Below are 103,217 nucleotides of genomic sequence, written 5' to 3'. Positions count from 1 at the left end.
TTAATGAGGGAAATAAGTATTTGACCCCCTCTCAATCAGAAAGATTTCTGGCTCCCAGGTATCTTTTATACAGGTAACGAGCTGAGATTAGGAGCACACTCTTAAAGGAGTGCTCCTAATCTCAGCTTGTTACCTGTATAAAAGACACCTGTCCACAGAAGCAATCAATCAATCAGATTCCAAACTCTCCACCATGGCCAAGACCAAAGAGCTCTCCAAGGATGTCAGGGACAAGATTGTAGACCTACACAAGGCTGGAATGGGCTACAAGACCATCGCCAAGCAGCTTGGTGAGAAGGTGACAACAGTTGGTGCGATTATTCGCAAATGGAAAAAACATTTAAGTCATTTAGCAGACGCTCTTATCCAGAGCGACTTACAAATTGGTGCATTCAACTTAGGATAGCCAGTGGGACAACCACATCTTGATCACAGTAAGTACACTTCTTCTAACAAGCAGCTGTGAGCAAAGTCAGTGTAATCAGGGACAACTACATCACAATCACAAAATAAATACAAAATAACTCCTTCGGCCTGGGTCTCCATGCAAGATCTCACCTCGTGGAGTTGCAATGATCATGAGAACGGTGAGGAGAACAGAACTACACGGGAGGATCTTGTCAATGATCTCAAGGCAGCTGGGACCATAGTCACCAAGAAAACAATTGGTAACACACTACGCCGTGAAGGACTGAAATCCTGCAGCGCCCGCCTAGCCAGTCTCCAGACCTTAATCCCATAGAAAATCTGTGGAGGGAGCTGAAGGTTTGAGTTGCAACACGTCAGCCTCGAAACCTTAATGACTTGGAGAAGATCTGCAAAGAGGAGTGGGACAAAATCCCTCCTGAGATGTGTGCAAACCTGGTGGCCAACTACAAGAAACACCTCTGATTGCCAACAAGGGTTTTGCCACCAAGTACTAAGTCATGTTTTGCAGAGGGGTCAAATACCTATTTCCCTCATTAAAATGCAAATCAATTTATAACATTTTTGACATGCGTTTTTCTGGATTTTGTTGTTGTTATTCTGTCTCTCACTGTTCAAATAAACCTACCATTTAAAATTATAGACTGATCATGTCTTTCTCAGTGGGCAAACGTACAAAATCAGCAGGGGATCAAATACTTTTTTCCCCTCACTGTAGTGCACTACTTGGGCTCTGGTCAAAAGTAGTGCTCTACATAGGGAATAGGGTACCATTTGGAGCAAAACCAATGCATCTCACCAATGATGAGTCTGTTTTGTTGAAGCATCCCATGTAAATGTTTCCTCTAACCGGACTCACTATGAACAGTCACTACTGCTCTGTCATTACACAAAAGGTATTGATTTGAAGACAAAGGAGAATACTATGAACACAACACAACATTGCCGGGGTTCAAGCTGCGGGCCGACTGTGCCACCATCAGGACAAATAGGACACATCGCCCTAGGATGAGCTACTTCTGTACTCCTTACCACGCTTGCCAAATATCAGAACTCAAAATCAACCAGATCATGCAATATGCTTTTGGTGTATTTTTTTAATGAAATTGACTACTTTAAACATCATCTTCTCCTGAATGGCTATACCGATCGACACCAATTTTGGTATATAGCATTTATGGATGCACATCTTTAAACACAAATGTCCAAGAGTCTAGCTAAAACAACATGGCCGCCACCATGCGGCCAAGAGATATAAACATGTGCTGTTATAGTGCCACCGTGTGGTTGATCAGAATCTGCTTTCATATGTTGAGTCTTGACAGTGTTTGGAACGTGTGCACCAAGTTTTGTAACAATACGAATATCCGTGTCTGATCTATATGAATTGATGTGTCAAACCACACCCACGTGAATGTTTATTGGTCAGTAGTAGCCTAGAAAATGTTGCATTGGGAGACATTGGTCCATAAATTACATGTACCAAGTTTTGTGCAGATTGATCATTCAGTGCCAGAGGAGTAGCGTTTTGAATGTTTTTCAAAAAATTCAAAATGGCGGAAAATCCATCATGGCGGACTGTATGGGTTCTTGAGGCAAATGTATTACTTGTGAGGAGAGGGACCTATGTACCAATTTCTAGGACTGGAGCTCACAGCGGGTGAGGGGCGTGAGCTTTCAAAATGTGCATTTTCAATCGCTTGTTATAGCGCCACCATGTGGCCCTTGACCATCATGCAAGGTTGCAACCTCCTAGGCCTTACCATATAATTGGAATTTGCATTATTATTTTTGCCTTATGGAAGAAAATAAATAATAATAATAAAAGCTGCAAGCAGCAATGCCGGGGTTTAAGCTGTGGGTTCTCAAAATGAACACGCTACCCGAGGATGAGCTACTTCTGTACTGTGCAGCATCCCCTCCCCCCACAAACAGCTGAAACATCCCTAAACTGTCCTATCTGGATGACTTGTGAACTGGGTTTGACCAGGCCATAGATAGGACACCTTAGAGCTAGATAAATACATATGTTACTATCTGGATGACTTATGAACTGGGTTTGACCAGGCCACAGATAGTAACAGAGATGTATTCATCTAGCCCTAAGCTGTCCTATCTGGATGACCTATGCACTGGGTTTGACCAGGCCACAGATAGTAACAAAGATGTATTTATCTTGGGTGATTTTAATATAAATTGGAAGGATCATAATTCAAATATAACTAAATTACTGAGATATGCAGAGAACTGTGGTTTGAAACAAATGGTTAATGTTACTACAAGATCATCAACTAAGTTAGGTCACCGTTCGGACACGTGCATTGATCTGATCTTCTGTAATATACCATTGAAATGCTTAAAAGCCAGATCAATGCCAGTGGGCTGGACAGACCATAATATTGTGATCATAACCACGAACACCAAGGTTCCAAAGAAACCCCCCAAGGATTGTGGTCAAGAGACATTTTAAAACATTTAATCATGAGCAATTTCAAAATGATTCGGCTGCTGTACCCTGGGAGCTGATTTATCTAGAGGATGATTTAAATCACGCTACGGAATTTTGTATTGATTTCCTCACTGGGGTAATGGACCATCATGCCCCTGTGAGAAAGAGTACTGTCGGGGCTTGTCCATCTCCATGGACTGATGATGATCTGGGTGAGGCATTTTCTCAAAGAAATAAGTCTTAGCAGCCAAACCTGAACTAGAAATTGATTAACAGAATTCTAGAACACTACGTGATTATGCAGTTAAATTGAATTGTAAGAGAAAAAAAAAACTATTTTACAAAAATGCTTTTATTGATTGTAAAAAATGATTCAAAAAAGGTATGGAATTCAGTTAAGGGCTTACCTGGTACATTATCTCATCATGTCCATCTAGTGTGGAGGTTTATGGAGGACAATAACAAAACCAGCTGATATTGCCAATCATTTTGCAGATTTCTTTTACAAATAAAACACATTTACTGAGCGATAATGTATAACACCCATTCTTCCAAACAAGCTATTGTCCAATGGATTGATGATCATATTATGAGCAAAAAAACCTGCTCTATCAGTCTACCATTGGTGTCAGTAGAGGAGGTGTTAAACCTATTGAAGTCATTACCCAATGGTACATCTACAGGTTATGATATGAGGTGTTAAACCTATTGAAGAGTCATCACCCAATGGTAAATCTACAGGTTATGATAGGTGTTAAACCTATTGAAGTCATTACCCAAATGGTAAATCTACAGGTTATGATATGAGGTGTTAAACCTATTGAAGTCATCACCCAAATGGTAAATCTACAGGTTATGATATGAGGTGTTAAACCTATTGAAGTCATTACCCAATGGTAAATCTACAGGTTATGATAGGTGTTAAACCTATTGAAGTCATTACCCAAATGGTAAATCTACAGGTTATGATATGAGGTGTTAAACCTATTGAAGTCATTACCCAATGGTAAATCTACAGGTTATGATAGGTGTTAAACCTATTGAAGTCATTACCCAAATGGTAAATCTACAGGTTATGATATGAGGTGTTAAACCTATTGAAGTCATCACCCAAATGGTAAATCTACAGGTTATGATAGGAGGTGTTAAACCTATTGAAGTCATTACCCAAATGGTAAATCTACAGGTTATGATAGGAGGTGTTAAACCTATTGAAGTCATTACCCAAATGGTAAATCTACAGGTTATGATCTCATGGACAATGCTTTGCTTCACTACGCTGCTCCCCAGAAATACATATTTAATTGGTCACTGGAAAAGGGGACATTTCCAAAGGTATGGAAGCATGCTAAACTGTGTCCAATCCCGAAAGACAGCAAAGAACCCATTACTCCTGCCAATAGTCAACCAATTAGCCTCCTCCCTTCTCTCAGTAAGACTACTAGCAAGCAAGCTCTACAAGTAGATCTGGGAGATATCAGGGAGTGGGGTTTGCCAGAAAAAAAAACTTTTTTGACCAAGAAATCCAAGGTTATGTTGGTCTGTTACACCAGGAAAAGGCTATTTTTTTATTTAACCTTTATTTAACTAGGCAAGTCAGTTAAGAACAAATTCTTATTTACAATGACGGCCTACCCCGGCCAAACCCGGACGAGGCTGGTCCGATTGTGCGCAGCCCTATGGGACTCCCAATCATGGCCGGCTTGTGATACAGCCTGGAATCGGGGGGGGGGGGGGGGGGGGGGGAGTACAAATTGAGGAAGTGGCAGAAACCAAACTACTAGGGGTGCAGCTAGATAACGACCATGATAAGCAGTTTCAAATAACTCATTTACGGAAGCAAAAAAAAGCACAAAAAAATGCATACATGATCAGAAGGATAGCTAAATATTTACCGGGAAAGATTCTTAAGCAAACAACACAATCATTAATTGGGAGTCAGGTGAACTATTGTTCTGTGGTCTGGGGAAACGCATCAGCAAGTGAAATTAGGAGGCTGCAGATTGCGCAGAACAAAGCAGCAATGATTATTTTGAGGTGGAGATATGATTCTTCTGTTGTAGTCATGCACAATGCTCTTGGTTGGTCATCAAATCAACAAGATAATTGAAAAATAACATGCTTATTTTATTTCACAATGTACACCATTTAAAACGGCCAAACTCCATTCACAACAGAATTCAGTTGGTAAGAGACAGTCTCTCAGTAAATACTAGGAATAGATTGTCCACAATCTACGTTTTATCCAGACAGAACCATTTAAATATAATTAATTGCAAGGTTGTGCAGATTCTATGGTAGATGAAAGAATCAATCTATCATTTCAGACTGTTAAGATAATTTATCTGGTCAATATATGTCAGTGTATTATGTCTGTTTGTAACAGTGGTGTTATATGTGAAAATGTGATCGTATTATAAATTGTATTGTAATGTTTAAGGACTCTTGGAAGATTAGTCCAAATGAGGACTTAAAGAGATCCTAATAAAATAAAAATAATATCCACAACCGCTGGACTGTTTGGCACCAAATTTGGTATATAGCATCTATCTATCTAACCTGGTCTTTAAACGCAACATTTTCCAGGACTGTAGCTCAAACAATATGGCCTCTATGAGCCAATGAGCTTGAATGAATGGGTTTTCATGACCAACAGCGCCACCATGCAGCAAAACAGAACAATACTTTACAGGTTAGCTAGACTCTAATCCCTGAGCATGTGTGCCAAATTTCATCACACCGAGTCAAACAGATCAAGAGATATAAACATGTGCACGTTACAGCGCCACCGTGTGGTCGATCTGAATGTGCTTGCATATGTTGAGTCCTCACAGTGGTTGGAACGTGTGTACCAAGTTTTGTTACAATTTGAATATCCGTGACCGATTTATATGCATTTATGTGCCAGACCACCCCCATGTGAATGCTTATTGGTCAATAGCGTCCATGTTGTTTTAGATACTAGTCTGGAAAATGTTGCGTTGGGAGAAAGTTGTCCATAGATGCCACATATCAAGTTTTGTGCAGATCAGTCATTTGGTGCCAGAGGAGTAGCGAATGATCCACCATGTTTTTCCCCAAACTCAAAATGGTGAAGGATCCACCATTATAGGTCCTTGAGGCAAATTTGTTCCTTTTGAGGAGAGGGACCTATGTACTGAATTTCATGACTAGGTCAAACAGGGTGAGGGGCGTGACCTTTCAAAATTTGCATTTTCAAATCACTTGTTATAGCGCCACCATGTGTCCAATTGGCATGGCATTGCATGAGAGGGTGTGGCCCATGGGCTTTTACCATCACGACAAGTTGCACCTTCCTAGGCATTACCATCTCACTGGAATTTGCATTTTAATGTTGCCTTACAGAAGAAGCAGAATAATAATAATAATAATAATAATAATAATAATAATAGCCAACAAATACAATAGGGTTTGACCAACTAAGCTACTGAACCCCTAATAAAGATGTTCCAGAACATGTTCCATCTACAGTTTAACGGAACGTTGACAACAGGCGAGCGAGCTTGGGCACCGTTACCCTGGAAACCTCGCTCCTTTTTACTTCCCTACCTGGCTAAAACTGAAACGTCATCTTGGGAAAGTAAAAAGGAAGCTCTCTGGAGCTTCCATATGAAGATTACAGATGGCCCTGGAATTGATCAAAGACGTACAACAGTTCTCTCCCCGGTGGTCCAACCAGGATTTAAAGTACTGGATTCTCTTTCTATTATTAGTTGACGAGTTTGGTTCGCTCAATAAAAACCAGGGCAAAAATAGAATGAGATTATCAAGACCATGCATCATGTGTTCCTCTGTAGCTCAATTGGTAGAGCGTGGCGCTTGTAACGCCAGGGTAGTGGGTTCAATCCCCGGGACCACCCATACGTTAAAAAAAATGTATGCACACATGACTAAGTCACTTTTGGGTAAAAGCGTCTGCTAAATGGCATGTTACATGTGAAGAGGAGATAAATAGTATAGCCTACTTATAAAATGGTCCATCCCTGCCACGGCAGACCTGGGGTTCAAACACAGGTCACAATGAGTCACAACATTCCGAGAACACTTGGTTCTAACGAACGTATTGGTGAAGATGCAGTATGTCTCCGCTTAAGAGTTAATGTTTGTTTGTTCCTACTGTACTTCAACAAGACATTGCACAAGCTTGAGGCCAGGACGGTTTTCCCGTGTATTTACAGTGAACGGTTTTCACCACACCCTTACATTCAGCCATTACTGTGGAACGAGGAGTTTTCTTTAGACATGCCCAGACAATACCTTCACATAGGATTCCCCAACTGATTAATAACCTTCAGGTTGTTTGAGTAGTTATTAGATTAAGTAGCTGTGTATGCTGCTATGGGTACATAGTTCTCCATTCTCTCTCTGCTCCTCTAGTTCTTCCAGGTTTTCACTCAATGGGAAGAACACCACGGCCGTCACTATCTGGACAAGTTGCAAAGTCGTAAGCCTTGCCTAGTTCTACAATTTCTCTACTTAAAATATATTTTTTTAAACCCGAACCTTAACCACACTGCTAACCTTATGCCTAACCCGAACCTTAACCACACAGCTAACCTTATGCCTAACCCGAACCTTAAATTAAATTGACTTTGCAGCTTGGCCATCTAGTGGGAACAGAACAACAACCTGCAGTCGTCATGGCGAGATGAGCATTAGATCAACAGCCCATCACTGCCACCTTCTGGCAGAGCGCCAGATGGACAGGTAACCTTGGCAGAGCGTCAGATGGACAGGTAACCTTGGCAGAGCGTCAGATGGACAGGTAACCTTGGCAGAGCGTCAGATGGACAGGTAACCTTGGCAGAGCGTCAGATGGACAGGTAACCTTGGCAGAGCGTCAGATGGACAGGTAACCTTGGCAGAGCGCCAGATGGACAGGTAACCTTGGCAGAGCGTCAGATGGACAGGTAACCTTGGCAGAGCGTCAGATGGACAGGTAACCTTGGCAGAGCGTCAGATGGACAGGTAACCTTGGCAGAGCGTCAGATGGACAGGTAACCTTGGCAGAGCGTCAGATGGACAGGTAACCTTGGCAGAGCGTCAAATGGACAGGTAACCTAGCCCGTGATGACAAACTAGTCTGGTGGGGGCCATCCTTCCAGATGTTGTATCGTTGGGTGTCAGGCTAGATGCACACAGGAAATACACTGCTCAAAAAAATAAAGGGAACACTTAAACAACACATCCTAGATCTGAATGAATGAAATAATCTTATTAAATACTTTTTTCTTTACATAGTTGAATGTGCTGACAACAAAATCATACAAAAATTATCAATGGAAATCAAATTTATCAACCCATGGAGGTCTGGATTTGGAGTCACCCTCAAAATTAAAATGGAAAACCACACTACAGGCTGATCCAACTTTGATGTAATGTCCTTAAAACAAGTCAAAATTAGGCTCAGTAGTGTGTGTGGCCTCAACGTGCCTGTATGACCTCCCTACAACGCCTGGGCATGCTCCTGATGAGGTGGCGGATGGTCTCCTGAGGGATCTCCTCCCAGACCTGGACTAAAGCATCCGCCAACTCCTGGACAGTCTGTGGTGCAACGTGGCGTTGGTGGATGGAGCGAGACATGATGTCCCAGATGTGCTCAATTGGATTCAGGTCTGGGGAACGGGCGGGCCAGTCCATAGCATCAATGCCTTCCTCTTGCAGGAACTGCTGACACACTCCAGCCACATGAGGTCTAGCATTGTCTTGCATTAGGAGGAACCCAGGGCCAACCGCGCACCAGCATATGGTCTCACAAGGGGTCTGAGGATCTCATCTCGGTACCTAATGGCAGTCAGGCTACCTCTGGCGAGCACATGGAGGGCTTTGCGGTCCCCCAAAGAAATGCCACCCCACGACTGACCCACCGCCAAACCGGTCATGCTGGAGGATGTTGCAGGCAGCAGAACGTTCTCCACGGCGTCTCCAGACTCTGTCACATGTGCTCAGTGTGAACCTGCTTTCATCTGTGAAGAGCACAGGGCGCCAGTGGCGAATTTGCCAATCTTGGTGTTCTCTGGCAAATGCCAAACGTCCTGCACGGTGTTGGGCTGTAAGCACAACCCCCACCTGTGGACGTCGGGCCCTCATACCACCCTCATGGAGTCTGTTTCTGACCATTTGAGCAGACACATGCACATTTCTGGCCTGCTGGAGGGCTCTGGCAGTGCTCCTCCTGCTCCTCCTTGCACAAAGGCGGAGGTAGCAGTCCTGCTGCTGGGTTGTTGCCCTCCTACGGCCTCCTCCACGTCTCCTGATGTACTGGCCTGTCTCCTGGTAGCGCCTCCATGCTCTGGACACTATGCTGACAGACACAGCAAACCTTCTTGCCACAGCGCGCATTGATGTGCCATCCTGGATGAGCTGCACTACCTGAGCCACTTGTGTGGGTTGTAGACTCCGTCTCATGCTACCACTAGAGTGAAAGCACCGCCAGCATTCAAAAGTGACCAAAACATCAGCCAGGAAGCATAGGAACTGAGAAGTGGTCTGTGGTCACCACCTGCAGAACCAGTCCTTTATTGGGGGTGTCTTGCTAATTGCCTATAATTTCCACCTGTTGTCTATTCCATTTGCACAACAGCATGTGAAATGTATTGTCAATCAGTGTTGCTTCCTAAGTGGACAGTTTGATTTCACAAAAGTGTGATTGACTTGGAGTTACATTGTGTTGTTTAAGTGTTCCCTTTAATTTTTTGAGCAGTGTAGTTTGAAAAGAAAACCTGGACTAAGTTGTTTTACATCTGTTCAATTTTATTTGTTATCCTTTCAATGCAATAATAACAACATGAGAAAGAAGCAGGGCACAGAGGAGCAAGAAAGGGCTCCACTAACATGCTGCTACACAATAAATAGGAAGGACATCTGACTGGAGATTTGAACGGCAGGGGGGGGGGGGGGGGGGGGGGGTTGGTTAGCACCCCTCACGCAGAGAGATGAACTGGGAGAGGAAGTCGAGAGGTGCCCCCTAAAAATCATGGTTTTGTCTCAAATGGAACCCTGTTCCCTATGGGGCCCTTGTCAAAAGTAGTGCACTATACAAGGAACAGAGTGCCACTCTAGAGACAAAGAGAATATAATGAGACCGTGGTGTGTAGACAGTAACGGGGAAAGGGGGGGGCTTTTGATGACGAACGGCCAAGATCAGGGGCCGTATGCATCTAGCTTTTCAGAGTAGAGAGCACTGATCTAGTTCTCCCCTCTTTGTGTATACGATTAACAAAAGACAAACTCCTCCTAAAATCAGCACCCCTACTCTGAGACACTTTATGAATACAGGCCCTGATCTCCTGCAGTCACCCTTTTAACACAATACTCACATGATCCAATACAGTCCTGCCTACAGCAAGACAGCGTCACCTAACAGTTATTCCGTTACAGATCATATTCTAAAACATGGTTTTGCATCCCAAATGGCACCCTATTCCCTATGTAGTGCACTACTTTTGACCCAGGGCCCCATAGGAGGATAGGGTGCCATTTGGGAAGCAAACCCCTGCTCTTCAGCCTTAAATGACGTATTAGAATGGAATCTGCAACTTTCAGACTAGATGCTAGGATAAACACCGCATATTATTTTACCAGGCCATCACCGTCCCTATTGTAAATGAACAAAAAAAAAAACGCTAAAATAACTATCATCCAGAACACATGGTAGTAACTGTGCAATCCCAGCAAGCCAAGCAAAACACAGTTCAAATGTAGCGCCCTCCTTCCCGACTTCGTTCTGTCCTTAAACTAGGAAACCAGACAACACAACAACAGTAGAACCGGGCCAACACTATTACCAATAATAAGTCAATAACACAACACTTAAACGCTAAGTATGTTGGACTTTAACAATGTTGAGGTTTATGAGAGAGCCAGAACTAGTTGGGACTATTGTCAATGTATGAAAATAAAAATATGACTACATATTGATAGTACAGGAAAACTTAAATTAACAAGGCTTTTCTCCTGGGCCACAAAGTACTTTTACATTTACTAAACAGGAATATTAACCCCTTGAAACACTTCAATGGAAAAAGTACCTTACAGAATGTATGTGTTGTTCCATTTTTATTTAACTCCACGGCCGTTAATACCTCAGTGTGACAACAGAGCAAATGAGAAACTACTGAACATCTCAAAGAACCGAAGAATGCCTCCATCAAGTCCATTACACAAGTTACCTAAAATGAGATTGACTGCTTGTGTTCCTAACTCATTTCAACATACAATACTATTCTGCCTTTTTTCAATTACTTAAAAAAGGACATCATTCACTGGGTACCTCTCCCGCTGAACCCTAGCTCTGGTCCAGGGCATTAATTCCTCCACTAATTCCTTAGTGGAAGAAATAACACCCTGGACCAGAGCTACCTCAACCCCAGCCATTTTAAATCTGGTAGAAAGAAAGTATCTGGGGGCTGTCTCCAGCTAGTTACCCTTCCCAGTCCCTAGTCAATCCATCCTGCAAGCTCCGCACCTCCATATATATAAAAAAAAAAAATCACTGCCCTCCTACACCTACAAGTTCATTTCTACACCTGTATCTTCGTGTAGATAGACACGATACAAACTCGGCACCGACCGTCCGCAGAACACTGGCTTAAGGACACAACAGGTCTTTAGACTAACGCTGTATAAGCTTCTCCAGAACATAAACCTGATAGATAAAAATCGGTATGAGACGGTTTTCCGGACACAGATTAAGTCTAGTCCCTTTCAAAAGCAGATTGTCCATCTAAAATGCTTTTTAATCCAGGCCTAGGTTTAATCTGAGTCTGGGAAACCAAGCCTGTTGTTTTACACTGGCCGCCATGAGAAGGTTATGAGTTGGTACCCGCATTAGTTCCATTACTCAGTCGGCTGAGGGTTTACACTTATCATTGACAGAATGTCCTCAAGCATACTTGTTTATCATGATAGCACTGTATATATCCTTCTCTCTTGAACCACGTATCCAATTACTGCAATAATGTTATTCTGTTCACCGCTGATTTTTTTTAACAACAGATTCTCACATTACAAATGGTTGACAATTCCAGAAGGAGAGAACTAATATGAAGAAAAAAAGTATAACTTCCAGTCGCTCACTGAGCCCTTGTCTGCCAAATAAATCCAAGACATGCGTGTCACTTTAACATGATGCCAATGAGAACCGTAGAGAGAGAGAGAGAGGGGGGGGGGGGGTGTATTATACAGTATTGTCTCAAGAGTCTATAGGGCCCAGCCCCTTGCTCTCTCGGACTGTGTCCCAAATGGCATCCTAGGTTGCCATTTGGGACGAGGGCTCTGGTCAAAAGTAGTGCACTATATAGGGAATAGGGTTCCATTTGGAACGCAGGTTAGATAGAAGCTCCTAAGCCGCAGTAGATCAGATGAAGAAGGAGCGCAGTTAGTTCCCATTCATCTCCAGGGGACCTTTAGGTATGAGGAGACTCATCCTGCCTGTAGCACTGGCCGCACTCTTAATCACCTCCATCCATCTGGGGAGAGGGAGAGAGAGAGAGAGAGAGAGAGAGAGAGACAGAGAGACAGAGAGACAGAGAGACAGAGAGACAGAGAGAGAGACAGAGAGAGAGAGACAGAGAGAGACAGAGACAGAGACAGAGACAGAGACAGAGACAGAGAGAGAGAGAGAGAGAGAGAGAGAGAGAGAGAGAGAGAGAGAGAGAGAGAGAGAGAGAGAGAGAGAGAGAGAGAGAGAGACAGACAGAGACAGACAGAGACAGAGAGAGAGAGACAGAGACAGAGACAGAGAGAGACAGAGAGAGAGAGAGAGAGAGAGAGAGAGAGAGAGAGAGAGACAGAGAGAGAGAGAGAGAGACAGAGAGAGAGAGAGAGACAGACAGAGACAGACAGAGACAGAGAGAGACAGAGACAGAGAGAGAGAAAGAGAGAAAGAGAAAAAGAGAGAAAGAGAGAGAGAGAGAGAGAGAGAGAGAGAGAGAGAGAGAGAGAGAAACACAGAGGGAGGGAGATAGACGGAGAGACAGAGGGAGGGAGAGAGAGGACATCAGAGCTATAACAGCCATAGTGTAAATACAAAGCACCACTCCATCACTTTAACCTGTTAGCCAGAAACTACAGCCAAGTTTTACAATTAAAATGTGTCCTGGAAATGTTGTGGAACCATAATGAGGCATCGTTGGAAGGAGTTAAATGATGACTGAGACAGTCACTATACCTCTCAAACGTGTACTCGCTCTCCGCCCGGAAGAAGTAGACGTGGGACTTGAACTGCAGTTTGAAGACGTATTCCTTGTGGATGCTGTCTGACTCTCCCGGAGTGCTCACAGTGTATCCTAGCAACGGGAGGCTGGCCAGAGGGAAATCATCCTGCACACACAGACAGACAGACAGTTGGCTGGGATTCCTTAACATCCAGGAACACTTAAAACATAGAACCATGGGCTCAGCAGAGGAGTCCGAGTTGAGATATTTATAAGCAACTAGGCTGCATCTGCAGTACAACAAACACTTAAAGTGGTTGTGTAAAAAGCCACCCTGCAGTATTAAAGCAAAGTGTCGTGCCAGGCCACTACCTGATGAGTCTTGTAAAACAGACAGAAGTTGGTGAAGAGCTTCTGCCAGCCGTGTTGTGTTACGTTCAGTGTGTGTGTGTTCAGTACCTGGTGAGTGTTCAGTACCGGGTGAGTGTTCAGTGTGTGTTCAATACCTGGTGGATGTGTGTTCAATACCTGGTGGATGTGTGTTCAATACCTGGTGGGTGTGTGTTCAGTACCTGGTGGGTGTGTGTTCAGTACCTGGTGGGTGTGTGTTCAGTACCTGGTGGTTGTGTGTTCAGTACCTGGTGGTTGTGTGTTCAGTACCTGGTGGTTGTGTGTTCAGTACCTGGTGGTTGTGTGTTCAGTACCTGGTGGTTGTGTGTTCAGTACCTGGTGAGTGTGTGTTCAGTACCTGGTGGGTGTGTGTTCAGTACCTGGTGAGTGTGTGTTCAGTACCTGGTGAGTGGGTGTTCAGTACCTGGTGGGTGTGTGTTCAGTACCTGGTGGATGTGTGTTCAGTACCTGGTGGATGTGTGTTCAGTACCTGGTGAGTGGGTGTTCAGTACCTGGTGAGTGGGTGTTCAGTACCTGGTAGTTGTGTGTTCAGTACCTGGTGAGTGTGTGTTCAGTACCTGGTGAGTCTTGTAAAAGAACAGACAGAAGTTGGTGAAGACCACCCAGAGCTTCTGCCAGCCGTTGCTGTTCTTGAATTTCCGTAGGAGGTAACCTGAGAGCTGGTTCTGAAGACAGGACAGGACAGGACAGGACAGGACAGGACAGGACAGGACAGGACAGGACAGGACAGTCAGCAGTGTTGAAGAGCAGTGAACTAATTGTTAAATTAATTAATTTAACAACAATTTTGCAGTAGCTTGGTGGTAGTTGAACTAAATTCTAATCTAGGTGGTGTTTTCAGAAGTTGATTACTTTAAATCGGCATGTAGTGGTCTCGCTACCCACTGGAGTACAGAGCCTTCAGAAAGTATTCATACCCCTTGACTTATTTCACATTTTGTTCTGTTACACGGTTCTGTTCCAGCCTGAATTCAAAATGGATTAAATATATTTATTTTTCCTCACCAATCTACACACAATGCCCCATAATGACAAAGTGAAAACACGTTTTTAGACATTGTTGCACATTTATTGAAAATGAAATACAGAAATCTCATTTACATAAGTATTCACTCCCCTGAGTCAATACTTTGTAGAAGCACCTTTGGCAGCGATTACAGCTGTGAGTCTCCCTGGGTAAGTCTCTAAGAGCTTTCCACACCTGGATTGTGCAACATTTGCCCATTATTATTTAAAACATTCTTCAAGCTCTGTCAAATTGGTTGTTGATCATTGCTAGACAACCATTTTCAGGTCTTGCCATAGATTTTCAAGTAGATTTAAGTCAAAACTGTAACCAGGCCACTCAGGAACATTCACTGTCTTCTTGGTAAGCAACTCCAGTGTATATTTGGCCTTGTGTTTTAGGTTATTGTCCTGCTGAAAGGCGAATTCATCTCCCAGTGTCTGTTGGAAAGCAGACTGAACCAGGTTTTCCTCTAGGATTTTGCCTGTGCTTAGCTCCATTCCATTAATTTTTTTTATCCTGAAAAACGTCCTAGTCCTTAACGATTATAAGCATACCCATAACATGATGCAGCCACCACTATGTTTGAAAATATGGAGCGTGTTGCTCAGTAAAGTGTTGTATCGGATTTTCCCCAAACATAACACTTTGTATTCAGGACAAACAGTGAATTGTTTTGCAATATTTTTTGCAGTATTACTTTAGTGCCTTATTGCAAACAGGATGCATGTTTTGAAATATTGTTTTTCTGTACTGACTTCCTTCTTTTCACTCTGTCAATTAGGTTAGTATTGTGAAGTAACTATAATGTTGATCCATTCTCAGTTCTCAGCCATTAAAATGCTTTAAATGGTTTTAATTTGGCCTCATGGTGAAATCCCTAAACAGTTACCTTCCTCTCCTGCAACTGAGTTAGGAAGGACACCTGTATCTTTGTAGCGACTGGGTGTATTGATACACCATCCAAAGTGTAATTATACTGAACAACAATATTAACCAACATGCAACAATTTCAGAGATTTTACTGAGTTACAGTTCATATAAGGAAATCAGTCAATTGAAATAAATTCATTAGGCCCTAGGCTATGGATTTCACATGACTGGGAATACAGATATGCATCTGTTGGTCACAGATACCTCACAATGGTCCTCTGGATTTCGTCACGGTATTTCTGTGCATTCCAATTGCCATTGATAAAATGCAATTGTGTTCGTTGTCCGTAGCTTATGCCTGCCCATACCATAACCCCACCGCCACCATGGGGCACTCTGTTCACAACGTTGACATCAGCAAACTGCTCGCCCACACGACGCCATACATGTGGTCTGCGGTTGTGAGGCCGGTTGGACGTACTGCCAAGTTCTCTAAAACGACATTGGAGGCGGCTTATGGTAGAGAAATGAACATTCAATTATCTGGCAACAGTTCTGGAGGACATTCCTGCAGTGAGTATGCCAATTGCACACTCCAACCAAAAACTTGGAGACATCTGTGGCATTGTGTAGTGTGACAAAACTGCACATTTTAGAATGGCCTTTTATTGTCCCCAGCACAAGGTGCACCTGTTTAAATGAACATGCTGTTTAATCAGCGTCTTGATATGCCACACCTGTCAGGTGGATGGATTATCCTGGCAAAGGAGAAATGCTCACTAACAGGGATGTAAACACATTTGTTCACATTTGAGAGAAATCAGCTTTTTGTGCGTATGGAACACTTCTGGAATCTTTTATTTCAGCTCATGAAACATGGGACCAACACTTTACATGTTGCGTTTATATTTTTGTTAAGTACAATAACTTCACCATGCTCAAAGGGATATTCAATATCTGCTTATTTTTATTTTTACCCATCTACCAATAGGTGCCCTTCTTTGCGAGGCATTGGAAAACCTCCCTGGTCTTTGTGACTGAATCTGTGTTTGAAATGCACTGCTCGACTGATGGACCTTACAGATAATTGTATGTGTGGGCTACAGAGATGAGGTAGTCATTCAAAAATCATGTTAAACACTATTATTGCACACAGAATGAGTCCCTGGAACTTTTGTGACTGAAGCACATTTGTATTCCTGAACTTATTTAGTCTTGCCATAACAAAGGGGTTGAATACTTATCGACTCAAGACATTTCAGCTTCTCATTTTTAATTAATTTGCAAAAAATAATATAATTCCACTTTGACATTATGGGGTATTGTGTGTAGGCCAGTGACAAACAATCTCAATTTCATCCATTTTAAATTCAGGCTGTAACAACAAAATGTGTAAAAAGTCAAGGGGTGTGAATAATTTCTGACATTTCAGATTTTCATTTAATTTTTACCAAAGTAGTTTGGATATAGTGAACTACTTTTTAGTAACTTTAGTTAAGTAAACTATATTTTTCTTAGGGGTGTCTTTAGGTGTAGCTTAACTTCTTCCAGTGAGAAGTAACTGAAGCTTGGTAAAGTATATTTTCAGAGTAGCTCCCCCAACATTGCAGATCAGTAAACTGTATGTATCATTTGGCATCTCCCTGTGAAATTCTACTGTGGTTCTATCATCAGTTTGGTAATTAGTTATATCATGGTTCTCGTATAATGGCTGATTCTACAATGCTTCTAGTCTGGTACCTGGTTCTAGTATGGTACCTGGTTCTAGTCTGGTACCTGGTTCTAGTCTGGTACCTGGTTCTAGTCTGGTACATGCTTCTAGTCTGGTACATGCTTCTAGTCTGGTACATGCTTCTAGTCTGGTACATGCTTCTAGTCTGGTACCTGGTTCTAGTCTGGTTCTAGTCTGGTACATGGTTCTCCCATGGTTCTAGTCTGGTACCTGGTTATAGTATCGTTCTAGTCTGGTACCTGTTTCTACCATGGTTCTAGTCTGGTACCTGGTTCTAGTCTGGTACCTGGTTCTAGTCTGGTACCTGGTTCTAGTCTGGTACCTGGTTCTAGTCTGGTTCTAGTCTGGTACATGGTTCTAGTCTGGTACATGCTTCTAGTCTGGTACATGGTTCTAGTCTGGTACCTGGTTCTAGTCTGGTACCTGGTTCTAGTCTGGTACCTGGTTCTAGTCTGGTTCTAGTCTGGTACATGGTTCTAGTCTGGTACCTGGTTCTAGTCTGGTACATGGTTCTAGTCTGGTTCTAGTCTGGTACCTGGTTCTAGTCTGGTACATGGTTCTAGTCTGGTACATGGTTCTAGTCTGGTACATGGTTCTAGTCTGGTACCTGGTTCTAGTCTGGTACCTGGTTCTAGTCTGGTTCTAGTCTGGTACCTGGTTCTAGTCTGGTACATGGTTCTAGTCTGGTACATGGTTCTAGTCTGGTACATGGTTCTAGTCTGGTACATGGTTCTAGTCTGGTACATGGTTCTAGTCTGGTTCTAGTCTGGTACCTGGTTCTAGTCTGGTACATGCTTCTAGTCTGGTACCTGGTTCTAGTCTGGTACCTGGTTCTAGTCTGGTACCTGGTTCTAGTCTGGTACCTGGTTCTAGTCTGGTTCTAGTCTGGTACATGGTTCTAGTCTGGTACATGCTTCTAGTCTGGTACCTGGTTCTAGTCTGGTACCTGGTTCTAGTCTGGTACCTGGTTCTAGTCTGGTACCTGGTTCTAGTCTGGTTCTAGTCTGGTACATGGTTCTAGTCTGGTACCTGGTTCTAGTCTGGTACCTGGTTCTAGTCTGGTTCTAATCTGGTACCTGGTTCTAGTCTGGTACATGGTTCTAGTCTGGTACATGGTTCTAGTCTGGTACCTGGTTCTAGTCTGGTACCTGGTTCTAGTCTGGTTCTAGTCTGGTACCTGGTTCTAGTCTGGTACCTGGTTCTAGTCTGGTACATGGTTCTAGTCTGGTACATGGTTCTAGTCTGGTACATGGTTCTAGTCTGGTACATGGTTCTAGTCTGGTTCTAGTCTGGTACCTGGTTCTAGTCTGGTACCTGGTTCTAGTCTGGTACCTGGTTCTAGTCTGGTACCTGGTTCTAGTCTGGTTCTAGTCTGGTACCTGGTTCTAGTCTGGTTCTAGTCTGGTACCTGGTTCTAGTCTGGTACATGGTTCTAGTCTGGTACCTGGTTCTAGTCTGGTACCTGGTTCTAGTCTGGTACCTGGTTCTAGTCTGGTTCTAGTCTGGTACATGCTTCTAGTCTGGTACATGGTTCTAGTCTGGTACATGGTTCTAGTCTGGTACATGGTTCTAGTCTGGTACATGGTTCTAGTCTGGTACCTGGTTCTAGTCTGGTACCTGGTTCTAGTCTGGTTCTAGTCTGGTACATGGTTCTAGTCTGGTTCTAGTCTGGTACCTGGTTCTAGTCTGGTACCTGGTTCTAGTCTGGTACCTGGTTCTAGTCTGGTTCTAGTCTGGTACCTGGTTCTAGTCTGGTACCTGGTTCTAGTCTGGTTCTAGTCTGGTACATGGTTCTAGTCTGGTACCTGGTTCTAGTCTGGTACCTGGTTCTAGTCTGGTTCTAGTCTGGTACATGGTTCTAGTCTGGTACATGGTTCTAGTCTGGTTCTAGTCTGGTACATGGTTCTAGTCTGGTACATGCTTCTAGTCTGGTACCTGGTTCTAGTCTGGTTCTAGTCTGGTACCTGGTTCTAGTCTGGTACATGGTTCTAGTCTGGTTCTGGTATGGTTCTAGTCTGGTACCTGGTTCTACCATGGTTCTAGTCTGGTACCTGGTTCTAGTCTGGTACCTGGTTCTACCCTGGTTCTGGTATGGTTCTAGTCTGGTATCTGGTTCAACCATTGTTCTAGTCTGGTACCTGGTTCTAGCTTGGTTCTAGTCTGGTACCTGTTTCTACCATGGTTCTAGACTGGTACCTGATTCTACCATGGTTATAGTCTGGTACCTGGTTCTACCATGGTTCTAGTCTGGTACCTGGTTCTAGTCTGGTTCTAGTCTGGTACCTGGTTCTACCATGGTTCTAGTCTGGTACCTGGTTCTACCATGGTTCTAGTCTGGTACCTGGTTCTAGTCTGGTTCTAGTCTGGTACATGGTTCTCCCATGGTTCTAGTCTGGTACCTGGTTATAGTATCGTTCTAGTCTGGTACCTGTTTCTACCATGGTTCTAGTCTGGTACCTGGTTCTAGTCTGGTACCTGGTTCTAGTCTGGTACCTGGTTCTAGTCTGGTACCTGGTTCTAGTCTGGTACCTGGTTCTAGTCTGGTTCTAGTCTGGTACATGGTTCTAGTCTGGTACATGCTTCTAGTCTGGTACATGGTTCTAGTCTGGTACCTGGTTCTAGTCTGGTACCTGGTTCTAGTCTGGTACCTGGTTCTAGTCTGGTTCTAGTCTGGTACATGGTTCTAGTCTGGTACCTGGTTCTAGTCTGGTACCTGGTTCTAGTCTGGTTCTAGTCTGGTACCTGGTTCTAGTCTGGTACATGGTTCTAGTCTGGTACATGGTTCTAGTCTGGTACATGGTTCTAGTCTGGTACCTGGTTCTAGTCTGGTACCTGGTTCTAGTCTGGTTCTAGTCTGGTACCTGGTTCTAGTCTGGTACATGGTTCTAGTCTGGTACATGGTTCTAGTCTGGTACATGGTTCTAGTCTGGTACATGGTTCTAGTCTGGTTCTAGTCTGGTACCTGGTTCTAGTCTGGTACATGCTTCTAGTCTGGTACCTGGTTCTAGTCTGGTACCTGGTTCTAGTCTGGTACCTGGTTCTAGTCTGGTACCTGGTTCTAGTCTGGTTCTAGTCTGGTACATGGTTCTAGTCTGGTACATGCTTCTAGTCTGGTACCTGGTTCTAGTCTGGTACCTGGTTCTAGTCTGGTACCTGGTTCTAGTCTGGTACCTGGTTCTAGTCTGGTACCTGGTTCTAGTCTGGTTCTAGTCTGGTACATGGTTCTAGTCTGGTACCTGGTTCTAGTCTGGTACCTGGTTCTAGTCTGGTTCTAATCTGGTACCTGGTTCTAGTCTGGTACATGGTTCTAGTCTGGTACATGGTTCTAGTCTGGTACATGGTTCTAGTCTGGTACCTGGTTCTAGTCTGGTACCTGGTTCTAGTCTGGTTCTAGTCTGGTACCTGGTTCTAGTCTGGTACCTGGTTCTAGTCTGGTACATGGTTCTAGTCTGGTACATGGTTCTAGTCTGGTACATGGTTCTAGTCTGGTTCTAGTCTGGTACCTGGTTCTAGTCTGGTACCTGGTTCTAGTCTGGTACCTGGTTCTAGTCTGGTACCTGGTTCTAGTCTGGTTCTAGTCTGGTACCTGGTTCTAGTCTGGTTCTAGTCTGGTACCTGGTTCTAGTCTGGTACATGGTTCTAGTCTGGTACCTGGTTCTAGTCTGGTACCTGGTTCTAGTCTGGTACCTGGTTCTAGTCTGGTTCTAGTCTGGTACCTGGTTCTAGTCTGGTACATGCTTCTAGTCTGGTACATGGTTCTAGTCTGGTACATGGTTCTAGTCTGGTACATGGTTCTAGTCTGGTACATGGTTCTAGTCTGGTACATGGTTCTAGTCTGGTACCTGGTTCTAGTCTGGTACCTGGTTCTAGTCTGGTACCTGGTTCTAGTCTGGTTCTAGTCTGGTACATGGTTCTAGTCTGGTTCTAGTCTGGTACCTGGTTCTAGTCTGGTACCTGGTTCTAGTCTGGTTCTAGTCTGGTACCTGGTTCTAGTCTGGTACCTGGTTCTAGTCTGGTTCTAGTCTGGTACATGGTTCTAGTCTGGTACCTGGTTCTAGTCTGGTACCTGGTTCTAGTCTGGTTCTAGTCTGGTACATGGTTCTAGTCTGGTACATGGTTCTAGTCTGGTTCTAGTCTGGTACATGGTTCTAGTCTGGTACATGCTTCTAGTCTGGTACCTGGTTCTAGTCTGGTTCTAGTCTGGTACCTGGTTCTAGTCTGGTACATGGTTCTAGTCTGGTTCTGGTATGGTTCTAGTCTGGTATCTGGTTCTAGTCTGGTACCTGGTTCTACCATGGTTCTAGTCTGGTACCTGGTTCTAGTCTGGTACCTGGTTCTACCCTGGTTCTGGTATGGTTCTAGTCTGGTATCTGGTTCAACCATTGTTCTAGTCTGGTACCTGGTTCTAGCTTGGTTCTAGTCTGGTACCTGTTTCTACCATGGTTCTAGACTGGTACCTGATTCTACCATGGTTATAGTCTGGTACCTGGTTCTACCATGGTTCTAGTCTGGTACCTGGTTCTAGTCTGGTTCTAGTCTGGTACCTGGTTCTACCATGGTTCTAGTCTGGTACCTGGTTCTAGTCTGGTTCTAGTCTGGTACCTGGTTCTACCATGGTTCTAGTCTGGTACCTGGTTCTACCATGGTTCTAGTCTGGTACCTGGTTCTACCATGGTTCTAGTCTGGTACCTGGTTCTACCATGGTTCTAGTCTGGTACCTGGTTCAACCATGGTTCTAGTCTGGTACCTGGTTCAACCATGGTTCTGGTCTGGTAAATGGTTCTACCATTGATATAGTCTGGTACCTGTTTCTAGTATGGTTCTAGTCTGGTACCTGGTTCTACCATGGTTCTAGTCTGGTACCAGGTTCTACAGTCTGGAACCTGGTTCTGCTAGTGTGGTACCTGGTTCATCCGCAGATAATCAGTGAGCGAGAGATTCTGGTTGCGGTACCAGCAGACGTGTGTGATGGTGTTGGGTCTCTGGCCCTGACCCAGCAGGTAACGAGGAGGGAGCTCTGGAGACACGGCTGGGGAACAGAACACTGGGGGGGGTGGGGGGGGGACAGAGAGAGAGAAGGACAGAGAAGGACAGAGGGAGAGAGACAGAGAAGGACAGAGAGAGAGAGAGAGAGAGAGAGAGAGAGAGAGAGAGAGAGAGAGAGAGAGAGAACAGAGAGAGAACAGAGAGAGAACAGAGAGAGAACAGAGAGAGAGAACAGAGAGGACAGAGAGAGAGAGGACAGAGAGAGAGAGGACACAGAGAGAGAGAGAGAGAGAGAGAGAGAGAGAGACACAGAGAGAGAGAGAACAGAGAGAGAGAGAGAGAAAGACAGAGAGAGAGAGATAGAAGGACAGAGAGAGAGAGAGAGAAGGACAGAGAGAGAGAGAGAAGGACAGAGAGAGAGAACAGAGAGAGAGAGAGAGGACAGAGAGAGAGAGAGAGAGAGGACAGAGAGAGAGAGAGAGGACAGAGAGAGAGAGAGAGAGGACAGAGAGAGAGAGAGAGAGGACAGAGAGAGAGAGAGAAAGGACAGAGAGAGAGAAAGGACAGAGAGAGAGAGAGGACAGAGAGAGAGAGAGAGAGGACAGAGAGAGGGGCAGAAAGCAAAAAGGACAGAAAAAGAAAGAGGTGTGGATAAAGGAGGAAAGTAAAATAGGATGAGTTGGCAGCTTACATTCAGTGACAGAAACAGAATGGGGAGAAAGAGAAGTTAGATTAGAAAGTCCTTCAGCCAGGGCTGTGGAGGGGAGGAGTTAGTTAACAACAGAAGAAGACTGCCATAGATAAAAAAACGCTTCTGATTGGAGTGTTTCCACCAAGACAAGACAGCAGTGCAAGGAAGTGAAGAAACAGTGAGACACTGAAATGAAAAAGATGGTCGGAGGACAGAAGATTAACCATGGGAGAGAGAGTGGAACAGGGAGGTGAGGAGAATGACGATGGGGTGAGGAGAGGGTGAGGAGATGAGGACGGGGCCGTGTATCCACCGCTCTGTGTGCCCAATGAACGCTTCCCCAATACTGCAGCTCTGTCTGACAGCTGACCAACAACGCTGAAGGATGCGTTTTTAAAAACAGTGCCGACATTTTTTTTTTTTTTTAAACAGAGAAGGGCGACATTGTACGAGTTCCAACCCATCTTTGCTATATAGGGACTTTTATCGTGTTTATGTTAACTATTTCTATACAGAAAGTTCATTCTATTACCACATATGACCGCCAAGCACTTCTGGACATCAGATCGTCAGTTACTAACCTCGATTTCAACTTGAAATACGACTTGAACTGTGTTTTTTCATAAATAACAACTGGTGTGCTGCTTCAAGTGTGACGGAAATCTTGAGCTAGAATACCTCATGGTAAACTGCAGACCCTTTTATCTACCAAGAGAGTTCTCATCTGTAATTATCACGGCAGTCTACATCCCGCCCCAAACCAACACCACTCAACGAACTGTATGGGGCCATAAACAAACAAGAACCCGCTCACCCAGAGGCAGCATTTCTTGTGGGTGGAGACTAACTCTTGAGAGACTTAAAACTGTCCTAGCTCACTTCTACCAACACGTCTCCTGCGCCAATAGGGGCGCAAAAACTCTAGACCACTTTTATTCTACCCACAGAAATGCATGCAAGGCTCTCCCTCGTCCTCCCTTCGGCAAATCTGACCATGACTCCATTGTCTTAGGTCTCTCTTTATGTAGTGTTGTGGTGTCTCTTGTCGTGGTGTGTTTTGTCTGAAAACATTACTTTTTTTATCCCAGCCCCCGTCCCTGCAGGAGGCCTTTTGCCTCTTGGTAGGCCGTCATTGTAAATAAGAATTTGTCCTTAACTGACTTGCCTAGTTAAATAAAGGTTAAATAAATAAAAAAATCGAATAAAACTCCTGCTTCCTGTTTACAAACAAAAGCTCAAAAAGGAAGTACCAGTGATGTGCTCAATACGGAAGTGGTCGGATGAAGCAGAAGCGAGGCTATAGGACTGTTTTGCTGGTACAGACTGGGATGTGTTCCGGGATTGATCCGATAACATTGAGTTTACCCCATCAGTCACAGGCTTCATCAATAAGTGCATAGACGGTGTCGTCCCCACAGTGACTACAAGAACGTATCCAAACCAAAAACCATGGATTACAGGCAAACATCCACGCTGGTCTAAAGGCTAGAGCAACCGCTTACAAGGAACGGGACACGTACGCTTTAAAAGAAAGCCCGCTATGACATCGAACATGCCAAAGGACAATATAGGAGGAAAGTGTCATCCCATTACGCCGGCACCAACGCTCTATATACTGGTACTTCCTGTGTATAGCTCCACATTGATCTGGTACTGGTACTTCCTGTATATAGCTCCACATTGATCTGGTACTGGTACTCCCTGTATATAGCTCCACATTGATCTGGTACTGGTACTCCCTGTATATAGCTCCACATTGATCTGGTACTGGTACTCCCTGTATATAGCTCCACATTGATCTGGTACTGGTACTTCCTGTATATAGCTCCACATTGATCTGGTACTGGTACTCCCTGTATATAGCTCGACATTGATCTGGTACTGGTACTCCCTGTATATAGCTCCACATTGATCTGGTACTGGTACTTCCTGTATATAGCTCCACATTGATCTGGTACTGGTACTTCCTGTATATAGCTCCACATTGATCTGGTACTGATACTTCCTGTATATAGCTCCACGTTGATCTGGTACTCCCTGTATATAGCTCCACATTGATCTGGTACTGGTACTTCCTGTATATAGCTCCACATTGATCTGGTACTGGTACTTCCTGTATATAGCTCCACATTGATCTGGTACTGGTACTTCCTGTATATAGCTCCACATTGATCTGGTACTGGTACTCCCTGTGTATAGCTCCACATTGATCTGGTACTGGTACTCCCTGTATATAGCTCCACATTGATCTGGTACTGGTACTCCCTGTATATAGCTCCACATTGATCTGGTACTGGTACTTCCTGTATATAGCTCCACATTGATCTGGTACTGGTACTTCCTGTGTATAGCTCCATTCTTGTGTATTTTATTTTATTCCTTGTGTTACTATTATAATTGTTAATTTTTTTACTCTGCAAGCGTTTCACGATTAAGTCTACACCAGTTGTATTCGGAACATGTGACAAATACAATTTGATTTGATTTATACAGTTGAAGTCGGAAGTTTACGTACACTTAGGTTGGAGTCATTAAAACTCGTTTTTCAACCACTCCACACATTTCTTGTTAACAAACTATAGTTTTGGCAAGTTGGTTAGGACATCTACTTTGTGCATGACACAAGTAATCTTTCCAACAATTGTTTACAGACAGATTATTTCACTTATAATTCACTGTATCACAATTCCAGTGGGTCAGAAGTTTACATACACTAAGTTGACTGTGCCTTTAAACAGCTTGGAAAATTCCAGAAAATGATGTCATGGCTTTAGAAGCTTCTGATAGGCTAATTGACATCATTTGAGTCAATTGGAGGTGTACCTGTGGATGTATTTCAAGGCCTACCTTCAAACTCAGTGCCTCTTTGCTTGACATCATGGGAAAATCAAATGAAATCAGCCAAGACCTCAGAAAAAGAACTGTAGACCTCCACAAGTCTGGTTCATCCTTGGGAGCAATTTCCAAACGCCTGAAGGTACCACATTCATCTGTACAAACAATAGTACGCAAGTATAAACACCATGGGACCACGCAGCCGTCATACCGCTCAGGAAGGAGACGCGTTCTGTCTCCTAGAGATGAACGTACTTTGGTGAAAGGCCGCTCAGCAAGGAAGAAGCCACTGCTCCAAAACCACCATAAAAAAGCCAGACTACGGTTTGCAACTGCACATGGGGACAAAGATCGTACTTTCTGGAGAAATGTCCTCTGGTCTGATGAAACAAAAATAGAACTGTTTGGCCATAATGACCATCATTATGTTTGGAGGAAAAAGGGGGTCGCTTGCAAGCCGAAGAACACCATCCCAACCGTGAAGCACAGGGGTGGCAGCATCATGCTGTGGGGGTACTTTGCTGCAGGAGGGACTGATGCACTTCACAAAATAGATGGCATCATGAGGAAGGAAAATTAGGTGGATATATTGAAGCAACATCAAGAAATCAGTCAGGAAGTTAAAGCTTGGTCGCAAATGGGTCTTCCAAATGGACAATGACCCCAAGCATACTTCCAAAGTTGTGGCAAAATAGCTTAAGGACAACAAAGTCAAGGTATTGGAGTGGCCATCACAAAGCCCTGACCTCAATCCTATTTGTGGCAGAACTGAAAAAGTGTGTGCGAGCAAGGAGGCCTACAAACCTGACTCAGTTACACCAGCTCTGTCAGGAGAAAAGGGCCAAAATTCACCCAACTTATTGTGGGAAGCTTGTGGAAGGTTACCCGAAACGTTTGACCCAAGTTAAACAATTTAAAGGCAATGCTACCAAATACTAATTGAGTGTATGTAAACTTCTGACCCACTGGGAATGTGATGAAATAAATAAAAGCTGAAATAAATCATTCTCTCTACTATTATTCTGACATTTCACATTCTTAAAATAAAGTGGTGATCCTAACTGACCTAAGACAGGTAATGTTTACTAGGATTAAAGGTCAGGAATTGTGAAAAACTGAGTTTAAATGTATTTGGCGAAGGTGTACGTAAACTTCTGACTTCAACGGTCTGTGCTGCTAGACAATAACCTAAAGGTCGCTAAGTCGAATCGCAGACAAGGTGAAAAATATGCCCATGTGCCCTTTAGCAAGGCATTTAACCATAATTGCCCCAGGGTCGCCGTTGATAATGGCTGACCCTGGCCGTGACCCCACTCTCCGAGGGTGGGATATGCAAAATAATAATATCAAATTCACACTTGTACATGTGTGAAATAGGACACATATAAGTGTGTGTGTGTGTGTGTGTGTGTGGGGGGCGAAGCGACAGAGACAACATATGACCATGGCTGCACGGGACAGGCCTCTCTGTGTTGTCTGTGGCTGACAGTGCGCATCCTGCATCGGACTATACAGTCATCAGCGAACCCACAAGCAGTGATGGAAGTCATCGGACGCGATGGACTAACTTAAGCAAACGTGTGTGCATCTGTCTCTCTGTCTGTGTGTGTGTCTCTGTGTGTGTGTGTGTGTGTGTGTGTGTCTCTCTGTCTGTGTGTGTGTCTCTCTGTCTGTGTGTGTGTCTCTCTGTCTGTGTGTGTGTCTCTCTGTGTGTGTGTGTGTGTGTGTGTCTGTCTCTCTGTCTCTGTCTGTGTGTGTGTCTCTGTGTGTGTGTGTGTGTGTGTGTGTCTCTCTGTCTGTGTGTGTGTCTCTCTGTGTGTGTGTGTGTCTCTGTGTGTGTCTCTGTGTGTGTGTGTGTGTGTGTCTGTCTGTCTGTGTGTGTGTCTCTCTGTGTGTGTGTGTCTGTCTGTCTGTCTGTGTCTCTCTGTGTGTGTGTGTGTGTGTCTGTCTCTCTGTCTGTGTGTGTGTCTCTGTGGGTGTGTGTGTGTGTGTCTCTGTGTGTGTGTGTGTGTGTGTGTGTGTGTGTGTGTGTGTGTGTGTGTGTGTGTGTGTGTGTCTCTCTGTGTGTGTGTGTCTGTCTGTCTGTCTGTGTCTCTCTGTGTGTGTGTGTGTGTGTCTGTCTCTCTGTCTGTGTGTGTGTCTCTGTGTGTGTGTGTGTGTGTCTCTGTGTGTGTGTGTGTGTGTGTGTGTGTGTCTGTCTCTACCTCCACAGCCAAGCTGTGGTCTGACATGGACACGCTGGTGTTGCGATGCCAGCAGACATGCATGGTGCTGTTGGCACGGTGATGGGTCTGCTTATCCAGAGAGTTACGGGACGACGACATGTCATCCTCTGACTCCTGCTCCAGAGAAACCTCATCCGACGACCCTGAGGAAGGAGGGATGGGGGGAGGGGTGCAGGGGTGGAGGGGTGGAGGGGCAGGGGTGGAGGGGTAGGGGTGGAGGGGCAGGGTGGAGGGGTAGAGGGGCAGGGGCGGAGGGGCAGGGGTGGAGGGGCAGGGGTAGAGGGGCAGGGTGGAGGGGTAGAGGGGCAGGGGTGGAGGGGCAGGGGTGGAGGGGCAGGGGTGGAGGGGCAGGGGTGGAGGGGCAGGGGTGGAGGGGCAGGGGTGGAGGGGCAGGGGTGGAGGGGTAGACGGGCAGGGGTGGAGGGGCAGGGTGGAGGGGCAGGGTGGAGGGCCAGGGTGGAGGGCCAGGGTGGAGGGCCAGGGTGGAGGGGCAGGGTGGAGGGGCAGGGTGGAGGGGCAGGGTGGAGGGGCAGGGTGGAGGGGCAGGGTGGAGGGGCAGGGTGGAGGGGCAGGGTGGAGGGGCAGGGTAGAGGGGCAGGGTGGAGGGGCAGGGTGGAGGGGTAGAGGGGCAGGGTGGAGGAGTAGAGGGGCAGGGGTGGAGGGGCGGAGGGGCAGGGGCGGAGGGGCAGGGGTGGAGGGGCAGAGGGGCGGAGGGGCAGGGGCGGAGGGGCAGGGTGGAGGGGCAGGGTGGAGGGGCAGGGTGGAGGGGCAGGGTGGAGGGGCAGGGTGGAGGGGCAGGGTGGAGAGTTGAGGGGCAGGGTGGAGAGTGGAGGGGCAGGGTGGAGAGTGGAGGGGCAGGGGGGAGGGGCAGGGGGGAGGGGCAGGGGGGAGGACGGGCGGCGTTAGCTACATCTAAAAGGGAGGGGTACAGTACATTTGTACAAAGTCCACCCAATAGGAGTCTGGCTCCAACAGTCCATGGGTACACCAGAATATCCACTGACACACATAAGCATACTCCACACATACAGTGGGGAGAACAAATATTTGATACACTGCCGATTTTGCAGGTTTTCCTACTTACAAAGCATGTAGAGGTCTGTAATTTTCCAGAAAATCACATTGTATGATTTTTAAGTAATTAATTTGGATTTTATTGCATGACATAAGTATTTGATCACCTACAAACCAGTAAGAATTCCGGCTCTCACAGACCTGTTAGTTTTTCCTTTAAGAAGCCCTCCTGTTCTCCACTCATTATCTGTATTAACTGCACCTGTTTGAACTAGTTACCTGTAAAAAAGACACTTGTCCACACACTCAATCAAACAGACTCCAACCTCTCCACAATGGCCAAGACCAGAGAGCTGTGTAAGGACATCAAGGATAAAATTGTAGACCTGCACAAGGCTGGGATGGGCTACAGGACAATAGGCAAGCAGCTTGGTGAGAAGGCAACAACTGTTGGCGCAATTATTAGAAAATGGAAGAAGTTCAAGATGACGGTCAATCACCCTCGGTCTGGGGCTCCATGCAAGATCTCACCTCGTGGGGCATCAATGATCATGAGGAAGGTGAGGGATCAGCCCAGAACTACACGGCAGGACCTGGTCAATGACCTGAAGAGAGCTGGGACCACAGTCTCAAAGAAAACCATTAGTAACACACTACGCCGTCATGGATTAAAATCCTGCAGCGCACACAAGGTCCCCCTGCTCAAGCCAGCGCATGTCCAGGCCCGTCTGAAGTTTGCCAATGACCATCTGGATGATCCAGAGGAGGAATGGGAGAAGGTCATGTGGTCCGATGAGACAAAAATATAGCTTTTTGGTCTGAACTCCACTCGCTGTGTTTGGAGGAAGAAGAAGGATGAGTACAACCCCAAGAACACCATCCCAACCGTGAAGCATGGAGGTGGAAACATCATTCTTTGAGGATGCTTTTCTGCAAAGGGGACAGGACGACTGCACCGTATTGAGGGGAGGATGGATGGGGCCATGTATCACGAGATCTTGGCCAACAACCTCCTTCCCTCAGTAAGAGCATTGAAGATGGGTCGTGGCTGGGTCTTCCAGCATGACAATGACCCGAAACACACAGCCAGGGCAACTAAGGAGTGGCTCCGTAAGAAGCATTTCAAGGTCCTGGAGTGGCCTAGCCAGTCTCCAGACCTGAACCCAATAGAAAATCTTTGGAGGGAGCTGAAAGTCCGTATTGCCCAGCGACAGCCCCGAAACCTGAAGGATCTGTATGGAGGAGTGGGCCAAAATCCCTGCTGCAGTGTGTGCAAACCTGGTCAAGACCTACAGGAAATGTATGATCTCTGTAATTGCAAACAAAGGTTTCTGTACCAAATATTAAGTTCTGCTTTTCTGATGTATCAAATACTTATGTCACGCAATAAAATGCAAATTAATTACTTAGAAATCATACAATGTGATTTTCTGGATGTGATTTACATGCTTTGTAAGTAGGAAAACCTGCAAAATCGGCAGTGTATCAAATACTTGTTCTCCCCACTATATGGTGGATTCAAACCCAGCTCACGAGGCTAGTAGGTTACACAACATCCAGCTCACGAGGCTAGTAGGTTAAACAACATCCAGCTCACGAGGCTAGTAGGTTAAACAACATCCAGCTCACGAGGCTAGTAGGTTACACAACATCCAGCTCACGAGGCTAGTAGGTTACACAACATCCAGCTCACGAGGCTAGTAGGTTACACAACATCCAGCTCACGAGGCTAGTAGGTTACACAACATCCAGCTCACGAGCCTAGTAGGTTACACAACATCCAGCTCACGAGGCTAGTAGGTTACACAACATCCAGCTCACGAGGCTAGTAGGTTAAACAACATCCAGCTCACGAGGCTAGTAGGTTAAACAACAAAAGGGGAAAAGACAGTATAAAAACATTATCACTATAAAACAACTTGCATGAAAAACAAAGCGGGATCTCATAGTGTAGGCTACATCTAGGTGCATGCATAAGTACTGTAGATCCTAACTATACACTATAGATAGAGGGGTAATCTATTACTTACTGTTGGAGCGATCACACAGCCCTGGGTCCAGGAAGAGGTCTGATTTCTCCTGAGACTTTTTGGCAATCTCTATCGCCATGTTGAGATCCTCTATCCACTTCCCCATCTCCACCTTCGAGCTACAATCACAAAAAGGGAGAATTTACAGATCAGCAGATGAAGTGAGCAAGGTGGGTTACGACTCAGGATTTGAACCGTGCCTGATTTCAAGTGAAACATAGGCACAACTCTGGCTCACTATTAAAAAATTAAGATTTAAAATGAGTCTTTAGATTAAAAGCATAACTTTTTACTTGATCTTTGACAGTTGTGTGACTACGTGAAACGCCTCTGTGTTTACCTGGCTGCCACCACAATGGTCCTCTGGACAGAGTAGATGGTGAAGCAGTGGGGGACGGACCACTCATTCTCACTCTCCTCCACCTAAAGGAAGAGACAGAGAGACCCAGTAAGATGGGGGATCAGCAAAGAAACGTTGGTCTTTGGCCCCTCCCACCAGCTCTAATGGGATTGGAGGAGAGCAGTTAGAGCTCTCCTGGGATTGGAGGAGAGCAGCAGGGGAAGGTGAGGCAAAACAGATCACAGGAAGGCCTGCCAAGAGCCTCTCGGTCTGGGGTGTCTACAGTGCATTCGGAAAGTTTTCAGACCCTCATGATTTTTTTCCACATTTTGTTACTTTATAGCCTTATTCTAAAATGGATTAAATTGTTTTTCCCCCCTCAATCTACACATAATACCCCATAATGACAAAGCAAAAACTTTTTTAGAAATGTTTGCAAATGTATTATATAAAAAAAATGTTTTATATATATATATATATATATATTATTTACATAAGTATTCAGACCCTTTACTCAGTACTTTGTTGAAGCACCTTTGGCAGCGATTACAGCCTTGAGTCTTCTTGGGTATGACGCTACAAGTTTAGCACACCTGTATTTGGGGAGATTCTCCCATTCTTCTCCGCAGATCCTCTCAAGCTATGTCAGGTTGGATGGGGAGCGTCGCTGCACAGCTATTTTCAGGTCTCTTCAGAGATGTTGGATCGGGTTCAAGTCCAGGCTGTCTGGGTCACTCAAGGACATTCAGAGACTTGTCCCAAAGCCACTTCTGCATTGCCTTGGCTGTGTGCTTAGGGTCATTGTCCTGTTGAAAGGTGAACCATCTCCCCAGTCTGAGGTCCTGAGCGCTCTGGAGCAGGTTTTCATCAAGGATCTCTCTGTACTTTGCTCCGTTCATCTTTCCCTCGATCCTGACTAGTCTCCCAGTCCCTGCCGCTGAAAAACATCCCCACAGCATGATGCTCCCACCACCATGCTTCACCGTAGGGATGGTGCCAGGTTTCCTCCAGACGTGACGCTTGGCATTCAGGCCAAAGAGTTCAATCTTGGTTTCATCAGACCAGAGAATCTAGTTTCTCATGGTCTGAGAGTCCTTTAGGTGCCTTTTGGCAAACTCCAAGCGGGCTGTCATGTGCCTTTTACTGAGGAGTGGCTTCCGTCTGGCCACTCTACCATAAAGGCCTGATTGGTGGAGTGCTGATGAGATGGTTGTCCTTCTGGAAGGTTCTCCCATCTCCACAGAGGAACTCTGGAGCTCTGTCAGAGTGCCCATCGGGTTCTTGGTCACCTCCCTGACCAAGGCCCTTCTCCCCCGATTGCTCAGTTTGGCTGGGCAGCCAGCTCTAGGAAGAGTCTTGGTGGTTCCAAACTTTTTCCATTTAAGAATGGAGGCCACTGTGCTCTTGGGGACCTTCAATGCTGCATACACATATCTGTGCCTCGACACAATCCTATCTCGGAGCTCTACGGACAATTCCTTCGACCTCATGGCTTGGTTTTTGCTCTGACATGCACACTGTCAACGGTGGGACCTTATATAGACAGGTGTGTACCTTTTCAAATCATGTCCAATCAATTGAATTGACCACAGATGGACTCCAATCAAGTTGTAGAAAGATCTAAAGGATGATCAATGGAAACAGGATGCACCGAAGCTCAATTTCGAGTCTCATAGCAAAGGGTCTGAATACTTAAATAAAAGGTATCTGTTTTTTATATTTAATATATTAGCCAAAATTTATAAAAACCTGTTTTCACTTTGGAATTGTGGAAAATGTCAAGGGGTCTGAATACTTTCCCGAATGCGCTGTACATCCGTCTGGTCTGAGGTATTCACATCTGGCACTCTAAACCAACACAGCTTCTTTCTCCCTTTTCCCATCCAATCACAGATGTCTCGTCAGAGCCCACATCCAAGCGTTGTATTGTCTACACAAGCACGGGAGAGGGAGCAGGGCTGCGTGTCCTAGCTGACAGAGCCCAGAGTACTCACCGGAGCATCCAAAACTATCAGCTGCGTCAGAAGTGAAGAAGCAGAGACGCAGGTTAGACCCAAGCAGGGACCTCGAGGTCGTCTCACTGACAAACGAACTTCACCCCAGCCAAACCCCCACCCTTAACCAAACTTCCAACACAACGCTATTCTTTATTATGGAATGCAATGGAAACACGTCTCCTTGACCTGGTCTAACGTTCCAACCCCCCCCCCCCCCCCCCCTCCCCTCCTTCTTTAGCAGTGACTTCTCTCCCTCAGTTTCCTGTCTGACTCTTGCTAAAAACACTCATCATTCAACAAGTGTTTGAGCCAGAAAACTGAACTATCGTGACAGCTGAGAGATGTTGATATAAAACCTTTCAGTAACTTGGGGCTCGATTCAATCCGTAGCGTGGAAGATCTGCGTTGTAGCGCGGTTGACATTTAAAGGTCATTTCCGATTGAGCCGACATATGCAGCGTTTTTACCGTGAATGCAGTCTCCGCGAACGCGGTAACATTGCCTTTAAATGTCGATCGCGCTAGAACGCAGATCTTCCGCACTACGGATTGAACGGAGCCCTCGTTCTCCTTGACAGTACAGAGTAGCCCATGCAGGGTGATGTTTTCTGAAATGTCCCTTTTGTCACCATGGGACGACTTGCTGAATCAAATAGTTGCACATATACATGAGTAGTAATTTTGTGAAAGTTACTAGAATTTTGCAACCCTAGTAAACATTAAACCGTAATTCCCCATTATGAAGAGGAGTCTTTTATTAGGAGCAGTTGCCACGGCTACGTCAGGTTACCGCAGCTACGTCAGGTTACCGCAGCTACGTCAGGTTACCGCAGCTACGTCAGGTTACCGCGGCTACGTCAGGTTACCGCGGCTACGTCAGGTTACCGCGGCTACGTCAGGTTACCGCGGCTACGTCAGGTTACCGCGGCTAGGTCAGGTTACCACGGCTAGGTCAGGTTACCACAGCTAGGTCAGGTTGTTACCGCTAGGTCAGAGCCAGATTAACCACAAAGAGGTCACGGCTAACAGGGTAAAGGTCAGGGGTCAACACAGGGCAGGCAGCTTATACTCACGATCATGCCGTGCAGAGGCAGCTGCCCATGGACCTTGAACTGGTTGGTGGCTGTCACTCCTTTACTGGTGTATAGCAGCTGGTCAGAGAACTGAGAGGGAAGACAGTATATAGACCATGAGATACACCAGAAAAACAAACCGTTGTCATTCTAATTAGGGTTGTCATGACACCAGTAACCTAATGTAGCAGGCATAACATAAACACCTGAAACTAGATTCCATACAAAAACTGTTGGGGGGAGGTTCTCTTCTGCACCCTTCAACCAATCCAGTAAATGTGGAGGAGGAGTTGACATGGAGTGTCGCCTTGGCCGTGTTCGAGAGCGTCAAATCCATGATGCATTGTGGGTAAATGGTGACTGACTGATCTACAAATAATAAAATGGAGTCATTATTTTTGATAAAAGGTGATTTGTAGATCAGTCAGTCGGCAGTCGCCTGCACCGTCGGCTGTAATGTCGAACAAGCCCCTTGTTAAACGTCCAGAAACATCAGAAGTCATCCAGTTGTTGTGGACTCGGCAGAGGTTACGATACCAGTATGGCGATAACGCGATACCTGATTTTCCGCGGCAGAAAAGAAAAGCAGACTAAAAACTCTGGTCCTTATAAATGGGACTCTGGGCGTCACCATAAGGCCGTTTTCCTCAAGAAATGTTTCCTTTCCTTTCTTACCTCCTAGTATGGCGATACCGGTACCGTGACAACACTAATCCTAATAGTCTATACTGAGGGATCACCAACTGGCATGAAACATTACATATCTGAAAACTGAGAGGAAAGATACACATCAATATATTTAACCTTTATTTGTACAGGTTTGTCTCATTGAGATACCTCTACTGGTGTAGAACAGTGTAGATGAAGTCTCTCTGGATAAGAGCCTGCTAAATGACTAATGTAAATAATACAGGAGACAATCAGAGAGGAGATTCATCTCTCGTTGTCTGAACGATACTGATCGTTTTCTCAGCTTGTATAAAGATAGAAATCCAAAACGAAGGGATTGTTGAAACGGAAACACCATTACTCACCAGGAAAAACATCCTTTGCTGCAGCCCTTTTTTGGTCAGCTTGTAAAGACAGCCCTCTCGAATGAACTCCTGAGAACCAGAAAAGTAGCATTAGATATTGTTATTTTCCTACATCTACTGAATACTAGACTCACCCTGACCACATCTCAGTTATACTTTATTTGTGAGTGCTGGCCATCTTCTTCACAACAGTCAGATTACTCTAATCGCTACAGCACCCAAACACTCATTCATGCTACAGAACTTAGTAAGAGTTTGATTTAGTCAAGTCACTAAGTGTTCAAGTCTATCTCCTGGACCTGGTGCCCAGTCTCCCTCTAGGAGGTTCTAGACTCACCCTACCGGGTGCAGTGAGGTTCTAGACTCACCCTGCCGGGTGCAGTGAGGTTCTCGATGCCAATCAGGTCTCTCTGGAGCTCAGACAGCTTCTGGAAGTTCTCCAGGCGGATCAAACTACTCTGGAGCTGAGTGGTCATTTCTGCCACCTCCTTCAGGGCCTCTGTAGACAGGGAAGGGGAGAGGGGTATATACAGGAGGATTAAGGATCCATACAGGAGGGTTCAGGATCGCTCTAAGGGACGTCCCACCCATCAGCCCCGTAGCATTCTCACCTCTGCAGTTGTTGTGGTCGGCGTGGTCTGGGGCGTAGTGTTTACACAGTCTCTCCAGGATCAGTTTGTAGTGCATGAGGCGTTGGATGGGCTTCAGGAGGAACGTGTTCAGAGGCAGGTAACACACCTTCTGAAGCTCAAACTCCTTATAGACCGTCTCCAGCTTCTTCAGACGCTTGGTGGCCTTCTCCAGCTCGGTCAGCACCTCGTCGTGTTTCTGCAGGTAGCTGGTGAACTCCTGAGGAGAGAACTACAAGCTCAAGCCGGGATCCCTTTATAAAACACAGTAATGGTCTGAGTCGTGTGGACACCGCGTTAAAAAAAAATCACTTCCATCCCCCTTTTCCAACTTAATGCAAAACAGACGCAGTACTAAGCTTACGCATGACAGTGGAATTAAGACGGTTTACCCCGGTCACACAGCCCCTCATCTGACTATAAGCGTGTAGTAGTAACCTGTCCGGTCTCACCTTGAGAGTACACATGTTCCTCAGCATGACGTCTCCAATCCGCTGGTAGTCTCCCTTCACATGAGCATTAGAGCGCCCCTCCCTGGTGACACAACCAAAATACTTCTGACTACATACTGTAGCTTTGACAGTAAAAAAGACCGCAGTAAAAAAAAAAAAGTCTCAATTTTTTAAAATTAAATTCAAATAAATAGGATTGAGGCCGTCCTCTTCTCTTTGACAGTAAGGCTCAGAACATAGATCTTCTCATGTGATAAGATTACCGCAGCATTAGGTGTAATGTTTTGAATATGTAGATTACCACAGCATTAGTGTAATGTTTTGAATATGTAGATTACCACAGCATTAGTGTAATGTTTTGAATATGTAGATTACCACAGCATTAGTGTAATGTTTTGAATATGTAGATTACCGCAGCATTAGGTGTAATGTTTTGAATATGTAGATTACCGCAGCATTAGTGTAATGTTTTGAATATGTAGATTACCACAGCATTAGTGTAATGTTTTGAATATGTAGATTACCACAGCATTAGGTGTAATGTTTTGAATATGTAGATTACCGCAGCATTAGTGTAATGTTTTGTATATGTAGACAAAATGTGAGGAGAGCAGCACTGACCATAAAGCTAGTCTCTGGTCTATCTCCTTGAGGAATCCCCGGTGGAACTCGTAAATGGGGTCGATGTTGGAGAACAGCAGAGTCATCAGACCCTCTGGCATAGCATTCTCTTTGATCACAGCACTGCGGAACCACTGACGGGAGAGAGAGAGAGAGAAAAGGGGCCACACAGATTTTAGCACTAGAACACAAAGCCTGGTCCCAGACCAGTTTGTGCTGTGTTGCCTATTCTTACAATTAAATGTTTTACATTTTAGTCATTTAGCAGACGCTCTTATCCAGAGCGACTTACAGTTAGTGAGTGCATACATTATTTTGGGAATTGAACCCACAACCCTGGCGTTGCAAACGCCATGCTCTACCAACTGAGCTACATCCCCGCCGGCCATTCCCTCCCCTACCCTGGACGACGCTGGGCCAATTGTGCGCCGCCCCATGGGTCTCCCGGTCGCGGCCGGCTACGACAGAGCCTTACGGCAAGACCGCAAACTGATCTGGGTTCCAGGTTATCGGATCAAAAAAATAAAAATATTGTACACAGCCACAGATGAGACACACACTGCATGAATCGCTCACCACTGTGATGACCTCTAGGTCTTTCAGGTAGGTCCTCTCTGTGGTTAAAATCTCTTTGGCAATGAAGTAGGCCTTATCGGTGGGATATCGCTGAGGAACGAGAACACCGGTCATGTCAACACTGGATACACACAGTATTCAGGCAATAAATCAAAAACAGCTTCATGGAAAATATAGCTCATAAAATATTAAAATAAAAGTGAATTTGGCCCTGATAAATTTCATGCGACATTACTGTGTGCAAATTGCAGGCTTTCATAGACCTATCAAAATAACGTTTATGGAACTCTGGAGAAGATTTATAATCTTTTTTATTTCTATATATATATATATATATATATATATATATATATATATATATATATATATATATATATATATTTTTTTTTTAATAGGAAAGGACAGTTTGTTACCTCTTACAATTATGATTGAACAAATCACCACGTAAAAAAAAAAAAAATCCACCTAAACAAATGTGATTGAACGACAGGTTGATTAAATGAATCAACTGACAGATCGATAGAGGCAGGCAGTGTACCTTCCTCCTGCCTTCCTCCTCCTCCTCCAGCCCGTTGGTGCCCACCTCAGTCAGGATGGGGCTCTGTAGTGGCGAGGGGGCCTGGCCCGCCCCCGGGAGACTCAGCGTAGACATCTGGAAGGAGGGGGACAGGCAGAAGGGAGAGCTCTTGGAGTTGAACGGGGAGAGCTGGGGGCTGTCCATAGAGGACCCTGGAGAGAGGAAGGCGTAACAAAAAAAAAGACACGTCAAACTACGAATTGCATTTCAAATGTGTCAAAGTCGACATTATTGAATTGAAATTCCATCTCTGCTGGCACTAGTACACCATGTACACAGAAGTATGTGGACACCCCTTCAAATTAGTGGATTCAGCTATTTTTCAGCCACACCCGTTACTGACAGGTGTATAAAAATAAAAAGATCGAGCACACAGCAATGCAATCTCCATAGACAAACATTGGCTCAGTGACTTTCAACGTGGCACCGTCATACGATGCCACCTTTCCAATAAGTCAGTTAGTCAAATTTCTGCCCTGCTAGAGCTGCCCCGGTCAACTAAGTGCTGTTGGAAACGTCTAGGAGCAACAACGGCTCAGTTGTGAAGTGGTAGGCCACACAAGCTCACAGAACTGGACCGCCGAGAGCTGAAGCGAGTAGCACGTATAAATTGTCTGTCCTCGGTTGCAACACTCACTACAGAGTTCCAAACTGCCTCTGGAAGCAACGTCAGCACAATAACTGTTCGTCGGGAGCTTCATGAAATGGGTTACCATGGCTGAGCAGTCGCACCCAAGCCTAAGATCACCATGCGCAATGCCAAGCGTCGGCGTAAAGCTCGCCGCCATTGGACTCTGGAGCAGTGTCGACGGGCAGGTGTCCACATACTTTTGGTCATGTAGTGTATCACTCCATATCAAACCCATGTACAAGACAGACAACACTCAGAGTACCACATAGTCTCTCCTCTGTTATCCCGAACAAAACATTTGTCTCTACACAAAGCATGAGTGAAAACGACACACCCTAACATGACATTAAAATAAGCCTCTATATTTCTAATGATTCCCGCAGGAGGGATGGATGGGTGCTTATGGGAACAGGAGGGACCTGCTCTATACATTACAAGCCTCTGCTTTGGAAAAAAGTGAGGGGAACATCCAGGCAACAACAAAAAAAAAATCACACAGGCCGCTTCATTCAGGGAAATAGATGTAGAACCATGGTTCAGGGATACATTTGTAGCCTATTTGTAAAAATATTTTTTGATTAAATATGCTAATAAAAGGTTATTATTGCTCATCCAAACTGCATTATCCCATTTCACAGAACCATAATGCAACAGGCTGTTAACTGTATGACAACTTCCTCTGTTCTTCAATAGAAACAAGCTGAAGAGTTCGTCAAACAAATCTTTCACGCTCTCACACACAGTCTCTCACACACACACTCTCGTTACAGTCCCAAATGCTCTCGCACTGACACCACACACACACACACACACACACACACGGTTTGACATGAAAAGGAGAGAGCGCAAGGTAAATAATCGGTCCCACATGTTTTCAGAGCTGCAGTCCCCTAGAATGATTTATCACCAGCTCTTATATGAAGCTGATTACATTAGAGAACTGACTGAAGCGGTTTCCCAAATGGCAGCCCTATTCCCTTTATAGTGCACTACTTTTACCAGAGCCCTATGAGCCCCAGTCAAAAGTAGTGCACCAAATACGGAATAGGGTGCCATTTGGGAAGCAGCCAGAGTCTGCTATGTGATAATTCCCTATTGGAGGAAGTGGGGAGAATAAAACTCCACACCAGTGAGACATTATAGGTTGTACTCTTCCTGACAGAGCCACAGAAAGTCACAGCTGTTCTCCCATTTCTCAAAAGAGAGAAACAGACCAGGAAGAAGAAACAGAAGGACAGACCAGGAAGAAGAGAGAAACAGACCAGGAAGAAGAGAGAAACAGACCAGGAAGAAGAGAGAAACAGACCAGGAAGAAGAGAGAAACAGACCAGGAAGAAGAAACAGAAGGACAGACCAGGAAGAAGAGAGAAACAGACCAGGAAGAAGAGAGAAACAGACCAGGAAGAAGAGAGAAACAGACCAGGAAGAAGAGAGAAACAGACCAGGAAGAAGAGAGAAACAGACCAGGAAGAAGAGATAAACAGACCAGGAAGAAGAAACAGAAGGACAGACCAGGAAGAAGAGAGAAACAGAAGGACAGACCAGGAAGGAGAGAGAAAAGAACAAGGTTCCTCTCCGACCTGGAAACCGTTCCCTGAGTCACGGCTCCGAACAGCCCGGGGACGGCCTGGCCTGGTAGACAGGCGGTGGTTTATAGTTTAACTGTTATAAAGCCCCATGGGGGACGACACAGGACGGGCGGAGACCGAGGGGATGGATAGATAGCACAGTCTGCAGTCTCTACACAGAAGGGGGAGAAAACGCAGTCTACAGCAGGGTTCTCCAACTGGCGGCCCGCGGTTGGTCGTATTTGGCACCCCCCCAAGTTTTCTGAGCAAGAAAAAAAAAAAAAAGTGTTTTATTTATTTTATTGTTGGACATAAATACTGTAAAAACACCAGGAACTCAGCTCCAAGTGATTTTAATTTAGGAAATCTGTTCAAGTATTCCCACATATAACAGAGACGTGATCGTATACAAATATAAGCAAGGTTTGAAATTATTGTTTTAGTCAGACATCTGTTTGGACTTCTTGCGGTCAACTTGCAGTCTACAAATTATTTGTAATTATGTTCCAGCCACTGAACGTCCACTGAAGAAAATTAAAAATCGGCCCGCGGCTGAATCTAGTTTATGATCCCTGGTCTACAGTCTCTCTACATAGGAGGGGGAGGAACATTCCAGTCTGTGGCCTCTTGTCTCTACACATGGATGGGGGAGGGGGAGGGGATGGACAGCCCAGTCACAGGAAGGGGGAGGGGATGGACAGCCCAGTCACAGGGAGGGAGAGAGGGGATGGACAGCCCAGTCACAGGAAGGGGGAGAGGGGATGGACAGCCCAGTCACATGAAGGGGGAGAGGGGATGGACAGCCCAGTCACAGGAAGGGGGAGAGGGGATGGACAGCCCAGTCACAGGAAGGGGGAGAGGGGATAGACAGCCCAGTCACAGGAAGGGGGAGAGGGGATGGACAGCCCAGTCACAGGAAGGGGGAGAGGGGATGGACAGCCCAGTCACAGGAAGGGGGAGAGGGGATGGACAGCCCAGTCACAGGGAGGGAGAGGGGATGGACAGCCCAGTCACAGGAAGGGGGAGAGGGGATGGACAGCCCAGTCACAGGAAGGGGGAGAGGGGATGGACAGCCCAGTCACAGGAAGGGGGACAGGGGATGGACAGCCCAGTCACAGGAAGGGGGAGAGGGGATGGACAGCCCAGTCACAGGGAGGGGGAGGGGATGGACAGCCCAGTCACAGGAAGGGGGAGGGGGGATGGACAGCCCAGTCACAGGAAGGGGGAGAGGGGATGGACAGCCCAGTCACAGGGAGGGAGAGAGGGGATGGACAGCCCAGTCACAGGGAGGGAGAGAGGGGATGGACAGCCCAGTCACAGGAAGGGGGAGAGGGGATGGACAGCCCAGTCACAGGGAAGGGGGAGGGGGGATGGACAGCCCAGTCACAGGGAGGGAGAGAGGGGATGGACAGCCCAGTCACAGGAAGGGGGAGAGGGGATGGACAGCCCAGTCACAGGAAGGGGGAGAGGGGATGGACAGCCCAGTCACAGGAAGGGGGAGGGGGGATGGACAGCCCAGTCACAGGGAGGGGGAGAGGGGATGGACAGCCCAGTCACAGGGAGGGAGAGGGGATGGACAGCCCAGTCACAGGAAGGGGGAGGGGGGATGGACAGCCCAGTCACAGGAAGGGGGAGGGGGGATGGACAGCCCAGTCACAGGAAGGGGGAGAGGGGATGGACAGCCCAGTCACAGGGAGGGAGAGAGGGGATGGACAGCCCAGTCACAGGAAGGGGGAGAGGGAATGGACAGCCCAGTCACAGGAAGGGGGAGAGGGAATGGACAGCCCAGTCACAGGAAGGGGGAGAGGGAATGGACAGCCCAGTCACAGGAAGGGGGAGGGGATGGACAGCCCAGTCACAGGAAGGGGGAGGGGATGGACAGCCCAGTCACAGGAAGGGGGAGGGGATGGACAGCCCAGTCACAGGAAGGGGGAGAGGGAATGGACAGCCCAGTCACAGGAAGGGGGAGAGGGGATGGACAGCCCAGTCACAGGAAGGGGGAGAGGGGATGGACAGCCCAGTCACGGGAAGGGGGACAGGGGATGGACAGCCCAGTCACGGGAAGGAGGGGTTTGCTTTGTGGAATGACTTGGCAGAGAGCCTGTCTAAACAGGGAGCGTGCGCGCACACAAAGGCTGTGGAATGTAGTATTTGAGGAGCACCCCAAGGGCTCTGTCAAAAGTAGTGCAGTATATAGGGAACTAGTCAAAAGTAGTGCACTATCTAGGGAATAGGGTGGCATTTGGGACACAGACTAGATTAAAATAAGGAACATGTGTTTGTATTCTAATTCTGAACAAAGCAGACAGCTCCTGTATTTTAAGCCTTAGATGAAGCCCTAATCCTAAACTACATGCACTGGCCAGGCACAGTGGTTATACAACACCATAGGAATGATAGTGGCATGTAAACATTAAGAACGTTAGCAATTTCCAAAAGGATATAGAATTGAAGATCAAATGTCTCCCCAACCTAGATACTGTTATTAAATGTATTTTTTGACCTAGTAACCAGAGGGACCTATTGAGATAGTTAGAGAAGTACAACACAAAGGATTACTGGACCAGGCAACCACTAGGTCTAAGCAGTTTGCCCCCCGAGTGTGAGAGTGTGGTTGGGATGAAAACCTCAGGTGCAGAGCCGGTTCACTGGAGGCGGCAGGTAGCTTTAGTGGTTAAGAGCGTTGTGCCAGTGACCGAAAGGTCGCTGGTTCTAATCCCCGAGCCGACTAGGTGAAAAATCTGCCGACGTGCCCTTGAGCAAGGCACTTAACCCTAATTGCTCCTGTAAGTCGCTCTGGATAAGAGCGTCTGCAAAAATGGCTAAAATGCAAACGTAAAAATGTCTAACTAGACACTGCTACAGTAGGAGGGTTCGGGGTAGACGCTGGAGGGTTCGGGGTAGACGCTGGAGGGTTCGGGGTAGACGCTGGAGGGTTCGGGGTAGACGCTGGAGGGTTCGGGGTAGACGCTGGAGGGTTCGGGGTAGACGCTGGAGGGTTCGGGGTAGACGCTGGAGGGTTCGGGGTAGACGCTGGAGGGTTTGAGGTAGGGTTAGGTGGAGCGAGGGCAAGGGGAATCGGTCCAGACGCCACTTCTAGCATTCCTCCTCCACTCCTGGACAAGGTGGAGCGTCAGCCAGTCAGTCTCCAATACTACGCAGCCGTACAGTTTCTTAGTGTGATGCATAGGCAGGTTTAGCTGTAGTTTATCAACAACAACAACAACAACAAAAAAGCCTGGGATATTATCCATCAGTTTAAAACAGTATAAAAAAATCAACACTTTTGGTCGGAACCATCTGTTTAAGCAATCGGTGTTTCAAATGTTCATTTTGACATGTACAATTTCCACTGAGAACATGAAAAAAATAAAAATAAGAATATCCAGTTGATGACTGTCAAAATTCAGTAGAGCATTATTCAAATTCCAAAGCCACAGAATTGATCACCAAAACCCCTTCTGCACGTTTCTCTGCTTCCTTGATTGAAAGTAATCAAGAAAATGTCTAAAAATGAATTTTAAGTCTGACATTTAAGGTACCCAAAAGTGATTACTTTATTCTTAAGAGGAAAAACATACAAACATAAGTACACTTTGTTTAAAAATCAGTAACCATACATGTTCATTAAGAAATGTGTGTTGCATTATTTGATGTCATTATATAAGCGGCAGTTGCAAGCTTCAGTATATTAAAAGCTAGATTAATAATTATCTTAGTTCATCATGCACTTGATTCTAGAGGTGGAGGTGAATCTGCAGGCACGAATCAAAGTTAAATGATCCAACAGAGGCCAACAACTGCAAGTCAGACATCTACGAGCGGAAATGCAAGGCTGTGTGGGTCTGTGCATTCTTGTGTGTTCTCTGGGTATTTGAACTTTGACCTAACCCCCTAGGAGGCTCAGGGGACTGCCGCTTTCCTCACTTGTGACGGTAGAGAGCGAGGCTCCGCAAGCACACTTCTAAGAACACTTCTGAGAAGGGGACATTAAAGTGTAGTTCTAGGAATTTGACCAAAATGACAATGAGAACAGCGTTGTAGCATTTTAGAGAGAGCAACTAAAGTAACAAGCTGAAATATGAGTTGGTTTTCTTGATCGCCAAGTAGTATAAAAAAAAAAAAAAAAACGTACCCCCTCCTCACCGCCCTTTTGACATTCATAAGCGCATGTAGAATACGCCCCCCACCCCCATTTTGACATTCATGTTGAAATCACTCAAATATACTCCCCCCCACCCCCACTTTTACATTCATAAGCGCATGTAGCAATCACTCAAATATACCCCCCAACCCCCATTTTGACATTCATGTAGAAAACACAAAAATATTTCAAACAGAATCTTAAAATTCACCCCTTAGCATCAGCGATCCATTATATGAATACATATGAACTGAATGAGTCAAATAATAAAGGCTTGAGGAATTGAGAGCAACATTAGTCAAAACAGTACTGCTGAAGGTCCATAGACTCCAGCTGGTTTTAAATCGCCGAGCCGACAAGGTGAAAAAAAAAAAAATTTCGACCAATGTGCCCTTGAGCAAAGCACTGAAGCCCAAGTCGCTCTGGATAGGAGCATCTGCTAAATGACTAAAAACGTAAATAACCTTCAGAGTGAGCAGACTCTACCTTGCTACAGAAGACAAATCCAAATAGATTCTGTTCTAAAAACGCACTGGAACAGAATAGTGTGCGTCGGTAGTACGCCTAGTCGGAGGCCTTCGGGCAGATTATAGCTAGCTGCTTCAAAATGACAGGAAATTAAAAAATGGAACTTGTGGAGTTTAGATCGTTATGAGGAGGAAATGACGTCATCAAAGTAGAGAAGCACGCCACTGACTATTTCAATGGCCGAGTCCCAAATGGTACCCTTTGTAGTGCGCACTACTATTGACCAGGGTCCATATTGCACTATGTAGGGAATAGGGTGCCATTTGGGACTCCAAGCCTATTTTGATTCAACAGGACTTTATGCACCATGGCACTTGGTCAATTGTTTCCCCACACTGTTCCCTACTGCGAACCAAATAGAAACCCCCAAACACATTTCTGAGGCTTGGATGTCAACACCACTGCTATGGACCACAACACGTCACTGGACTGGACCTACTAAAGGTCGTGGTTTATGGCTGCAGTTCATTCATCAAGTGATATTACAGAAGAAACATATAAATGAAAACGCTAAAGAAGAATCTCAAAAATGGCAGGTTATATAAAAGTGACAAGATGAAGGACCGAAGTGAGAAAAGTCCCTGTTGTTACTGCGGCTGTTGGGTTATTGTCTTGAAGTGCCTCCGATGCAGCTTCGGGAAGTGATTATAGACTGTGTGTAAAACCTCACGCAACATGTTTACAGTAAACAGATACAAGGAGTTTTTTAAATCCAGCTACATTTAAAAAAAAATCACCTCCAGCACAATGATATGGTGACATAGTACAACTTCATTAGATCATTTGTTAAGCGCTTCATTGGATTACCCATTGATTTTTTCACTGAAGGAATACAAAACCAGGTTTGAAGTATAAATGCTTCTTACTGTTTACTCGAGGGCTTCCATCTTAGCTTATAGTACACATTAGACATCTACAACAGCTTCTAATTTATTGGCATACTAGCTACTGTTATCATTGAAGCAGAAACTTCATATGTTTGTTACATGGGTGTGTTAAAAGTACATTCACGTTGTTGGATGTGGTGTGTATAACAGTATAACACACTGCCTACATTCTTTAAACTGAAATCTACACAGACTCCAAATCTACCCCGACTCCAAATCTACCCCGACTCCAAATCTACCCCGACTCCAAATCTACCCCGACTCCAAATCTACCCCGACTCCAAATCTACCCCGACTCCAAATCTACCCCGACTCCAATCTAAAAATGTGCTGGTGTGTCTTGTTTCATTCATGTCATGCACAGAAAAATGTGACGCCTACATCTTTTCTTAATAAAATCTCAACATGACTTGAAACCTCTGAGATATAGCCTGATACTCCGCTAACCCGGTACCTAACATGAACCCCAGACGGAGATGAACCCCCAGACGGAGATGAACCCCAGACGGAGATGAACCCCAGACGGAGATGAACCCCAGACGGAGATGAACCCCAGACGGAGATGAACCCCAGACGGAGATGAACCCCAGACGGAGATGAACCCCAGACGGAGATGAACCCCAGACGGAGATGAACCCCAGACGGAGATGAACCCCCAGACGGAGATGAACCCCAGACGGAGATGAACCCCCAGACGGAGATGAACCCCAGACGGAGATGAACCCCAGACGGAGATGAACCCCAGACGGAGGCAGGGGCTGTGTCGTCACTCAGACAGATATGGCAACGGGACAGGAAAGTCAAGGTTATTACGGACCAGCAGATGTCTCAACGGAACAAAATCTTCAGCCTGATATAAAAAGGGCTCTGTAAGACGCAGATTGTAGTGCCTTTATTAGGAGGGCCTCTGGTCAAAAGTAGTGCACTATGTAGGGAACCAGGGTGTCATTTGGGACGCAGGCCAATGTTGAATTTCTAACTTTAGCAGCCGTCTGCTAAAGATCTGTACGTTTTAACAGTCCCCTATGCCTGTATAACCTCTTTCAGACAGAGAACACACTGGATATACTACTAGACTATGTTAGGCCAATGAAGGATTTACTGGACTACGTTTACACTGATGAAGGATCATCATTGATTTCGTTACTACCCCTGAGATCTGAGCGGTATGACACAAATATGAATTTTTGATTCACAAAAAAAGCATGTGACAATCACAGATCATTGCCTACTATTTTAATGTAAATTTAAGACATGTTTTTAAAAAATAAAATACTATTAGTTATGAAAAGTGCTATTAAAATAAAAAAATCTAATTTACCGTTAGGAGTGTTACATTTAGACTCGTCTTCAAGTCAAAGAGACGCCTACAGTCTGAATCCCCTGAATCAGCCGCCGATCTCCTAAAATCGATTGGATTATATTTTAAAAATCAAAAGCTGTATTGAGTCTGAACCTACATCCTTGCAGGTTACAAGATTAAACCTCAACAAACGGTGAAATAGTATATTCTTCAGGATGCCAGACAATCAACAGCGATCGCTTGTAGAAATATTCTCCTCAAACATTCACGTCGCAATACATTTGTATGTCTTATTCTGAATAAGCACCACGTGTCTTGAAAACATAAGAAATATTTTCCTTAAAAATCGAAGCGCGGTCAAAGACTGCGTAGCGCGGTGGTTACGGAAGAGTGGACAAAGAGCGCAAAAAATCGCCACAACGGTACCGACAGATTCAAAACCACAAAGTACTTTAGAGCAATTTGCTGTAATGCTAGGGGGGATAACAGCAACCATATCCCATCAAATAACTCTACAACCATTAAGGCAAAGCCACGTAGGCGATCATGTTATGTTCGTTCTACCCCTGCACTCGAACCGCTTACACTTCAGTATTGCGCTCTTACAGTTAATGAACCATGCTATGCAACACGAGTGGCCGGCTGCAATGCAGACCACCGTTATGAAGCCTAAAAGAGGTCTTAAAAAGATCCCCGTCTCAATAACACAAGCATGACCGGAACCGAAAAGCAGAGCTGGAGGGAGAACAGTCATTTAGTAGCTATGATGTCTGGGTAAACATCTGTCTAAAAAAAGGTAAATGTGACCGGCATCCAATGAGTGAGAAGTGGGGCCGTTCTCCAAATCACAAAATTAAGATTCAAAATGTTCAGCGAATATTCAAATCTTCACCAAAACCACAATAATATTTTGTAACGTTAGCTAAGTAAGCAGTGTGACTGCCTATATAGCCATTCATTTAGTGATCAGGGCCTTCACATGTTAATGTGGGGGGGTCCACCAGAGGATTCCCCCAGGGCTAGGGCCTGCAGGTCATGACACTGCAGAAGGAACCCCTCCACCCCACCTGGCCCTCCCGCTAGGGGGTTGCTATAGAACAGGTTCTGCTCAGGGGGCAGGCCGCTGTCCGAACCCCAGTCGGAGTCAGAATCGTCGCTGCCGTTAGCCGACCCCTCCGTGGCCGTAGGAGGATAGCTCAGATGCTCTAGTTGCTCAACTAGGTCACTGAACTGCACCGCCGAGCTCGTCTCGGAGCGGACCGAGTACGCCGGGAAGTTAACCATGGAGCTCGTCTCGGAGCCCGGGAGGCGGAGGGAGGAGGAGGAGTCTGGGCCGCCGAAGCCCAGAGACCTGGAGTCACCTGCGGAACTAAGCCCCAGGTGGTCAAGGGAACTACACTCTGACCTGTTGTTGACCAGAGAGCTGGTCTCAGAGAAGGGGTGAGTATTCCTGTTCAGGTCCTCCAGACCCAGGCCGAAGACCCTGGTTTTAGTGAGGTCCACACCACCACCCTCCCCATAACCACCCTCTCCACCACCACCCTCCCCATAACCACCCTCTCCACCACCACCCTCCCCATAACCACCCTCTCCACCACCACCCTCCCCATAACCACCATACTGACCCCACTTCTCCTCATAGCCGTAATAGGCCTCAGCCCCGCCACCGTAGAATGACATCTCAGTGGGGTCATCATCTATGAACTCCTCTGTGACATGGAGCTGGTTGTTAGCCAATGGTAACAGGGGCTTCTGCCTGGCTCGGAGAAGCTCCGCCTCAAACACTCTCATCTCCCCCCCCCCTCCTCCTCTCCCCGTGCACCTCGTCCCCCACCCTCCACCCCGCTCAGTATCCTCATTGCCATTTTGGGAGGGCTGCTGTTGTGGATGGGAAGCTCTACTCTCTACACACACAAACGAGGGGCTGCAGTCTCCTGCCGCCTGGTAACTTGGGGCACCTTGTGAGAAGGCGTGGTGACATGGGGGGACGCCGGTGGCCTTGTGGGGGTCCTCCTTCGCTGGGGGGCTGGAGGGTCTGGCCAGCTGTGGCGGCAGGAGCTGGGTCTGTTGCTGCTGGGGAGGAGGCTGTGGAGACTGGGCCTGGCTCTGGGGAGGAAGCTGTGGAGACTGAGTTTGGGGCTCCGGACATGGGTGGGAGCTGAAGACTTGCATGGAGTGGAAGGACTCGGTCGCAGAGGACGGGGAACCTGGCGCCCGCAGGCTGTCATTGAATGACAACGTCTGAAAAGACATGACAGAGAGAGACAGAGAGAGATAGAGAGAGACAGAGAGAGATAGAGAGAGAGTTCCATTAGTTTCCAATGACTCTGCACCTCCTTCATCAAGTGATATTATAGAAAGCATTAACCCTAACCCTGTCAGAAAGATGCATTAACCCTAACCCTGTCAGAGACACATTAGTCTTGGAATCCCACTGACCTGTTTTGGCACATCGTGGGCAAGGGATCGAGCTGACATCCTCACCTTACTGTTCCTCCTGACAGATAGAGACAGGAGACCACATGAGAGTTAAACAGAGGTCAAGGACACATGGAGGAAGTTATGTTGTAACTGACTCTTAGTGAGAGAGAGAGAGAGAGAGAGAAAGAGAGCGAGAGACAGAGAGAAAGAGAGCGAGACAGGGAGAGAGAGAGAGAGAGGGAGAGAGAGAGGGAGACAGAGAGAAGGCACACACCTCTGATATGGTGTCCTCCTTGCTCCGCTGTCTTTGACATACTCCACTAGTTGCTTCTGGGTCCTCCCACTAAACCAGACAGAGTCACAAAACAGAAGCCATCAAACAACAACAGCACAAGTCCTTGAACACCAAGCCATAGAGTCTAATATGGGTTCAAGCTGTACAGTGAGGGGAAAAAGTATTTGATCCCCTGCTGATTTTGTAAGTTTGCCCACTGACATAGACATGATCAGTCTATAATTTTAATGGTAGGTTTATTTGAACAGTGAGAGACAGAATAACAAAAAAATCCAGAAAAACGCATGTCAAAAATGTTATAAATTGATTTGCATTTTAATGAGGGAAATAAGTATTTGACCCCTCTGCAAAACATGACTTAGTACTTGGTGGCAAAACCCTTGTTGGCAATCACAGAGGTCAGACATTTCTTGTAGTTGGCCACCAGGTTTGCACACATCTCAGGAGGGATTTTGTCCCACTCCTCTTTGCAGATCTTCTCCAAGTCATTATGGTTTAGAGCCTGACGTTTGGCAACTCGAACCTTCAGCTCCCTCCACAGATATTCTATGGGATTAAGGTCTGGAGACTGGCTAGGCCATTCCAGGACCTTATTGTGCTTCTTCTTGAGCCACTCCTTTGTTGCCTTGGCCGTGTGTTTTGGGTCATTGTCATGCTGGAATACCCATCCACGACCCATTTTCAATGCCCTGGCTGAGGGAAGGAGGTTCTCACCCAAGATTTGACGGTACATGGCCCCGTCCATCGTCCCTTTGATGCGGTGAAGTTGTCCTGTCCCCTTAGCAGAAAAACACCCCCAAAGCATAATGTTTCCACCTCCATGTTTGACGGTGGGGATGGTGTTCTTGGGGGTCATAGGCAGCATTCCTCCTCCTCCTCCAAACACGGCGAGTTGAGTTGATGGCAAAGAGCTCGATTTTGGTCTCATCTGACCACAACACTTTCACCCAGTTCTCCTCTGAATCATTCAGATGTTCATTGGCAAACTTCAGACAGGCCTGTATATGTGCTTTCTTGAGCAGGGGGACCTTGCGGGAGCTGCAGGATTTCAGTCCTTCACGGCATAGTGTGTTACCAATTGTTTTCTTGGTGACTATGGTCCCAGCTGCCTTGAGATCATTGACAAGATCCTCCCGTGAAGTTCTGGACTGATTCCTCACCGTTCTCATGATCATTGCAACTCCACGAGGTGAGATCTTGCATGGAGCCCCAGGCAGAGGGAGATTGACAGTTATTTTGTGTTTCTTCCATTGTTGTCACCTTCTCACCAAGCTGCTTGGCGATGGTCTTGTAGCCCATTCCAGCCTTGTGTAGGTCTACAATCTTTTCCCTGACATCCTTGGAGGTCTTTGGTCTTGGCCATTGTGGAGAGTTTGGAATCTGATTGATTGATTGCTTCTGTGGACAGGTGTCTTTTATACAGGTAACAAACTGAGATTAGGAGCACTCCCTTTAAGAGTGTGCTCCTAATCTCAGCTCGTTACCTGTATAAAAGACACCTGGGAGCCAGAAATCTTTCTGATTGAGAGGGGGTCAAATACTTATTTCCCCTCACTGTATCCTACATGGTACACTAAACATCAGTGAAAATTTGCCTCAACATGATGTTCAATTTATTTTAACAAAATCTACCGCCGTATGATTCAGCAGAAAGCAGAGATACCTGTATCTGAACGAGGATCCCCTGCTAAAGAAAAGGGCTTTGGACTTGGGCTGCGGCTGATCCAAGAGGCGGAAGAATGAGTGGTGTTCCACACAGTTCTTCCAGAACACCTTACACTGGTCCCGACTGGCCATCTGGAACTCCAAGGTATCCTGATGAGGACCCTACAATTAAATTGAATACAGCTTTATATTTTTTGGGGTAAAAAACAAAAAAAAACATCAAACAATATCTGCATTTAGTCCCCGAGGATACTTGAAAGCATGAATAAAAAAAAAACAACAGTTATTTACATTTACATTTTTAGTCATTTAGCAGACGCTCTTATCCAGAGCGACTTACAGGAGCAATTAGGGTTAAGTGCCTTGCTCAAGGGCACATCGACACATTTTTCACCTAGTCGGCTCGGGGATTAGAACCAGCGACCTTGCGGTTACTGGCACAACGCTCTTAACCACTAAGCTACCTGCCGCCCCACAGTGGTCCAATAAAATATTACTCATCTTGCAGTAAACATGTTCAGTGCCTTCGGAAAGTATTCAGACCCCTTCACTTTTTCCACATTTTGTTACGTTACAGCCTTATTCTAAAATGTATTAAATAAAATACAAATCCTCAACGATCTACACACAATACCCATAATGACAAAGCGAAAACAGGTTTAGAAATTTTTGCACATTTATTAAAGACACAAAAAACAGAAATACCTTATTTACATACACTACCATTCAAAAGTTTGGGGTCACTTAGAAATGTCCTTGTTTTTGAAAGAAAAGCATTTTTTTTGTCCATTAAAATAACATCAAATTGATCAGAAATACAGTGTAGACATTGTTCATGTTGTAAATGGCTATTGTAGCAGGAAATGGCAGATTTTTTAGGGAATATCTACATAGGCGCACAGAGGCTCATTATCAGCAACCATCAGTCCTATGTTCCAATGGCACGTTGTTTGCTAATCCAAGTTTATCATTTTAAAAGGCTAATTGCGCCGCATCGCAGTGCTAACTGTGCCACTAGAGATCCTGGTTCGAATCCAGGCTCTGTCGCAGCCGGCCGCGACCGGGAGACTCATGGGCGGCGCACAATTGGCCCAGCGTCGTCCAGGGTAGGGGAGGGTATGGCCGGCAGGGATGTAGCTCAGTTGATAGAGCATGGCGTTTGCTACGCCAGGGTTGTGGGTTCGATTCCCACGGGGGGCCAGTATAAAAAAATAAAAAATGTATTCACTAACTGTAAGTCGCTCTGGATAAGAGCGTCTGCTAAATGACTAAAATGTAAATGTAAATGTAATTGATCATTAGAAAACCCTTTTGAAATTATGTTAGCACAGCTGAAAACTGTTGTGCTGATTAAAGAAGCAATAAAACTGGCCTTCTTGAGACTAGTTGAGTATGTGGAGCATCAGCAATTCTGGGTTCAATTACAGGCTCAAAATGGCCAGAAACAAATAACTTTCTTCCGAAACTCGTCAGTCTATTCGTGTTCTGAAAAATGAAGGCTATTCCATGCGAGAAATTGCCAAGAAACTGAAGATCTCGTACAACGCTGGGTACTACTCCCTTCACAGAACAGTGCAAACTGGCTCTAACCAGAATAGAAAGAGGAGTGTGAGGCCCCGGTGCACAACTGAGCAAGAGGACAAATACATTAGAGTGTCTAGTTTGAGACACAGACGCCTCACAGGTCTTCAACTGGCAGCTTCATTAAATAGTAGCCGCAAAACACCAGTCTCAACATCAACAGTGAAGAGGCGACTCCGGGATGCTGACCTTCTAGGCAGAGTTGCAAAGAAAAAGCCATATCTCAGACTGGCCAATAAAAATAAAAGATTAAGGTGGGCAGTCTGAGATATGGCTTTTTCTTTGCAACTCTGCCTAGAAGGTCAGCATCCCGGACACTCTAATGTATTTGCCTCTAAAACTAGTCTCAAGAAGGCCAGTTTTATTGCTTCTTTAAATCAGCACAACAGTTTTCATCTGTGCTAACATAATTGCAAAAGGGTTTTCTAATGAACAATTAGCCTTCTAAAATGATAAACTTGGATTAGCAAACACAATGTGCCATTGGAACACAGGACTGATGGTTGCTGATAAATGGGCCTCTGTACGCCTATGTAGATATTCCATTAAAAATCAGCCGTTTCCAGCTACAATAGCCATTTACAACATTAACAATGTCTACACTGTATTTCTGATAAATTTGATGTTATTTTAAATGGACAAAAAAAAATTGCTTTTCTTTCGGAAACAAGGACATTTCTAAGTGACCCCAAACTTTTGAACGGTAGTGTAAGTATTCAGGATCGAGGCAAAGATGAACGGAGCAAAGTACAGAGAGATCCTTGATGAAAACCTGCTCCAGAGCGTTCAGGACCTCAGACTGGGGTGAAGGTTCACCTTCCAACAGGACAACGACCCTAAGCACACAGCCAAGACAACGCAGAAGTGGCTTCGGGACAAGTCTCTGAATGTCCTTGAGTGGCCCAGACAGAGCCCGGACTTGAACCCGATCCAACATCTCTGAAGAGACCTGAAAATAGACGTGCAGCAACGCTCCCAATCCAACCTGACAGAGCTTGAGAGGATCTGCAGAGAAGAATGGGAGAAACTCCCCAAATACCGGTGTGCCAAGCTTGTAGCATCATACCCAAAAAGACTCGAGGCTATAATTACTTATTTATTTATTTTTTAACTGTTGTTTTTGCTTTGTCATCATGGGGGTATTGTGTGTAGATCAATTTTAGAATAAGGCTGTAATGTAACAAAATGTGGAAAAGTGTCTGAATACATTTTAGTAATTTAGCAGACTCTCTTATCCAGAGCGACTTAGTGAGTGCATACATTATTTTTTTTCATTTTATTTTTTTTCATACTGGCCCCCCCCTGGGAAACGAACCCACAACCCTGGCGTTGCAAACGCCATGCTCTACCAACTGAGCTACATCCCTGCCGGCCATTCCCTCCCCTACCCTGGACGACGCTGGGCCAATTGCACTGTATATGGTTTGAACTTGGCACAGGAGTCCTACCTCCAGCCTATTGTGATAAAACACAGATCTCTTTAGATGGATCTGTAAAGACATTTCTTTTTTCTTGTACGGGTCATAGTGCAACGATAGAGGTTCACGTTCACACCCTGGATGGCCCCCAATTTGCCAATATGTGTTGAATCTTCAGATGCTACATCCATCTTTGGACTTATAAATGAATGATACAGGTAAATATCAACGTTAAACATGGTTAAAACTATATTTTTTGATAGCATGGATGGTCAGCCCTTGGACAGCGGTTACATGTCTTCAACCCTCAGATTTTTACCAAAACATGGGGTGGCTAAAAACGCTTTATTATTTCAACTGCTGATAGCCTCCAATGTTTTCAGGAAAGAAATCCAGTACTCACATGAACCTCTGGGTATAGCTTGATCAGGAAGCGTTTCCTCTTGAAGCTCAGCTTGCGGATCTTGGACCAATTGAAGGTGTTTATTTTAGTGTTACCCTGGGAAAAAAATGAGACCGAAGACAAAAATCTGAAACCTGATATGAGGCCTCGGGGTGTGTGTGTGTGTGTGTGTGTGTGTGTGTGTGTGTGTGTGTGTGTGTGTGTGTGTGTGCCTGTATGTGTGTGCGCGCGTGCCTGTGTGTGCGCGCCTGTGTGCGTGCACGTGTGTGTGTATGCCTGTGCGTGTGTGTGTGTGTGTATGCCTGTGTGTGCGTGTGCCTGTATGTGTGTGTGTGCCCCTGTATGTGTGTGTGTGTATGCCTGTGAGTGCGTGTGCGTGTGCCCCTGTATGTGTAAGTGTGTGTGCCTGTGTGTGTGTGTATGTGCGTGTGTATTAGCAGTAGAACTACCCCTCACCTGGAAGACCTGCAGGCCTATGTGAGCCACGGACAGGTTGATCTTAGTTCCCTCACGGTCGGCTGCAGGGTGGAACCGGACGCCGTACATCTCCAGTTTACGGGCGATCTCCAGAACCTGGAAGTCTGAGTCGGCTGGAGTCTGCCCGCTAGGGGGAGAGAGACGGGGGGAGTTTAATTCCATTCACTTCAGGAAGTTTGTCTTTGCAATGATGGTATGGCACCAATTTTGGAACCTTGGCTCAGAACTCTGGTTCACTTTACTGGCCTTATTCATGAATTTGTCTGAAATGAGTGGAGAGCCATGAGTGAAGGTGTGAGTAAACTGAATATTTAACAGTCTACTGGGTATTAAAACCTATAGAAAGATCAGAGAGAATGGCTGGCTGGCTGGCTGAACTTAAACATGGCTGACATGTCAACATGGGATGTGGTGATTCTCCTGAGAAGAGGAGAGTCACTCTAGGAATAAAACACAACGACTGTAAATCCCCCGAAAGCTCCTCTCCATAGCCCTAACCTCTTAAAGGACTTCAATCAAAACGTTTGACTCACAACATGTTGGAGGAGGAAATCCATCCAACCGCCAATCTGAATGTTTTCTAGTGGAGCGAACGCGTGCGTGTCCAGACTAAATCGTGATGCTCGTCTTTGGTTAGTAGGGTGGCAGTATGCCAGATCATCACCCAGCATTCTAATTTTGTTCATCCTTTAAGCTGTGAAATCTCCTTATGCCACTCCCTCCCCCCTCCCTTGTTCCCTCCCCCCTCCCTTGTTCCCTGCCCTCCTCTCCTCTCCTGCCCTCCCCTCATCTACTCTTCCCTTACCCTCCTCCCCGCCGTCTGGCTAATCAAATAGCCTGGCCTGAGCTGAGGAGGATTATATCAGGGTGCTAGGGAGGAGGCTAGGAGGATTAGATCAGGGTGCTAGGGAGGAAGCTTCCTCCCCAACAGTAACAGCCAGAGCTTCCTACCCAACAGTAACAGCCAGAGCTTCCTCCCCAACAGTAACAACCAGAGCTTCCTCCCCAACAGTAACAACCAGAGCTTCCTCCCCAACAGTAACAACCAGAGCTTCCTCCCCAACAGTAACAACCAGAGCTTCCTCCCCAACAGTAACAACCAGAGCTTCTTCCCCAACAGTAACAACCAGAGCTTCCTCCCCAACAGTAACAACCAGAGCTTCCTCCCCAACAGTAACAACCAGAGCTTCCTCCCCAACAGTAACAACCAGAGCTTCCTCCCCAACAGTAACAGCCAGAGCTTCCTCCCCAACAGTAACAGCCAGAGCTTCCTCCCCAACAGTAACAGCCAGAGCTTCCTCCCCAACAGTAACAGCCAGAGCTTCCTCCCCAACAGTAACAGCCAGAGCTTCCTCCCCAACAGTAACAACCAGAGCTTCCTCCCCAACAGTAACAACCAGAGGGGGAGGTTTCCCATTATCCATTTAGAAATTCATAAAATTGGCGACAGCCTGTATACCCTCCCACCTATCGGTTTGACGTCTCAAGCAGCCCGCGGAAGCCAGCATGGATAGAAAGCAAGAATTGATTTGCCACGTTCTAATAATTATCACGTGCCAACGTATCGCCAAAGCCTGTGCCATGGTGAAGATTTGGATGGTGAAACTCGCGTCCAGCCAACCAGAAAAGCAAGTCGAAGCAATACATTTCTATTATCGAAAATAATTGATTTAGCAAGCAGTACGCATTTAGAATTAAAATGTGGAGTGGTAGCTTTATATAGCTACGTGATGACATCATGTGCCCCACATAACTTCCAAATTATTCAGCAATCATAATAATTTTCGGAAAACACCGTTTCCACCATCATTTGTCGCAATACAGCAAGTTAGACCCCCTCTGTCACACGGATAACATTTTGGTTGAACTTGTAGAAAATGTCTCCTATATCTGCCGTTTTCATTACACGTTGCAATGAACCAGGTCGATAGAAACCTGGCTATCGGCACTCTGAGGAAAGGAGAGGCAGGGTGCGTTTATATTCCCTTTATAGTGCACTACCCTTTGACCAGGGCCCATTTGGGACGCAACCCAAGTCTATAGAAAAGGAGTGGAAAGCCACTAGCAGCCCATGGAGGGCGTTTGAACAGGCTGAAATGTGGGAAAAGGCCAGTGAGCTTAAAAAAATAAAAAAAATAAAAAGATTACCACGAATAGAAAATTTGAATTCTGAACAGCTGCCAGACTCAACTCCTCCCAGAGACGGTCACATTTAGTTGTCTATTGACTACATGGCTGATGTGCGAATTTGAAGTGTCTGTGTCAGCTTTTGTCCAGTAGAAATCTCTTTGAGATAATGTTCCTTTTTAGGTAAAAAGTTAAAACGCAGGTTTATGCGTATCCAATAAACCCTGTTGTAATCTTATTATCAAGCTATTCAAAACAATTTAGCGCTGCCTGAAACAATTGTAAAAAAATAAAATAAAAACGTTAAAGTCTATGTCAAAGACTACCGCGGAACATTAGCTTAAAAACAACAATATGTTCAGTACTGAGGCAAATCAGACAAATCTGCTAAAACAAATGCATCTTAGGTTCAGCTTCATTGTGTGACGTCATTCCAAGCAGCATAGCATTGGAATGGTTCATCAAGTTCAAGCTGCAGATCGTCGCAGTGTTAGACGCTGCGTTCCAAATGGCACCCTATTCCCTACAGGGCTCTGGTCAAAAGTACTGCACCGTGTTGGGAATAGGGGTGCCTTTCGGGACAGAAACCGCGTTAAACTGAAGGCACGGATACCATCATGCCACATTCATGGTTCATCCAGCGGAAAATTCCAGAAAACAGTGGCGTTAAAACACAGAACACTGGCTTCCACCCTGAAACACGCAGCACACTACAGACAGAGGCTTTGTCCCAAATGGCACCCTATTCCCTATATAGTGCACTACTTTTGACCAGGGGAATGTAGGGAAAAGGGTGCCATTTGAGACACTGACAGATAAACACTGGTTACTGAGGAGGACTGGCATGTACCTGTTAGAAAAAAGGTCTTGGAAGAAAACTGTAACTAACGACGTAGAGACGAAGATGGTTTTCATACTCATGCTTCAAGGAGGTAATTTGTGTTGTGAAGTGTTGAAGTTAATCAAACCGGACCTTCATATCCTCTCAAAACATTGGAAAGCGACAAGAAACATATCCGTGTAGTCATCAGTACAACATGGAAAATGGGACTACCTTATAGCATGGAGCGAAATGAACATGGACTGAGTATGCAGTACAGAGAAAGCCTGGTCCCAGATCTGTTTGCGTCATCTTGCCAACTCATCGTCATGCAGATAGCCATAGGAGTTGGTTATACAGTACAAACAGGTCCTGGACCAGGCTTAGGACAGAGGTGACCTCGGATTAACTGGGGTATGAGGTGAGGAGAGAACAGAAGGGAGGTAGCGACTCACAGGTGTCTACGGTGCAGTTCAATGATCCTCTCCTGTATCCTCTCCTGATTGGGCAGCAGCTTGTTCAGCTTCAGGAAGTCCCTGTCTGCCACGTCGTCATAGTCCCCTATCTCCGCTGTGATTGGAGGAGAGGGGGGGGGGGCGGCGTTATAATGCAGCAACGTAGCACCATGATAATAATCCACAAAAAAAAAAGGTAATCAAATCACATTTATCCATTGTCAATATAACGTGTATATAATGCAGCTATTACGGCTGTTCATTTGGTAACGCTTTATTGGAAGGGTAGCCTTTATAAGCGCAGACTTCATAAACACATTCATAAAATCAGTACATACACATTTATCTATTACACCAGCGAAAAGCTAGTCACATTTACATTGAAGGAGGTGTGAGGCCAACAGGGCAGCAGTGTTCTCTGTACAGCTCAACCTGCCATCTATCAGATCTCTCTTCATCTGGAGGGAGAACAGGTACCTGGGAAAACATACAGGGCTTCAGTTTATGGTGCTTTTCAATATGGATACCGGTGTTACACCGATGTCTACACTTTGGTGTACAGGAGAAATTGCGTTTCCATATCTAGGGCCAACAGGTACTTGGAAATGAAACACAGGACTTTAGTGAAACAGTTACAGTGCATTCGAAAAGTATTCAGACCCCTTCACTTTTTCCACATTTTGTTATGTTACAGCCTTATTCTAAAATTGATTAAATAAACTTTTGCCCTCAATCTACACACAATAACCCATAATGACAAAGCTAAAACAAGTTTTTTAGAAATGTTTGCAAAAGTATTACAAATAAAAATCTGACCCTTTGCTATGAGACTCAATTGAGCTCAGGTGCATCCTGTTTCCATTGATCATCCTTGAGATGTTCCTACAACTTGATTGGAGTCCACCTGTGGTAGATTGATTGGACATGATTTGGAAAGGCACACCTGTCTATATAAAAGGTCCCACAGTTGACAGTGCATGTCAAAGCAAAAACCAAGCCATGAGGTCGAAGGAATTGTCCGTACAACGAGACAGGATTGTGTCGAGGCACAGATCTGGGGAAGGGTACCAAAACATTTCTGCAGCATTGAAGGTCCCCAAGAACACAGTGACCTCCATCATTCTTAAATGGAAGAAGTTTGGAACCACCAAGAATCTTCCTAGAGCTGGCCGCCCGGCCAAACTGAGCAATCGGGGGAGAAGGGCCATGGTCAGGGAGGAGACCAAGAACCCAATGGTCACTCTGACAGAGCTCCAGAGTTCCTCTGTGGAGATGGGACAACTTTCCAGAAGGACAACCATATCTGCAGCATGGTAGAGTGGCCAGATGGAAGCCACTCCTCAGTAAAAGGCATATGACAGCTAGCTTTGAGTTTGCCAAAAGGCACCTAAAGGACTCTCAGACCATGAGAAACTAGATCCTCTGGTCTGATGAAACCAAGATTGAATTCTTTGGCCTGAATGCCAAGTGTCACGTCTGGAGGAAACCTGGCACCATCTCTACGGTGAAGCATGGTGGTGGCAGCATCATGCTGTGGGGATGTTTTTCAGCGGCAGGGACTGGGAGACTAGTCAGGATTGAGGCAAATATGAATGGAGCAAAGTACAGAGAGATCCTTGATGAAAACCTGCTCCAGAGTGCTCAGGACCTCAGACTGGGGCGAAGGTTCACCTTCCAACAGGACAACGACCCTAAGCACACAGCCAAGACAACGCAGGAGTGGCTTCGGGACAAGTCTCAATGTCCTTGAGTGGCCCAGCCAGAACCCAGACTTGAACCCGATCCAACATCTCTGGAGAGACCTGAAAATAGCTGTGCAGCAACGCTCCCCATCCAACCTGACAGAGCTTGAGAGGATCTGCAGAGAAGAATGGGAGAAACTCCCCATATACAGGTGTGCCAAGCTTGTAGCGTCATACCCAAGAAGACACAAGGCTGTAATCGCTGCCAAAGGTGCTTCAACAAAGTACTGAGTAAAGGGTCTGAAGACTTATATATAAATGTCATTTCAGTTGTTTGTTTTGCAAAATTTTCTAAAAACCTGGTTTTTGCTTTGTCATTATGGGGTATCGTGTGTAGATTGATGAGGGGAAAAAAACAATTTAATCAATTTTAGAATAAGGCTGTAACGTTACAAAATGTGGAAAAAGTGAAGGGGTCTGAATACGTCGGGACTTTAGTTTAGTGTACATCTGGTCATCCGTCTCTTATATAATAACAATGCCAGCTTGTCAGAGGCAGTGTCATCAGCTTATCAAAATAATGACTGAGAACAATTCAATCTTAAATGACAGCTGTCCTGTTAACGTCTACTGCGACTACGGCACAGAGAGGAAAGACTGAGGGTGTGTCCCCAAATGGCACCATATTCCCTATATAGTGCACTACTTTTGACCAAAAAGTAGTACACTAAAATAAAAGTGCCATTTGAGACACAGCAGAGAGTGAGGGACAGTCAGAGAGTGAGAGACAGCAGAGAGTGAGGGACAGCAGAGAGTGAGGGACAGCAGAGAGTGAGGGACATCAGAGAGTGAGGGACAGCAGAGAGTGAGGGACAGTCAGACCTAGTGTACTCTTCCTGTAGCTGACCAGGGTCTGGGGGAAAGAACTTCACTGAAAGCCTGAAGAGGGTGTTCATGGGTCCTGAAACAAACAAACAAACAAACAAGACGTAAACTTAAAAACAATACTCCAATTCTGTTGTGGTAGAAATGCTCCATGTCTGTGTGGACTTACTCTTCACTTGGTTCACTACGAGCTTCGTGGGTTCCAACCAAACCTGAAAAAACAAAAAAAGTTAAATTATGAGGAGCCTTGAAATCATTATTGAAAAAGGAACGCTTGAGATCTTTAGACACACATACTCCCTTCCTCTCTGCTCTGTTTGTGGCTAGTGGTCCAAGAGATGGTACTGTCCAACAGTCATAATTCAGGCGTGATGGGACCACAGCTATGTAGATGGCTGCCTTGGTGACAGTGGTGGACGCTGTGAGTGACAGTTAAGGGGTTGGGGGGGGGGGGGGGGGGGGGGGGGCTGGGTTGGGGGCATTCCATGGCCACATTGACCCTGCTCCCACCCTCCACCTTAAATCACACCTGGGCCTGATCGAGAGAGGAATGTACCTTCTATTCCCACCTCCTCAGCTCCTCTCTATATAAAGGATGCAGGACAGCATGAGTCCAGTGTCGTTCAGTGTGAAAATGTATGCACTCACTAACTGTAAGTCACTCTGGATAAGAGCGTCTGCTAAAATGACAACAAAAAAGACAACAGCCACCTGGATGACCTTTGACCTTAGTGAGGAAAGGACATCAGCAACATATGGGAAAGCATTCCAGTTGAAAGATCACTTTCAAATTGTTGAAGGTCTAAACCAGGGATGGGCAACTGGTGGCCCCCCCTTTGTGTGTGTGTGTGTATCAGTCAAAAGTTTGGACACACCTACTCATTCAAGGGTTTTCCTTTATTTTTACTATTTTCTACATTGTAGAATAATAGTGAAGACATCAAAACTATGAAATAACAAACATGGAATCATGTAGTAACTAAAAAGTGTTAAACAAATCAAAATATATTTTATACTTGAGATTCTTCAAATAGCCACCATTTGCCTTGATGACAGCTTTGCACACTCTTGGCATTCTCTCAACCAGATTCACCTGGAATGCTTTTCCAACAGTCTTGAAGGAGTTCCCACATATGCTGAGCACTTGTTGGCTGCTTTTCCTTCACTCTGCCATCCGACTCATCCCAAACCATCTCAATTGGGTTGAGCTCGTATGATTCTGGAGGCCAGGTCATCTGATGCAGCACTCCATCACTCTCCTTCTTGGTCAAATAGCCCTTACACAGCCTGGAGGTGTGTTGGGTCATTGTCCTGTTGAAAAAGAATGATAGTCCCACTAAGCCCAAACCAGATGAGATGGCGTATCGCTGCAGAATGCTGTGGTAGCCATGCTGATTAAGTGTGCCTTGAATTCTAAATAAATCACAGAGTGTCACCAGCAAAGCACCCCCACACCATAACACCTCCTCCTCCATGCTTTACGGTGGGAAATACACATGTGGAGATCATCCTTTCACCCACACCGCGTCTCACAAAGACACGGCGGTTGGAAACAAAAATCTCCAATTTGGACTTCAGACCAAAGGACACATTTCCACCGGTCTAATGTCCATTGCTCGTGTTTCTTGGCCCAAGCAGGTCTCTTCTTCTTATTGGTGTCCTTTAGTAGTGGTTTCTTTGCAGCAATTCAACCATGAAGGCCTGATTCACACAGTCCCCTCTGAACAGTTCTTGAGATCTTGAGATGCGTCTTGAGCTCTGTGAAGCATTTATTTGGTCTGCAATTTCTGAGGCTGGTATCTCTAATGAACTTATCCTCTGCAGCAGAGGTAACTCTGGGTCTTCCATTCCTGTGGCGGTCCTCATGAGAGCCAGTTTCATCATAGCGCTTAATGGGTTTTGCGAATGCACTTGAAGAAACGTTCAAAGTTCTTGAAATGCTCCGTATTGACTGACCTTCATGTCTTAAAGTAATGATGTACTGTCGTTTCTCTTTGCTTATTTGAGCTGTTCTTGCCATAATATGGACTTGGTATTTTACAAAATAGGGCTCTGAAATGCATTCCAGGTGACTACCTCATGAAGCTGGTTGAGAGAATGCCAAGCGTGTGCAAAGCTGTCATTAAGGCAAAGGGTGGCTATTTGAAGAATCTCAAATATAAATTTGATTTGTTTAACACTTTTTTGGTTACTACATGATTCCATATGTGTTATTTCATAGTTTTGATGTCTTCACTATTATTCTACAAATGTAAAAAATTGTTTAAAAAAATGAAAATAAAAACCCTTGAATGAGTAGGTGTCCAAACTTTTGACTGTTAGTGTATATGAACTCAGTCTGCGTCTCAACTTACTGTTGAGAGTTAGAATAGTAGAATACACAAGGTGCAATTTTTTTTTTAAAAAGTGGTTGTCCATCACCAGTTATTCTCTTATGTCAGTCAGTCACTTAATTAGCCCATGTCAGCTAATTTGTTTAGATTGGTAAATGAGTCTAGCGGCCAGCTATCTAAACCTGTAATAAGAGTGGTCAAACTACCGACCAGGGTGGGGCCCATTGCAAACATTTGCCTCCACCCTATAGCAAAATGTGTAAAACAGCATGAAATGAGTTCTAGAATTGCAAAAACCGTCTCTCCGCCCCATGGCAAAATGTGTAGAATTGCAGGAAATTCTCTTTAAAACTTAAAATTGTTTCTCTTCACTGTCACGAGGGGGGCATTGATGTGGGTACGTAGACCCACAAGCCACTACGTACCCTCATGACGACTTCTATTTTTTGTGTGTGGCCCCCACCCCCCCCATCACAGTTGCCCATCCCTGGTCTACACGACTATGGCGTCTCCATCTCTACACGACTATGGCGTCTCCATCTCTACACGACTATGGCGTCTCCATCTCTACACGACTATGGCGTCTCCATCTCTACACGACTATGGCGTCTCCATCTCTACACGACTATGGCGTCTCCATCTCTACACGACTATGGCGTCTCCATCTCTACACGACTATGGCGTCTCCATCTCTACACGACTATGGCGTCTCCATCTCTACAGGACTATGGCGTCTCCATCTCTACAGGACTATGGCGTTATCGATTCAGATTGAGTGCACTTCAATTGCTATGGTCTCCATGACAATACTCCTTTCGCAAATCTGACAGCAGGTCAGAACAGATGTGTACTGGGTGCTAAGTTTTTTTTTTTATTAAGGAAGTTGGCTTTTAGATTGCCTTAACTGTGATCCGACTGAACCTCCGACCTCTCCTGGACAGACCACAGGATGGATCCAGTGAACCTCGCAGGCATCTGAAAACGTCCCCGGGTCCATCCTCTTTGAACTAGCCCTCCTAACGGTCTCCCGTGTGTCGCTGATTCCTTTTAGACAGGTTTTTTTTAATACCACGTCCAGACCATTTTTATTTATGTTTCAACAACATCCGGTTCTTAACGTTTTTATTTGGGTGCTTTTACGACAAGTTTAAACCAATACACTGCAGAGCGAGGAGAGGCGATGTGTCTAAAGTCCAGAGAGCAGCTGAGAAAATACCACCTTTTAAAACTCCAAAAGGATCCTCTAGGATCTTCCCTTCTTTACAGAATAATCAAAACAGCTATTTTCCCAGTGAACTCGTTCATCAAGTCATAGTTAGTGGAGTACCTACCCAGTTCATCTGCATGTTCTGGAACTCCAGGCCAAAGTAATCGCTCTCCATTAGGTTGCTCCTCCGGAACACGTCGGAGAGAAGAGTCTGTCCGTCAGCTCTGGACTACAGGAGACAGAGAGAGGGGGGAGAGCACGTCACCACTTTGTGAGAATAAATATTTTATGACATGAAAAATGCAGACTATCCCTGTCTAGATTTACAGTACCTTGTCTGAACACAAATAGTGGTCAATTGTTCACAAGTCAGTGATAAAAAAATAAAAATATTCTAGTGTTCTCTAATAACTAACCTGCACTCAACATACCACACAAATTATTAAAGGTAATTCAGTCCGAATAGGACAAAGGCAGTCATTCAGGTTACATAACGTCATTCACATTTGAGTCAATCTGTTATAAGGCTTGAACACAGTTGAGGTGAGTGTCTGTGGAATCTGTCAATGACCCACTGTCTGTCTGATAGCAGTACCAGCGGCCTGTCTGTCTGTCTGATAGCAGTACCAGTGGCCAGAATGTCTGTACCAGTGGCCGCGGGAAGTCGTTTGCTTGAGTTGTGTGTCAACAAATAACAGATTGGTGATTCTCTCTCTTCTATGTATGACAACCTAACTAACAGGCCCTTCCCTGGACCTGAACTGAGTACTGTAAATTCACATGGGAGGGTAATGGAAATAAACTCTCCCCGTCCTTCAGCTTACCTTCGCAACGCTGTTGGGTTTGTTTTCACTAAGTGCAGCACTAATTACTATGTACCAGGAATAGGCTTGGGCGGTAGACCGTGTATACTGTGGTATTTTGAGCAGGAATGGTATGAAAATCTGGATACTGCCCAACCTTAACCAGGAACATACTGCAGTTGGGGTTTGGAATCCTAGCCCCGTGACCTCCATAGAAAATGATAGTGTGAGACATCTGGTTGTAATGTAAAATTGTATTTTTAAAAACCTTATAAAAAATAAAGTCTGGTTTGCATTGGCTACACGACCATTACATCGCTCTGTTTCTACAAAGACTAGGGAGATAATGGAAGTAGCCTTTTTTTAAAAGACATGCTCCAGTGATTTTTGAACTTTTCGTGTTGAAAAGCAATATCCCAAGTATAAATACAGTAAAGTAAACACACGAAAGCCCTTGTCCAGCTCGTTCCACGGAGGGCCGAGCGTCTGCAGGTTTTCCCTCCTCCCTTGTAATTGATTGAGGAATTAAGGTCAGTGATTAATAAGGAACTCCCCTCACCTGGTTGTCTAGGTCTTAAGGTCACTGATTAGTAAAGGAACTCCCCTCACCTGGTTGTCTAGGTCTTAAGGTCACTGATTAGTAAAGGAACTCCCCTCACCTGGTTGTCTAGGTCTTAAGGTCACTGATTAGTAAGGAACTCCCCTCACCTGGTTGTCTAGGTCTTAAGGTCACTGATTAGTAAGGAACTCCCCTCACCTGGTTGTCTAGGTCGTCATTGAAAGGAGAAACAAGCAGACACTAGGCCAGGGTTCTTCAATTCCGGTCCTGGAGAGCCGAAACACTGTTTTTTTATTTCTACTTGGTAGTTAATTGCACTCACCTGGTGTCCCAGGTCTGAATTAGCCCCTGATTAGAAGGAGAGGATGAAAAACAGAGGTGTTTCAGCCCTCCAGGACCGGAGTTGAAGAACCCTGCACTAAAGGGTCAAAAAATATGTTTTGAGCAAAATAGTTTTTTTTTTAAAGACAACTTCAAGGAGTAGTGTGTTCATCATAAACCTTGTAAAGGAACGTTGAAGAGAAAGCGGGAAGGCTTTGGGTGTAAATCAAATCCTCTCCTCTCCTGCCTGGGAGACACAGCGCCATCTCCCACAATCACAAGTGGGACGTAGTCAGAAGCAGTGTCCCCAAACGGCACTAATTCCCTATTTAGTGCACCACTTTTGACCAGGGCCCATAGGGAAACACATTCCTTATAGACAAGACAGAGAGCCATGTGAAAGACATTCCTTATAGACAAGCAGAGAGCCATGTGAAAGACATTCCTTATAGACAAGCAGAGAGCCATGTGAAAGACATTCCTTATAGACAAGACAGAGAGCCATGTGAAAGACATTCCTTATAGACAAGCAGAGAGCCATGTGAAACACATTCCTTATAGACAAGACAGAGAGCCATGTGAAAGACATTCCTTATAGACAAGACAGAGAGGCATGTGAAAGACATTCCTTATAGACAAGCAGAGAGCCATGTGAAACACATTCCTTATAGACAAGCAGAGAGCCATGTGAAGGACATTCCTTATAGACAAGACAGAGAGCCATGTGAAAGACATTCCTTATAGACAAGCAGAGAGCCATGTGAAACACATTCCTTATAGACAAGCAGAGAGCCATGTGAAAGACATTCCTTATAGACAAGCAGAGAGCCATGTGAAAGACATTCCTTATAGACAAGCAGAGAGCCATGTGAAAAGACATTCCTTATAGACAAGCAGAGAGCCATGTGAAACACATTCCTTATAGACAAGCAGAGAGCCATGTGAAAGACATTCCTTATAGACAAGCAGAGAGCCATGTGAAAGACATTCCTTATAGACAAGCAGAGAGCCATGTGAAAGACATTCCTTATAGACAAGACAGAGAGCCATGTGAAAGACATTCCTTATAGACAAGACAGAGAGCCATGTGAAAGACATTCCTTATAGAAAAGCAGAGAGCCATGTGAAAGACATTCCTTATAGACAAGACATAGAGCCATGTGAAACACATTCCTTATAGACAAGACAGAGAGCCATGTGAAAGACATTCCTTATAGACAAGACAGAGAGCCATGTGAAAGACATTCCTTATAGACAAGCAGAGAGCCATGTGAAAGACATTCCTTATAGACAAGCAGAGAGCCATGTGAAACACATTCCTTATAGACAAGCAGAGAGCCATGTGAAAGACATTCCTTATAGACAAGACAGAGAGCCATGTGAAAGACATTCCTTATAGACAAGACAGAGAGCCATGTGAAAGACATTCCTTATAGAAAAGCAGAGAGCCATGTGAAAGACATTCCTTATAGACAGGCAGAGAGCCATGTGAAAGACATTCCTTATAGAAAAGCAGAGAGCCATGTGAAAGACATTCCTTATAGACAGGCAGAGAGCCATGTGAAAGAGCCTGAAGTCGTTTTAGAATCCAGCATGAGGGAGAAGCAAGGAGAATAAGACTTCACAGGAGAATTTACACTCAAACCCATTTCCTAAACGGAGAATGAGTTAGCATTGAGCAACCACAATTAGTGCGCCTCTCCTCTGGGCAGAGTTATGTTTTGCTTCTACAAAACTGTGTCCATGATAACATTCAATCATCAATAAATTGTATTCATTCTTGCACCATGTGATAAATCATCATTTCTAAAGATGTATTTTTCTCCTCTATGCTGCCTGATCTATTATCCTGCGTGGATAAATGACAGACAGTTGTTTGTCGGCGCACGTCTGGAGCCGCTGAGCGTGTATAAAACCTGCTGTAGGACTCATTGCGGCCAGCAGGTCAAAAACAAACCACCAAAATGAACGAGTCACTCACAAAAAAATACTAAAGCACAAAGTGAGTCAGTAAAAAGAGTTGTTCAAAATTAACTAAATTGTTTGTGAACTGCACATCACTAAAAACACAAATCGTGTCCCTCAGACTACAGGAAGTCTCCAAACTATCCTTTAAAAAAAGAATCATAAAATAATATTAGTCTGAGGGGGTCTTCTACTACACAATATATATTTATTAAAAGGGTCTAAAATGCCAACATTCCCTGCAGCCAGGTGAAAATGAAATTTAAAAAAAGTAGGGAGGGTGTTACAAATGTCAAATCTCACCTAATCTATTGAGGAAGGAGTCCAATACTATCAACACTGTTTACTGTAGGTGTAAAACAGACTGGAAATAGTACCTACACCACCTGTGAGTGGGAAACACCCTAGCCCTAGCTATGTGACCAGCTGGCCAAAGACTGTTTGTCAGCCGATAACAGTTAGCTAGCTAGCGCTAAAATCAGGATCAGGGGAAGCGATTAGGTGTACCTGCCGGCCTTCCCTGACCCCAAATGTTACTACATGTAATGCTACAGTCTCACACAAATGCTAGGCTAACGCCGCCATCAGAACCCCAAGGGGTGCACCTTTTGTTTTTTTGCTATATCACTACACAGCTGATTCAAAATTAAATCAAAGCTTGATGATTAGTTGATTATATGAAAAATCAGCTGTGCAGTGTTAAGGCAAAAAACAAAAAATCTGCATCCCTTGGGGTCCCGAGGACCGAGTTTTGGAAACCCTGACTTAACTACTCCAAAGCTGGGTGGTTGTTCATTAAAATAGTTTTACAAAGTCATTTATATTTTATACAATTAAAATTTAACTACTAATAAATCTTAAGGAGATTTTATCAACTTCCTCATTTAGGGACTCCTTTGGGTTCTGCCTGCACTCTCATCCTGTGAGACTTGGTGTGGTTTTGTAAACAAAACTCCCTGTTGCGTACTTTCGTAGCTAAAGTAGCTAGCTTGCTTGTTATCGGTAAATCATCATAACATTTGATAAGTCATGTCGGACTTTGGAGGTAGAAGACCATTTTTATTTCAGAGCCATATTTAATTCGAGGCAGAATTTAGGAGCACGGCGGGAGGCTGAATCGGAGGAGCAGGTAGACGAGCTACCAGGAGCAGTGGCGAGAGCTGAGGTCTGAGGGGGAGTGGTGGGGCAACTGTGGGACATGGCAATCCACGGCAAACGACAACGTGTGTTCGTGCTGCAGAGTGGGACATGTTTACATTTTACGTCATTTATCCAGAGCGACTTACAGTTAGTGAATGCATACATTATATATATTTATTTATTTTCATACTGGCCCCCCGTGGGAATCGAACCCACAACCCTGGCGTTGCAAACGCCATGCTCTACCAACATCCCTGCCGGCCATTCACTCCCCTACCCTGGGCCAATTGTGTGCCTGGGCCATGGGTCTCCCGGTCGCGGCCGGTTACAACAGAGCCTGGATTCGAACCAGGATCTCTAGTGGCACAGCTAGCACTGCGATGCAGTGCCTTAGACCACTGCGCCACTCGGGAGACATGTGACTGCCATTGATTGGAGGGGGGGGGGGGGGGGGGGGAGATGGACTAGGACGAGGGAACAGAAGAGTCATGCCTTCATGTGCTGTTTGTGCCGTTAATCACAAATATCCCTCGCCGACAGGATTCAAGGAGACAGGATTTAAAATGGGCCGGTTGTAATTTACACTACGATGATTCAGCTTCACAGCCAGACATGGCCTAACCAACTGACATGGCCTACTGTAATAAAAATGCCATTAGAACCAGTACCATCTGTTTTGTTGCCATCTACTACAAGTGATTCATTACAGTATGCCACATGCTAGTGTAGTGTATGAGATACTGATCCATTGATCTGACTGCTGTAACGTGAATACTGAAGGTCAATATAACAGATCAATGGATCAGTAACATGTGAATACTGGAGGGAAATTGGTAAAAGCCAATAAAACATAGCATAGACCTACAGTCGTGGTCAAATGTTTTGAGAATGACACAAATATTAATTTTCACGAAGTCTGCTGCCTCAGTTTTTATGATGGCAATTTGCATATACTCCAGAATGTTATGAAGCGTGATCAGATGAATTGCAATGAATTGCAAAGTCCCTCTTTGCCATGAAAATGAACTTAATCCCCCCCAAAAAACATTTCCACTGCATTTCAGCCCTGCCACACAAAAGGACCAGCTGACATCATGTCAGTGATTCTCTCGTTAACACAGGTGAGAGTGTTGACGAGGACAAGGTTGGAGATCACCCTGTCATGCTGATTGAGTCAGAATAACAGACTGGAAGCTTTAAAAGGAGGGTGGTGCTTGAAATCATTGTTCTTCCTCTGTTAACCATGGTTACCTGCAAGGAAACACGTGCCGTCATCATTGCTTTGCACAAAAAGGGCTTCACAGGAAAGGATATTGCCTTTCTAAATCAACCATTTATCGGATCATCAAGAACTTCAAGGAGAGCGGTTCAATTGTTGTGAAGAAGGCTTCAGGACGCCCAAGAAAGTCCAGCAAGCGCCAGGACTGTCTCCTAAAGTTGATTCAGTTGCGGGATCGGGGCACCACCAGTGCAGAGCTTGCTCAGGAATGGCAGCAGGCAGGTGTGAGTGCATCTGCACGCACAGTGAGGCGAAGACTTTTGGAGGATGGCCTGGTGTCAAGAAGGGCAGCGAGGAAGCCACTTCTCTCCAGGAAAAACATCAGGGACAGACTGATATTCTGCAAAAGGTACAGGGATTGGACTGCTGAGGACTGGGGTAAAGTCATTTTCTCTGATGAATCCCCTTTCCGATTGTTTGGGGCATCCGGAAAAAAGCTTGTCCGGAGAAGACAAGGTGAGCGCTACCATCAGTCCTGTGTCATGCCAACAGTAAAGCATCCTGAGACCATTCATGTGTGGGGTTGCTTCTCAGCCAAGGGAGTGGGCTCACTCACAATTTTGCCTAAGAACACAGCCATGAATAAAGAATGGTACCAACACATCCTCCGAGAGCAACTTCTCCCAACCATCCAAGAACAGTTTGGTGACGAATAATGCCTTTTCCAGAATGATGGAGCACCTTGCCATGAGACAAAAGTGATAACTAAGTTGCTCGGGGAACAAAACAGACATTTTGGGTCCATGGCCAGGAAACTCCCCAGACCTTAATCCCATTGAGAACTTGTGGTCGATCCTCAAGAGGCGGGTGGACAAACAAAAACCCCACAAATTCTGACAAACTCCAAGCATTGATTATGCAAGAATAGGCTGCCATCAGTCAGGATGTGGCCCAGAAGTTAATTGACAGCATGCCAGAGCGGATTGCAGAGGTCTTGAAAACGAAGGGTCAACACTGCAAATATTGACTCTTTGCATAAACTGAATGTCATTGTCAATGAAAGCCTTTGACACTTATGGAACGCTTGCAATTATACTTCAGTATACCATAGTAACATCTGACAAAAATATCTAAAAAAAAGAATACTGAAGCAGCAAACTTTGTGAAGACCAATACTTGTGTCATTCTCAAAACTTTTGACCACGACTGTACAGTGTGTAATGACATGACCATCCATGAACCGGCAAAGACAATCATTTATTTTTCACTGTTCACCGCCTGTAATGTCCCATAGACAGTATAGACAACAACTCACATCAATAACTGTTGAAATATACAATAGACAGTGTAAAGCAGGTATGCTACAGTAGTAGCCTACAGTTAATAGGGGCGGCAGGTAGCTTAGTGGTTAAGAGCGTTGTACCAGTAACCGAAAGGTCGCTGGTTCTAATCCCCGAGCCGACTAGGTGAAAAATCTGTCTATGTGCCCTTGAGCAAGGCACTTAACCCTAATTGCTCCTGTAAGTCGCTCTGGATAAGAGCGTCTGCTAAATTACCTATTTATTTATTTATTTATTAATAGACTTCTAAAATGCTACAGATCCAGTGTGATAATGACCAGAGGGTAACAACTGATGCTACATTAGTGTAGTAGGACCATGACCATGGGGGGGGGGGCTATGTTGGCAGCCAGACGTGTGTGCTGCAGTGACCTCCTTGCTGGGGGGGGGGCTATGTTGGCAGCCAGATGTGTGTGCTGCAGTGACCTCCTTGCTGGGGGGGGCTATGTTGGCAGCCAGATGTGTGTGCTGCAGTGACCTCCTTGCTGGGGGGGGGCTATGTTGGCAGCCAGATGTGTGTGCTGCAGTGACCTCCTTGCTGGGGGGGGCTATGTTGGCAGCCAGATGTGTGTGCTGCAGTGACCTCCTTGCTGGGGGGGGGCTATGTTGGCAGCCAGACGTGTGTGCTGCAGTGACCTCCTTGCTGGGGGGGGGCTATGTTGGCAGCCAGACGTGTGTGCTGCAGTGACCTCCTTGCTGGGGGGGGGGCTATGTTGGCAGCCAGACGTGTGTGCTGCAGTGACCTCCTTGCTGGGGGGGGGGGCTATGTTGGCAGCCAGACGTGTGTGCTGCAGTGACCTCCTTGCTGGGGGGGGGCTATGTTGGCAGCCAGACGTGTGTGCTGCAGTGACCTCCTTGCTGGGGGGGCTATGTTGGCAGCCAGACGTGTGTGCTGCAGTGACCTCCTTGCTGGGGGGGGGCTATGTTGGCAGCCAGACGTGTGTGCTGCAGTGACCTCCCTGCTGGGGGGGGGCTATGTTGGCAGCCAGACGTGTGTGCTGCAGTGACCTCCTTGCTGGGGGGGGGCTATGTTGGCAGCCAGACGTGTGTGCTGCAGTGACCTCCTTGCTGGGGGGGGCTATGTTGGCAGCCAGACGTGTGTGCTGCAGTGACCTCCTTGCTGGGGGGGGGGGGCTATGTTGGCAGCCAGACGACGGCCTCTTCAACAGGATCTGGGCTCCCAGTATTCGTCCATGCAGGACGCTCTCCATCAGGTTATTCCTGAATCTTTGAGCGGTGGGGCTATATTGGCCGCGCAATCCACTGTTTTGCTTGTTTTGGGTAGAACGACGTAGAATCTTAAAAAGAGTGGCTGAAATGTGGAAAGAGGAGAAACCAGTGAATACAATCATTACATACAGAAAGAACATATGGGACACTTTTTGGTTTCGTACATTGCATTAATGTAGGGATTAGTGCAGTGGATATAGTCAGGCCCCACACTAGAAAAAGGGTGCCTCTAAGCACACTTGAAAAGGAGCACCCATCCCCCAAAGAATTTACCAGCAACGGTTGAGGCTTGTTTATTGGCAGCCAGACGTGTGTGCTGCAGTGACCTCCTTGCTGGGGGGGGGCTATGTTGGCAGCCAGATGTGTGTGCTGCAGTGACCTCCTTGCTGGGGGGGGCTATGTTGGCAGCCAGATGTGTGTGCTGCAGTGACCTCCTTGCTGGGGGGGGGCTATGTTGGCAGCCAGACGTGTGTGCTGCAGTGACCTCCTTGCTGGGGGGGGGCTATGTTGGCAGCCAGACGTGTGTGCTGCAGTGACCTCCTTGCTGGGGGGGGCTATGTTGGCAGCCAGACGTGTGTGCTGCAGTGACCTCCTTGCTGGGGGGGGGGGCTATGTTGGCAGCCAGACGTGTGTGCTGCAGTGACCTCCTTGCTGGGGGGGGGCTATGTTGGCAGCCAGACGTGTGTGCTGCAGTGACCTCCTTGCTGGGGGGGGCTATGTTGGCAGCCAGACGTGTGTGCTGCAGTGACCTCCTTGCTGGGGGGGGGGCTATGTTGGCAGCCAGACGTGTGTGCTGCAGTGACCTCCTTGCTGGGGGGGCTATGTTGGCAGCCAGACGTGTGTGCTGCAGTGACCTCCTTGCTGGGGGGGGGCTATGTTGGCAGCCAGACGTGTGTGCTGCAGTGACCTCCCTGCTGGGGGGGGGCTATGTTGGCAGCCAGACGTGTGTGCTGCAGTGACCTCCTTGCTGGGGGGGGGCTATGTTGGCAGCCAGACGTGTGTGCTGCAGTGACCTCCTTGCTGGGGGGGGCTATGTTGGCAGCCAGACGTGTGTGCTGCAGTGACCTCCTTGCTGGGGGGGGGGGGCTATGTTGGCAGCCAGACGACGGCCTCTTCAACAGGATCTGGGCTCCCAGTATTCGTCCATGCAGGACGCTCTCCATCAGGTTATTCCTGAATCTTTGAGCGGTGGGGCTATATTGGCCGCGCAATCCAGTTTTGCTTGTTTTGGGTAGAACGACGTAGAATCTTAAAAAGAGTGGCTGAAATGTGGAAAGAGGAGAAACCAGTGAATACAATCATTACATACAGAAAGAACATATGGGACACTTTTTGGTTTCGTACATTGCATTAATGTAGGGATTAGTGCAGTGGATATAGTCAGGCCCCACACTAGAAAAAGGGTGCCTCTAAGCACACTTGAAAAGGAGCACCCATCCCCCAAAGAATTTACCAGCAACGGTTGAGGCTTGTCCTCTATTCTGGTTCTGAATGGGACGTTACTCCAGCAGACATTTACATTTTACGTCATTTAGCAGACGCTCTTATCCAGAGCGACTTACAAATTGGTGCATTCATCTTATAGCCAGTGGGATAACCACTTTACATTTTAGTCATTTAGCAGACGCTCTTATCCAGAGCGACTTACAGTTAGTGAATACATTTTTTATTTATTTTTTATACGGGCTCCCCATGGGAATCGAACCCACAACCCTGGCGTTGCAAACGCCATGCTCTACCAACTGAGCTACATCCCTGCCGGCCATTCCCTCCCCTACCCTGGACAACGCTAGGCCAATTGTGCGCCGCCCATGAGTCTCCCGGTCGCGGCCGGCTGCGACAGAGCCTGGATTCGAACCAGGATCTCTAGTGGCACAGTTAGCACTGCGATGCGGCGCCTTAGACCACTGCGCCACTCAGGAGCTCATTTACATTATATATATATATATATATATACACATTATATATTATTTTTTTGGGGGGTGGGGTAAGGATTACTTTATCCTATCCCAGGTATTCCTTAAAGAGGTGGGGTTTCAAGTGTCTCCGGAAGGTGGTGAGTGACTCCGCTGTCCTGGCGTCGTGAGGGAGCTTGTTCCACCATTGGGGAGTCCATTCACTGTCCACAGCAGGCACGTCTCCTATATCAACCTGACGTCCACAGCAAGCATGTCCCCTATTCCCCTAAGAACAGCCTCAATTCGTCGGGGCATGGACTCTACAAGGTGTCGAAAGCGTTCCACAGGGATGCTGGCCCATGTTTACTCCAATGCGTCCTCCAGTTGTGTCAAGTTGGCTGGATGTCCTTTGGGTGGTGGACCATTCTTGATACACAAGGGAAACTGTTGAGCGTGAAAAACACAGCAGTTTTGCAGTTCTTGACACAAACCTGGCACCTACTACCATACCCCGTTTAAAGGCACTTCAATCTTTTGTCTTGCCCATTCACCCTTTGAATGGCACACATACACAATCCATGTCTCAATTGTCTAAAGACATACAAACCCTTCTTCAACCCGTCTCCTCCCCTTCATCTACACTGATTGAAGTGGATTTAACAGGTGACATCAGTAAGGGATCATAGCTTTCACCTGGTCAGTCTATGACATGGAAAGAGCAGGTGTTCATAATGTTTTGTACACTGTGTTTAAAGTCAATTTATTCGTTTCTCAAGCATGTGGAAATTGTAGTTGGAAAGCACTTGAATCAAATTGAATACAGCGGAAAATAATGACCCCACTCCATTTTGAATAATAAGTAACGCTCAGTTCTGAGCATTCTTAGTCGTTTTGTTGTACTCAGCTATTCTTTGGCTTTGAGAGGAGGGCATTCACACAGATGCAGCGGATGACATGGACAGCCTATCCAGGAGAAAATTGACAAGCCTATCACATTTCATGAGAACAGCTAGCTACTATTCAAATCAAATGTTAGATAATCGTAAACACTTACCCCACTCCATTTTGTTCTGGTGTGCGTGGAATGCCACTGATGGGACCGCTGTATGCCTCAGGAAACGTCTCGTCACTTCCATCCTCTCTTAATAGTTCCCCGGTTTAATTTTTTTTTATATATATATATATTTTTTTTTTTTTAAATCGGTGCAAACTAGCTAATGTTACTGAGGAGTGTTATCTATATTCAGGGAAACTAGCCATACTTTTAAATTAGATTAGTCAATAGACGTTTGTGAAAGATTATAGCCGACCACTTCCATGGTTTCTTATTTCTAGTTTTTACAGCACACCCACAAACCATATTCGATATTAGGACAAGTAATTGTAGTCCGTCGATGTAAGTCTCATCACACTGGGGGAAAAAAGTATTTAGTCAGCCACCAATTGTGCAAGTTCTCCCACTTAAAAAGATGAGAGGCCTGTAATTTTCATCATAGGTACACGTCAACTATGACAGACAAAATGAGAGAAAAAAATCCAGAAAATCACATTGTAGGATTTTTTATGAATTTATTTGCAAATTATGGTGGAAAATAAGTATTTGGTCACCTACAAACAAGCAAGATTTCTGGCTCTCACAGACCTGTAACTTCTTCTTTAAGAGGCTCCTCTGTCCTCCACTCGTTACCTGTATTAATGGCACCTGTTTGAACTTGTTATCAGTATAAAAGACACCTGTCCACAACCTCAAACAGTCACACTCCAAACTCCACTATGGCCAAGACCAAAGAGCTGTCAAAGGACACCAGAAACAAAATTGTAGACCTGCACCAGGCTGGGAAGACTGAATCTGCAATAGGTAAGCAGCTTGGTTTGAAGAAATCAACTGTGGGAGCAATTATTAGGAAATGGAAGACATACAAGACCACTGATAATCTCCCTCGATCTGGGGCTCCACGCAAGATCTCACCCTGTGGGGCCAAAATGATCACAAGAACGGTGAGCAAAAATCCCAGAACCACATGGGGGGACCTAGTGAATGACCTGCAGAGAGCTGGGACCAAAGTAACAAAGCCTACCATCAGTAACACACTACGCCGCCAGGGACTCAAATCCTGCAGTGCCAGACGTGTCCCCCTGCTTAAGCCAGTACATGTCCAGGCCCGTCTGAAGTTTGCTAGAGTGCATTTGGATGATCCAGAAGAGGATTGGGAGAATGTCATATGGTCAGATGAAACCAAAATATAACTTTTTGGTAAAAACTCAACTTGTCATGTTTGGAGGACAAAGAATGCCGAGTTGCATCCAAAGAACACCATACCTACTGTGAAGCATGGGGGTGGAAACATCATGCTTTGGGGCTGTTTTTCTGCAAAGGGACCAGGACGACTGATCCGTGTAAAGGAAAGAATGAATGGGGCCATGTATCGTGAGATTTTGAGTGAAAACCTCCTTCCATCAGCAAGGGCATTGAAGATGAAATGTGGCTGGGTCTTTCAGCATGACAATGATCCCAAACACACCGCCTGGGCAACGAAGGAGTGGCTTCGTAAGAAGCATTTCAAGGTCCTGGAGTGGCCTAGCCAGTCTCCAGATCTCAACCCCATAGAAAATCTTTGGAGGGAGTTGAAAGTCCGTGTTGCCCAGCGACAGCCCCAAAACATCACTGCTCTAGAGGAGATCTGCATGGAGGAATGGGCCAAAATACCAGCAACAGTGTGTGAAAACCTTGTGAAGACTTACAGAAAACGTTTGACCTGTGTCATTGCCAACAAAGGGAATATAACAAAGTATTGAGAAACTTTTGTTATTGACCAAATACTTATTTTCCACCATAATTTGCAAATCAATTAATTAAAAATCCTACAATGTGATTTTCTGGGAAAAAAAATCTCATTTTGTCTGTCATAGTTGACGTGTACCTATGATGAAAATTACAGGCCTCTCTCATCTTTTTAAGTGGGAGAACTTGCACAATTGGTGGCTGACTAAATACTTTTTTCCCCCCCACTGTAGCTACGTGGACTAGCTAGACACTTGCTAACGTAAGTTTGCTAAAAGCTTGAAAATACTTCCAGCAGTGTCAATCTTCACAGTCATGGCTGCGAGGTAAAAATCTTGCTTTGGACGAGCAATGGCAGTCTGTTGATGTCCTCTTCCCACACTTATCTTACTTGATATCTAGCAAACACGTTCCAAAATGCCGCTGTCCCAACTAGCCAGCTGTGTTGACACTCGCGCACAGCCTATCCTTGCGCCCACTGTCACAGCGGATGAATGAAATGCATTGTTCTGAGAAAATAGTTACATTTCCTAAATAATTTTCAAACAACTGATGTTATAAATCAAAAATATAATGTCATATATACTTAGAATAAAAAAGAGGGGGAGGTGGTATCCATGAGTTCATCTGACTCTAGGCAATTAGGAAATTACCCCAAATCACCGAAGTATCCCTTATAATCCTAACATTGTGATATCCCTGGAGGCTTGTAATGCCAGGGGAAGGTTCCACAGAATTCAGAGTTTCGCTTGAGCCAACCTTCAGCACTTCATGATTAAGCAAAACATGGGGTGAACTGAAAGTTGATTAAACAACTCAAGCAGAATGTTCATGTGACTCACAATATGTTTTATATACTATGAGCTCATTTTCTTTCTTAAATAAACTTCTGGTTTCACAAAACAAGAAACTCATGAAAATCAACACTGTGGACCAGCCTCTCCTCTCCTGGCTGAGACTAGTCACTGAAGGGGTTAAAAGTTTAAATGATCAGTTGTTGAAATTCCTTGGCAACAATTCCTGTGGGGCTTCTCTGAGCAGCTTCACTCCTGAGTGAATCCCCTCCCCCCCTATCCTCCCTCCCCCTCCTTCCTCTAGGGCCCCAAACTCAACATCAGACAACTGCTCTTTTAAAAACGCCACAGGCTGCCCGTGTCCCGGCCGTGATCGGGAGTCCCATAGGGCGGCGCACAATCGGCCCAGCGTCGTCCGGGTTAGGGGAGGGTTTGGCCAGGGTAGGCCGTCATTGTAAATAAGAATTTGTTCTTAACTGACTTGCCTAGTTAAATAAAAAAAGGTTAAATAAAAATAAAAATGTTGCTAATGCCGAGCTATCCCCGTCTGCCCCACCTCTCTGTCCCTCCCATCCCCCTCCTTTCCCCCCTCCCGTCCCGCATTCTCTCACACCGCTAGGTTCCACAGTCTACCCCTTCACCCCCTGCTTGCATGGTGAGTTAGAGTAGAGAGCAGAGAAGTGGAGAAGGCCAGCAAAGAGAGGGGCAGGCTGGGGCTGACTGGATAAAAGAAAGCTGTGTTCCCTGCCCAGCCTCCCTGCCCAGCCTCCCTGGCCAGCCTCCCTGGCCAGCCTCCCTGGCCAGCCACCACAAGGGATGGGCTTTCTCCTGTTGCCCTGAGCGTAGGAGGGGCCTGGAGCTCTGGACAAGAACCATACAGGCTAAATGTGTGACTGGGCTGACATTGACCAGCCAGCTACCTGCAGCTGTGGACCAGACCAGAGTCAGTCCTCAGAACATCAAAGCATCAGAGCCCTGGTTGGATTTGTAGAGGATGACAGTTTGTTGAAGGCCACAGCAATTTTGAAACATCAAACACTGCAATTTTGTATCTATTTTTGCACAGTGAGTCCACATAGGAAATTTGGACCAAGATTAAATTACAAGCCATAGTAGATATAAGGAGGATTGGAGTAGTTTTCGTCATCTCATCCTGTCTCTTGGGTAATTTGTCGGCAAAAAGCACAAATAATTTAGATGAATTATCAGTCAACTAGTAAATACAAGGTATATACCTACTTCCTGATAAATCATTACTCCATATACTTACAGAAACATTGAATAATGTATTACTACAAACACATTAGCCAGCTATCTTCTAAACTACACGTTTAGAAGGGAGAACCACACGTTTAGAAGAATGAACCACACGTTTATATTGTCTCAGCAGTGTTATGTCAGGGTTGTTATGTTGTCTCAGCAGTGTTATGTCAGGGTTGTTATTTACATTTTAGTCATTTAGCAGACGCTCTTATCCAGAGCGACTTACAGTTAGTGAGTGCATACATTATTTTTCATACTGGCCCCCTGTGGGAATCGAACCCACAACCCTGGCGTTGCAAACGCCATGCTCTATCAACTGAGCTACATCCCTGCCGGCCATTCCCTCCCCTACCCTGGACGACGCTGGGCCAATTGTGCGACGCCCCATTGGTCTCCCGGTCGCGGCAGTGTTATGTCAGGGTTGTTATGTTGTCTCAGCAGTGTTATGTCAGGGTTGTTATGTTGTCTCAGCAGTGTAAATAATGTGTGAAATTTGTTTTGATTTAGAATGGACCATTATCACGCACCAGTCTCGAAACAGGGGTAGGGGGAAAAAAAATACATGTCATCTATGCACTTAAAAATAGCGAATGGAGGACGCTTTTCCCGTGGTTCATTTTCATGCCAGCCAGGTAGGCTATCCTCCTGTTGTAAAGAGGAACATTAGGAAAGTTGAGAAATAAATATAGTAGGCCTAGCCTATAGAAAGCTGATGGGATCCTCTTTAACTGAGGCCATCAAAACTCTGTTCTCTCGCAATTGCATAGCCTATAGAAATGTTGCGCAACACAAGCTTCTCGGGAAGCGTTCGATTAGATTTGCAATGTCAGACACCGTGGTTGTACCAGGCAGATAGCAAGTTTGGCAGGCTACTAATGACCATCAGCAGCATCAGAGTTTGGAGAAGCCTAGTTACAGTGACTAAACGGTCACGTGGAATTTGACTGCCTTCACGACTCGTGACCGCCGGTGTGCCGGTAACGCGGTCACCGCAACAGCCCTAGTGGTAACCGAGTCCGAGTCCTTCAGCGTTTATTCATATTGGAAACTCTACTTGGATGGATTTTCTCCCCACAGAGAGAGCAGGAAACGTGGCGTGATGTAGTGACTTCCTCATCACTTCCTATTAGCCTAGTGAATGAGGTCCTGCACACGCCAAGCCAGCCAGCCAGCCAGCCAGTCCTGCCAGAGAGACAGCCAGCGAGTCAGTCAGTCAGCCAAGCAACCAACCAACCCCGCCAGCCCAACCACCAAGCCAGCCAGAGCCAGCCAATCAGCCACCCAGGGAGACAGGCAGGCAGAGGAGAGACAGACAGCAAGCCACACACACCACAAGAGAAGTGGGGATCTAAAACCTTAAGCAAGAAAGCAGCAAATCATTATCTAAGCCTAGCCTAAGCCAAGAGCCAGTCCTTCATCAGGATCCAATTTATTATTACTTCTATTATGTCCTGGTATAATTAGGAGGGCAAAGCTCCCTTAACCGGAGTTAATTTTAACTTGTAGCTTGAGTAGGAGACACTAGAGTGTAAACACCGTGCATTAGATTTCAGTGGTGGCCTTGACTATGACAGGGTCAAAGCCAGTATGCCCCTTACCAGCCACCCACCCACCACAACATGCTACAAAATGCTGGCCTACCACCAGCACCTCTAGGGTTACAGGCTAGAAAAACCACAGGGAACTAAAGTGACAACTGGAATGACAAAAACAAACCTATTTAGTATAAAAGAGCCAAACTACTCAAAAATACAGCTATGGCGTCGCCTCGTAGCCATAGTCTTTTGTGTGTGAACTGTAAATCCCTGCTGTGTAAAGAAAACAGTGCCAAACACATGCACCCCTCTCTTCCAACTGCATGGTGATTTACAGTTTCCTGCCAGTATGTGGGAGAGGCCTAATTGGTGTCTTTGTCTGCTAAACATGACAGTGTTCTGTGACCTGACTACGGGCCAGAGAGGAGGAGTCAGCCGGTCAGCCCCAGTGTTCTGTGACCTGACTACGGGCCAGAGAGGAGGAGTCAGCCGGTCAGCCCCAGTGTTCTGTGACCTGACTACGGGCCAGAGAGGAGGAGTCAGCCGGTCAGCCCCAGTGTGCTGTGACCTGACTACGGGCCAGAGAGGAGGAGTCAGCCCCAGTGTTCTGTGACCTGACTACGGGCCAGAGAGAAGGAGGAGGAGTCAGCCCCAGTGTTCTGTGACCTGACTACGGGCCAGAGAGGAGGAGTGCTGTGACCTGACTACGGGCCAGAGAGGAGGAGGAGGTGTGCTGTGACCTGACTACGGGCCAGAGAGGAGGAGGAGGTGTTCTGTGACCTGACTACGGGCCAGAGAGGAGGAGGAGGTGTTCTGTGACCTGACTACGGGCCAGAGAGGAGGAGGAGGAGTCAGCCCCAGTGTGCTGTGACCTGACTACGGGCCAGAGAGGAGGAGGAGGAGTCAGCCCCAGTGTTCTGTGACCTGACTACGGGCCAGAGAGGAGGAGTCAGCCCCAGTGTTCTGTGACCTGACTACGGGCCAGAGAGGAGGAGTCAGCCCCAGTGTTCTGTGACCTGACTACGGGCCAGAGAGAAGGAGGAGGAGTCAGCCCCAGTGTTCTGTGACCTGACTACGGGCCAGAGAGGAGGAGTCAGCCCCAGTGTTCTGTGACCTGACTACGGGCCAGAGAGAAGGAGGAGGAGTCAGCCCCAAAACCAGACAGCACAAACATCAAAGTACAGGAAGGAGAGATGTCTTGCTCAGGTGGAAAGGAACAGGTAAGGAAATCTGGCCATCATATTGGCGTCATGAAGAAGGCCACATTGTTTTTGATCAGCATAGTGTTGTTCTGTAACAGAGAGAGGAACCAAGAGCCAGACCATATAATGTTACTGTGCTAACCCCACCATGCCAGATAGGCAGATGTTCGAGCGTTTAAGTCTCTCTCTCTAGGCAGTAGTCGATCAGCAGTTTTTCCCCATAGAATTAGAGTGGGATTTCTATGGTTCAACAACCTCCATCACAACCAAAGGATAAAATAGACACTACTCCATCAGACGCCCACAATATACCGGGCTACACCACACCTCACTGACCGGGCTACACCACACCTCACTGACCGGGCTACACCACACGGCCACGCCTCACTGACCGGGCTACACCACACCTCACTGACCGGGCTACACCAGACGGCCACACCTCACTGACCGGGCTACACCACACCTCACTGACCGGGCTACACCACACCTCACTGACCGGGCTACACCACACCTCACTGACCGGGCTACACCACGCCTCACTGACCGGGCTACACCACACGGCCACGCCTCACTGACCGGGCTACACCACACGGCCACGCCTCACTGACCGGGCTACACCACACGGCCACACCTCACTGACCGGGCTACACCACGCCTCACTGACCGGGCTACACCACACGGCCACGCCTCACTGACCGGGCTACACCACACGGCCACGCCTCACTGACCGGGCTACACCAGACGGCCACACCTCACTGACCGGGCTACACCACACCTCACTGACCGGGCTACACCACGCCTCACTGACCGGGCTACACCAGACGGCCACGCCTCACTGACCGGGCTACACCACACGGCCACGCCTCACTGACCGGGCTACACCAGACGGCCAAACCACACCACACCACACCACTGGGCAGCCAGGCACAGTTCACAGCCACAGTAGGGACAACCGTGCACTGGTGAGTAACAGTAACAGTTACATTAACAGTAACACCAGGGCGTCCCAGCTCAGCTCTATAGTGTTAATCAGAATACAGTAACACCAGGGCGTCCCAGCTCAGCTCTATAGTGTTAATCAGAATACAGTAACACCAGGGCGTCCCAGCTCAGCTCTATAGTGTTAATCAGAATACAGTAACACCAGGGCGTCCCAGCTCAGCTCTATAGTGTTAATCAGAATACAGTAACACCAGGGCGTCCCAGCTCAGCTCTATAGTGTTAATCAGAATACAGTAACACCAGGGCGTCCCAGCTCAGCTCTATAGTGTTAATCAGAATACAGTAACACCAGGGCGTCCCAGCTCAGCTCTATAGTGTTAATCAGAATACAGTAACACCAGGGCGTCCCAGCTCAGCTCTATAGTGTTAATCAGAATACAGTAACACCAGGGCGTCCCAGCTCAGCTCTATAGTGTTAATCAGAATACAGTAACACCAGGGCGTCCCAGCTCAGCTCTATAGTGTTAATCAGAATACAGTAACACCAGGGCGTCCCAGCTCAGCTCTATAGTGTTAATCAGAATACAGTAACACCAGGGCGTCCCAGCTCAGCTCTATAGTGTTAATCAGAATACAGTAACACCAGGGCGTCCCAGCTCAGCTCTATAGTGTTAATCAGAATACAGTAACACCAGGGCGTCCCAGCTCAGCTCTATAGTGTTAATCAGAATACAGTAACACCAGGGCGTCCCAGCTCAGCTCTATAGTGTTAATCAGAATACAGTAACACCAGGGCGTCCCAGCAGTAAGCGGTCTTAAAGGAGGAAGGGATTTGTGGACCAAAGCCATGTGGCAGCTGTCACCACCAGAGCCACACGCACAGGGTGGCCCAGGGAACTGGGGACAGAGACCTGGGGACAGAGACCAGTCTGCGGTTGTGCCTCTGCTACAGAATGCTTTCTCAAACTTGACAAAGAGGAAAGATGCACCCCTGGTCTCACTGTTGCAATGTGATTTTTCTGACCAACAGAAAGACATGCATTGCATTTTGATCTCCCCATATATGTAACAAACTACACGTTTTATTTATTTAATTATGACCATATAATGAAGCTGCATGGATCTGTTCTACAAATGGTATCCAACTTCCCCTCTGAAGATCAATTAAGAGTATTCAAGAACCATCATGACCGCAGCGTGAATTAGGTCTACGGTCAACTCACCTCCAAGTTGTAGAACTCCTGGGAGTCGTCCAGGCCCTGGACCCTGAGCTGTAGTCCCCTGCCTTGGCCCTTACCCCCTGTTCCCAAGGCATCACTGAGGCTCTGGCCCGGCTCCAAGGTACTGATCCCAGCGTTGAACTGGGCCCCCAGCCGGGTGCCAGGGGTCTGTATGGCCCTGTAGGAGCCCTCAATTTCACCCATGGCTGATGCTCTCCCCCTCACGCCAACCAGCCCACTGGGTCACTCACTCCTGTAGAGACAGACGTTCAGAACGGTTAAAGCAAGGACAATGTAAATAGAAAAGTTAAAACAAATCTGTTGTGCTGCAAAAGGAGGCAACTAATGTAAATAGGCTTCTAGAATCAAGGATCTTCTGGCCTCAGGATAAATCAGATCTCAGGCAGGTGGCATCTCTGCTTGACAACAAAGGATACAAGTATTTTGTATGTTTGTCGCAGTGGTCAAATCAACATGTCAAACTGTTTACCACTTAAGAGCGAAAGAATTGCCAGAAAAAATAATTGGCCAATGTTTATTAGGCTTGGGCGGTGTACATATATCGGGGTTTTTGGAAATTGCCACAGGATGGTTTTTCAACACCATCGAAACTATTTTATTATTTTTTTCCTTCTTTTTTATTTTTATACATTGAATATTTGTAGTTACTTTAAGTAAATACCTGCAGTTAACTTGTGCAATACATTAGGAGATAAAGATTGTGGCAGGTGAAATGCAGAACGCAATTGTTCATTATAAAGCTTACCGGTACTCCCCAGTCACGTGGTGTTTGTTTACAATCACACAATGAGGAGAGACCGGAGCCTTGTGAGTCACCCACTGTTGTGCAGCATGCACCAGGTGATCTAGTTACAGTATGGCATTCACAACTAAATGTTTGCCAGCTAGATATCTTAGAACTATTAAGTTAACCGTCTAAAATGTTAGCTTCTTCCAAAAATCAAGCTTCACTTGGTAGCCTAACAGCAGAGAATCCACTCATGGATCAAGAGCCTTGCTGTCTAATATTAGTTTTGTGCGTGCAGCAAACTGTGTAGCATTTTTGCAAATAGTTTAGGTCGGAGACTGTAAAATGTTCACACCGTGCTCGTTATCATTATGCATGTACTTGTTAGCATTGCTAACCTTCGGATTGCAGAGGCTAAAGGGGTCCGCATGCTTCCCAGCCGAAACAGTTCGGTAGAGTTTGTGCAGATATTATGACGACATAGTTAGACGTAAAATTGCGCGACTAAGATCTCTCCGGCAAAAACGTCAAAATGAATGACAGATTTCTTGAGTTATCTTAGATTAACTCTGACTACAGCATCTCAAAATTGACAAACGGTACCATTTCAGCTTTTTTCTAGTTTTTCAAGCGAAGGTCATTTAAAGGGAGTATGCGAGAACACACGTCCGGTTCAGCTAGCGGAGTTGGGCCAGGCTCCAGCCGAACTGAAGCATGCCGACAGCTTCAGTGGGGTTTGAAAATAGCGGCCCTTGTGTTCAGTGCCGGCATTACCGAATATCCCGGCATAGCACAAGGTCGGTTTGACAAACTGGATACGGCCCAAGCCTAATGTTTATATGATCCCCTTTCAAAACAGCTACATTTGTACCACATCTTGTCGGCATTCGCCTCTTATATCGCCATTGCTTGCCACAACTGAGCAAGAGACATTCAACGTTGACCCTCTTGTTGCGATTGTTGTGAGAGCAAGCTCTAAATCTGACAGAAATCCACTGCTTTCATACAGTAAATTAGCAGCTCGCCATAATTGTAAATATTTTAATTTTTTTTAGAATTACCTTGTAATGTCTTACTTGTCCTTTTATGGTGAATAAAAAGTTAAGCTCAAAACGTTGTCAGATATGTTCTGGTATTATACGAGCTGGCTGGCCAGCTAACGTTAGATAGCTACGTTAGCTAACAAGCTAACATAGCTAACGCAAACAAACACGTTGTTTAGAGAAAGTTTCTTTTAGTTTCCTGGCTTGCTAGACTGACATAGCTTTCTTAAATACATTTTTAAAACAGATTGGTTTTTTGGTGCAGAAAATAGAGCATGTAACATTACTATTTGGATCAGGCTGCTGCGATGTCATGCAGACTGCCATTTATGTGTGTATACCTTTTCATAAAGACAAGGACAAGTTTGATGTCAGACAACAATAGGATGTTAATGATTTTGTTAATGTGTGCCAAAGAGGTTAAGGTGTAAGGTGTCGTTTATACTGCGTGGTTGGCAGGACTTTTAAATACATTACCGCAATCACGACTAGGTTGATTGCAGGAAATAAAAGTACATGCTTTGTCGCCAGTAATACCTATCAGATACAAAGAAAAAGGTTGAGGTATCAGGGTTCTGTGTTAAATATGTTTAAAGGCCCAGTGCAGTCAAAAACATGATTTTCCTGTGTTTTATTTATATTTCCACACTATGAGGTTGGAATAATACTGTGAAATTGATGATAATGTCCTTTTAGTGTAAGAACTGTTTGAAAAGATCGCCTGAAATTTCAGCCTGTTTTGGTGGGATGGAGTTTTGGCCTGCCTGGTGAAGTCACCAGGCAGTAAATTAGTTAGAAGACCAATAAGAAAGAGAGTTCCAAACCACTTGCCAATAACGGCTAGTTTTCCGTTTTCCGAAGGTTGAGGTATTTCTGGATGACTCATACAAAAACCCCACACAAAATCAAAGGTCATATCTGGAATTGAGATAGCAATATTTGTTTTTCACTCAGTCTAATGAATTGGCTAAACACAGCCTCTTGATGTCGGAAAAACAAAGGGGAAATTACTACTTTCACCTTCACAAACATTCATCACACAGTGACAAGTGCGTTGGAGGTACCAATGAGGCATGGTTAGGATAACTTACAATCTTATCATGGCCTGCCCTGATTTACGATTTGCCCTCTAGAATGGAACAAACCAATTCCTTCTCAAACTTCTGTAGAAAATGCATTGGCTTTACTCAGTAGATTGCTCACAATAATATCCGAAAGGAATTGAGAAAATTGAACTTGAGACATGACTAATTGGACCCATAGTCCATTAAAATAACATCAAATTGATTAGAAATTTACATTTACATTTAAGTAATTTAGCAGACGCTCTTATCCAGAGCGACTAGTGTAGACATTTTTAATATTGTAAATGGCTATTGTAGCTGGAAACCGCTGATTTTTTATGGAATATCTACATAGGCGTACAGAGGCCCATTATCAGCAACCATCAGTCCTGTGTTCCAATGGCACGTTGTGTTTGCTAATCCAAGTTTATCATTTAAAAAAAGGCTAATTGATCATTAGAAAACCCTTTTGCAATTATGTTAGCACAGCTGAAAACTGTTGTGCTGATTAAAGAAGCAATAAAACTGGCCTTCTTGCGACTAGTTGAGTATCTGGAGCATCAGCAATTGTGGGTTCGATTACAGGCTCAAAATGGCCAGAAACAAAGAACTTTCTGAAACGTGTCAGTCTATTTGTGTTCTGAGAAATGAAGGCTATTCCATGCGAGAAATTACCAAGAAACTGAAGATCTCGTACAACGCTGTGTACTACTCCCTTCACAGAACAGCGCAAACTGGCTCTAACCAGAATAGAAAGAGGAGTGGGAGGCCCCGGTGCACAACTGAGCAAGAGGACAAACACATTAGAGTGTCTAGTTTGAGACACAGACGCCTCACAGGTCTTCAACTGGCAGCTTCATTAAATAGTACCCGCAAAACACCAGTCTCAACGTCAACAGTGAAGAGGCGACTCCGGGATGCTGACCTTCTAGGCAGAGTTGCAAAGAAAAAGCCATATCTCAGACTGGCCAATAAAAATAAAAGATTAAGATGGGCAAAACACAGACACTGGACAGAGGAAAATTTGAAAAAAGTAGTACGGACAGACTAATCAACGTTTGAGGTGTTCGGATCACAAAGAAGAACATTTGTGAGACGCAGACAAAATAAAAAGATGCTGGAGGAGTGCTTGATGCCATCTGTCAAGCATGGTGGAGGCAATGTGATGGTCTGTGGGTGCTTTGGTGGTGGTAAAGTGGGAGATTTGTACAGGCTAAAAGGGATCTTGAAGAAGGAAGGCTATCACTCCATTTTGCAACGCCATGCCATACCCTGTGGACGGCGCTTGATTGGAGCCAATTTCCTCCTACAACAGGACAATGACACAAAGCACAGCTCTAAACTATGCAGGAACTGTTTAGGGAAGAAGCAGTCAGCTGGTATTCTGTCTATAATGGAGAGGCCAGCACAGTCACCGGATCTCAACCCTATTGAGCTGTTGTGGGAGCAGCTTGACCGTATGGTACGTAAGAAGTGCCCATCAAGCCAATCCAACTTGTGGGAGGTGCTTCAGGAAGCATGGGGTGAAATCTCTTCAGATTACCTCAACAAACTGACAACTTGAATGCCCAAGGTCTGCAAGGCCGTAATTGCTGCAAATTGAAGATTCTTTGACAAAAGCAAAGTTTGAAGGAAAGTTATTATTTCAATTAAAAATCATTATTTCTAACCTTGTCAATGACTACATCTCCTATTCATTTTGCTATATTTCCTATTGAAACTAATTTCATGTATGTTTTCATGGAAAACAAGGACATTTCTAAGTGAGCCCAAACTTTTGAACGGTAGTGTAAATGTATTAATATTGAAAAATATAAACATGAATATTGAATATATTCCAATTGTAATTGATTTAGCTCATTTTAAAATTATATTGTTGAACATAATATACTCTACGGGCATATCAAAGTTTCAGAGTGGGATCTGACACCATCACTGGTATTACCAGGTTGTAGAGCTAGTTACGTTTGCTCTGACTCAGTACATTTATTAGCTAGCCAGCTAACTAGCGATTAGCAGTAGCGGCTAACACGATTTAGGGCCAACTTGCTAAGAAAATACAAACTAGCTGTTTGCTGATATAAGAAACACAAACTAATAGTGTAATTATAACACTAATGGATTTATATTAAGAAGCAAAGTAAAAACAGCATCATTGGCCATGGAGACTGAACGCAAGTGTCTCGGTCGACGAAAAAGAAATGCGTTCCTTGAGTGACGGGGGGCGGGGCTGGGTCTGTGTGGAAAGCGGCATGGGGAGAGAGAGAGATGACTCAAGTAGCTGAGTAAACTATAAAAATTGACATTACACACGGCATATCACATTTAACAAACCAAACATTCAAATACCATGATAGAAGATAGTGGAAAAAACAAACCGGTATGTGCATCAATACCGGTATATCGTAAAATAAGGTATACCACCCACTCCTAGCAGTAAAGCAACAGCGTGACTTTAGATCATTAGAACGCATTCGCCAAAAGCCACAAAATACACCTGAATGGATTTCCGCAAATATGTAAATACCGTAGAGTACTCTTACATTTGGGAACTTTACAGTCCTATTGATCAAACAACCATGAGAAGGTTAGGCTCTCTCCCTCAGTTACGCACATGAACAAGATCAACAACTAATGCAAGCCAGAGCGAGATGTTAAAATCTAACGAGGGAACATTAGATAAACCCTCAGCTTGCCTGCCAATGCATGCTTGTCCCAACCCACGTTCTGACAACTGAATGGGAACTTGCCTGACTGCCCACCTATTTGATCGATGCCAAATACATTTGAGTGACAACAACGGGTGCGTTTGTAAACTGCCTCCAGTGTATCAGTGTGTGCTCTGGGTCGTTCGTAAAATCACAGCGTTGTCAGATTGTCTGTTAGTAAATTCAGAGCGTTTCACTGTCTGAGCTCTGGCAGGGGAGTATGGTTGATCTTCACAACGCAGTCAAGTACCCAAACTAACTGGCTGAAGTTGGCTAGCTTGCTAGCTACTTCCAGACACAAATGAGAGAACACCTCACTCTGACCATTTTACTCAACTTAGCAGAGGTGGTTAGGCTGTTTTCATGTTATCTCGTGACGAACTGTGCTGCTGACAACAATTGTCTTATTTTTTTTTTGCCAACTTTTACTGACACCGGTCATATTCAGCGGGTGTTGAGCGTTCCTAAATTCATCAGTTATTCTGCGCTCTGGCACACTCAGAAGAGAGTGCTCTGAAAATCGGAGTAGCCAGAGTGACTTTCTGAACGCAAGAGATGAACAACTGTTATCCAGTTAGCATAAGTTCAGCATAGCTAGCTAGCAAAGCAATTCACAATTTTTGCTAGCTAACCAAATGACACCTGCATCTCTAGCTGTAGCCACACAAAAAACGATATGAGGGGAAAAGTCGGTCACTCACCCACTCCTCCATTTTTTTTTCTTTTATTTCACCTTTATTTAACCAGGTAAACCAGTTGAGAACAAGTTCTCATTTACAACTGCGACCTGGCCAAGATAAAGCAAAGCAGGCGTTGACATGACATCTGGGCCAGCTGTGATTTACAACCTGATAGCAATATTTTTTGGACTACCAAGAAATGTATTGGTGAATTATATTATTCATGCATTGAACTGCATCCATATATTCTGCCAACAATGTCTTACTGTAAGTCATGGAATTTTGAGTCAAAAAGAACCTATTTTTAAAACCTCTTATAGCGGGTGCGTTCGTAAATTCGCTCTGGCTATCTACTCCGATTTCAGAGCACACGTAATTAAATTGTTGCCAGCAGCACAGTTGCAGTCACCAACGCTCTGGATAACATAAAAACAGCTCTACTAGGGCGAGTAAATGGTCAGTGAGGTGTTCTCTCATTTGTGTCTGGAAGTAGCTTGGGTGCTTGACTGCCAGTGTAAGGGGCAGAACGCTTGGATCAACCCTACTCCTCGGCCAGAGTGCGCTCTGAACTTACGAACGGACAATCTGACAACGCTCTGAATTTACGAACGCCCAGAGCGCACTCTGGCACTCCAAATTGAATTTACGAACACACCCAAATTTGTATTGTAGCATAAACTGGGAATTTAATATTTTTTACTGATATGATTGTCTGTTTCATATCTGCAAAGTAGTTAAAATGCTGTCAGTTCCACGTTAAAGGAGGCCTGGGTAAGGCCAAAACGTAATAATATACCAACTTTGATTAATTATTTTCCAATTATGCTTTTAGATACAAATGTCAAATATGTCAACAATACTTACTCCAAAAGGTCTATTCTATGGATTCCATTTCGTGAAAATCCCCAAAATAATTGTATTATTTTGTCTGGGTTTCGTGAGGAATCAGTCATAACTGTAAGTCGCTCTGGATAAGAGCGTCTGCTAAATGACTAAGATGTAAAATAAGTCTAGCCGAATTGATTTGGTTAATCAATCAATATCTCCTTTACCAAGGAACCCGGACTGTCATTCAGGCAGTAATCAATCAATATCTCCTTTACCAAAGAACCCGGACTGTCATTCAGGCAGTAATCAATCAATATCTCCTTTACCAAGGAACCCGGACTGTCATCCAGGCAGTAATCAATCAATATCTCCTTTACCAAGGAACCCGGACTGTCATTCAGGCAGTAATCAATCAATATCTCCTTTACCAAGGAACCCGGACTGTCATTCAGGCAGTAATCAATCAATATCTCCTTTACCAAGGAACCCGGACTGTCATTCAAGCAGTTGAGAGTTGATTTCTGATATGAGAAAAGTTTGAACTGAAATAGAACTATTATGGTTTACAGTCTCAGTCCATTAAAATTACAACATAATATTTTAAGATGAAAAGTATCACTTAAAAAGTTATATAAAAACAGTTTTCCCCCCATTCCTTTTGTTTTATATTTTAGTGGCATTCTATTTCTGATTTAATTATTTCTGCTGAGGTATTTTTGTGGGAAGGCATAGGGTTGGTTTGCAGAGAGGCTTGGCACTCTTGAGTCTCAAACTCTAACCCACATCTCAGTCAGAACACGTCGACACAATGTAGTAGGCTACCTCGCCCCTGTCTGTGTAGGACTTTGGCCTTTGCCTAACATTGTTTTGACAATACATCTTTATGCAATTGATTAACTACGTGTTGGCTATGAATAACACAATGGTGCATGAATGAAGTCAAGATCTGAGCTTCTGTGAAAAGAAATGCAACAGGTCGTAGTGAGTGAGTAAGAGGCTCCTCCGCCTGCGGCCTCGCAACATGGTTACTCTTCAGTCAGTTTGCTTCAGTGGTTCAATGCGTTGCGTTGCAGATTAACTCAAAACCGTGTTTGCATTGCCTATATTTCTAAGCGTTTACATTTTTAGCATATTGGATTCCTCATCAATTCTACATGTTGCACCCAGGAGAACCCCTGGCCGACCCCCACGCCGATAAATGCTACTTTCATTTGGTCCAACGTAGGACCGGACATTTTAAGTGCAAAACGATTTCATTGGACATCGTGGTCGATAAAATAATGCACATATGTATTAAAACATGAATGAAAATGATTAGCGTTTGCCTACGTATGCTACAGAGTATATCCGATGGGAAAGTTCAACAAATGAACTTATAGTTAGCTGCTGCTTTTGCAATCAAAGTTAATTATAGTGTAGCCATATTGAGATTGTTGTGATAACACAAGTTAAAATAAACTAAGAAACAATCGAGGGCCTCGAAAACATTGGCATTTAGTAACTGTTTATGTTATAACTTATGCAGAAAGAAAACTACGTTAACGTTATACCGACGAGAAGCCTACATAAAATAACATGCATTCCCCACTGATTGAGTTACTTAGTATCTTTCTCTAGTGCATTTGATAAATTACTGTTTCAAAAAAAGTAACAACAGTAAATTACAACAATAAATCCGTAAAAAAAATAGATAGTACCTTCTGTCCTTCGTCTTGAAATACTGGAACTCCAATAATGAATACGATCTACTTGGTCGGTCTTCGGGAAAAGCTCGCAGCCACAAGACACTTTGTCATTGGGCAGAACACAACTAATTCGCCCTCCTATTGGTTCAGATTGCATCTGATAGGTCCCTTACGATTGGTGAATATGGGAATTTATGGAATTACCATATAAATCTTGATTGGATGAAAAATCACCAAGGAAGTTATTGTAATTGGTTAATCTGAAATATAGACTATTATAAGAAATATTGCAATTATTAATCAAATCAATTTCATACGTTGTAGTTTATTTTCATAAATAATTAAATTGCAGAAGGTTATAATGAAATACTGTCATATGTCAGTTCAATCATCTTAGAATAAATAACATAACGTGTATGAACAGAATAAGAATAAACAGTTAGGTCCAGAGTAAATGAATAGCTGAACATTATCAACTGACTGAAACGCATCAAGACAGTGGCTGGTTATATCTCGATTGCATCCCAAATGGCAACCTTTTCCCTATATAGTGCACTACTTTTTGACAAGAGCCCTATTGGCCGTATTGGCCCTGATCAGAAGTAGTGCACCGTGCAGTGTTCTCCAACCCTGTTCCTGGAGAGCTACCCTCCTGTAGGTTTTAACTCCAACCCTGTTCCTGGAGAGCTACCCTCCTGTAGGTTTTTTGCTCCAACCCTGTTCCTGGAGAGCTACCCTCCTGTAGGTTTTAACTCCAACCCTGTTCCTGGAGAGCTACCCTCCTGTAGGTTTTAACTCCAACCCTGTTCATGGAGAGCTACCCTCCTGTAGGTTTTAACTCCAACCCTGTTCCTGGAGAGCTACCCTCCTGTAGGTTTTAACTCCAACCCTGTTCCTGGAGAGCTACCCTCCTGTAGGTTTTAACTCTAACCCTGTTCATGGAGAGCTACCCTCCTGTAGGTTTTTTGCTCCAACCCTGTTCCTGGAGAGCTACCCTCCTGTAGGTTTTAACTCCAACCCTGTTCCTGGAGAGCTACCCTCCTGTAGGTTTTAACTCCAACCCTGTTCCTGGAGAGCTACCCTCCTGTAGGTTTTAACTCCAACCCTGTTCCTGGAGAGCTACCCTCCTGTAGGTTTTAACTCCAACCCTGTTCCTGGAGAGCTACCCTCCTGTAGGTTTTTTGCTCCAACCCTGTTCCTGGAGAGCTACCCTCCTGTAGGTTTTTTGCTCCAACCCTGTTCCTGGAGAGCTACCCTCCTGTAGGTTTTAACTCCAACCCTGTTCCTGGAGAGCTACCCTCCTGTAGGTTTTTTGCTCCAACCCTGTTCCTGGAGAGCTACCCTCCTGTAGGTTTTAACTCCAACCCTGTTCCTGGAGAGCTACCCTCCTGTAGGTTTTAACTCCAACCCTGTTCCTGGAGAGCTACCCTCCTGTAGGTTTTAACTCCAACCCTGTTCCTGGAGAGCTACCCTCCTGTAGGTTTTAACTCCAACCCTGTTCCTGGAGAGATACCCTCCTGTAGGTTTTAACTCCAACCCTGTTCCTGGAGAGATACCCTCCTGTAGGTTTTAACTCCAACCCTGTTCCTGGAGAGCTACCCTCCTGTAGGTTTTAACTCCAACCCTGTTCCTGGAGAGCTACCCTCCTGTAGGTTTTAACTCCAACCCTGTTCCTGGAGAGCTACCCTCCTGTAGGTTTTAACTCCAACCCTGTTCCTGGAGAGCTACCCTCCTGTAGGTTTTAACTCCAACCCTGTTCCTGGAGAGCTACCCTCCTGTAGGTTTTAACTCCAACCCTGTTCCTGGAGAGCTACCCTCCTGTAGGTTTTAACTCCAACCCTGTTCCTGGAGAGCTACCCTCCTGTAGGTTTTAACTCCAACCCTGTTCCTGGAGAGCTACCCTCCTGTAGGTTTTAACTCCAACCCTGTTCCTGGAGAGATACCCTCCTGTAGGTTTTAACTCCAACCCTGTTCCTGGAGAGCTACCCTCCTGTAGGTTTTAACTCCAACCCTGTTCCTGGAGAGATACCCTCCTGTAGGTTTTAACTCCAACCCTGTTCCTGGAGAGCTACCCTCCTGTAGGTTTTAACTCCAACCCTGTTCCTGGAGAGCTACCCTCCTGTAGGTTTTAACTCCAACCCTGTTCCTGGAGAGCTACCCTCCTGTAGGTTTTAACTCCAACCCTGTTCATGGAGAGCTACCCTCCTGTAGGTTTTAACTCCAACCCTGTTCCTGGAGAGCTACCCTCCTGTAGGTTTTTTGCTCCAACCCTGTTCCTGGAGAGCTACCCTCCTGTAGGTTTTAACTCCAACCCTGTTCCTGGAGAGCTACCCTCCTGTAGGTTTTAACTCCAACCCTGTTCCTGGAGAGCTACCCTCCTGTAGGTTTTAACTCCAACCCTGTTCCTGGAGAGCTACCCTCCTGTAGGTTTTAACTCCAACCCTGTTCCTGGAGAGCTACCCTCCTGTAGGTTTTTTGCTCCAACCCTGTTCCTGGAGAGCTACCCTCCTGTAGGTTTTAACTCCAACCCTGTTCCTGGAGAGCTACCCTCCTGTAGGTTTTAACTCCAACCCTGTTCCTGGAGAGCTACCCTCCTGTAGGTTTTAACTCCAACCCTGTTCCTGGAGAGCTACCCTCCTGTAGGTTTTAACTCCAACCCTGTTCCTGGAGAGCTACCCTCCTGTAGGTTTTAACTCCAACCCTGTTCCTGGAGAGCTACCCTCCTGTAGGTTTTAACTCCAACCCTGTTCCTGGAGAGCTACCCTCCTGTAGGTTTTAACTCCAACCCTGTTCATGGAGAGCTACCCTCCTGTAGGTTTTTTGCTCCAACCCTGTTGTAAGTAACCTTACAACTGGTTTATCAGTTTATCAACCAGCTAATTATTAGAATCAGGTGTGCTAGATTAGGGTTGGAGTGAAAACCAACAGGACATTTGCTCTCCAGGAACAGGGTTGGTAAGCCCTATCTATCTAAGGCAGGGTTCTTCAATTCCGGTCCTGGAGGGCCGAAACACTTCTGTTTTTTTTATTTCTACCTGGTAGTTAATTGCACTCACCTGGTATCCCAGGTCTGAATTAGCCCCTGATTAGAAGGAGAGGATGAAAAACAGAGGTATTTCGGCCCTCCAGTACCGGAATTGAAGAACCCTGATCTAAGGGATGGATATGGTGTCATTTGGGATGCAGGCCTCCTTTAGAAAGAGCTTCCTATCTGAAGCAGGCAGTTGCCTGGGGAACAGTGTTTCGTCGGTTCAGCATGCGGTTGGCAGTCAGTAGGACATGGTAGCGCTGCCTGAGATGTCTTCTCTGGATGTACTCATTGGTGACCTGCACCACACAGTAACCCGGGAAAACCAGCCCCGCTCACCGTCCACGAGTCTTCTGCCCTCTAGGAAACCTGGGATAGCGAGACATGTTGTTCGTGGGGGTATGAAGATGGACTTCCTAGACATGATACAAGCAGTATCATTAAACTATAAAATCACATTGATTCATAATCCCTTTTTACCTCCACAGGAAATTGTCCCAAAGTGCTTTACAGTAACCCGGCCTATATATCCTATACACCAAAGGGCAAACAGAAGCACAGTGGCAAGGAAAAACTCCCTAGAATGAAGAATCCTTGAGAGGAACTATCATAGAATTAGGAATTAGAATACTAGAATGGTCATGACTCCTTATGATGGTCCAAAAGTCAGCCACGTTGGTCAGGGAGTTGGTCAACTATGGTTTGCCAGTGCTGTGATAAGATATTTTGTGAAACAATGAATGTGAAGAATGTATCTTCACTATATGTGTATTAGCTAGCTAGCCAGCCAGTTTTAGAGGAATGATTCCATTCATTTTTTTTGTCGAATTAACTGCCAATATGACAACACTCCGTTCAAACAATGCAGTCAATCCACAGCAATACACTGGCTAAAGTCAGTTGATGATAGGACTTAGACAAGAAAACTAAATTTGAGAAATTATAGTCTGTTTACATATATTTTAGAGGCTATTTACAGAAAATTGGTATACAACCCGTATAAACTGTATTTATAATTATACGTCAATATTTTAGGTTGACTTTAATTTTCATTACACAATTTCTGATACATCACATGCCTGTCTTTTATTGTCCTGCATAAGTAAAAGCAGGAAATGCATCATTTATACCCAGGGACGGCCTGTTCAATAGGGCGATATGGGCGACGCACTGCCAAACGGGAAAAGGAAGGGATTTTTTTTCTAATCAATTATATCACGGCAACAGTAGTTATCAGTGTTGTAATCTGATCTGACTGCCACTAAATGTCAAATCAGGCTAAAGTCGTGCTTCAAATGGCCCCGCCCGTTTTTGGGCGATTTCAGTCAGGTTGAAAATCGCCCAGAAGTCTCTCATAGCCTGTCATGTAAAATCTATTTTTTTCAAATTTCAAAGCTTTCAATACATTCTCTATGGGTGTCTGTGGGCTTGCACTTACGCGCTTTCGTCATACGTGACGTAACCATGAACGTAACTAAGCAAATAGCGGCTAGCAGCGTCTCTGTTGCGACCTGCAATGTGGCGTTATTTTATGTTTTTAATTTGTACACTTAGTGGCGTTATTTTATGTTTTTAATTTGTACACTTAGTTTACAAACATTCTGCCAACCATGGATTTCCAGTGGTGGGTTTTGGACTGATCTTGTTGATCGTGTACATACCCGCTACGAACGGACTAAATAATGAAAACGTTGCTGGCAGCGGAATCCAATACAGCTGGGAGACTTGGCTGGATGACAGAGTCCCGGACAGAGAAGTGGAGCCGGCCGGCTTCACCCTGGTCGGAGCGGACCTCGATCTGACAGTCACAGGGAAAATCGATCCTGGTAAGAGAGCGACTCTGTACCCCCGAGCCCCGACATTGAACTGCTTTCTGTGTCACTGCGACCTTACTATCTGCCCCGTGAGTTCCCCCAATTGTTTGTTACCGTTGTGTACTGTTGATAATCACAAGTTTACTGGAGAACTGAGACCAAGTAGAGACTTTGGACAGGGTGGATATGGTATAATAAAGGCAGTTTATTCAGAGGTAAAGATATCTGGAATCGCGTGCACGGACTCGTTCGTCAAACTCTTAGGGAGCTATCTGAAGAGAGCCCCGAAAACATTGTGTGCTGACATTTTATACAATAAATGATGTAGGTTGAATCTAGTAGTTCTGATCTTCTGATTGGTCCTGATGAGTTGGGCGAGGTCCCCTCCACTGTTGCATTGGCTCTGAGTCGGGTTCTCTGTCTTCAAATGTTCAGCCTAAAGAGAGGGGATTTTTGTGTGTGTGTGTGTGTGTGTTTAACAGTGATGATGTGTGTGTGTGTGTGTGTTTAACAGTGATGATGTGTGTGTGTGTGTGTGTTATCAGTGATGATGTGTGTGTGTGTGTGTGTGTGTCCTCAGAGCAAGAACTCGTGAGTTGGAAGAACTGAGAGACCTATGGCGTGGGTGTTGTCCTTGGCCACCTGCTGACAAGGCTGACAAGATAGGACTCTTTTGTCCATTGTTATAGGATAGGAACAGCATTGATTGAAAACAAACGCCCAACACAAAATGGGTCATGCACAAGATTTTAGTCAGACCAAGCTATAACATTATATATTTACTACGACAGTACATTCAACCAAAAGCTAATATAACAAAGGCATCAGAGATTATTTATAATCTGTCACAGAAACTGGAATCCATCTCCCCAGATCAGTCAATAAATGCTTCTGGTATTGACTTATATGCTGCCCCTGTCTTCATGTTGTTGCTGGACATATATTTTTTAAAATGTGTGTAGGTCACCTAAATCATCAGAAAAATTGCCCCTCCTGAGAATTTTTTCAGGAGCCGCCACTGTTTATACCTTTACTGCCCTTCAATCCAATTAGACCGGTTTTGGATTTCTCCCTGACCAAGATGGCTGCCATTTTCAACCCGTTCTGTCACGTTGAGGGTTTATGCCATAGACCATCTAGTAATTTAATAGGATCACTATGTGAACTAGACTCAGCAGGGTGGCCCCGTCATCCTCCTCTGGCTGTACCCGGTAAAGTAGTAGTACCTGAGTGAAGAACACTGTCATGATTTTCTGGTCCACATAACCTACCATCAGCAGTTCTCTGTATAACATTGATGGTGTCACGCAGCGATCGACTCTGCTCTCCTGGCTGCTGTGCTAGGTAGACCTCAGTGCATCGTACCTGAGGACAGTCTGAGACGGGGCAACATGTTTACGGTTCTAAATATGTGTGTTTGTAAATGTGCATTACACCTTATAATATGTGTTGTTGTTGTTTTGACTTATTCGTTTTAAAGATAATCATGAATGAATAAACAGAAGTCCCATTGAGGACGCCTAAAGAACCTGAATAATCCACACTAAATCTCTGCAGTATATCATTGAGTACTCTGACCTCTAGTGGCAAGAAGAGAAACAACAGGGCCTTTGAGATAATCTGACAGTACAGTAGGCCTGTGCAATTTCCATTTTGAGGCAACGACACTATCATGGTCCAATCCAATTTATTCCTGAGTTATCTGTTGGTAGGAAGATAAGGACCTTCAATGACACTCACCACATTCTTCATATAGTACTTCCATCCCATCCTCAACTAAAAAGGGCACTAAAACCTTTTCTCTACTGATAAGCACTGGCGCTACCAACAACAAAGCTAGGAGCACCAAACATGATTTAGCACTAGAAAATGAGCTGTGCTTTATAGTCTATGGTACTCAGACGCTGCGGTGCCGCGAAGCCAGGCGCTTTCCCTTAATCAAGCTTCTCACAGGTTTATGTCACTCTCCAGTGAAGAGGAAATTCAGCAGCTCTTGGAGGACAGTGGAAGGATAAAAGTGCATCTTTATTGTTAAAAGTAAAAATGGGCTTCGTCCGTTTAGTGCACTTCAGGCTTCATCAGGCCCAAGATTTTACAGGTGCCTGGCTGGACTGAGTCCTGATTGGTTCAGAGCCTCTGCTCTTTTCTATAACCTGTAGGTAGGTAGGACTGGATCCTGATTGGTTCAGAGCCTCTGCTCTTTTCTATAACCTGTAGGTAGGACTGGATCCTGATTGGTTCAGAGCCTCTACTCTTTTCTATAACCTGTAGGTAGGTAGGACTGGATCCTGATTGGTTCAGAGCCTCTGCTCTTTTCTATAACCTGTAGTTCTATATCGCGGAGCTCCGCCCCATAGGGGAGCTCTGCTCCTATTGGTTTACCCACTGCCCTAAGGCAGCATCAGCCTGAGACAAAATTATGCACACACCTACAGCCAATAGGAGTACAGGTGTCCCTATAAGAGGGGATGCCTCCCCTCAATCAGCCTCCCTTTATCTTCAGCGACTGGACTAGACTGGAGAAGCCAAGAAGACACGAAGAAAAGACTCAGGACGAGATACGCCGTCGATTTTCCAGATCATCGACGTAGTCCCAGAAATGAGCTGGATAACCTGGAGATTTTCCACCCCCAAAAGCTCTTTTCAGAGCTCAATGCAGATGCTACTCCATGGCGGCCGGCGACTCCCACGACTTATGTTTTGTGTGTTTGGGGTCTCAGCATGCCAAAGAGGGCGTCAGCAGTCCCCCTAACTGCGCCTCCTGCGCCCTCCTTTCTATAAAGGAGAGGAAGCAGCGCTGGGCGTTCTTCAGGGAGGATATCCCTCTAGAGGATGCACTGTCGATTTTAGCCTCTGCTTCAGAGGCGTCATCTGATGGCGCAGACTCTGGAAATGATGGGGACTATGAGGAGGAGGAGACAGGCATTCCAATGGAACAGTCTGACCCCATCCCTCATACTTTCAAGCCCCCTTTACCTTTGGATAGTGAGAGGGCTTGTTGTTCCTATGGCGATGACGACACGGGCTCTGAGAAATCAGAAGCCCTGTCCTTCGCTGCAGCTTCTCTGAGGTCGGACTTTCCCGGACTCATTGAGAGAGCTGCCAGGCGACTGGAAATAGCGCTTCCCCCTATTCCCTCTGCACCGGAGGTAGATTTAATGGAGGGCGGCCCCTATTCCAGGCCAAGGAGAGCGGCAGAGCCACTGGCTCCAGCTATGCCCTCATTGGCCAAGTATGTCGAGGGCTCATGGGAGGCACCTCTAGCGGTGCGTTCGCCAGCTAAGTCGTACCTCCCGTTCACTAGAGTGGAGGGAAGGTTCCAGGGCCCGGCAAGAGGAATCCCCAGGTTAGAGAGCGCCATGGCGGCGTATCTCGTACCGGGTTCGAGTCCTTGGCCCTCTTCCAAGAAGGCCACTCTACCATCTCAGAAGGACCGTCTCACAGCACAGCTGTTAGAGAAGTCCTTCAATTTGGGAGCCCAGGCTGTAGCAGCAGCCAATAACATTGCCCTCTTGGCAGCCGCTCTGTCCCATTTGACCACGGGTAAGACTGAGCTGGAACCAGAGGAGGTGGAGGAAGCGTCCAGAATTTCTGGCACCATCTTGCACCTAACACAGGCTTCGGCCGTCTGCTCGGGGAGGTCCATGGCCACTTCGGTGGTCGTGGAGCGACACCTCTGGTTGTCTCTGACGACCATGAAAGAGGCAGACAGGACGTCCCTCTTGAACGCCCCCCTCTCTGACGACAGTCTCTTCGGAGTCGCCGTCAAAGAGACGACGGAGAGGTTTTCAAGGCTGGACGAGGAGAAGAAGCAGCTGGCCAGACACCTGCCACTGGCAGGGAGGTTAGGCCCTGCACCCCAATCCCAAAGGCCGTCCACTTACGCTGCCCAAAGTAGACAAGGGTCTACGGCGAGGCGGCGTATCCGGCGCCAGTCGGCGGCTACAGGAGGCAGGAGAGCAGGCTCCGCCCCCCCAGCAGCCACGGTGGCCCCAATGACACAGCCGGCGAGAGAAGTTGTGAGAACGCCAACCTGGCATCCGAAAGGAGGCCACAAGAGGAGGCGCACATGACGGGACGCGGGGGAGTGGATGGAGGACACGTTGAGATCGAACGTGGCCACTGTTCCCCCCCCACCCTTCGGTTGAAGGGATGGGTGATGATGTTGCTTTCTGTGATGTATGTAATTAAGAGTTGGCTCCACCTGACTTTGTCAAAAAAGAGCTCCTTTTCCATAATACGTCCGAGAGCGTTCATATCTCACCCTCTCTCTCTTACCACTCTGAGCGCCGTTCAGCCCACCAAGGGTGCGTTGCTGAACAGACACTTAGGGTAGGTATAAATAACACTTCATGTATAAGGAGTGTCTCACATAGCAGGCTACAGACTCTGTCAGACTCTGACAAGATGACGCAGCCGCTA

General features: G+C 45.6%; 1 protein-coding gene across 1 annotated transcript; it reads right to left on the bottom strand.

Moving 5' to 3' along the window:
- Positions 1-9,318: 9,318 nt before the first annotated feature.
- On the bottom strand, positions 9,319-94,045 carry LOC311130515 (FERM, ARHGEF and pleckstrin domain-containing protein 2-like). Its single transcript, XM_084163274.1, has 27 exons — positions 93,966-94,045; positions 85,201-85,450; positions 65,109-65,213; positions 61,614-61,656; positions 61,442-61,520; positions 59,257-59,354; positions 58,878-58,992; positions 55,455-55,602; positions 54,999-55,094; positions 51,595-51,758; positions 49,911-49,979; positions 49,655-49,712; positions 49,174-49,456; positions 38,116-38,306; positions 37,578-37,667; positions 37,002-37,135; positions 36,381-36,462; positions 35,911-36,148; positions 35,668-35,798; positions 35,300-35,368; positions 34,266-34,355; positions 31,197-31,279; positions 30,857-30,975; positions 27,792-27,955; positions 14,022-14,129; positions 13,068-13,219; positions 9,319-12,366 (listed from the first exon to the last, which is right to left on the bottom strand). The coding sequence occupies exons 2-27, from the start codon at positions 85,399-85,401 to the stop codon at positions 12,276-12,278; spliced, it is 3,201 nt and encodes a 1,066-aa protein (XP_084019400.1). The 5' UTR covers positions 85,402-85,450; positions 93,966-94,045; the 3' UTR covers positions 9,319-12,275.
- Positions 94,046-103,217: the final 9,172 nt, after the last annotated feature.

The sequence above is a fragment of the Coregonus lavaretus genome (assembly GCF_964263955.1).
Source record: "Coregonus lavaretus genome assembly, chromosome: 6".
NCBI lineage: Eukaryota > Metazoa > Chordata > Actinopteri > Salmoniformes > Salmonidae > Coregonus > Coregonus lavaretus.
The sequence above is the reverse complement of the archived record's forward strand: the minus strand, read 5'-3'. Positions and strand labels throughout refer to the sequence as shown.

Coding starts and splice junctions, on each gene's coding strand:
- LOC311130515 (XM_084163274.1), bottom strand. CDS start 85,401: ATGGGTGAAATTGAGGGCTCCTACAGGGCCATACAGACCCCTGGCACC. Junction 59,355..61,441: donor CTACAGGAAGAGTACACTAG/GTCTGACTGTCC, acceptor ATGTTTTCCCAG/GTACCTGTTCTCCCTCCAGA. Junction 35,799..35,910: donor CGACCACAACAACTGCAGAG/GTGAGAATGCTA, acceptor CCCTGTCTACAG/AGGCCCTGAAGGAGGTGGCA.